Source organism: Oncorhynchus kisutch, linkage group LG27 (assembly GCF_002021735.2).
Source record: "Oncorhynchus kisutch isolate 150728-3 linkage group LG27, Okis_V2, whole genome shotgun sequence".
NCBI lineage: Eukaryota > Metazoa > Chordata > Actinopteri > Salmoniformes > Salmonidae > Oncorhynchus > Oncorhynchus kisutch.
This window is the reverse complement of record NC_034200.2, coordinates 7544844-7689022: the sequence shown is the minus strand read 5'-3', so window position 1 is coordinate 7689022 and position 144179 is coordinate 7544844. Positions and strand designations below refer to the sequence as shown.

The 144179-nt window shown below is 40.4% G+C and overlaps 2 protein-coding genes across 4 annotated transcripts; one reads left to right on the top strand and one right to left on the bottom strand.

Moving 5' to 3' along the window:
- The first annotated feature begins 33352 nt into the window (after positions 1 to 33352).
- Positions 33353 to 47324, top strand: ranbp3b (RAN binding protein 3b). Of its 2 annotated transcripts, none has more exons than XM_020462729.2 (16): positions 33353 to 33518; positions 35384 to 35439; positions 35588 to 35621; positions 37909 to 37995; positions 38137 to 38214; positions 38443 to 38508; positions 39110 to 39309; positions 39581 to 39676; positions 39821 to 39909; positions 40134 to 40209; positions 42015 to 42114; positions 42194 to 42318; positions 42484 to 42604; positions 44192 to 44334; positions 44942 to 45122; positions 45468 to 47324. In XM_020462729.2, exons 1-16 carry the CDS (start codon positions 33497 to 33499, stop codon positions 45509 to 45511), a joined length of 1518 nt encoding a protein of 505 aa, XP_020318318.1. In that variant the 5' UTR covers positions 33353 to 33496; the 3' UTR covers positions 45512 to 47324. The 2 variants fall into 2 exon arrangements, with proteins under 2 accessions (XP_020318318.1, XP_020318319.1); XM_020462730.2 differs by having other exon boundaries at positions 33363 to 33518; positions 39122 to 39309.
- Positions 47325 to 62074: 14750 nt separating this feature from the next.
- On the bottom strand, positions 62075 to 122026 carry LOC109872283 (actin filament-associated protein 1-like 2). 2 transcript variants are annotated; one of them, XM_020463465.2, is made up of 16 exons: positions 121849 to 122026; positions 115989 to 116117; positions 99677 to 99760; positions 99455 to 99537; positions 94756 to 94852; positions 93928 to 94139; positions 93451 to 93627; positions 92636 to 92728; positions 92406 to 92496; positions 69419 to 69630; positions 68776 to 68897; positions 67916 to 68036; positions 67332 to 67422; positions 66074 to 66240; positions 65248 to 65358; positions 62075 to 65072 (listed from the first exon to the last, which is right to left on the bottom strand). In XM_020463465.2, exons 1-16 carry the CDS (start codon positions 121862 to 121864, stop codon positions 65046 to 65048), a joined length of 1833 nt encoding a protein of 610 aa, XP_020319054.2. In that variant the 5' UTR covers positions 121865 to 122026; the 3' UTR covers positions 62075 to 65045. The 2 variants fall into 2 exon arrangements, with proteins under 2 accessions (XP_020319054.2, XP_031663232.1); XM_031807372.1 differs by lacking the exon at positions 121849 to 122026 and adding an exon at positions 120025 to 120121 and having other exon boundaries at positions 64901 to 65072.
- Positions 122027 to 144179: the final 22153 nt, after the last annotated feature.

Here is a 144179-nt window from a genome sequence, read left to right as displayed (position 1 = left end):
GCAAAAATTGGACATCCAGAGTGCATCAAACATAATTTAGTGCTTGTTTATGGGAAAGTGTTTATTTCTGCATTTCAAATCTTGCAACTTGCTGAAAATTGTCCACAGTGTTCCTACCAGCTTAGGATAAACAGTTTTGCAAAAGGTTACTTTACATTTGCATCAAACAGGATTTAGTGATTGTTTATGGAAAGTGTTTATTTCTGTATTTCAATCTTGCAACTTGCTGAAAATTGTCCACGATGTTCCTACAAGCTAGGATAAACAGTTCTGCAAAAAGTTACTTACAATTGCATCAAACATGATTTAGACCTTGTTTATGGAGTGTTTATTTCTGTATTTCAATGTTGCAACTTGCTGAAAACAGTCTACAGTGTTCAGCACAGCAAAAATTGGACATCCAGAGTGCATCAAACATGATTTTGTGCTTGTTTATGGAAAATTGCTTATTTCTGCATTTCAAATCTTGCAACTTGCTGAAAATTGTCCACAGTGTTCCTACCAGCTTAGGATAAACAGTTTTGCAAAAAGTTACTTTACATTTGCATCAAACATGATTTAGTGCTTGTTTATGGAAAGTGTTTATTTCTGTATTTCAATCTTGCAACTTGCTGAAAATTGTCCATGATGTTCCTACAAGCTAGGATAAACAGTTCTGCAAAAAGTTACTTACAATTGCATCAAACATGATTTAGACCTTGTGTTTATTTCTTGTATTTCAATGTTGCAACTTGCTGAAAACAGTCTACAAGTGTTCATAACATCTCGAATAAACGTAACAAAAAATGTTTTAATCTAGAGTCTATCAAACATAATTTAGAGCTTGTTTATGGAAAAGTGCTTATTTCTGCATTTCAAATCTTGCAACTTGCTGAAAACAGTCTACAGTGTTCAGCACAGCAAAAATTGGACATTCAGAGTGCATCAAACATAATTTAGTGCTTGTTTATGGGAAAGTGTTTATTTCTGCATTTCAAATCTTGCAACTTGCTGAAAATTGTCCACAGTGTTCCTACCAGCATAGGATAAACAGTTTTGCAAAAAGTTACATTGCATCAAACATGATTTAGTGCTTGTTTATGGAAAAGTGTTTATTTCTGCATTTCAAATCTTGCAACTTGCTGATAACAGTCTACAGTGTTCAGCACAGCAAAAATTGGACATCCAGAGTGCATCAAACATGATTTAGTGCTTGTTTATGGAAAGTGTTTATTTCTGTATTTCAATCTTGCAACTTGCTGAAAATTGTCCACGATGTTCCTACAAGCTAGGATAAACAGTTCTGCAAAAAGTTACTTACAATTGCATCAAACATGATTTAGACCTTGTATATGGAAAGTGTTTATTTCTTGTATTTCAATGTTGCAACTTGCTGAAAACAGTCTACAAGTGTTCATAACATCTCGAATAAACGTAACAAAAAATGTTTTAATCTAGAGTCTATCAAACATAATTTAGAGCTTGTTTATGGAAAAGTGCTTATTTCTGCATTTCAAATCTTGCAACTTGCTGAAAACAGTCTACAGTGTTCAGCACAGCAAAAATTGAACATCCAGAGTGCATCAAACATAATTTAGTGCTTGTTTATGGAAAAGTGTTTATTTCTGCATTTCAAATCTTGCAACTTGCTGAAAACAGTCTACAGTGTTCAGCACAGCAAAAATTGGACATCCAGAGTGCATCAAACATAATTTAGTGCTTGTTTATGGAAAGTGTTTATTTCTGCATTTCAAATCTTGCAACTTGCTGAAAACAGTCTACAGTGTTCAGCACAGCAAAAATTGGACATCCAGAGTGCATCAAACATAATTTAGTGCTTGTTTATGGAAAAGTGTTTATTTCTGCATTTCAAATCTTGCAACTTGCTGAAAACAGTCTAGAGTGTTCAGCACAGCAAAAATTGGACATCCAGAGTGCATCAAACATAATTTAGTGCTTGTTTATGGAAAGTGTTTATTTCTGCATTTCAAATCTTGCAACTTGCTGAAAATTGTCTACAGTGTTCAGCACAGCAAAAATTGGACATCCAGAGTGCATCAAACATAATTTAGTGCTTGTTTATGGGAAAGTGTTTATTTCTGCATTTCAAATCTTGCAACTTGCTGAAAATTGTCCACAGTGTTCCTACCAGCTTAGGATAAACAGTTTTGCAAAAGGTTACTTTACATTTGCATCAAACAGGATTTAGTGATTGTTTATGGAAAGTGTTTATTTCTGTATTTCAATCTTGCAACTTGCTGAAAATTGTCCACGATGTTCCTACAAGCTAGGATAAACAGTTCTGCAAAAAGTTACTTACAATTGCATCAAACATGATTTAGACCTTGTTTATGGAGTGTTTATTTCTGTATTTCAATGTTGCAACTTGCTGAAAACAGTCTACAGTGTTCAGCACAGCAAAAATTGGACATCCAGAGTGCATCAAACATGATTTTGTGCTTGTTTATGGAAAATTGCTTATTTCTGCATTTCAAATCTTGCAACTTGCTGAAAATTGTCCACAGTGTTCCTACCAGCTTAGGATAAACAGTTTTGCAAAAAGTTACTTTACATTTGCATCAAACATGATTTAGTGCTTGTTTATGGAAAGTGTTTATTTCTGTATTTCAATCTTGCAACTTGCTGAAAATTGTCCATGATGTTCATAACATCTCGAATAAACGTAACAAAAAATGTTTTAATCTAGAGTCTATCAAACATAATTTAGAGCTTGTTTATGGAAAAGTGCTTATTTCTGCATTTCAAATCTTGCAACTTGCTGAAAACAGTCTACAGTGTTCAGCACAGCAAAAATTGGACATTCAGAGTGCATCAAACATAATTTAGTGCTTGTTTATGGAAAAGTGTTTATTTCTGTATTTCAATCTTGCAACTTGCTGAAAATTGTCCACGATGTTCCTACAAGCTAGGATAAACAGTTTTGCAAAAGGTTACTTTACATTTGCATCAAACATGATTTAGTGATTGTTTATGGATTGTGTTTATTTCTGTATTTCAATCTTGCAACTTGCTGAAAATTGTCCACGATGTTCCTACAAGCTAGGATAAACAGTTCTGCAAAAAGTTACTTACAATTGCATCAAACATGATTTAGACCTTGTTTATGGAGTGTTTATTTCTGTATTTCAATGTTGCAACTTGCTGAAAACAGTCTACAGTGTTCAGCACAGCAAAAATTGGACATCCAGAGTGCATCAAACATGATTTTGTGCTTGTTTATGGAAAATTGCTTATTTCTGCATTTCAAATCTTGCAACTTGCTGAAAATTGTCCACAGTGTTCCTACCAGCTTAGGATAAACAGTTTTGCAAAAAGTTACTTTACATTTGCATCAAACATGATTTAGTGCTTGTTTATGGAAAGTGTTTATTTCTGTATTTCAATCTTGCAACTTGCTGAAAATTGTCCATGATGTTCCTACAAGCTAGGATAAACAGTTCTGCAAAAAGTTACTTACAATTGCATCAAACATGATTTAGACCTTGTTTATGGAAAGTGTTTATTTCTTGTATTTCAATGTTGCAACTTGCTGAAAACAGTCTACAAGTGTTCATAACATCTCGAATAAACGTAACAAAAAATGTTTTAATCTAGAGTCTATCAAACATAATTTAGAGCTTGTTTATGGAAAAGTGCTTATTTCTGCATTTCAAATCTTGCAACTTGCTGAAAACAGTCTACAGTGTTCAGCACAGCAAAAATTGGACATTCAGAGTGCATCAAACATAATTTAGTGCTTGTTTATGGGAAAGTGTTTATTTCTGCATTTCAAATCTTGCAACTTGCTGAAAATTGTCCACAGTGTTCCTACCAGCATAGGATAAACAGTTTTGCAAAAAGTTACATTGCATCAAACATGATTTAGTGCTTGTTTATGGAAAAGTGTTTATTTCTGCATTTCAAATCTTGCAACTTGCTGATAACAGTCTACAGTGTTCAGCACAGCAAAAATTGGACATCCAGAGTGCATCAAACATGATTTAGTGCTTGTTTATGGAAAGTGTTTATTTCTGTATTTCAATCTTGCAACTTGCTGAAAATTGTCCACGATGTTCCTACAAGCTAGGATAAACAGTTCTGCAAAAAGTTACTTACAATTGCATCAAACATGATTTAGACCTTGTATATGGAAAGTGTTTATTTCTTGTATTTCAATGTTGCAACTTGCTGAAAACAGTCTACAAGTGTTCATAACATCTCGAATAAACGTAACAAAAAATGTTTTAATCTAGAGTCTATCAAACATAATTTAGAGCTTGTTTATGGAAAAGTGCTTATTTCTGCATTTCAAATCTTGCAACTTGCTGAAAACAGTCTACAGTGTTCAGCACAGCAAAAATTGAACATCCAGAGTGCATCAAACATAATTTAGTGCTTGTTTATGGAAAAGTGTTTATTTCTGCATTTCAAATCTTGCAACTTGCTGAAAACAGTCTACAGTGTTCAGCACAGCAAAAATTGGACATCCAGAGTGCATCAAACATAATTTAGTGCTTGTTTATGGAAAGTGTTTATTTCTGCATTTCAAATCTTGCAACTTGCTGAAAACAGTCTACAGTGTTCAGCACAGCAAAAATTGGACATCCAGAGTGCATCAAACATAATTTAGTGCTTGTTTATGGAAAAGTGTTTATTTCTGCATTTCAAATCTTGCAACTTGCTGAAAACAGTCTAGAGTGTTCAGCACAGCAAAAATTGGACATCCAGAGTGCATCAAACATAATTTAGTGCTTGTTTATGGAAAGTGTTTATTTCTGCATTTCAAATCTTGCAACTTGCTGAAAATTGTCTACAGTGTTCAGCACAGCAAAAATTGGACATCCAGAGTGCATCAAACATAATTTAGTGCTTGTTTATGGGAAAGTGTTTATTTCTGCATTTCAAATCTTGCAACTTGCTGAAAATTGTCCACAGTGTTCCTACCAGCTTAGGATAAACAGTTTTGCAAAAGGTTACTTTACATTTGCATCAAACAGGATTTAGTGATTGTTTATGGAAAGTGTTTATTTCTGTATTTCAATCTTGCAACTTGCTGAAAATTGTCCACGATGTTCCTACAAGCTAGGATAAACAGTTCTGCAAAAAGTTACTTACAATTGCATCAAACATGATTTAGACCTTGTTTATGGAAAGTGTTTATTTCTGTATTTCAATGTTGCAACTTGCTGAAAACAGTCTACAAGTGTTCATAACATCTCGAATAAACGTAACAAAAAATGTTTTAATCTAGAGTCTATCAAACATAATTTAGAGCTTGTTTATGGAAAAGTGCTTATTTCTGCATTTCAAATCTTGCAACTTGCTGAAAACAGTCTACAGTGTTCAGCACAGCAAAAATTGGACATCCAGAGTGCATCAAACATAATTTAGTGCTTGTTTATGGAAAAGTGTTTATTTCTGCATTTCAAATCTTGCAACTTGCTGAAAACAGTCTAGAGTGTTCAGCACAGCAAAAATTGGACATCCAGAGTGCATCAAACATAATTTAGTGCTTGTTTATGGAAAGTGTTTATTTCTGCATTTCAAATCTTGCAACTTGCTGAAAATTGTCTACAGTGTTCAGCACAGCAAAAATTGGACATCCAGAGTGCATCAAACATAATTTAGTGCTTGTTTATGGGAAAGTGTTTATTTCTGCATTTCAAATCTTGCAACTTGCTGAAAATTGTCCACAGTGTTCCTACCAGCTTAGGATAAACAGTTTTGCAAAAGGTTACTTTACATTTGCATCAAACAGGATTTAGTGATTGTTTATGGAAAGTGTTTATTTCTGTATTTCAATCTTGCAACTTGCTGAAAATTGTCCACGATGTTCCTACAAGCTAGGATAAACAGTTCTGCAAAAAGTTACTTACAATTGCATCAAACATGATTTAGACCTTGTTTATGGAGTGTTTATTTCTGTATTTCAATGTTGCAACTTGCTGAAAACAGTCTACAGTGTTCAGCACAGCAAAAATTGGACATCCAGAGTGCATCAAACATGATTTTGTGCTTGTTTATGGAAAATTGCTTATTTCTGCATTTCAAATCTTGCAACTTGCTGAAAATTGTCCACAGTGTTCCTACCAGCTTAGGATAAACAGTTTTGCAAAAGGTTACTTTACATTTGCATCAAACATGATTTAGTGCTTGTTTATGGAAAGTGTTTATTTCTGTATTTCAATCTTGCAACTTGCTGAAAATTGTCCATGATGTTCATAACATCTCGAATAAACGTAACAAAAAATGTTTTAATCTAGAGTCTATCAAACATAATTTAGACCTTGTTTATGGAAAAGTGCTTATTTCTGCATTTCAAATCTTGCAACTTGCTGAAAACAGTCTACAGTGTTCAGCACAGCAAAAATTGGACATTCAGAGTGCATCAAACATAATTTAGTGCTTGTTTATGGAAAAGTGTTTATTTCTGCATTTCAAATCTTGCAACTTGCTGAAAATTGTCCACAGTGTTCCTACCAGCATAGGATAAACAGTTTTGCAAAAAGTTACATTGCATCAAACATGATTTAGTGCTTGTTTATGGAAAAGTGTTTATTTCTGTATTTCAATCTTGCAACTTGCTGAAAATTGTCCACGATGTTCCTACAAGCTAGGATAAACAGTTCTGCAAAAAGTTACTTACAATTGCATCAAACATGATTTAGACCTTGTTTATGGAAAGTGTTTATTTCTTGTATTTCAATGTTGCAACTTGCTGAAAACAGTCTACAAGTGTTCATAACATCTCGAATAAACGTAACAAAAAATGTTTTAATCTAGAGTCTATCAAACATAATTTAGAGCTTGTTTATGGAAAAGTGCTTATTTCTGCATTTCAAATCTTGCAACTTGCTGAAAACAGTCTACAGTGTTCAGCACAGCAAAAATTGGACATCCAGAGTGCATCAAACATAATTTAGTGCTTGTTTATGGAAAAGTGTTTATTTCTGCATTTCAAATCTTGCAACTTGCTGAAAACAGTCTAGAGTGTTCAGCACAGCAAAAATTGGACATCCAGAGTGCATCAAACATAATTTAGTGCTTGTTTATGGAAAGTGTTTATTTCTGCATTTCAAATCTTGCAACTTACTGAAAATTGTCTACAGTGTTCAGCACAGCAAAAATTGGACATCCAGAGTGCATCAAACATAATTTAGTGCTTGTTTATGGGAAAGTGTTTATTTCTGCATTTCAAATCTTGCAACTTGCTGAAAATTGTCCACAGTGTTCCTACCAGCTTAGGATAAACAGTTTTGCAAAAGGTTACTTTACATTTGCATCAAACATGATTTAGTGATTGTTTATGGAAAGTGTTTATTTCTGTATTTCAATCTTGCAACTTGCTGAAAATTGTCCACGATGTTCCTACAAGCTAGGATAAACAGTTCTGCAAAAAGTTACTTACAATTGCATCAAACATGATTTAGACCTTGTTTATGGAGTGTTTATTTCTGTATTTCAATGTTGCAACTTGCTGAAAACAGTCTACAGTGTTCAGCACAGCAAAAATTGGACATCCAGAGTGCATCAAACATGATTTTGTGCTTGTTTATGGAAAATTGCTTATTTCTGCATTTCAAATCTTGCAACTTGCTGAAAATTGTCCACAGTGTTCCTACCAGCTTAGGATAAACAGTTTTGCAAAAAGTTACTTTACATTTGCATCAAACATGATTTAGTGCTTGTTTATGGAAAGTGTTTATTTCTGTATTTCAATCTTGCAACTTGCTGAAAATTGTCCATGATGTTCCTACAAGCTAGGATAAACAGTTCTGCAAAAAGTTACTTACAATTGCATCAAACATGATTTAGACCTTGTTTATGGAAAGTGTTTATTTCTTGTATTTCAATGTTGCAACTTGCTGAAAACAGTCTACAAGTGTTCATAACATCTCGAATAAACGTAACAAAAAATGTTTTAATCTAGAGTCTATCAAACATAATTTAGAGCTTGTTTATGGAAAAGTGCTTATTTCTGCATTTCAAATCTTGCAACTTGCTGAAAACAGTCTACAGTGTTCAGCACAGCAAAAATTGGACATTCAGAGTGCATCAAACATAATTTAGTGCTTGTTTATGGAAAAGTGTTTATTTCTGCATTTCAAATCTTGCAACTTGCTGAAAATTGTCCACAGTGTTCCTACCAGCATAGGATAAACAGTTTTGCAAAAAGTTACATTGCATCAAACATGATTTAGTGCTTGTTTATGGAAAAGTGTTTATTTCTGCATTTCAAATCTTGCAACTTGCTGATAACAGTCTACAGTGTTCAGCACAGCAAAAATTGGACATCCAGAGTGATTCAAACATGATTTAGTGCTTGTTTATGGAAAGTGTTTATTTCTGTATTTCAATCTTGCAACTTGCTGAAAATTGTCCACGATGTTCCTACAAGCTAGGATAAACAGTTCTGCAAAAAGTTACTTACAATTGCATCAAACATGATTTAGACCTTGTATATGGAAAGTGTTTATTTCTTGTATTTCAATGTTGCAACTTGCTGAAAACAGTCTACAAGTGTTCATAACATCTCGAATAAACGTAACAAAAAATGTTTTAATCTAGAGTCTATCAAACATAATTTAGAGCTTGTTTATGGAAAAGTGCTTATTTCTGCATTTCAAATCTTGCAACTTGCTGAAAACAGTCTACAGTGTTCAGCACAGCAAAAATTGAACATCCAGAGTGCATCAAACATAATTTTGTGCTTGTTTATGGAAAAGTGTTTATTTCTGCATTTCAAATCTTGCAACTTGCTGAAAACAGTCTACAGTGTTCAGCACAGCAAAAATTGGACATCCAGAGTGCATCAAACATAATTTAGTGCTTGTTTATGGAAAGTGTTTATTTCTGCATTTCAAATCTTGCAACTTGCTGAAAATTGTCTACAGTGTTCAGCACAGCAAAAATTGGACATCCAGAGTGCATCAAACATAATTTTGTGCTTGTTTATGGGAAAGTGTTTATTTCTGCATTTCAAATCTTGCAACTTGCTGAAAATTGTCCACAGTGTTCCTACCACCTTAGGATAAACAGTTTTGCAAAAGGTTACTTTACATTTGCATCAAACATGATTTAGTGCTTGTTTATGGAAAGTGTTTATTTCTGTATTTCAATCTTGCAACTTGCTGAAAATTGTCCACGATGTTCCTACAAGCTAGGATAAACAGTTCTGCAAAAAGTTACTTACAATTGCATCAAACATGATTTAGACCTTGTTTATGGAAAGTGTTTATTTCTTGTATTTCAATGTTGCAACTTGCTGAAAACAGTCTACAAGTGTTCATAACATCTCGAATAAACGTAACAAAAAATGTTTTAATCTAGAGTCTATCAAACATAATTTAGAGCTTGTTTATGGAAAAGTGCTTATTTCTGCATTTCAAATCTTGCAACTTGCTGAAAACAGTCTACAGTGTTCAGCACAGCAAAAATTGGACATCCAGAGTGCATCAAACATAATTTAGTGCTTGTTTATGGAAAGTGTTTATTTCTGCATTTCAAATCTTGCAACTTGCTGAAAATTGTCTACAGTGTTCAGCACAGCAAAAATTGGACATCCAGAGTGCATCAAACATAATTTAGTGCTTGTTTATGGGAAAGTGTTTATTTCTGCATTTCAAATCTTGCAACTTGCTGAAAATTGTCCACAGTGTTCCTACCAGCTTAGGATAAACAGTTTTGCAAAAGGTTACTTTACATTTGCATCAAACATGATTTAGTGATTGTTTATGGAAAGTGTTTATTTCTGTATTTCAATCTTGCAACTTGCTGACAATTGTCCACGATGTTCCTACAAGCTAGGATAAACAGTTCTGCAAAAAGTTACTTACAATTGCATCAAACATGATTTAGACCTTGTTGATGGAGTGTTTATTTCTGTATTTCAATGTTGCAACTTGCTGAAAACAGTCTACAGTGTTCAGCACAGCAAAAATTGGACATCCAGAGTGCATCAAACATGATTTTGTGCTTGTTTATGGAAAATTGCTTATTTCTGCATTTCAAATCTTGCAACTTGCTGAAAATTGTCCACAGTGTTCCTACCAGCTTAGGATAAACAGTTTTGCAAAAAGTGACTTTACATTTGCATCAAACATGATTTAGTGATTGTTTATGGAAAGTGTTTATTTCTGTATTTCAATCTTGCAACTTGCTGAAAATTGTCCATGATATTCCTACAAGCTAGGATAAACAGTTCTGCAAAAAGTTACTTACAATTGCATCAAACATGATTTAGACCTTGTTTATGGAGTGTTTATTTCTGTATTTCAATGTTGCAACTTGCTGAAAACAGTCTACAGTGTTCAGCACAGCAAAAATTGGACATCCAGAGTGCATCAAACATGATTTTGTGCTTGTTTATGGAAAATTGCTTATTTCTGCATTTCAAATCTTGCAACTTGCTGAAAATTGTCCACAGTGTTCCTACCAGCTTAGGATAAACAGTTTTGCAAAAAGTTACTTTACATTTGCATCAAACATGATTTAGTGCTTGTTTATGGAAAAGTGTTTATTTCTGCATTTCAAATCTTGCAACTTGCTGATAACAGTCTACAGTGTTCAGCACAGCAAAAATTGGACATCCAGAGTGCATCAAACATGATTTAGTGCTTGTTTATGGAAAGTGTTTATTTCTGTATTTCAATCTTGCAACTTGCTGAAAATTGTCCACGATGTTCCTACAAGCTAGGATAAACAGTTCTGCAAAAAGTTACTTACAATTGCATCAAACATGATTTAGACCTTGTATATGGAAAGTGTTTATTTCTTGTATTTCAATGTTGCAACTTGCTGAAAACAGTCTACAAGTGTTCATAACATCTCGAATAAACTTAACAAAAAATGTTTTAATCTAGAGTCTATCAAACATAATTTAGAGCTTGTTTATGGAAAAGTGCTTATTTCTGCATTTCAAATCTTGCAACTTGCTGAAAACAGTCTACAGTGTTCAGCACAGCAAAAATTGAACATCCAGAGTGCATCAAACATAATTTAGTGCTTGTTTATGGAAAAGTGTTTATTTCTGCATTTCAAATCTTGCAACTTGCTGAAAACAGTCTAGAGTGTTCAGCACAGCAAAAATTGGACATCCAGAGTGCATCAAACATAATTTAGTGCTTGTTTATGGAAAGTGTTTATTTCTGCATTTCAAATCTTGCAACTTGCTGAAAATTGTCTACAGTGTTCAGCACAGCAAAAATTGGACATCCAGAGTGCATCAAACATAATTTAGTGCTTGTTTATGGGAAAGTGTTTATTTCTGCATTTCAAATCTTGCAACTTGCTGAAAATTGTCCACAGTGTTCCTACCAGCTTAGGATAAACAGTTTTGCAAAAAGTTACTTTACATTTGCATCAAACATGATTTAGTGATTGTTTATGGAAAGTGTTTATTTCTGTATTTCAATCTTGCAACTTGCTGAAAATTGTCCACAGTGTTCCTACCAGCTTAGGATAAACAGTTTTGCAAAAAGTTACTTTACATTTGCATCAAACATGATTTAGTGATTGTTTATGGAAAGTGTTTATTTCTGCATTTCAAATCTTGCAACTTGCTGAAAACAGTCTACAGTGTTCAGCACAGCAAAAATTGGACATTCAGAGTGCATCAAACATAATTTAGTGCTTGTTTATGGAAAAGTGTTTATTTCTGCATTTCAAATCTTGCAACTTGCTGAAAATTGTCCACAGTGTTCCTACCAGCATAGGATAAACAGTTTTGCAAAAAGTTACATTGCATCAAACATGATTTAGTGCTTGTTTATGGAAAAGTGTTTATTTCTGCATTTCAAATCTTGCAACTTGCTGATAACAGTCTACAGTGTTCAGCACAGCAAAAATTGGACATCCAGAGTGATTCAAACATGATTTAGTGCTTGTTTATGGAAAGTGTTTATTTCTGTATTTCAATCTTGCAACTTGCTGAAAATTGTCCACGATGTTCCTACAAGCTAGGATAAACAGTTCTGCAAAAAGTTACTTACAATTGCATCAAACATGATTTAGACCTTGTATATGGAAAGTGTTTATTTCTTGTATTTCAATGTTGCAACTTGCTGAAAACAGTCTACAAGTGTTCATAACATCTCGAATAAACGTAACAAAAAATGTTTTAATCTAGAGTCTATCAAACATAATTTAGAGCTTGTTTATGGAAAAGTGCTTATTTCTGCATTTCAAATCTTGCAACTTGCTGAAAACAGTCTACAGTGTTCAGCACAGCAAAAATTGAACATCCAGAGTGCATCAAACATAATTTTGTGCTTGTTTATGGAAAAGTGTTTATTTCTGCATTTCAAATCTTGCAACTTGCTGAAAACAGTCTACAGTGTTCAGCACAGCAAAAATTGGACATCCAGAGTGCATCAAACATAATTTAGTGCTTGTTTATGGAAAGTGTTTATTTCTGCATTTCAAATCTTGCAACTTGCTGAAAATTGTCTACAGTGTTCAGCACAGCAAAAATTGGACATCCAGAGTGCATCAAACATAATTTAGTGCTTGTTTATGGGAAAGTGTTTATTTCTGCATTTCAAATCTTGCAACTTGCTGAAAATTGTCCACAGTGTTCCTACCACCTTAGGATAAACAGTTTTGCAAAAGGTTACTTTACATTTGCATCAAACATGATTTAGTGCTTGTTTATGGAAAGTGTTTATTTCTGTATTTCAATCTTGCAACTTGCTGAAAATTGTCCACGATGTTCCTACAAGCTAGGATAAACAGTTCTGCAAAAAGTTACTTACAATTGCATCAAACATGATTTAGACCTTGTTTATGGAAAGTGTTTATTTCTTGTATTTCAATGTTGCAACTTGCTGAAAACAGTCTACAAGTGTTCATAACATCTCGAATAAACGTAACAAAAAATGTTTTAATCTAGAGTCTATCAAACATAATTTAGAGCTTGTTTATGGAAAAGTGCTTATTTCTGCATTTCAAATCTTGCAACTTGCTGAAAACAGTCTACAGTGTTCAGCACAGCAAAAATTGGACATCCAGAGTGCATCAAACATAATTTAGTGCTTGTTTATGGAAAGTGTTTATTTCTGCATTTCAAATCTTGCAACTTGCTGAAAATTGTCTACAGTGTTCAGCACAGCAAAAATTGGACATCCAGAGTGCATCAAACATAATTTAGTGCTTGTTTATGGGAAAGTGTTTATTTCTGCATTTCAAATCTTGCAACTTGCTGAAAATTGTCCACAGTGTTCCTACCAGCTTAGGATAAACAGTTTTGCAAAAGGTTACTTTACATTTGCATCAAACATGATTTAGTGATTGTTTATGGAAAGTGTTTATTTCTGTATTTCAATCTTGCAACTTGCTGACAATTGTCCACGATGTTCCTACAAGCTAGGATAAACAGTTCTGCAAAAAGTTACTTACAATTGCATCAAACATGATTTAGACCTTGTTGATGGAGTGTTTATTTCTGTATTTCAATGTTGCAACTTGCTGAAAACAGTCTACAGTGTTCAGCACAGCAAAAATTGGACATCCAGAGTGCATCAAACATGATTTTGTGCTTGTTTATGGAAAATTGCTTATTTCTGCATTTCAAATCTTGCAACTTGCTGAAAATTGTCCACAGTGTTCCTACCAGCTTAGGATAAACAGTTTTGCAAAAAGTGACTTTACATTTGCATCAAACATGATTTAGTGATTGTTTATGGAAAGTGTTTATTTCTGTATTTCAATCTTGCAACTTGCTGAAAATTGTCCATGATATTCCTACAAGCTAGGATAAACAGTTCTGCAAAAAGTTACTTACAATTGCATCAAACATGATTTAGACCTTGTTTATGGAGTGTTTATTTCTGTATTTCAATGTTGCAACTTGCTGAAAACAGTCTACAGTGTTCAGCACAGCAAAAATTGGACATCCAGAGTGCATCAAACATGATTTTGTGCTTGTTTATGGAAAATTGCTTATTTCTGCATTTCAAATCTTGCAACTTGCTGAAAATTGTCCACAGTGTTCCTACCAGCTTAGGATAAACAGTTTTGCAAAAAGTTACTTTACATTTGCATCAAACATGATTTAGTGCTTGTTTATGGAAAAGTGTTTATTTCTGCATTTCAAATCTTGCAACTTGCTGATAACAGTCTACAGTGTTCAGCACAGCAAAAATTGGACATCCAGAGTGCATCAAACATGATTTAGTGCTTGTTTATGGAAAGTGTTTATTTCTGTATTTCAATCTTGCAACTTGCTGAAAATTGTCCACGATGTTCCTACAAGCTAGGATAAACAGTTCTGCAAAAAGTTACTTACAATTGCATCAAACATGATTTAGACCTTGTATATGGAAAGTGTTTATTTCTTGTATTTCAATGTTGCAACTTGCTGAAAACAGTCTACAAGTGTTCATAACATCTCGAATAAACTTAACAAAAAATGTTTTAATCTAGAGTCTATCAAACATAATTTAGAGCTTGTTTATGGAAAAGTGCTTATTTCTGCATTTCAAATCTTGCAACTTGCTGAAAACAGTCTACAGTGTTCAGCACAGCAAAAATTGAACATCCAGAGTGCATCAAACATAATTTAGTGCTTGTTTATGGAAAAGTGTTTATTTCTGCATTTCAAATCTTGCAACTTGCTGAAAACAGTCTAGAGTGTTCAGCACAGCAAAAATTGGACATCCAGAGTGCATCAAACATAATTTAGTGCTTGTTTATGGAAAGTGTTTATTTCTGCATTTCAAATCTTGCAACTTGCTGAAAATTGTCTACAGTGTTCAGCACAGCAAAAATTGGACATCCAGAGTGCATCAAACATAATTTAGTGCTTGTTTATGGGAAAGTGTTTATTTCTGCATTTCAAATCTTGCAACTTGCTGAAAATTGTCCACAGTGTTCCTACCAGCTTAGGATAAACAGTTTTGCAAAAAGTTACTTTACATTTGCATCAAACATGATTTAGTGATTGTTTATGGAAAGTGTTTATTTCTGTATTTCAATCTTGCAACTTGCTGAAAATTGTCCACAGTGTTCCTACCAGCTTAGGATAAACAGTTTTGCAAAAAGTTACTTTACATTTGCATCAAACATGATTTAGTGATTGTTTATGGAAAGTGTTTATTTCTGTATTTCAAATCTTGCAACTTGCTGAAAATTGTCCACAGTGTTCCTACCAGCATAGGATAAACAGTTTTGCAAAAAGTTACATTGCATCAAACATGATTTAGTGCTTGTTTATGGAAAAGTGTTTATTTCTGCATTTCAAATCTTGCAACTTGCTGATAACAGTCTACAGTGTTCAGCACAGCAAAAATTGGACATCCAGAGTGCATCAAACATGATTTAGTGCTTGTTTATGGAAAGTGTTTATTTCTGTATTTCAATCTTGCAACTTGCTGAAAATTGTCCACGATGTTCCTACAAGCTAGGATAAACAGTTCTGCAAAAAGTTACTTACAATTGCATCAAACATGATTTAGACCTTGTATATGGAAAGTGTTTATTTCTTGTATTTCAATGTTGCAACTTGCTGAAAACAGTCTACAAGTGTTCATAACATCTCGAATAAACGTAACAAAAAATGTTTTAATCTAGAGTCTATCAAACATAATTTAGAGCTTGTTTATGGAAAAGTGCTTATTTCTGCATTTCAAATCTTGCAACTTGCTGAAAACAGTCTACAGTGTTCAGCACAGCAAAAATTGAACATCCAGAGTGCATCAAACATAATTTTGTGCTTGTTTATGGAAAAGTGTTTATTTCTGCATTTCAAATCTTGCAACTTGCTGAAAACAGTCTACAGTGTTCAGCACAGCAAAAATTGGACATCCAGAGTGCATCAAACATGATTTAGTGCTTGTTTATGGAAAGTGTTTATTTCTGTATTTCAATCTTGCAACTTGCTGAAAATTGTCCATGATGTTCCTACAAGCTAGGATAAACAGTTCTGCAAAAAGTTACTTACAATTGCATCAAACATGATTTAGACCTTGTTTATGGAAAATGTTTATTTCTTGTATTTCAATGTTGCAACTTGCTGAAAACAGTCTACAAGTGTTCATAACATCTCGAATAAACGTAACAAAAAATGTTTTAATCTAGAGTCTATCAAACATAATTTAGAGCTTGTTTATGGAAAAGTGCTTATTTCTGCATTTCAAATCTTGCAACTTGCTGAAAACAGTCTACAGTGTTCAGCACAGCAAAAATTGGACATCCAGAGTGCATCAAACATAATTTAGTGCTTGTTTATGGAAAAGTGTTTATTTCTGCATTTCAAATCTTGCAACTTGCTGAAAACAGTCTACAGTCTTCAGCACAGCAAAAATTGGACATTCAGAGTGCATCAAACATAATTTAGTGCTTGTTTATGGAAAAGTGTTTATTTTTGCATTTCAAATCTTGAAACTTGCTGAAAATTGTCCACAGTGTTCCTACCAGCATAGGATAAACAGTTTTGCAAAAAGTTACATTGCATCAAACATGATTTAGTGCTTGTTTATGGAAAAGTGTTAATTTCTGCATTTCAAATCTTGAAACTTGCTGATAACAGTCTACAGTGTTCAGCACAGCAAAAATTGGACATCCAGAGTGCATCAAACATAATTTAGTGCTTGTTTATGGAAAGTGTTTATTTCTGCATTTCAAATCTTGCAACTTGCTGAAAATTGTCTACAGTGTTCAGCACAGCAAAAAGTGGACATCCAGAGTGCATCAAACATAATTTAGTGCTTGTTTATGGAAAGTGTTTATTTCTGTATTTCAATCTTGCAACTTGCTGAAAATTGTCCACGATGTTCCTACAAGCTAGGATAAACAGTTCTGCAAAAAGTTACTTACAATTGCATCAAACATGATTTAGACCTTGTTTATGGAGTGTTTATTTCTGTATTTCAATGTTGCAACTTGCTGAAAACAGTCTACAGTGTTCAGCACAGCAAAAATTGGACATCCAGAGTGCATCAAACATGATTTTGTGCTTGTTTATCGAAAATTGCTTATTTCTGCATTTCAAATCTTGCAACTTGCTGAAAATTGTCCACAGTGTTCCTACCAGCTTAGGATAAACAGTTTTGCAAAAAGTTACTTTACATTTGCATCAAACATGATTTAGTGCTTGTTTATGGAAAGTGTTTATTTCTGTATTTCAATCTTGCAACTTGCTGAAAATTGTCCATGATGTTCCTACAAGCTAGGATAAACAGTTCTGCAAAAAGTTACTTACAATTGCATCAAACATGATTTAGACCTTGTTTATGGAAAGTGTTTATTTCTTGTATTTCAATGTTGCAACTTGCTGAAAACAGTGTACAAGTGTTCATAACATCTCGAATAAACGTAACAAAAAATGTTTTAATCTAGAGTCTATCAAACATAATTTAGAGCTTGTTTATGGAAAAGTGCTTATTTCTGCATTTCAAATCTTGCAACTTGCTGAAAACAGTCTACAGTGTTCAGCACAGCAAAAATTGGACATTCAGAGTGCATCAAACATAATTTAGTGCTTGTTTATGGAAAAGTGTTTATTTCTGCATTTCAAATCTTGCAACTTGCTGAAAACAGTCTACAGTGTTCAGCACAGCAAAAATTGGACATTCAGAGTGCATCAAACATAATTTAGTGCTTGTTTATGGAAAAGTGTTTATTTTTGCATTTCAAATCTTGCAACTTGCTGAAAATTGTCCACAGTGTTCCTACCAGCATAGGATAAACAGTTTTGCAAAAAGTTACATTGCATCAAACATGATTTAGTGCTTGTTTATGGAAAAGTGTTAATTTCTGCATTTCAAATCTTGCAACTTGCTGATAACAGTCTAGTGTTCAGCACAGCAAAAATTGGACATCCAGAGTGCATCAAACATGATTTAGTGCTTGTTTATGGAAAGTGTTTATTTCTGTATTTCAATCTTGCAACTTGCTGAAAATTGTCCACGATGTTCCTACAAGCTAGGATAAACAGTTCTACAAAAAGATACTTACAATTGCATCAAACATGATTTAGACCTTGTTTATGGAAAGTGTTTATTTCTTGTATTTCAATGTTGCAACTTGCTGAAAACAGTCTACAGTGTTCAGCACAGCAAAAATTGGACATCAAACATGATTTAGTGCTTGTTTATGGAAAGTGTTTATTTCTGAATTTCAAATCTTGCAACTTGATGAAAATAGTCCACAGTGTTCCTACAAGCTAGGGTAAACAGTTCTGCAAAAAATTACTTACAATTGCATCAAACATGATTTAGACCTTGTTTATGGAAAGTGTTTATTTCTGTATTTCAATGTTGCAACTTGCTGAAAACACTCTACAGTGTTCAGCACAGCAAAAATTGGACATCCAGAGTGCATCAAACATAATTTAGTGCTTGTTTATGGAAAAGTGTTTATTTCTGAATTTCAAATCTTGCAACTTGCTGAAAATTGTCCACAGTGTTCCTACCAGCTTAGGATAAACAGTTTTGCAAAAAGTTACTTTACATTTGCATCAAACATGATTCAGTGCTGGTTTATGGAAAGTGTTTATTTCTGTATTTCAATGTTGCAACTTGCTGAAAACAGTCTACAGTGTTCATAACATGTCGAATAAACGTAACAAAAAATGTTTTAATCTAGAGTCTATCAAACATGATTTTAGAGCTTGTTTATGGAAATGTGTTTATTTCTGTATTTCAATGTTGCAACTTGCTGAAAACAGTCTACAGTGTTCAGCACAGCAAAAATTGGACATCCAGAGTGCATCAAACATGATTTAGAGCTTGTTTATGGAAAGTGTTTATTTCTGCATTTCAAATCTTGCAACTTGCTGAAAATTGTCCAGTGTTCCTACAAGCTAGGATAAACAGTTCTGCAAAAAGTTACTTACAATTGCATCAAACATGATTTAGTGCTTGTTTATGGAAAGTGTTTATTTCTGCATTTCAAATCTTGCAACTTGCTGAAAATTGTCCACGATGTTCCTACAAGCTAGGATAAACAGTTCTGCAAAAAGTTACTTACAATTGCATCAAACATGATTTAGTGCTTGTTTATGGAAAGTGTTTATTTCTGCATTTCAAATCTTGCAACTTGCTGAAAATTGTCCACAGTGTTCCTACCAGCTAGGATAAACAGTTCTGCAAAAAGTTACTTACAATTGCATCAAACATGATTTAGACCTTGTTTATGGAAAGTGTTTATTTCTGTATTTCAATGTTGCAACTCTCTGAAAACACTCTACAGTGTTCAGCACAGCAAAAATTGGACATCCAGAGTGCATCAAACATAATTTAGTGCTTGTTTATGGAAAAGTGTTTATTTCTGAATTTCAAATCTTGCAACTTGCTGAAAATTGTCCACAGTGTTCCTACCAGCTTAGGATAAACAGTTTTGCAAAAAGTTACTTTACATTTGCATCAAACATGATTCAGTGCTGGTTTATGGAAAGTGTTTATTTCTGTATTTCAATGTTGCAACTTGCTGAAAACAGTCTACAGTGTTCATAACATCTCGAATAAACGTAACAAAAAATGTTTTAATCTAGAGTCTATCAAACATGATTTTAGAGCTTGTTTATGGAAAAGTGTTTATTTCTGTATTTCAATGTTGCAACTTGCTGAAAACAGTCTACAGTGTTCATAACATCTCGAATAAACATAACAAAAAAATGTTTTAATCCAGAGTGAATCAAACATGGTTCAGTTTTTTTATGGAAAAAAAAATCTGTATTTCAATGTTGCAAATTGCTGAAAATGGTCCACAGTGGTCCTACCAGCTAAGTTTAAACAGTGCTGGAAAAATTGCACCTACCGAGTGCATCAAACATGATTTAGACCTTATGGAAAAGTGTTTATTTCTGTATTTCAATCTTGCAACTTGCTGAAAACAAGTCTACAGTGAGTGTTCAGCACAGCTAAAATTGGACATCCAGAGTGCATCAAACATGATTTAGTGCTTGTTTATGGGAAAAGTGCTCACTGGCAGCGTGTGTAACACAAAAGGCCCATGGCCCCCATGACACAGTAACCACACTAATCTCTTGTCCCCTTTCCAAAAGGCCGCTGTCCTTTCCGTCAGTACATCCCCATCAAGCTGGCGAAATACGGCATCAAGCCGTGGGTGGCCTGCGACGCCAAGTCCAGCAACGCTTGGAAGATGCAAGTCGGCTGGCGGAGGCCCCGAGAAGAACCAGGGGATGCGCGTCGTCCTCGATCTGACAACAGGGCTGAGCGGTCGCAACGTAACCTGTGACAACTTCTTCACCTCCTACGACCTGGGCCAGCAGCTCATCATAGACTACAACTGCAACAAGGGCGGCGTGGACAATCTATATAGCACAGATGTCTATTTGTCTACACCTTAAAACCTGTTGTGACTAGGGGGCAGTATTTTCATTTTTGGAAAAATAACGTTTCCAAAGTAAAACAGGATATTTTGTCAGGACAAGATGCTAGAATATGCATATAATTGACAGCTTAGGATAGAAAACACTCTAAAGTTTCCAAAACTGTAAAAATATTGTCTGTGAGTATAACAGAACTGTTATTGCAGGCGAAAGCCTGAGAAAAATCCAATCCGGAAGTGACTCATGTTTTGAATGCTCTGCGTTCCGATGCGTGAATGGGCTATCAACCAGATTCCTTTTTCTATGTATTCCCCAAGGTGTCTACAGCATTGTGACGTAGTTTCACGCCTTTATGTTGAAGAATAAGCATAAGCAGCTACATTGTGCAAGTGGTCACCTGATGGCTCTCAGAGTGATTCTTGCGTAAAATACAGAGCCATTTATCCTCTCGCTCCTACTGAAAAACCAATTGTTCCGGTGGATATATTATCGAATAGATGTTTGAAAAACACCTTGAGGATTATTATAAACAACGTTTTCCATGTTTCTGTCGATATTATGGAGCTAATTTTGAATGTTTTTCGGCGTTGTCGTGACCGCAATTTCCGGTCGATTTCTCAGCCAAACTTGAAGAACAAACGGAGCTATTTTGCCTACAAAAATAATATTTTTGGAAAAAAAGGACCATTTGCTATCTAAAACTGGGAGTCTCGTGAGTGAAAACATCCGAAGCTCATCAAAGGTAAACTAATGAATTTGATTGCTTTTCTGATTTTCATGACCAAGTTACCTGCTGCTAGCTGGACATAATGCTATGCTAGGCTATCGATATACTTACACAAATGCTTGTCTTGCTTTGGCTGTAAAGCATATTTTGAAAATCTGAGATGACAGGGTGATTAATTAACAAAAGGCTAAGCTGTGTTTCAATATATTTCACTTGTGATTTTCATGAATAGGGATATTTTCTAGTAATATTTATGTCTGTCTCCTTATGCTAATTAGTGTCAGATGATGACAAAGATCCCGTTCACGGGATGGGAGTTACAACAAATTAAATGAAACTTGTATATATTTTTATTTGTCACAATTTAACCAATTTTGATCTTTACTGCAGGGCTGACTTACTTTTTCCCCCTTCCGCTTGATAAAGGCTCCAATTTGATAAAGTTATTTTTACTATGAATTTGTATATTTTAATTAATTCTCAATATTTGTTGTATTATTTGTTCTGTCTTTTCTTTTGGAATGAACTGAAATTGCAACCAACTTTCTATGGCTTGTTTAAAAAAACAAAGTCTGCATGTCAAGTATAATTCCCCCCATTGTATTTACCCAAGGTCTCGCTTAATTCCAGGACCACCAACAGTTTTGTGTTGTTGCGTGATGCAGGACTCTAGTGCCAGAGAAGAGAGACTCAGACTGAAAACACCTCCATTAATTTATGAAAATATTCTCAATTTGTGCCACAGTTTAGACTACAAATAGATCAGCTTTCTAACTCCCCCTTTTGATAGTGTGGTGCAATGCCACCATCTACCACTAACTGTCGCGGCATAAGCTCTAAACTCTAAACTTTAAAAGGGAGAAACACTGTAGCAAGTGTGACTTTGAGCAAGCAGAACATCATTGGCTGAATCTGGCTGACAGCCTGGTGGTTTGGATCTCGTGATTATCCTGCAAGTTACAAATCAACCTAAAAATAATGACCACGTGATGTCCTGTTTGTAGATCATTGTTGCAGTCCCCCTCTGGTTAAAGTTGGTAGGCTCTCTGAAAGTGGAGCAGTCCACTACAAGGATGGGCAGTGGATGTCCAGTTGGGGATCGCCCTTGCGGTCCCCCTCTAATGGTTTACATTGGTAGGTTTCCTGGAAGCTGCAAAGTGCCACAGGAATGGCCAGGGGATGTCCTGGTTGGTGATCACCGTGGCAGTCCCCCCCCCCCCCCGTCTGGTGGTTTACCTTGGTAGGCTCTCTGACAGCGGGGCAGGCCGCCACAAGGATGGGCAGTGGGTGTCCGGATTAGGATCGTCGTCCCGGAACCGTCGTCTGGTCGTCCAGACTGGAAGATCTGTGCAGTAACTTAAGCAGATGTTAACAATGCACACACACACACTCACTAAATATATACAGTGCCTTGCGAAAGTATTCGGCCCCCTTGAACTTTGCGACCTTTTGCCACATTTCAGGCGTCAAACATAAAGATATAAAACTGTATTTTGTTGTGAAGAATAAACAACAAGTGGGACACAATCATGAAGTGGAACAACATTTATTGGATATTTCAAACTTTTTTAACAAATCAAAAACTGAAAAATTGGGCGTGCAGTTTTTCAGTTTTTGATTTGTTAAAAAAGTTTGAAATATCCAATAAATGTCGTTCCACTTCATGATTGTGTCCGACTTGTTGTTGATTCTTCACAAAAAAATACAGTTTTATATCTTTATGTTTGAAGCCTGAAATGTGGCAAAAGGTCGCAAAGTTCAAGGGGGGCGAATACTTTTGCAAGGCACTGTAATTACATTAATTCCAAAATGAGTGTCATTGTGGCACTAAGTAATGGTTGTATGGGGACTTTGTTTATGGCTCTAACACTTCCTAAGTGTCAAAGGAACTGAACCGAAAAGGAATGAAAGTGTAAACAAAAGATAAACCAAATATAGTTATCACACCAAAATGATCTGATTGTACTGTTTCTATACACGTCCAATGTCCTTGCAAAATGACATTGTCTCTAATGTCATGTCTACTGTTTTCCTACTTGGTGTATTGCTTAGGCACTATCCTAAGTTGATAACTATATGATAAGCCTACAGTTGTTAGGTACTAGTTTTGTGCAGTCTACAGGGATGACCTACAGGGGTTCCTCCTTTAAAAGTTGCGAGCTTTCACTGCGGGTGCCTATGGATGTGTAGCTAGCTACAGTATGTAGCCGATCTGTGCATGGACCCTAAAACGTTTGGTATGAATATTAGTTCAAAAAATCTATGAACCTCAGCTATCATAGTTGTTGTATCAACTTCAAGTCTGAATGGCATTAATGAAGCCTATGGATAGAGTAGAATACAAGAACTTTATTGTGCCAAGGATGTAAGTCTATAAACACGTGTACTGTAGTTATCACCATGCATAAGATTCCCATATTGTAGCCTGTACATTGAATATATTCACTGATCATGTACTCTTCCTTGGCAAATAAAGTGCTGTTCAACTATGAATCTCTCTCTTTTTCAGTCATATCAAACTCCATTATTTGAATGATGCTGTGTCTGCATGTTTGTATTACAATTATACACTTCAACAGTGTTTACCACTCCTGCTCCTGGGACATCAATGATTACAAATTGTAACTATGCAATTAATAGAAACATGGTTGATTTGTAATTCATATACACAGAAAAAAATGAGTATCTAACTCTCTTAATCTGCATTAATCTGAGGACACAGGACAGTATTTCAATGTGATACTTAATTTCAACCAGTGGAGAATGTGAAACGCTTTCTTGAAAGAAGATCACTATCCAGGTGTTATAAATACATACAGTTGAAGCCAGAAAATGACATACACCTTAGCCAAATACATTTAAACTGGGTCAGTTAGGATCTCACCACTTTATAATAGTAGAAAGAATTATTTATTTCAGTTATTATTTCTTTCATCACATTCCCAGTGGGTCAAAAATTTACATACACTCAATTAGTATTTGGTAGCATTGCCTTTAAATTGTTTAACTTGGGTCAAACGTTTCGGGTAGCCTTCCACAAGCTTCCCACAATAAGTTAGGTGAATTTTGGCCCATTCCTCCTGACAGAGCTGGTGTAACTGAGTTAGGTTTGTAAGCCTCCTTGATCGCACACACCTTTTCAGTTCTGTGCTCAAATGTTCTATAGGATTGAGGTCAGGGCTTTGTGGTGGCCACTCCAACCAATACCTTGACTTTGTCCTTAAGCCATTTTGCCACAACTTTGGAAATATGCTTGGGGTCATCTGTCCATTTGGAAGACCCATTTGAGACCAAGCTTTAACTAACTTTAACTAAGACTGATGTCTTGAGATGTTGCTTCAATATATCCACGTAAAATTCCGTCCTCATGAAGTGCACCAGTCCCTCCTGCAGCAAAGCACCCCCAAAACATGATGCTGCCACCCCGTGGGATGGTATTCTTTGGCTTGCAAGCCTCCCCCTTTTTCCTCCAAACATAACGATGGTCATTATGGCCAAACAGTTTTATTTCTGTTTCATCAGACCAGAGGACATTTCTCCAAAAAGTATGATATTTGTCCCCATGTGCAGTTGCAAACCAAAGTCTGTCTGTTTTATGGTGGTTTTGGAGCAGTGGCTTCTTCCTTGCTGAGCGGCCTTTCAGGTTATGTCGATATAGGACTCGTTTTACTGTGGATATAGATACTTATGAGAGAGAATACAGTAGACGGCACGGGTCAAAATGATTGATTGATGACCGTACGTCTTGATGACGTGTACATGTCTGAATATGGGCCTCCGGCCCGTCCCCCCCTGTTCATGTGTTCACGTGTTAGAGGGTGTGTGTTATTTTATATCTATATGTCATGCCTTGAAGTATTCAAGGTGTTTGATGACTAGGGGTCTGTTGGAACTGGGGGGGTTGAGTGTTTGAACTTTTGGAACGTGTATGACCCCCACCCCCAGTTTTATTGCCCTTATGGTTGTTATCTATGAAGCAGGAGTGTGTGTGTGTGTGTGTGTGTGTGTGTGTGTGTGTGTGTGTGTGTGTGTGTGTGTGTGTGTGTGTGTGTGTGTGTGTGTGTGTGTGTGTGTGTGTGTGTGTGTGTGTGTGTGTGTTAGAAACAAGGTCCCTTGGCATTGCGTCCATTTCAGGCTTTAAACAACAATTAAGCAGCCATCTAAATAATGTTTCTCAGCCTAGTTTCCTATTTAGTTCTCTTTATATGTACAGGCACAGAGCTTCCAGATGGCTCCAGCCTAAGGATTTTCAGTGCATGTACACCTGGGGAGATTAGAACCCCAAAGAAAAGATCCTAAAGGTCATTTCAGATTCAGGTTTATCATGACAGCCGCTTTATGAAAGGCCTTTACTTATGGCTAAACAGCTTCTAACACAGCTTATTAATTAATGCTGTGGGATGAAATTAGGTGCTTCTAGGAGGTCTTAAACAGATCTACAGTGAAACAAACATGTACACTTTACACACATGTATTGATTTTTAAAAAGAACACAGTAACATGACAGAATTTGTGCAAATGCGACGAAATCTGCTAGTGGATATTAAATGTACAACAGTAGTATTCTGTAACAAGCAATACGTGTTAAACATGAGGCACATGCAATCATGACAGCCGCTTTATGAAAGGCCTTTAATTATGGCTAAACAGCTTCTACACAGCTTATTAACTTCTTGGATATAGGGGGCGCTCTTTTAATTTATGGATTAAAAAAAAACTTGCCCGTTTTAAGCGCAATATTTTGTCACGAAAAGATGCTCGACTATGCATATAATTGGCAGCTTTGGAAAGAAAACACTCTAAGGTTTCCAGAACTGCAAAGATATTATCTGTGGGTGCCACAGAACTCATGTTACAGGGGAAACCAAGATGATACTTTACCCAGGAAATGGGCAGAATTTTCTAAGCTCTGTTTTCTATTGTCTCCTTATATGGCTGTGAATGCGCCGGGGATGAGCCTGCCCTTCCTATCGTTTCTCCAAGGTGTCTGCAGCATTGTGACGTATTTTTAGGCATATCATTGGAAGATTGGCCATAAGAGACTACATTTACCACGGGTCCGCCCAGTGTCCTTTGTGTAAATTTGTGCGTAATCTACAAGTTGCACGCAGTCATCCAGTGATTGAGAGGAGAGAGGAGGCTTTCAACGAACGATATATCATGAAGAGATATGTGAAAAACACCTTGAGGATTGGTCTTAAACAACGTTTGCCATGTTTCAGTCGATATTATCGAGTTAATTTGGAAAAAAGTTTTGAAGACTGAATTTTCATTTTGTTTTGGTAGCCAAACGTGACGCACCAAACGGAGCAATTTCTCCTAAACAAATCATCTTTCAGGAAAAACGGAGCATTTGCTATCTAACTGAGAGTCTCCTCATTGAAAACATCTGAAGTTCTTCAAAGGTAATGATTTTATTTGAATGATTTTATAGTTTTTGTGAGAATGTTGCCTGCTAACAAATGATTGTTTTCCTATGGTTGAGAAGCATATTTTGAAAATCTGAGATGACAGTGTTGTTAACAAAAGGCTAAGCTTGAGAGCTAGCATATTAATTTAATTCGCGATTTTCATGAATAGTTAACGTTGTGTTATGCTAATGAGCTGCGGGGATAATTACACTCCTGGATACAGGTTTTTTTCGTAGCTAAACGTAACGCACCAAACGGAGCGATTTCTCCTAAACAAATAATCTTTCAGGAAAAACTGAGCATTTGCTATCTAACTGAGAGTCTCCTCATTGAAAACATCTGAAGTTCTTCAAAGGTAATGATTTTATTTGAATGATTTTCTGGTTTTTGTAAAAATGTTGCCTGGTAATGCTAACGCTAAATGCTACGCTAGGATGCTACGCTAACAGCGCTAGTTGTTACACAAATGCTTATTTTGCAATGGTTGAGAAGCATATTTTGAAAATCTGAGATGACAGTGTTGTTAACAAAAGGCTAAAAGCTTGAGAGCTAGCATATTCATTTCATTTCATTTGCGATTTTCATGAATAGTTAACGTTGCGTTATGGTAATGAGCTTGAGGCTGTATTCACGATCCCGGATCCGGGATGGCTCGACGCAACAGGTTTTAATTAATGCTGTGGGATGAAATGAGGTGTTTCTAGGAGGTCTTAAACAGATCTACAGTGAAACAAACATGTACACTCTACACACATATTTATTGACTTTTAAAAAGACCACAGTAACATGACAGAATTTGTGCAAATAAAACGAAATCTGCTAGTGGATATTAAATGTACAACAGTAGTATTCGGTAACAAGCAATACGTGTTAAACATGTGGCACATGCAATCATGACAGCCTCTTTATGAAAGGCCTTTAACTATGGCTAAACAGTTTTCTACACATCTTATTAATTAATGATGTGTGCATACCCAGGATTTACAGGCAGAATGTTTGATCTACACACAGGGAGGGAAACTTACGGAGTTATGATGGAGCGGGCAAGCGTCTTTGAGTTGGTGAATTCGAAACTGATAATGGTCGTGTAGCTCCCTTCAGTAACCACGAGCACAACCGTTCCTTGATTTTAACTGGCGGCTTTATTCTGTAGTTTTTAGTCAGAATTATCACCTTCCGTGAGAACTATAAAGTAAATGAAAAATACAGTTAAGCACACTCTTACAACCTTATCTTACGAGTGACTTATTAGCTTGGTATAACTCTGAAGTGCTTACATACATAACAGTTTAACCGGCGTTATAACGGGTTCAGATTAAACACATGAATAAAGGAAAAAATACCTAATTGGCTGCTTATTACAGAAGGGAGGAAATCAAACTTCACACTTATTATTCCTGGCATGAATTCACACTTCATCCTAACATACACTCTTCAACCTTTATGAACTACACCCGATGACATGAAAACTTAGCTAACGCAGCGCAGGATTGCCTTCCCTCCAAAAGTGTGTTGCTACAATAAGGATCCCCGTTACAACAGTATTAGCTACGTAGTTCCGCTTGTATTATCATTTCCCCCGCACAGCGGACACATAAACAATTCAAACAAAAGACAACGACATAACCTGTAAGTCTAACTGTCAGTTACAGGTCGGGGCTAACAGGACCCTTTATCTGTAAGAAATAGTAAACATTTTGGAATTATAACGTGTTAAAATGTAGGTACTAAATATTTTGAATTAAATCACTGGTTTTAAAAATGTATCTCACGCTTTAACGATAGGGAAGAGGTCATTTCATATTTCGGTTTAGGGGGGTTATTAACTTTATGGAAAACAATATTCACACAAACAACACCGCTTAGAGCAGCTTGGAGATTATTAGCCATGTAAGTGGGGAGCAAAAGAGCGGATTTAACCAACTCTGTACAAATCCCGACAAGGGGTATGATAACTCTGACGCGTACGTCTAATGATTATTGTAGATGTTTACAACTGAGGGAGTTGACAGTAGGTCAATGAGATGTATAAAGGCAAATTGACATAACGGACCTCAAAGACCAACAGCCTACTTAATAATATAGAATGCAGGAGTGTGTAATGAACATGTATCCATTATAAAACAAAAAATGTCTCGAAACACCCCCTAGTTAGGGACAGAACGTGGAGCATATACTTTAACACTGTTACCACAGCTTTAGCGCAAACCCACAGCCCCGAATATTTAGCTGCCAGGACAGATTAAAAAAGAGATGTAAAAATAAAACGTTGTCCCCCCCCTGTTTAAAACACAAATAACTAATTGCAGATTTCGTCGCATTTGCACAAATTCTGTCATGTTACTGTGGTCTTTTTAAAAGTCAATAAATGTGTGTAGAGTGTACATGTTTGTTTCACTGTAGATCTGTTTAAGACCTCCTAGAAACACCTAATTTCATCACACAGCATTAATTAATAAGCTGTGTAGAAGCTGTTTAGCCATAAGTAAAGGCCTTTCATAAAGCAGCTGTCATGATTGCATGTGCCTCATGTTTAACACGTATTGCTTGTTACAGAATACTACTGTTGTACATTTAATATCCACTAGCAGATTTCGTTGCCTTTGCACAAATTCTGTCATGTTATACTGTGGTCTTTTTAAAAGTCAATAAATGTGTGTGTAAAGTGTACATGTTTGTTTCACTGTAGATTTGTTTAAGCCCTCCTAGAAACACCTAATTAAAGGCCTTTCATAAAGAGGCTGTCATGATTGCCTGTGCCACATGATTAACACGTATTGCTTGTTACCGAATACTACTGTTGTACATTTAATATCCACTAGCAGATTTCGTCGCATTTGCACAAATTCTGTCATGTTACTGTGTTCTTTTTAAAAGTCAATAAATGTGTGTGAAGTGTACATGTTTGTTTCACTGTAGATCTGTTTAAGACCTCCTAGAAACACCTAATTTCATCCCACAGCATTAATTAATAAGCTGTGTTAGAAGCTGTTTAGCCATAAGTAAAGGCCTTTCATAAAGCGGCTGTCATGATAAACCTGAATCTGAAATTACCTTTAGGGTTCTAATCTCCCCAGGTGTACATGCACTGAAAATCCTTAGGCTGGAGCCATCTGGAAGCTCTGTGCCTGTAAATATAAAGAGAACTAAATAGGAAACTAGGCTGAGAAACATTATTTAGATGGCTGTTTAATTGTTGTTTAAAGCCTGAAATGGACGCAATGCCAAGGGACCTTGTTTCTAACACACACACACACACACACACACACACACACACACACACACACACACACACACACACCTGCTTCATAGATAACAACCATAAGGGCAATAAAACTGGGGGTGGGGGGCATACACGTTCCAAAAGTTCAAACACTCAACCCCCCCAGTTCCAACAGACCCCTAGTCATCAAACACCTTGAATACTTCAAGGCATGACATATAGATATAAAATAACAAACACCCTCTAACACATGACCACACGAACAGGGGGGGGGCGGGGCAGGGGCACATATTTAAACATGCACGCGTCATCATGACGTAGGGGTAGTCCGGGGTATACCCCATGGAAGTGACACTTAGAGCCATCAGATCATTTCGTCCACAGACTTGTTCTTCCAACGCATATCCGGGCAGCCTTGAAGCACTCAGGGCGCGTTCCATTTGACACAAAGCTAGCCTTATTTTAAGCCATTCTCGCATCCTTAGCGCTGGAGAAAAAGGCTCGGGTTCTGCACGATAAAAGGGTTGGGACACGCTGTCTGTGAATATCTTAACCGTAAATTCCTCCGGGTTGAATATGTACGAAATATGTCCCTCGCTTGTACACAAAAATCCTTTAAAACATTCTGGAGCCTCAAGCAAAATATCCTCCAGGCTTTTGGCGTTGGATCATGACGTGAGCTGCAGAGCACTCCGAGAATCCCCTTGTAGACATATTTTAGATGTTTAATATTCAGGTCTTAAAAATGGCTTGTTCTGGACATTTATAAAGCCTAGGCCCCAGATACATAATCCTGGACATTCCTGCTTCATAGATAACAACCATAAGGGAGATAAAGCAGTTCAACCAGCCCCCCTAGACATCAAGCACCAGGACTACTTCAAAGCATACCATAGAGATATAAAATAACACACACCCTCTAACACGTGAACACATGAACAGGGGGGGACGGGCCGGAGGCCCATATTCAGACATGTACACGTCATCATGAAGTACGGTCATCAATCAATCATTTTGACCCGTGCCGTCTACTGTATTATTCTCTCTCTTATGTACCTGTTTCCTACAGGATCTTCACAAGGTCCTTTGCTGTTGTTCTGGGATTGCTTTGCTGTTGTTCTGGGATTGATATGTACATTTCGCACCAAAGTACGTTAATCTCTAGGAGACAGAAGGCATATCCTTCCTGAGCAGTATGACAGCTGCGTGGTCCCATGGTGTTTATACTTGCGTACTATTGTTGGAAATTGCTCCCAAGGATGAACCAGAAGAGATCTGCAATTTTTGGGGGCTGATTTCTTTTGATTTTCCCATGATGTCAAGCAAAGAGGCACTGAGTTTGAAGGTAGGCCTTGAAATACATCCACAGCTACACCTCCAATTGACTCAAATTATGTACATTTTCCTATCAGAAGCTTCTAAAGCCATGACATAATTTTCTGGAATTTTCCAAGCTGTTTAAAGAGTCTTAGTGTATGTAAACTTCTGACCCACTGGAATTGTGATACAGTGAATTATAAGCGAAATATTCTGTCTGTAAACAATTGTTGGAAAAATTACTTGTGTTACTTACACTTTATGTTGGCTGACAATTTGTTAGCTACGCTGTACTTACGAACCACATAGCATATCATTACAGCAGTATGCACCTGTATGTTAGCTAGCTACCTAACGTCAGTAGTTATACATCAAACTTGCCAGTATATTAACTATAGGCTATCTAACTACTCAACGTTTTATGACTTGACTATTCTCATCATTCTTAGTTTAGCTAAATGGTATAGTCATCGTGCTTTCTCAATGGACATTCAGGTGCTTTCGTAAATTCGCTCTGGCTATCTATAGGCTGGATAATAGAACGAGTCAAAATTCACACAAGGCTGAAAAACGGCTTAAGAACGTTGGCTAAATTGGAACACTAGCGTGAGCCCATAGCAAATTAAATCTTAGTCCTGTATAGCCGAGTTGTCGTCAAATATGAATAAGTAAATATTAATTTTTTTCACTGTTCTTGAGGAGCTGTTTGGATTCTCCAACTGAAAATGTCAGGACAGGTATGATGGATAATGACACATGCAGAAAAACAGTGCCTGCCATACAACATATTACAGTAGCAGTCCTATTGGTAATTGAGACAAGCAAAATTATACTGAACAAAAATATAAAACGCTACATCAAAATGAAATTGCATTTGTCACATGCAATGAAAACAAGCCCTCTTAGGGATAAGTGAGATGTCTGCGTCCCACCTAGCCAACAGGAAATGGAAATGCGCAACGCCAAATGCTAATAGTACTCGCTAAACTCAAACTTTCATTAAAACACACATGCAAGGTACTGAATTAAAGCTACACTCGTTGTGAATCTAGCCAACAAGTCAGATTTTTAAAATGCTTTTCGGCGAAAGCATGAGAAGCTATTATCTGATAGCATACAACACCCCGAAATACCGGAAGGGGACGTAAACAAAATAAATAGCTACACAAAACGCAGAAATAAAATATAAAACATTCATTACCTTTGACGAGCTTCTTTGTTGGCACTCCTATATGTCCCATAATCACAATTGGGTCTTTTTTCCGATTAAATCCATCCATGTATACCCAAAATGTCCATTTATGTAGCCCGTCTGATCCAGGAAAAAACTTCTTTACATAACACGTCATTTTTTTAAATTAACAAAGTTGCCTATAAACTTTGACAAAACACTTCAAACTACTTTTGTAAATCCAACTTTAGGTATTAGTAAACGTTAATAATCGATCAAATTGATCGCGGGGCGATGTGTATTCAATAGCTCCACGTCTTGAAATGATGGTAGATAATTCTCTATTCCAAAACATCCTGTCGTGGACCGGATGAAATCAAGTGTCTCTTCTTCGTTTGACCAAGGAACAATTTCAAGGAAATTGCCAAGACTGGCGACATCGTGTGGAAGCTGTAGGACTTGTAAACTGGAAGGTATATATTTTCACAGGCCATAGACAATAGGGCCAACTGGCGGGGGGGGGGGGGGGGGGGGCTATTCCTGGCATGAATAGCAGGACTTTGAAATTTTGCACGATTTTTAACAAAATGTTGAAAAAATAGTCCCGAGCTCGAAGAGGATAAATTATTAACCAACAATGCAGTTTTAAGAAACAATAAGTGATAAAGTATTTACTAAATAAACTGAAGTAAACAATTAACTATAAAAATAACCAATAATTAAAGAGCAACAATACAATAACAGTAATGAGGCTATACACGGGGTACCTGTATGCAGAGTCAATGGCATAGAAATAAACAGAGGATGCTAGTTCGTGTTAGTAAATTCAGAATGTTTTCAGATTGTCCGTGCTCGGAACGTTCAGAGCGCACACTGGACGCTATGGCCTAGGAGTAGGGTTGATCCGAGCGTTCTGGCCTCAACGGCAGTCAAGCACCCAAGCTTACTGGCTAAAGTTAACTCGCTTGCTAGCTACTTCCAGACAACATTGAGATATGTCCGGCAACACAGTTACAATCATCAACGCTACGGATAACATGAACAAACAAACAAACATGAACAAAGCCTAGCTCTGCAGAGCTCTATAGGCTTTGTTCATGTTATCCAAAGCGTTGGTGATTGTAACTGTGTTTCTGGCAACAATTTAATTACGTTTCTTTGCCGACGTTGACTGACACCGGTCATATTTAAGGCGTATTGAACGTTCATAAATTCATCAGTTATTCTGCACACTCAGACGGGAGTGCTCTGAAATCGAAGGACATAGCCAGAGTCAATTTACGAAAGCGCCCAGAGTAGCAGCATTTTTTAACAAGATAAACTGGGCGGTGTTTATGTATGTTGCGCGGTGGGTTATGGGTGTGAGCAGAGAAGTAAAATGGCGGAATTGGCAAACGAAGGTGAGCAGTGTCCGTGTGAGGAAACAAAGCAAAACTTGAATTATCTGCATGGCCGTTTACGTATTTATAAAAAAAAACTAAACAAAAACAAACTTTGCAATAAACGTAGTGGTTTACAGCCTTTAAGTAAAATAGTGGAACAAATTTTTGTTTCAGACCGGCTACATAAGAAAGAACATGTTAATTTTCACAATACAGGTAACGTTAGCTAGCTACCATAGCAAGCCAGCCACATCTAACTTCGGCTATTTAGGCGGGGATGGGAAGCTGGCTAATCAGATCTGTTTGCTAACGTTACTTTTAACTACATTTAGTAAGGTATACTGTAGCTAATCAGTTAGCTAGTTAACGCACATTGGCCACCTTGTTAGCTATACGAGTTGTTAATTTGTTACAGTCACAGCTAGGTTGCTAACAATTTCCTCAGCTAACCTTAACCGGTGAAATGACACTTCATGGGGCTATGGCTAACTTAGCTAGCTAGCTACCTTCCTCTTAATGCTAACTTTCTATATCATGCATTGGCATTAGTAGTAACTAGCTATTTGTCAAGGACATTGATTTAGCTAATACAATTATGAAGTATCTTTAAAGGTAGCAAGCTATTTGTTCACACCCCACTTGCCAGCGAGGTAACAGTTAGTGTTAGCCAACTTAGCAAATGTTGCTAGCAATCTTAGCCAATGAATGCTGCACATTCTGAACTGGGTGACTAATTTATCAAATCTGGTTGGTGCGCCAAATCCTGTTAGCTAACTAGCTTGTAGTTGGCCAGCGCTATATTGTGACCGCATTTATATCACCCAGACTATCCACATTTTGTAGTTAGCTAGTAAGGTTGGATATGTGGATTGGAAGCTAGGCTATGATGTCACTCGTGACAATCAAGCTACACATATTGTTAGATCATGTGCTTGTATTTATTTACAAAGTATGACAGTCCTTTCTCTGACCCTGGCCTGCTGAGGTGCTCGTTGTCCTTGCAGTTTCAGTTGGATAGGCCATGAGTTTTAATGGTCTAAATCCAATGCTCTTGTCAAGTCCATACATGTAGCCTGTGTTTAAAATAGTATTTGTTTGATGCACACATTGTCCTATTTGAAATGCCTAATTTGATTTAGATACATTTGTTTTAGTAAATATAATGTCCCTTATCAATTCTAGGCTAGTATGGTTGTTTTTGTTGACTGAACTGATTGTTTACTGCAACCTCTCTGAATGGAATAAATGATTATATAATGCAAGTTGTTTATTCTCAAAAACCTTGCATCATGGTCATTTGGCATCTATTCAGAAGTATCTCAACTGAATGGGGAGAGTTGAAGTCTGTGTATCAGTTAGCAGAAAGTTGGAGGAAGGACAAAACAGTCTGAATCCATGTGTTGGGATTCTTTTTGGCAGAAATATTTTAGGTCTAGGTTTATGGTTTAGCCTTAGCTAATTATTCCTGCATTTCCCCAAGTGGCATGAACATCTTTGTGGAATTAGAAACACATGCCTACGTTAAACAGAGAATCTAGAGTGTCAGACATGGTTTGCACAGAATACAATGTAAGATACAAAGCTACAGTAACTTCAAAATGGCAGAAGTCCAGTCGAGTATCTTATCAGACATGGATATTATTTATTTATAGGCCTTTTAGCTTTCTGAAAAAACATTATGGCAGAACCTGTGTCAACTCAACTGCTGCAGTATGTTTGCTCATAACAAATGATTTTGACAATCACTGTGACAATGTTTTTCATTGTTGACACAAACAACTGATTCACAGGCTGTGATGTCTTGATATTAGGCCTACACTTCACACAAGTCACAAATGTACTCTTCTGTATGGTAAAGCATGATTTCCCTCTTCATTAAACAGAGAAGCCTGCCATAGCGCCACCAGTGTTTCTGTTCCAAAAAGATAAAGCACAGAAGGTAAGCTAGACAGTATTCTATTCTTTCCCCTCACATTGATGGAAATCAATGGGCCTTCATGGAAATTCACTGTAAAGCTTCATAATTTGACTCAGTTGTTTCTAGTCTGAGAAACAAAGAGTTGACCTAGTGCTGCTCTCTATTACAGAGATCAGCTGATGGCTCGAGTGCAGAAGATGAAGGTAGGTTATGCATACATTGCATCTGACTGTTAGCCAATTTCATCATATGATTTCCATCTAACCTTATAATGTCCTTAATACTAATTGTAGTTAATTTACCAGTGATCAAATTATACTGCGTAGTAGGGCTGACCCCTTTTAGTCCACTGGTCGATAGGCTGTTGATCGACCGAGATTGATTTAGACGAGCCGTTGCAAATAGATCATTTTTTTCATGGCATGCAAAGACACCTGTCTGATTTGCTCCTGTCTCAGTGGACTAATCCATTGATGAAGCTGCGGGCATGCCATAGTCCAAGAAGAAGGGGAGTGTGGCTAATATATATGCACAAGGCACGTCCCTTTCCAGAATGCGCTCTCTCCCACCATTTCGTGTGCATTCATTGTTTCCCAACTTCATTGTGTGAATTGTTTGCCTTTTGATTGTTAGTGTCTATCAATTCCCCATAACATATCACCAGTAGTATATTTACTGTTAATTCCCATAATTTCGAATCTTCCATGCTTGTTTGGTAATGGTAATTTCTGTTAATGCATTCAACATATTATAATTAATGTTGTTTACTCTTCTCATTGTTGGAGTGGACACGTTGTTTGCAAAGCTCAAAACCTATGCTACACTTGTGAGAAACAAGTTTTAGTTTATTTCAAAATACTTCTTATCCCTTACACAAATAGCCTTTACAGCTGTGTCTGTCCCAAGCTCACTGGAGCTGGAAACTCTGAGGTCCCAGAATATTTTATAACATTTTGTAAGTTTGCTAGTAGAGGTCGACCGATTAATCGGAATGGCTGATTTAATTAGGGCCGATTTCAAGTTTTCATAACACTCGGTAAACTGCATTTTTGGACACCGATCATGGCCGATTACATTGCACTCCACGAGGAGACTGTGTGGCAGGCTGACTACCTGTTATGCGAGTGCAGCAAGGAGCCAAGGTAAGGTGCTAGCTAGCATTAAGTATATTATAAAAAACATTCATTCATTCAAACAGCACCTTACTGCGTTTGCCAGCAGCTATGCTGCTTCAAGCATTGCGCTGTTTATGACTTCAAGCCTATCAACTCCCGAGATTAGGCTAAAGTACCTATTAGAACATCCAATAGTCAAAGGTATATGAAATACAAACGGTATAGAGAGAAAGTCCTTATAATAACTACAACCGAAAACTCCTTAACTGGGAATATTGAAGACTCATGTTAAAAGTAACCACCAGCTTTTATATGTTCTGAGCAAGGAACTTAAACCTTAGCTTTTTTACATGGCACATATTGCACTTTTACTTTCTTCTCCAAACACTTTGTTTTTGCATTATTTAAACCAAATTGAACATGTTTCATTATTTATTTGAGACCTAAATTGATTTTATTTGTGTATTATATTAAGTTAAAATAAGTGTTCATTCAGTATTTTTGTAATTGTCTTTATTACAAATATATGTGAAAATAAATCGGCCGATTTAATCGGTATCGGCTTTTTGGGGTCCTCCAAAAATCATAGTCGGTCGACCTCTATTTGCTAGTGCGAGCTTCGGGCTGGACCCCGTTGATTATCAGGTTAGTTGCAAACAGGCCTTGTGTAGCCAATGTGATTTATAGGATATTCATTTTTATCAGGATATTTTCTACCTGCAAGCTGCAGTGTTTTATATGTGTAGGCTATTTGTACATAGTTGGCAATGCATAGTTGCTTTCAGATTTGTATCATTGTCGTTAAGATTGAGATATAATGTTGATTGACCATATGACAATGATTTTGAGATATGAACACTTTATTATAAATAAAAAATGTTCCACAAAAATGTGCTTATGAAAATCATAACTGTCACTATCTTACTAGAAATAGTAAGATAAATTGGCACTCCAACTGGTAAAGTTTGCTGACCCCTGGTGTAGCCAGGTAATAGTACCGGCAACTTCAGGAGCGTAGCAGCAGGCCAGCAGCAGCAGCAGGCCAGCTGGTTAGGCAATCTTGATCTCTGGCTCCCGCTTGAGTGATTTGTGTCTTAATTATTTAATCAAACAGTGTGCTTAAAGCATCAGACATGTTCAGTAGCCTTTAAAATACATCTAGTAGCCTATAGTTGATTTTATTAAAACACACAGGCTGTGTCAAAATATGGAAAAATACACATTTTAAAATTTCAACCAATCGATTAGTCGAAAGAACAGATTACTCTCGATCGACCAGTAGGACAGCCCTACTGCGTATCTTAGTGCCCAGGTAGAGCATTTTAATTGGTCATTTCAACAGAAGGCTAAAATAAGACAATTTGCTTATTTTCAGGTTCAGACAAAGAGGATGGTGGCTACTTTCCTCCAGTAAAAAGAGAGAGGACTTCATCTTTAACACAGTTCCCACCTTCACATTCTGGTAATGAAACTTATTAGATAATTCTTTCCCTGCTGAATGTATTTTTCTTGATTTGTACTTAATTGTTGGAAAATAATATATTTTCTAGATTTGCTCTTGTATATGTTGTGTGTAATGCTGCCTCTCTCCTGCTCTCTGCAGGGTCTAGTAAGAACAATGTCTTCATGCCCTCAAGTTTCTGCCAGTCTCCAACTGTGAATTCAGAGGACTCAGAACCAGGTGAGACTTGTCTACTTCTAGTAACTCCTCATCATAAAGGCTTCACTCATGAAGTATCCAGTGGTTGACTTGTATGTAATGTGGATTGTATGCTTATAAACTGTAGTGCAGCTGTGTTTATTTAATGATAAAATGTACTGAGGGTACAATAATACTTTGAACGCTGCCGTTTAGTTATAGATTTTTAAAAACAATTCTACATGTTCTGTTTTTTCTTCCTCTTGCCAGATGAGAAGCCTGTAGGGTTTCGTTTAAAACCACCTACTCTCATCCACGGCCAGGCGCCTAGTTCAGGTGGGTATTGAAGCCTGTGTATGTGTGGTTCTGTAGAGGCTAGTGGGATGAGCTATAGATGGATGGCCTTATTGTAATGGCTGAAATGGAATAAATGGAACTGAGTCAAACATGTGGTTTCCATATATTTGATACCGCTCCATGTTTACCATTACAATGAGCCCAACCTGCTCCTCCCACCAGCCTCAACTGGTGTGGTCTGGTATGTGGCGTGCTGACTTGACCAGGAGAAAAATTGGGCCCTTGTTATAGCCCATGACTAGGCCCTATAAGTAGTCAGGAAAAACTCCTGGTCCAAGTAAATTTATAAACGTAGGTGGCAGTACAGCATGTTCATATGGATGGCGGTGCATGGTGGTAGTTCTGATATAGTACATGGTGGTGCATGTTAGTTCTGATATAGTGTTGATGTAGTACGTGGTGGTGCATGGTAGTTGTGATATGGTGCATGGTAGTGCTGATGTAGCACAAGGTGGTGCATGGTAATTGTGATATAGTGCATGATAGTTGTGATATAGTACATGGCATGGTGGTGCATGGTATAGTACATGGTGGTGCATGGGGTAGTTCTGTAAAGCATTCAGATCCAATCCATTAGCAGATTGTGTTCCAGGCGTCCCCAGTCAGAAACCCAAGGAGCAGCAGCGCAGTGTGCTCCGGCCAGCCTTACTCCAGGCCCCACCAGTCAAGTCCAACTCAGAGTCCACTAACGGGGTGAAGAAGTTTTCCGACGGAACGTCAGAAGGGTCGAGCATCTTCCAGAACAACACTGAGCACTCAGACGTCCTCGCTAAGTCACCGGTGAGGACTACGATCATGGTCCTGTCTAATATACAGAGGCAGAAGTGTACTAGCGCTACATGGCACACTTGAGATTTGATTAGCTTGTAATTGCATAAAGAGAGTAGTAACTGCCCAGAGCTACTTTTTGGAAATAATTTACTGTCAGAATCCTGCAAGTTGTTTATTTTTGGTTGCCCAATTATTATTATTATTATTTTACAACAATAAATTAAAGCTGAATTCCCCAAACCCATCATGATGACTGACTGCTGTATCTTGCCTCCTGTAGAAACATGAAAGGGAGGATGGAGCGAGCAGAGAGAAGAACGATTGTTCTGCAGAGTCCTCTTTCGTGTTTGGGCAAAATATCAAAGACCGAGCAAAGGTAGTTATTTCCCCTTTAAACAATCACTTCAAATTATTCAAGGGTGATGTTTAAATATCCAATTTATTTTTGTAAAAAATAATCTTAGCAAGAAACATCAGAATATTTATTTTAGCTGACGGTTCTCTTTATCTCCCTTTCTAGTTGGACGAGAATAGTAAAGATGGCAAGTTGTTACCCCTGGATTCTCAGGAGGGAACAAACTATTTCTTACAATACATCGCCACCCCCAGGTAACATTTTATGTCACTGGCTTTTCAGACCTTTGCTCTGGCAGGGAATCTGCTTCTTTATGAGTTCAGATCAGACTTGTTCTTTTCACAATTTTTTATGGTTTTGCAATAATCGTAATATGATTGTTTTAGCTGCTTTAATTGAATGCATTAATTGTAAGTTGCTCTGGATAACTGTCTGTTAAATGACTAAAATATGCTAATATCTTCTTGTTTCCTTTCAGTTCAAAGAACGCCATACACAATACCGACAAGGGGGCCAAATTTGTCTTTGGACAGAACATGTCAGAGAGAGTCCTAGTGAGTAGAGACTGTCTGTTTGATTAGTAGGGGCATTGCCCTTTAGGCCATGACATAGACCATAGAGATGGTGATCGAGCAAACCCAGTTGAACCCAAATAGAGATGGCTCCTGAGAAATACAACCGCCTGGGACTGTTATGGAGACGAGAGAACTGTGTGTGTGTACTGTGCACACTTATTTTGACTTATAGTGCATTCGGAAAGTATTCTGACCGCTTCATTTTTTCCAAATTTTGTTACGTTGCAGCCGTATTCTAAAATTGATGAGGATAATTGTTTTATTTAATCAATCTACACACAATACCCCATAATGACAAACCGAAAACAGGTTTAGATTTTTTTGCAAATTTATTACAAATAAAAAAACAGATGCATAATTATTCAGACCCTTTGCTATGCGACTTGAAATTGTACTCTGATGCATCCTGTTTCCATTGATCATCCTTGAGATGTTTCTACAACTTGATTGGAGTACACTTGTGGTAAATTCAATTGATTGAAAGGCACATACCTGTCTATATAAGGTCCCACAGTTGACAGTTTGTCAGAGCAAAAACCAAGCCATGGGGTTGAAGGAATTTTCTGTAGATCTCCAAGACAGGATTGTGTCAAGGCACAGATTTGGGGAAGGGTACCAAAACATTTCTGCAGCATTGAAGGTCCCCAAGAACACAGTGGCCTCGATCATTCTTAAATGGAAGAAGTTTGGAACCACCAAGACTCATCCTAGAGCTGGCCGCCCGGCCAAACTGAGCAATCAGGGGAGAAGGGCCTTGGTCAGGGAGGTGACCTCTAACAGAGCTCCAGAGTTACTCTGTTGAGATGGGAGAACCTTCCAGACAGACAACCATCTCTACAGCACTCCACCAATCAGGTCGAGACAGAAGCCACTCCTCAGTAAAAGGCACATGACAGCCCACGTGGAGTTTGCCAAAGAGTTCAAAGGACTCTCAGACCATGAGAAACAAGATTCTCTGGTCTGATGAAACCAACATTGAACTCTTTGGCCTGAATGCCAAGTGTAATGTTTGGAGGAAACCATGCACCGCTCATCACCTGGCCAATACTATCCCTACGGTGAAGCATGGTGGTGGCAGCATCATGCTGTGGGGATGTTTTTCAGCGGCAGTGACTAGGAGACTTGTCAGGATCGAGGGAAAGATGAACGGATCAAAGTTGAACAGAGCAAAGTACAGAAAGATCCTTGATGAAAACCTGCTCAGGACCTCAGACTGGGGCAAAGGTTCCCCTTCCAACAGGACAAGAACCCTAAGCACACATCCAAGTCAATGCAGGAGTGGCTTCGGGACAAGTCTCTGAATGTCCTTGAGTGGCCCAGCCAGAGCCCGGACTTGAACCTGATCAAACATCCGGACTTGAACCCGATCAAACATCTCTGGAGAGACCTGAAAATAGCTGTGCCGCGACTCTCCACATCCAACCTGACAGAGCTTGAGATGATTTGTAGAGAAGAATGGGAGAAACTCCCCAAATACAAGTGTGCCAAGAAGACTCGAGGCTGTAACCGCTGCCAAAGGGGCTTCAGTAAAGTACCGAGTAAAGGCTCTGAATTCGTAGGTAAATGCAATATTTATTTTTAATAGCTTTGCAAAAAATTTCTAAGCCTGTTTTCGCTTTGTCGTTATGGGGTATTGTGTGTAGATTGATGAGAAAAGGTTTTTCATATCAATTTTTAGAATGCTTTCCGGAATGCGCTGTATCAGGAGTGAACTGTAGGAATGGACTTTATTATTGCGCTGTAGTGACAATGCATGGTTGACTGACAGTACTGTGTATTTTCAGAGCCCTTCCAAGGGAGGGGAGGCATCAGTGGAAGACTGTAAAGTCTTACCAGCTCCCCCTGTGTCTGAATCCTCTTCCAAGGAAAACATACCAGAGAAGGGTAAGACTCACACACAGCCCAGTGCTGATCCCTGTGTATATTTCTAGTTAACTTGTTACGTGTGTGTGTGTCATCACAGGTAACAACGTGACAGAGTCACTGGAGGAATCTGCAGCAGCGTACACCAAAGCCACAGCCAAGAAGTGCATCTTGGAGAAGGTAGACGTCAAAACTGGAGAAGAATCAGAAAGCAACGTTTTGCAGGTAGGTGTCTAGTCTTTGGCTGACAATATACGAATACATCAGGGCCCATATTCACATAGCGTCTCAGAGTAGGATTTGCTGATGTAGGATTAGTTTAAAATATTTAGATTACAAGGACATGGGTGATTCCCCCCCGATAAGTAATGTGTGTGTCTCCCCCCTCAGGTCCAGTGCAAGTTGTTTGTGTTTGACAAGACAGCCCAGACGTGGATAGAGCGGGGTCGAGGGCTGCTCAGGCTTAATGACATGGCATCCACAGACGACGGATCACTACAATCACGTCTAGGTAGGTACACACTCACCTAGGCACACACTGGCCTGTACACATTTCATTTTGACTGATTGTTTGTCTCAGTAAATAATATACTGAACAAAAATATAAATGCAACATTCAACAATTTCAAAGATTTTACCGAGTTACAGTTCATATAAGGAAACCAGTCAAATGAAATAAATTCATTAGGCTGTAATCTATATATTTCACATGACTTGGAATACAGAGGTGCATATTTTGGTCATATGTACCTTTGGGGCATGGATCAGAGAACCAGTCAGCATTTTCTTCGCATAGAGTTGATGGCTGTTGACCACTTTGCTTCAATGGCTGTGCGAAGTTACTGGATATTGGCGGGAACTGGAACAACCTGTCGTACACATCAATCCAGAGCCATCCACAAAACATGCTCAATGGGTGACATTGCAGGCCAGGGACAAACTGGGACATTTTCAGCTTCCAGGAATTGTTTACATATCCTTGCGACATGGTGCTGTAAATTAGCATGTTGAAACATGAGGTGATTGGCTGCAGATGAATGGCACGACAATGGGCCTCAGGATCTCGTCACGGTATCTCTGTGCCTTTAAATTGCCATCAATAAAATTGTGTTTGTTGTCCGTGGCTTATGCCTGCCTGCCAATACCATAACCCCAACGCCACCATGGGACACTGTCCAGGCGACTCCGGGATGCTTGCCTTCTAGTCAGAGTTCATCTGTCCAGTGGCTGTTTTCTTTTGCCCATCTTAATCTTTTCTTTTTTATTGGCCAGTCTGAGATATGGCTTTTTCTTTGTAACTCTGCCTAGAAGGCCAGCATCCCGGACTCGACTCTTCACTGTTGACATTGAGACTGGTATTTTGCAGGTACTATATAATAAAGCTGCCAGTTGAGGACTTGTGAGGCGTCTGTTTCTCAAACTAGACACTAATGTACTTGTCGTCTTGCTCAGTTGTGTACCGGGGCCTCCCACTCTTTCTATTCTGGTTAGAGCCCGTTTGCGCTGTTCTGTGAAGAGCGTAATTACACAGCATTGTACGAGATCTTCAGTTTCTTGGCAATTTCTCGCATGGAATAGTCTTCATTTCTCAGAACAAGAATAGACGGACGAGTTTCAGATGAAAGTTCTTTGTTTCTGGCCAATTTGAGCTTGTAATCGAACCCACAAATGCTGATGCTCCGGATACTGAACTTGTCTAAAGAAGGCCCGTTTTATTGCTTCTTTAATGAGAACAACAGTTTTCAGCTGTGCCAACATAATTGCAAAAGGGTTTTCTAATGATCAATTAGCGTTTTAAAATTATCAACTTAGATTAGCTAACACAACGTGCCATTGGAACACAGGAGTGATGGTTTCTGATAATAGGCCTCTGTACGCCTATGTAGATAATCCATTTACAACATTAACAATGTCTATTAACAACAGTATTTCTGATCAATTTCATGTTATTTTAATGGACCAAAAATGTGCTTTTCTTTCAAAAACAAGAACATTTCTAGGTGACCCCAAACTTTATAATGGTAGTCTACCAATTTTTTTTCTGTTTACATTTTTTATCTAACTTCCTTGACCCATATACCTCTGTGTGTTCCCCAAGTGATGCGGACCCAGGGCAGCCTTAGATTGATCCTGAACACCAAACTGTGGCCTCAGATGCAAGTGGACAAGGCCAGCGAAAAGAGTGTCCGTGTCACCGCCATGGACACAGAAGACCAAGGGGTTAAGGTCTTCCTAATATCGGTATGACATCACCATTGCCCAGTGTTTAGCCTGCTTCACGTTAGTCGTATCACACGCTTTGTGTGTAGTTTTTGCAATTTATCTGGGGTTGGGTGTTGTACTCAGCTCTATAGTTTTTTTCCCATCTGTCACACCTTTGGGGGGGAACCTAACGAACCAAACGGAAGCCAACAGAACGAAATGGGGAGGGACTTACCTGGATTTGTCCAAAAGACTCTTGATTTCATTTCAGAACATTTTCCATTTGGAGTAAAGCTTTTTGCAACTGTTTGCATCTGCTTTCTGCAATCTTGTGTCTAAATTAAAATACCCCTGTGTTTGTACCTGTCCCTATTTAAATAAATTATTTTGAAATGTGGTGTAGTACTCAGAGACACTAGAGGGAGTACAGGGATAAGGAAGTAGACAGGTGCTTGAATTCAACGCCTCATCAGCACAAGTGTTTTTGATAACTTCCGTGTCCCTGTCATTGTGGTTCAATTGAGGCTAGTTTTTAGGACACAGTGCAGCAGTTGTCTGACTGATGTGTTGTTTATCCCTATTATTGTTGTGGTGTTTTTAATGACTTCGCTCTGTCCGTTCTTGCTGTTATTGTCATCATCTCCAGGCTAGTTCTAGGGAGGACACAGGTCAGCTGGCAGCAGCCCTGCACCATCGTATCCTGGCCCTGAAGAGCCGGGCGGACCAGGAGCCCCAGGAGGCCCCGGCTGCAGACTGTGCCCCTGAGGCTGACTTGCCCCACTCTGAAGGGGACAGCGATGAGGAAGATCAGGTCAACAATGCTGCAGGTCTGATCAATAACTAGATACATCTGTAGTGGGCTTACTGTGTGTGTCTGTGTGCACGTGCACCAGTCTCTGGTTTAGACCAGAGATTGACATGTGTGAGTGACATTGGTGTGTGTCTGTGGCATTCCAGCACTTAGTGTGACTTCAAAGTTCTTCAACTGCCTCTGTGGTATATTGTGAATAATTATTCCCAACTGTGCCCATTGCTCTAGTTGTTGTAGTCTTCTCACTGCAGTTAGCAGCATGTCTTCATGTATCTTTCCAATCACTATTTATGTACTACTAGTCTTTCTGTCCATCATACAGTAATACAGGTATTAACTTTGTTGTTGCTCTGTCCCGCAGTTAACTCAGAGGGAGGAGAGGCCCAGGCTGCTGGAAGTACATAGCGTTAGTCCCCCTAAAGGATTGCCTGCCAGGATACTGCTACTGCTGTTTTGGCATTTTACTGAGGGCATCCCAACGGACACCCTACCCTGACCAACATGGGTCCTTCAGACCAGTACTTTTGGATACTCAGAAGTCTAGCTCCAGTTATTTTTTTCTTTACATTCAATCAACATAAAAACATCTGGAGTTGTATTTTTTATTGTTATATTTTATTTTTATCTTTTGTTTTCTCAGCTGCAAAAATAAATACTTATTTTTGCAGCTGAGACAAAAAAAAAATGGGGGACTTGGCTGCTCATCATATTGATGAGTGTGGGGGTGTTTTCCTCTCCAACATTTTAAGGTATGGCACATGTTTAAGACTGCAGTTTCTACCTTGGGACTTTTTTACTCACCAGACCACCACCACACCTCTGGGACCCAACCAACCACCCCAGGCTCCAGAGGAACTCCTGTCTGTCACCGTATACTGACCTGTCTTCTGGTCAGTCATTTGACTGGTTTCTACGTCATCCCCATCCTTTCAGCTTTCACATGGGTGCTGATTCCGACCTGAGTTAAGCGGGCGTAAATGGAACTTAATTCCCTTTTTTATGCACTTTTCTCTCTGACCTTGAACTTAATCCACTAATAATTCCACCACCTTTACGCGTGAGGAAACCATGAATATGGCAGAAAACTGAAGTATATAGAAATGTCCCACAGTAAAGTTTATGAAATGCTGTGTCGTTATGCAGAATTGAATTTGTACGGCCTTTTAACTTGCAGGGATGGGCACTCTCAAAAGTCTTAATTTTAGGCTACCCCCAACTTTCTCCGTTTCCTATTTCTATCATGTTAAATATTAGCCACTATCAGTATCGACGGTCAGTAGGCCTAATAACCACACTTATACCATGGCGTTGTTAAGTACTAGTTTCTGAAGGGGATTCTAGAGCGTGCGTTATAGGGAAATAAAGCACGGTATATCAGCATGGTAGAATTCAATGGCTATAGTTCATCCTTACATGTTCTGTGTTTGAGCTGCATTGAAAGCAAAAGTCGAATTGAAAACATTGGCATTGTTGAATTAGATTTTCATAATCGCAAGCTAGGTCTGATGGTTTGGTTAGCTAAACTAGCAAGTCTGTTTTGTTATCTAGTAAAGTTCCTAGCTACCTTAGTGGATGTTGAACACATTTCTAGAGGCAAATGTGTTAAATTATTGGCATGGTATAAAAGGGATAATCAACTCTGGGCTCTGCTTTCTCTGGAAAATAATGCAACTCGTGGAAGGTCAGTTCCACTCTGCGACGTGGGACACACCTTCCACGTCGTTCATTATTTTCCATAGAACGCGTTGATTATCCCTTAAATATTTATTCTGCCAATTTACTGTTCCCTTTATCATTTCATTTAATTACATTGTTTTATTTACCTTAATTTGCTTCCTCTGTAAATGGCTATGTGGTTGTTGCTGACGATTAATAGTAACAGTTGGTAATATATTTTTTAAACGTGTAGGCTAATTAAATCATGGAGTTGAGCGCAAAACCAAGCTGTAACAGTTTGAACACGACACCGTGTCGTGTTGGCCGTGTCATCAAACAGTTTCATGGTCAGTGCATGCAATAGACGATGGTAGAGCCTACTATTGTACACTATTCTCCCTATTATAATTCAATATACGCTAATCTTCCAACATTGCCACGGGTAAATGAATGTGGCAATTTTCAGAATTGATCAAACCACCTTTTTCTTTCTTTCGTGCATAAAGTCTCGCTAAACCTGTTTTTTTTTTTAATGATTCATAAATACTTTCCTAAACCTGAATAATCGACAAGATCAGAGTATTTTTCAATCTACCGACTGGTGCTGAAACACAGACAGATATGCATTTGTTTAGATTGCTTTCTTTCATTGATCCATAATATTCTGAACTCGTTCTCAATATATTCTAGTGAGTCTGTCATCAAAATTCTAACTAAAAGGTACACCGTATTGGAAGGGATGGCTTAAGATAAATGTGCTGAACCCTATTGGATGAAAAATCTGTTTGCCAGCAAATGTGATTGAATTAAGTTTTTTCAGAGCGTGTTACCCGACTAAGGTAAGTCTGAATACCAAACACTGAGAAGTGTATAGGAAACGCATACGTTTCCTAAGTCTGAATCTGCCCCATGTTGAATATTTTCCGGACATGTCATTACATTTTGGTCATGAATTTCATGCGGCATCTAACAAAAATATGTTTCTAATGGCTAGGGCTGGTTAGCATCCCTCAGACTTCGATAGCAGTTTCTTAGTTTGCCTATTGACTTAGTACATAAAGTACTAAAACAAATACATAACTCTCGTATGGGTTAATGCTCCAAGCATAACCAACGAAGCGGGCAGTAAAGGGGCTTTAACGCCCAATATCTTCTGAAGTGTGCACTCATTCACTACCCACACATCTAAAAGCAATGCATTGGAGGCATGGGTTTCCACCACGTCTGTTCCACCAATTATTTCCTTTCAAATCAGTGAAAGGAAGTGAACAACTACACACTAAAGGATGAAAGAGAATTGAGACTAAGCCAAGCATACACCTGGAAAGTTTATATGGCTGAGTTGTCTACTCATTGACTGTTTTTGTTAGTTTTATGTTTCTCATTAAATTAACCTGACGAATATATACTGAACAAATATTTAAATGCAACATGCAGAAATTTCAAAGATTTTACTGAGTTACATGCAGTTCATATGAGGAAATCTGTCAAATGAAATAAATATATTCGGCCCTGATCTGTGGATTTCACATAACGGAATACAGATATGCATCTGTTGGTCAAAGATACTTAAAAAAAGAAAATGGCCATCAGGATTTCGTCACGGTATTTTTGTGCATTCAAATGGCTATCGATAAAATGCAGTTGTGTTCGTTGTTCTGCCCATACCATAACCACACCGCCGCCATGGGGCATTGTTCACAACTTGACATCAGCAAACCGCTCGCCCACACAACGACGTACACATGGTCTGCAGTTGTGAGGCCGGTTGGATGTACTGCCAAATTCTCTAAAACAACATTGGAGGCGGCTTTCGGTAGAGAAATTATCATTAAATTCTCTGGCAATAGCTCTGGTGGAGCTATTGAACAATTTGATTGTGTGTGTATGTCATGTTTTATGTATATCTCTTAACCAATCATGGAACAAAACTCAGTGTGAGTTTATTTGGTCCGTTTGTATAGCTTTTTTTAACGTTTGTCAACATGCCAATTGCACACTCCCTCAGCTTGAGGCATTGTGGGACAAAACTGCACATTTTAGGGTGGCCTTTTATTTTCACCAGCACAAATTGTACCCGTGTAATGATCATACTGTTTAATCAGCTTCTTGATGTGCCACATCTGTCAGGTGGATAGATTATCTAGGCAAATGAGAAATGCTCACTAACATGGATGTAATCAAATTTGTGCACAACATTTGAGAGAAATAAACTTTTTGTGTGTGTGGACAATTTCTGGGATAATTTATTTCAGCTCATTTAAATATGGGACCAACACTTTACATGTTTCTTTTATATTTTTGTTCAGTATACATTCTGCATGTCATTGTTTTAATTTCTGACATCTTGAGGATTACTATTGTTATTTAAAAAAAAATCTATTTGATATATGAACTTTTTATCAATTTTCATTAGAGATAAATGTTGGAATAAAGATTGATTTTGTGTGATCCTTGTTGTGTGCATTCAAACAACCGTACTAACCTTGTACTGCATGTACATTTGAATATATTATCCTTTAGTGGAACACAATGTTAATCAACTCCTTGCCCTCTTTACAAAATAAAACATTTTGGACAAACTTTTGCATTTTTCATTATGAAACCTTTGACCCTTCATAAATACTCTTCAATCATTTCTCCCAGATTTAAAATAACAAATAGAGACTAGATTACATTTACTGCACTTGCAATGACATTCATTCACAATGGGCAGTGGAAAGGAAGCTTGAGAAGTTTCCACTAATTTGACAGAAGTTTGTGTTTTGTTTTCTTCCTTTTGGTGAGATATAATTGGTTCATAGTACACAGTAAGTAATCTGTAAGGACGACTAATGCTATACACACACATTGTGTCCTGTCGAGATGTTTACACCAGGGAATCTTAGTATATTTTAGGGGGGAATTCCGACCCGAGTTAAGCTTGTGTAAATAGAAAGTTTTCTTTTTATGCCTATACACTACCTGTCAGAAGTATGGACACACTCATTGTACATTGTAGAATAATAGTGAAGACATCAAAACTATGAAAAAACATGTAATAATTTAGTAACCAAAAAAGTGTTAAACAAATCTAAATATATTTTAGGTTCTTCAAAGTTGCCACCCTTTGCCTTGAAGACAGCTTTGCGCACTATTGGCATTCTCTCAACCTTCATGAGGTAGTCACCTGGAATGCATTTCAATTAGGTGTGCCTTGTTAAAAGTTAATTTGTGGAATTTCTTTCCTTCTTAATGTGTTTGAGCCAATCAGTTGTGACAAGTTAGTGGTGGTATACAGACAATAACCCTATTTGGTAAAAGACCAAGTCCATATTATGTCAATAACAGCACAAATAAGCAAAGAGAAACGACAGTCCATCATTACTTTAAGACATGAAGGTCAGTCAATGTGGAAAATCTCAAGAACTTTTAGAATTTCTTCCAAGTTTAAAAAAAAAATCAAACACTGATGAAACTGGCTCTCTGCTGTAGAGGTAACCACTACTAATAAGATGAATGAATAATAAGAAGAGACTTGCTTGGGTCAAGAAACACGCTCAATGGACATTAGACCGGTGGAAATCTGTCATTTGGTCAGATGAGTCCAAATTTGAGGTTTTTGTTCCAACCACTGTGTCTTTGTGAGACGCAGAGTAGGTGAACGGATGTTCTCCGCATGTGTGGTTCCCACCATGAAGCATGAAGGAGGAGGTGTGATGGTGTGGGGGTGCTTTGCTGGTGACACTGTCAGTGATTTATTTAGAATTCAAGGCACACTTAACGAGCATGGCTACCACAGCATTCCGTAGTGATACGCCATCCCATCTGGTTTACGCTTAGTGGGACTATAATTTGTTTTTCAACAGGACAATGACCCAAAACATACCTCCAGGCTGTGTAAGGGCTATTTGACCAACGAGAGTGATGGAGTGCTGCATCAGAAGACCTGGCCTCCACAATCACCCGACCTCAACCCAATTGAGATGGTTTGGGATGAGTTGGACCGTAGAGTCAAGGAAAAGCAGCCAACAAGTGCTCAAGACTGTTGGAGAAGCATTCCTCATTTTATTTTACCTTTATTTAAGGAGGCAGAAGTAAAAAAGTTAAGAACAAATTCTCATTTACAATTATTCTGCAATGTAGAAAATAGTCAAAATAAAAACCCTTGACTGAGTAGGTGTGTACAAACTTTTGACTGGTACTGTAATAATACAAATTGAATGGTTCTCAATCTTCCCATTTAGAATTTCTAAATGGAAAGATTTAGAAATGCCCTCATCCAGATGGTGTGACAAAGCATTTCCCAACAGACCTGCTAACTTTCTTTATTTTTTACTTTTAAGGTTGGAACCAATATGCATACCTCCAGCAGGAAGAGAGGCAAGAACCATTTGTCTGCCAGCTCAGGGACAAGCTATTCACTGCCCTGTTCAATGTAGTTTAATTGCTAGAATTTTTTAAATGTAATGTATTGTTTTAAAAATGTACAAATAAAATGAAATGTATATATAGTGTCATGTTTAATTGTTTTAGCTGTTGGTGATAATTCCCCAAGTGGTAATACATTTGTGTTTACATCATTAAGTTTTCATGTGTTATGAATGACTAAAGGCGTCAGACTTTATAGTAAGTACAGTATCATATGATAAGACATTTATGTTCGTGTTATAAATGACAACATTTAGTACATTTTATTTAACTAGGCAAGTCACTTCAGAACAAATTCTTATTTACATTGACGGCCTTCCCGGGGAACAGTGGGTTACCTGCCTTGTTCAGGTGCAAAATGACTGATTTTTACCTTGTCAGCTCAGGGATTCGATGCAGCAACCTTTCGGTTACTGGCCCAACACTCTAACCACTAGGCTACCTGCCGCCCCAAAGGGAGCAGACTTTAAATTAAGTACAGCGTCACGCAATATAGAGTCTATGGACGTGTTATGAATGACTGATGGTGTCTCATTTAAAACTAAGTATTACAGGACACTACATAAAGTTATTAACATTCTGCTGATTTGTGAAGGTTATTTCATGATCCACAGCAAGGATATGCATATTCTTGATACTATTTCAAAGGAAACACTTTGAAGTTTGTGGAAATGTGAAATGAATGTAGGATAATAACACAATAGATCTGGTAAAAGATAAAACAAACAATGTAACTTCCCTACATAAAAGGTACTAACATGAGATCGCTGATCCAATGCCTCACAACACAGATGTGAACTATTTAAGATCACGGTCAAATTAGCAGCAAACACTTATCTAATGTCATAAGTGCACAAACCACACTCAAAGTGAAAAAAGATTTACACACTATCGACAATTAGAGTATTTAGAGCACCCACTGTCCTCTACACAAGATTGTGCTGCTGATGCCAAGTCCTATAGCAGTCTCTTTCTGCTGTGAAGCAGAGGGTAACAGCGCAAGTAGTGTACAGGGGATGGGAGATGTCTTGAGGCACATTCAGGTCTGCAGTTATGTATTTTGGTCAGGCGGGGGTGGGTGTGGAGCCAGAGATAGAGCAGTAGGGGTCAGACTGGAGGAACCAGTTCCTACGTTTGAATGAGTGAGGGATGGAGGACTTGATTGTGGTCTCTTTGGAATTGGCTCCCAGAGGTCATCCGTGTATCTACCTCTATTGAGAATTTAACATTTTTACTATTACTTATTTAATTTAACCTTTATTTTAGCAGGGAGTGAGCCCTGCATCAATATTTTTACAGATGAGCCCTGCATCAATAGATCAACTACACAATATAAACATATATTATATAGAGTTTTGGGGACACAATAATTCACTATAATGAAATATGTTAACCAATAGCCAACATAACATACACATAGTCTATGCTAATACATGGTATGACTCAGGTCTATATATATATATATATATGTCGAAATCAAAGAAAAATATCTCAAATGAATATGCAACCATTTAAACAACTGCATAAGCATGAGAAGCAATAACATATTTTACTTACTGATCTAAAAGTGATCTTACTTATCTAAAAGTATTTTCCTGCCAAAAACAATTATTCCGCACTGGAATCAAAAATGTGCTCTCAGAGTCCTCATTCATTTGTTCTGTGTCACTCTCCCAGTCAATTTTTGCAATAATCTCATCCAAATTTTAATACTTGGACTTCGAATGAGCTTTTACACTCTGTAGACATGTTTTACTTTTTCAGTTTAGAGAAAGTTTGTAGAAGAGAACGAACCGCTGCATAACATAAACTACGGTGAGTCCTTTTTGCTTTCCCCTTGAGAATGAACACTGTTGCGCACAGCTATAACTTGATTGGTTGTTTGTCGTACAAAGGGTGTTCACATACTACTGTAAACAACAGGTCATTGGCTATCTAGCTAGATATGTTTCAAAATGATAGGTGGTCATTGGACCAAGACACTGTCAATCAAGTGAAATTTTGAGTAATGATGGCTGACCTTCATGGGCTAATTGACGCGTGTAGAATGTAGAATGATAAAACAATTTTGGTTGCCTTCTAGTGTCTAGGATTGCACTGAAACTGAATTTGACCGGGTTAAGCAACATTTTGTGGATTAGATTTCATAAATTGTTTTGATGCAAGTTGAAAGAGTCGGAATTCATGCAAAACGCTGTAAACCTCTCAGTAGAGTTTAAACCACCTGACCAAGTCCTAAAGCTATGGGACTCCCTAAATCTTTCTCAGATTATTACCAATGCCACAAGGTATGACTCCAAAAGGACACTCTCCTTCATATAAATGAAATAAAACAAGCATTTATTTAAGAACAAACAAATCTCGCAGCTTTTTGGTTACAGCAATGTGTACTCACAAATAATCCTGATAAGTATCAGTCTGGTGTTTTCTGTAATGACCATAGCCTGTGTTCATAATGGAGTCAGTTCATTGACCTGTCCTTAATGACATGTTCTTGCTAAAAAACTTTAATGAGCAAGCCTTCCTGCATGACCTGGCCTCTAAATTGGTCTAGAATCAGCTTGATCCCCTCTGTCGAAGACGCTTGGACCTTCTTTTTTCATATGTTCAGTGGTATTTTGCTAACAAACACGCCCCCTTAAAGAAAATGAAAATGAAAAACTGGTTCAGCCCCTGGTTAATCCACCTCACAAATTCAATTTGGCAAAAAGCTTGGCACATGCATACTCAGGCTGACTGGCTCTCATTCAGGCAAATGAGAAATAAGTTCACCCAGGCTATCCGGAAGGCAAAAGTGAGTTACTTTAAGGAGCAGTTCTCTCTCTGTAGGTCTAACCCCAAGAAGTTCTGGATAACGATGAAAGACCTAGAGAATAAACCCTCCTTCTCACAGCTGCCAATGTCCCATAATGTTGATTATTTTATTTACCTTTATTTAACCAGGCAAGTCAGTTAAGAACACATTCCTATTTTCAATGACAGCCTAGGAACAGTGGGTTAACTGCCTGTTCAGGGGCAGAACGACAGATTTGTACTTTGTCAGCTCGGGGGTTTGAACTCGCAACCTTCCGGTTACTAGTCCAACGCTCTAACCACTAGGCTGTGATGATGTGGTTGTTACTGACAAGGAGCTTATGGCTGAGCTCTTTAACCTCTCTGTGCACAGAACCCAGAGAGCAAATGCTCTCCATCCAACCTCACTGAGCTCAAGCTGTTTTGCAAGGAGGAATGGGAAAACATTTCAGTCTCTCGATGTGCAAAACTGATAGAGACATACCCCAAGCGACTTACAGCTGTAATCGCAGCAAAAGGTGGCGCTACAAAGTATTAACTTAAGGGGGCTGAATAATTTTGCACGCCCAATTTTTCAGTTTTTGATTTGTTAAAAAAGTTTGAAATATCCAATAAATGTCGTTCCACTTCATGATTGTGTCCCACTTGTTGTTGATTCTTCACAAAAAAATACAGTTTTATATCTTTATGTTTGAAGCCTGAAATGTGGCAAAAGGTCGCAAAGTTCAAAGGGGCCGAATACTTTCGCAAGGCACTGTATATATGTTTATTATACCTATTGATACAGGGCTCATATGTGAAACTATTCTATCTGAACATTTTCTTTCACAGTGACACTGACTCCGAATGGGAGCCCCCAGTGCCAAGGTGTCCATCCCCCACTGAAGCTGGTTCATCCAGCTTCCATGTTAAGAACTCTTTTTATTTATTTAAATATTTTTATATATATTGACTTTCAATGTTATGTTCAATGTTGTCCCCCATCACCTGTTGTCTCAGCGCTACTGGAGCATGGACCGCAAAACAATTCCCCATTCCAACTGCAATGAAGGACTTACAACAAGAGCATGGGAGGTGTGGACCTGTTAGATGCGCTGATAGGCTATTACAATGTTCTCCATAAGACGATGAAATGGTACAAGACCTTCTTCTATCATTTCATTGACATTGCTGTGGTGAATGCATTCATCCTACACAAGGAAATGGCTAAGAACAGCTAGCCTTCAGAGAGCTGCTCATCAAGGAGCTTGCTGGCTACAGCACCACTGCACCACGTTCTGGCGCCTCTATCTCTGTCCCTTCTGCTCCTGCCACAAGTGGTGTATATCTGCCCAAATGTATTTCTGCAGGCATGGATGTGCCTCAGGGCCAAAAGGGCACAGCATGGAGGCGTCACTGTGTTCTTTGCAAAATGAAGTCCCCCATCACCTGCACCACATGCTTGGCGACCCTCTGCTTTACAGCAGAAAGAGACTGCTATGGCACCTGGCATCAGTAGCACAATATTGTGTGGAGGACTGAGGGTCTTCCAAATATTGAAAGTGTTATTTTGGAAATGTATATATATTTTTTTCATGTTTTTCTCCATTTTTGGGGGTGGAGGTGTGTTAGAATACCATTTTGGTATTTTGTATATAGTTATTCCATTCAAAATGTATAACTTCACCAATTTGGCCACTTGGGTACATTTGGGCTACTTGTGTGGGACACCTGGGGGACTTCATGATAAATAGCACACTCATTTTGGAAGTCATCATTCTGAAACCTTGCACAAGTACTGTTGCCCTCTTATGTTTTTCACTGAAATTGTCCCCATCATGCTATCTGAATGTTTGTTTTGTCTTGTTCATTTTAAAGATGATGATACAAACAATAAAAAAAAGTATGTTTTTTTCATTGTATTATCTAAACCAGATCTATCGTGATGTATTCTACTACATTCAATTCACATTTACACAAACGTCAGAGTGTTTTCTTTCAAATGAAACCAATAATATGCATATCCTTGGTTCTGGGCCTGAGCTACAGGCAGTTAGATTTGGGTATGTCTTCAGTGAGAAAAATTGAAAAAAGTAGGGGGGTAGCTGTAAGAGGTTATTAACAGCTAATAAGGTTTAGACACAGCTCAAGAGTCAAACTTGTAGCTATTATCTATCTCATCATCATTACTATCATTCTCATTGTATGTGAAAGTTCTCTGTCCATTACTTTACAACAAAAATGTAAAGATGCCATTAAACTATGCAAATAAGAAGAGGCAGGAGAGAGCCTGACCTCCTTGTCCTACAGTAAAAGGAGAAATAAAGAGAACATTCAGGCTAATTTCAGCAAACAGATGGTTATCAGTGATTGTCTGTAATATAAGCCAACTTCTCTTTAATGACAAATTGGGTTGGCAGAAACCCAGGCAGATATGGAAACAGACTACCAACATTATCTTACCATACAACTGGTAAACAGTTTTGACACATAAACAGTTCTAACACACATGTAGTAACCTCTCTTTGGCTGGAAAAAATGGCTGCGTTTTTCTGTGACTTGGCTCTGACCTAACATAATCGTTTGTGGTGCTTTCGCCGTAAATCCTATTTGAAATCGGACTCTGTGGTGGGATTAACAAGAAGTGTATCTTTAAAATGGTGTGAAATACTTGTATGTTTGAGGAATTTTAATTATGAGATTTCTGTTGTTTGAATTTGGCGCCCTGAACTTTCACTGGCTGTTGTCATATCGATCCCGTTAGTGGGATCTCAGCCCAAATTAAGTGTTAACGGACCATTCCCACACTATTGTAGGTGGACATATTGTTTAAAACTCCTATTTTGGCGATTTGGGAGTTTTGCCAAGTGAAATCTCTTGTTCTCTCTGTGGTCTCTCTCTCTGTATGAACAGGGGAAGAGAGTCTCGGCCAGGAATTTACGAACTGAGATAACATAATCTGGGTATAGCAGAGAGTGAGAGAGGGGGAAGCCACAATCTACACCCAGAAAGGGCCACATCATGACACCATGGATGAGAGGATCATCGTCGACCAGGTGGCCGGTTGGTGATGGCCACGTTGCGGGGGAAGAAGTTGTTCAAGAGGGGGTAGAAGGGGTCAGCGATGATCTTTCCTGCATGCTTCCTAGCCTTGGTGTCATGCATGACCTTGATGGAGGGCAGGTGGCAGCCAATGACCCTTTCAGCAGACCGGACAATCTGTTGCGGTGATCAAGCTGATGGTCGTTTAGGATTGAATCACACATAGCATTCAAAAGAGGACTGAGGACAAAAAAAATCCATTCATTCACCAAACATTAATCTGAGGAAAACAGATTTGTTTTATAGTGATTGTCTGATTAGGAACTACCATTGTCAATTGTAGTGTGATTACATTTCTCCAGCGCCATCCCTCAGCTTTTTACCAAAACAGGGGCGGGTAGAACACATTCTTATTGTTTCAACTGCTAAATGCCACTTTAAGAAAAACAGTAGTGACCATACAAGTATATTTAACCGTACATTACTTTTGATAGTGCTGTGTCATACCTTTAGCTCCCAGGTGCAGCAGTTGCTGACACACTAAAGATGAAGTTGCGGTAGATATCTTGACCACCCTGGCTGTTCTCAAGACAGCAGTAGTACCGGATGTGTTCCGAGGATGTTTGCGGCCACAACACCTGCCTCAGAACCAGTGAAGATCTTACAGTGCTGCATCAGCATAATCTATAGAGAGGGCAGAACTATACAGGTGATTAAATTAGTATCGCTCTGCTCTGCCCGCTTAACCCAGAAGCCAGCCGCACCGATGAGTCAGAGGAAACACCGCACAACTGGCAATCCCGCCAGAGGAGTTGATAGAGCACGACGGGACAAGGACATCACTTCCAGCCAAACCTGACTCCACCTGGACAAACGTGTTCTCTCTACACACACTGACCTGTCTCCTGAAAACAAAAAATAAGAAGTCAGGGGTTCAATTGGAGTTGAACTGTTTTAACATCTTTAATTTTAAGACTGCTGTGGCTTTATCAAAAGAGCCAATTATGGATACCCAGCTAACAATTATAGGGAGAATATATTAATGTTGTACACGTGTTAACTGAATAAGCGTTATGTTTGAGACAAATCCAACACAACACATCACTAAATACCACCCTTCATATTTTCAAGGATGGAGGTTGATTGGTGGATGCCATGGTTACCTGCAAGAAGTCTCCAGAATGCTGTGCATAGAGGAGAGCCAAGGTAACCTACTTGAAGAGGGAGAGGAGACATCTGTGTGGGGACATGGCATATTTGTGAGTGCAGAAATGTTTGCCTTGTCATGTAATAAGTATATCTTCAGGGGAACAAAAATCTCTACTCTCAAATGTATTTACTGCTTGCGGGAATGCAGTTCTGCTCGCTCAAAGTCACACCAGCAAGTTCTCAAGTTTCATTTGCACTCACCATGCTGTCCTGCTCTCGTGGGACCTGCCCTGTGCTGACTCGACCACATTTCTTCTCTCTCGACTCGTGTTTTACTCGCACAATGATATCTCATCTTGCTCATGTGTGTCATCTCGTGCCCGTTTGACTTTTGAATCGGCTTTGACTCCGTACAGCCTCTGAATTCTTTTCCAGACTTTCCAGATAATCCACACTTTCTTTTACCTGGCCTTTTTCATGTCCAACACATTGTTAAGCAGAAGCATAATGTACAGTGTTGACATATGGTTTATACACAATCTCATCTGACAGCAAACTGCTAATTTGATTCAAAGTATTATTGTGTGTTTATCCATCTGTCAACACTTTGAGATAAATAACAAACTACACTTCCATAATGTATATCTATCCTAAATTTGTCCAAAATGAAAACATTACCACAGCAATACTTTATCGAACACATACAAATGTTTTAATTTGTGTTTTATTACCACAGTTATCAGTTTACAGCTAATTGTAGGCCAACCAAACATTTAATACACAACTTCTCTAAAGAAACATGACAACATTAAAATAAATGTCACTGTATCGCAAAATATTTCAGAAATGTAAAACAGCAAAGTGTATTGGTAAAAACACTTCATCTCTTAAATGGATAAACAAACCTGTTTATCTTAGCGCTTGTCCCAAATGGCACCCTATTCCATTTATATAGTGTACCACTTTTTACTAGAGCTCTAAGGGCCATGGTTTAAAAGTAGTGCACTAAATAGGGAATATGGTTCCATTTGGGATTTGGCAGATATAATGTTATTTTATTATCATCAGGAGAGATGACATTTCTGATGACAAACATGCTTGGTAGAAAAGAGGAACAGAGGGAAAGACCCCAAACAAGCAATGTATTCAATTAAAAAGTACCCCCCCCCACCAAAAAAAATGATAAAAGACTAAACCTGGTATATGATCTACATGCACATAAATAATATGTTCAGTGCAATATACTGTATGAAGAGTTTATTTCCAAAATGCTATATCCACACATTTTTCACATTTGTGTTTTTTTTAATCAGAAATGATTCCTTATTCCTTACACCTTCATCTGTGTGTAAAATATTACTGTTCTCAGATTATTTGTTCATAGATTTTAGAATTAGTTGTATTTTTTGTAAGAAGCTATATATCCATGATTTAGCTGGAATGGAACATTCATATCCTGCATATTTCTCTGTGATATGTGGTTGTCTCACCTAGCTACTGTATCTTAATTTGGATGTACTTACTGTAAGTCACTCTGGATAAGAACATCTGCTAAATGACTCAAATGTAAGTGATTTACACACAGATCACATATTACTGTATTGAATTATTATTTGTAAACAAAAAATAATATTTTCATTTGATTTTTTATTTAACCTTTATTTAACCAGGAAGGGCTCATTGAGATTTGAAATCTCTTTTTCAAGAGCGTCCTGGCCAAGATAGGCAGCACCAAGTCATTACACAAATTCTGACAGACAACATGAAAAACTGAAAGTAATCTAGTAAAAAAAACATAGAATTCACAAGAGTCTAACAAAATCATAAAACAGCAAATTAAAAACATTGATAGGTCAAGGAAACAACCTCAATCAACCTTATTTATCTATGATTTAAAACACCAATCGGGACAAGTTCTTCCAGTTTAAAAGGATTTTGTAAGGCATTCCAAGTCGATGGCGCAGAGTACATAAAAGCCCTTTTACCAAATTCAGTTCAGACATTTGGAACAGCTAGTCCTGCGAACAAAGAGAGTACCCATCCCATTTCTGATCAATAAAAATGCCCTCATAAAATGGTAGTAACCCCAAAAATGGCTTTGTAAATAAAAGTATACCAGTGACTGAGCCTACAATTAACTAGAGAAGGCCAGACAACCTTGGAACATAAAAGTGCAAGTAAGGGTTTTGCAGGTTAAAATAAATCTCAATGCTCCGTGATAAAGAGGGCCAACTGATCTCAAACACTGAGCAGAAGCATTCCCATATAAAATATTACCATAGTCTAGTACAGGCCTAAATATAGCTGATTACTAGCCTCCTCCTGGTTTCAAAAGAAAAAACAGGCCTTAAAATAATATCCCAACTAAAATAATATCCCAACTTCAGCTTCAATTTTGGAAGTTGTTTAATATACAATTTAAAAGATAGGTTGTCATCAATTAAATTTCCAATATACACTACCATTCAAAAATGTGGGGTCACTTAGAAATGTCCTTGTTTTTGAAAGAAAAGCAAATTTTTTGTCCATTAAAATAACATCAAATTTATCATAAATACAGCGTAGGCATTGTTAATGTTGTCATTGACTGGAAACTCCTCATTTTTAATGGAATATCTACATAGGCGTTCAGAGGTCCATTATCAGCAACCATCACTCCTGTGTTCCAATGGCACATTGGGTTAGTTAATCCAAGTTTATTTTAAAAGGCTAATTGATCATTAGAATACCATTTTGCAATTATGTTTAGCACAGCTGAAAACTGTTGTCCTGATTAAAGAAGCAATAAAACTGGTCTTCTTTAGACTAGTTGAGTATCTGGAGCTTCAGCATTTGTGCATTCGATTACAGGCTCAAAATGGCCAGAAGTATTTTGTCTAAATGATTTATATAAAAAGTGAATAAAAGTACAGAGCCCTGGGGCAAACCATTACAGACACAAGTTAACAGAAATAAGCCCATCAACTTGAGTGCACTGAGTTCTATCAGACAAATAGTTAGCAAACCATGCAACTGCATGCTCCGAAAGACCTACGTTCGACAATCTCTGCCTTAGTATAGCATGATCAACTGTATCAAAAGCCTTAGAGAGATCAATAAAAAGTTAGACACAGTGCTGTTTTTTGTCAAGGGCTTCAGTGATATTGTCACACCCTGACCATAGTTTGCTTTGTATGTTTCTATGTTTTGTTTGGTCAGGGTGTGATCTGAGTGGGCATTCTATGTTGTGTGTCTAGTTTGTCTGTTTCTGTGTTTGGCCTGATATGGTTCTCAATCAGAGGCAGGTGTTAGTCATTGTCTCTGATTGGGAACCATATTTAGGTAGCCTGTTTGGTGTTGGGTTTTGTGGGTGATTGTTCCTGTCTCTGTGATTGCACCAGATAGGGCTGTTTTGGTTTTTCACATTTCATTGTTTTGTAGTTTGTTCATGTATAGTTTTTCTTATTAAAAACAAACATGAAATCACCACGCTGCGTTTTGGTCCGCCTCTCCTTCGACTCAAGAAAACCGTTACAGATATCATTTAAAACCTTCATGGCTGCTGTAATTGTGCATTGATAAATTGATAAAATAGAGTTAGTATATAAAAGCTAGTTTAGCTGTTCACTAACAAGGTTTTCAAGTATTTTCGCCAGGGGTGACAGCTTTGAGATGGGCCTATAATTATATAAGAGTTGGATCTCCCCCTTTTAAAAGTGGTAGGACAAATTCTGATTTCCAGTTCTTTGGAATTTCATTATATTCCAGGGTTAAATTTAATAATTTTGCACGCCCAATTTTTCAGTTTTTGATTTGTTAAAAAAAATAGAAATATCCAATAAATGTCGTTCCACTTCATTATTGTGTTCCACTTATTGATTCTTCACAAAAAAATACAGTTTTATATCTTTATGTTTGAAGCCTGAAATGTGGCAAAAGGTTGCAAAGTTCAAGGGGGCCGAATACTTTCGCAAGGCACTGTATGTAAGTGGTTCAGAAATCAGCTGCCAGTTTTAAAAAGCAGGGATCAAGAAGATCAGGACCTGCAGGCTTTCTCTGATGTCAGGATTTGAGGTCTTTATGTACCTACTGCACTGAGAATAGCAAAAAGCTAAAGGTTTGACCAGCTCTCACCGTTTCATCCACATAGGTTTGTGTAGAGAAAGAGGATACTGAATCAAACAGCCTACCAGATTACACAAAGTGCTCATTGAAATTATTCAGCATTTCAGTTTTGTCAAATACAGCAACAGAGTTCTTCAATACACATGACAGTAATTTATTAACATTACCAGACATACACCTAATAGCCTTCCAAAACTTTCTAGGGTCATTGTCACGGCTGTTAAAGGATGAGGACCAAGGTGCAGCTCGGTGAACGTACATTTTCTTTATTTTAAGCAAAATGACGCCAAACAAAACAAACACTACAAAAACAAACCGTGAAGCTCACAAGCAAAGTGCTCTAAACAGAGTCAACCTCCCACACACACACAGGTGGGAAAAGGGTACCTAAGTATGGTTCCCAATCAGAGACAACGATAGACAGCTGTCCCTGATTGAGAACCATACCCGGCCAAACACAAATAAATAGAAAACATAAAACAGAATGCCCACCCCAACTCACGCCCTGACCAAACCAAAACAGAGACATAAAAAGGATCTCTAAGGTCAGGGCGTGACAGTCATTCAGGTTATCAGTGGTAACAGACATAAAATATTCAGACTTGGCCTTCCTGAGAAGAGAAGAACACTTGTTTCATAGCTGCCTAAAAAGAGGCCAATCAGCATCAGAACATGATTTCCTTGCTTTAAGACCAGGCTAGATTATGTTTGTGAATAATACAAGACAGCTCAGAAGAAAACCATGGATTCTTTTGGCCTTTAACTCTGAACCTGCGGAATGGGGCATACTTGTTTACTATTTGGAAAAAAACATAATGAAAGAATATTCAGGCAGGTTTCACATCAGGAATAAGCTCCAGTCAAAATCAGACAAATCATGAAAGAAATCCTGCTCATTAAATCTCTTAAAATTGATCTTACAAATAAAGCATGGGTTTGTCTTATGAACCTTAGTATTTCTAACAGCAACAACAGCACAATGGTAACTTAAATCATTACAGAAAACACCAACCACAGAATATTTATGTGGAACATTTGTCAATATCAAATCAATCAGGGTAGATTTCTGTGGACATTTGAGATTTCGACTGGGTAAGATTCATAGAATTACAATACATTTTAAAAACAGACACCGGCTTTAACCAACACCAGTTGAGATCACCAATCAAGATCATTTAACTGTAAATAAGTTTAGACATAAGGTTAATCAGAGAGGAAAATGCATCACAGAGAGCAGAGGGGGGTCTATAACAGCCAATCACAGTTATAGAGAGCAGAGGGGGGTCTATAACAGCCAATCACAGTTATAGAGAGACCCTTTGAAAACTCAATATTCAAAGCAAGAAATTCCAACTGTTTACAAATAGTTTCAGACTTTGCCACACTCATTTACATATATAGCCACACCCCACCTTAACTCGATCAGTGTGATATACATTGTAACCATTTATACAAATATCCCTATCAGGAACAGACTTGCTGAACCAGGTTCCAGAAAACACTATTACATCAGCATCAGTTGATTTAGCCCAAATCCTATCCCCATCAATTTTAGACAACAGGCTACGTACATTTAAATGAAAAATACCAAAACCAGATCGAAACATAAAATCAGAGGGCATTTGGAGACATTGCATATCAGGGCCAGGGTTAGGTTGCACGTTACCTGATATCAACAAAGAAGAATATAGGCACCTCTGTTTAATAACCTTTCACGGCTTCTCTTTTTTAAGATACCTACTACAAGTGAATTCTAGACAATACAAAACAGCAATTTTAAACCATTAGACTTTGGTAGTGACACAAATTCGTACTGTTCACATCATACCACAAATGCATCGGCACTTGGATGAGTGGACCGAGTAAAAAAGAGCGAGTTCCCGCAGACAAAATGTCTAATGGACGGGAGAGCACATTATCAGATGTACTCACCCAGCGACAATGTTCGTTTCCTCCAGAGTTCAGTAAGTCAGTGCACAAAGCAATACCACAAAAATGGTATTTTTTTCTGAGAAATTTAGGAAATAGAGACCAAGGAAAGGTAAGGGGAGAAAGGGACTGTGTGTGTATATATATATATATATATATATATATATATATATGAGTCTGTATGTGAGTGTGTGCTCGTGTGAGTAGATTGGGTGTGGGGGTCGATTGAGAGAATGGGTTGGGGATTGTTGAGCTGCCGCTGACAGCCAGGTGGAGAGCAAATAGAATCAGCTTGGACGAGACACTCCGCTGTGGGAAAGCAGAGGATAGAACCCAGGCCAGGCAGAGAGAGGTTTACTTTGGTAAACTTTGAGTAGGGAAGTGCCAATAGCAATAAAAAAATATCCGAGTTGAGGGAGAACTGATCTTTACACCAGCAAAACTAATCATTTGCACTACACAACAAGGAAAGTGTAGATTTGCTCCACCATAAATGAGTAGGTTAAAAACTATTAGTCACAGACAAATTACTTGACATGCTGCCATCTTGGATTGGGATCCCGTCACCTAGCAATACTACTTATTTCTCTGAGAGTAAGGTGGATATATAACATTTAGCAAAATAATATGATTATTTGTCTCTCTGAAATGAAACCATGAAGTGATAGATTTGAAACAAATCCATTTCTGTTACCCAATGCCATGATTAGATAGTGAAAAAACAAACCAGTCGCTTTCATAATTTCTTTAAACAATAAAAGCTAATTTACCAACATTTCTGAAAATGGATATACAGTACAACATTTGCAAATTAAACTCTTCATATAAGTCAGGGAATGTGTACAGTACAAGGTAATTGTTACCAGAATGACCAGTATCAAGTAAAGGCCTTTGTCTCCCACTCCTAAAAAATACAAACAAAAAGAACACACGGTACTTTAAATGTAACAATTATATTTAGCAATTTGACTTACATTCCTCAATTTAATTGTCTTCATATGGTTGTCTCAATGGGGCAGAGTGATGTTCAGAATATATTACTCATCAGATTATCAGACCATATTTAGGTCAAAACTTACCTTATTTCTCTGAAACACCTTGCCATGCTCAATAAATAGGGTGGAAGGGGCTCTTTTCAGTGAGTTTTTAGCGGAGGTTGTTCGTCGCAGTAGCGGATTGAATAACCCACCCTGTGGAGACAAGGCCATTAAAATGAGCACAGACCTTAGAGTAGACCCATGCTGTCAGGAGCTCCAATTGATTTACCCAATAAATTACTGGGAGTTTAAATATGGAGTGTGCGACTCTCTTTAGTCAGCACCTCCACATAAAATATTTTTTTCTGGGTGTGCGCCAGCTCATGTTTTTTTTAAAGGCGCTCCAACTTTACCACAATGTCACAGTGACCCTGCCAAGAGTAGATAAAACACAAACTCCAATACAGTGACGTACTGGTAAGGAGAGTTTACAATGTGCCAAGCAACTTTGGTCGGCCCATGATGTTTTGTCCCTGATTTATTGAGTCACCTTAGGAATTTGACCAATTCTGTTTGGTCAACCCATGTCACACTATGAATCCATTAGTTTTTTCAGTATGTTGAGGTGTTCAGGTTCAGGTTGTGTTGAGTATTCAAAACACCAAGTGACAGTATTGTGCCACAAAACATCACTGTAGGCTATCTGAACCCATATTTATAAGGCTTCTCAGGGAAGGAGTGCTGCTTTAAGATCAGTGTTGCATTTTAGAGCATTATGAATATGATTATATGGACATGGGGGACCGGATCCTAGATCAGCACTTCTGCTCTGAAACACTTTATGTATACGGGCCCTGGATATTTTCAGGGATGAGAATTCTATGGGTGGCATAACAGGGTTGTGGGTGGCAGCGTATAATGGCCTTACCTGTGCCCGCTCTGTACAGAAGGCCAGAGACTGCCTGAAAGAGGTGCGTTTGGTTGTCTTCTGTGCAGTGATGAGGTTAATCTTTGATCCAGCTCTTAGATGCAACCACCTCTTCCCGGTCAAGTCCAGTTCCTGAACCCCCAGCTCCACCTCACACAATTTTCTACCTGTTAAAGAGCCGTAACTGTCACAAATGTGCAGTAAATACTTACATGAAATACTTGTACAAAATAAATTAACACTAAGTAATATTGTAATAGCAATAGCACCAAATTGACATTTAAAGATGGAATTTAACTCTATTCTAAAGACTCAAATGAGTTTTGTTGACAGGAAAACATTCTGCAAAAAGGCAGAGAAAAAAATACAAACACCAGAAACGACAGATAACCAGTGCTTTCCAAAATCAGAGCACATAGGCGCATTTCCCTTGTCAGGACTTCCACCTCACCGGCTTTCTAGTCACCACCGATCCATGTTTAATTTTCATTTGGTTTTGTCTTCATTATACTCACCTGGTTTCCATTCCAGGTGTTCCTTATTTATGGCTTCCCCTGTTGTTTTGTGTGTGATTGTTTTTGTCAAGTGGTTCTGTGTACGTGATCTGGATTGTTTATGTTTATTCTTGTTGGATTATTGTTGAATTTGAGTAAATATTGTGTCTTTTACTCATACCTGTGTCCTGCGCCTGACTACGCATTATTCCATTCACCTAGAACATTGACATCCCTCCACAATTTTGAGAAGGAATCATAGCTCACTGCTTAATGGTGAGTAAAGACCTGGAGGAACCGTGGCCTTACATGCCCTCATGGCCTGCACACAATTTTTAGCTGTGTTCAGTAGCATGGTCCCAGATGTGTTTGTGCTACCGTCACTCATTTTCATGTTTGGCATGATAGCACAAACAGGTCTGGGATCAGACTCTATCTTCAGCCCTTAGCGCTTAAATAACCCAAAGCTTGGGGGCATTATATGAAGTAGTCCCAGACGTTTATATTTTATCTAATCTCCTCAAAAACAGTGGGGTAGAGACCAGCGTAAACGGGTTTCCACCACTATAAAGCACTATGCCTTTGTGTCTGTAGTGTTTTACATTGACGCAACAGAATGCAACTTCAACATAAACTATGGGATGATGATGATGATGGAAAATTCTGTGCAGAGAATCTGTTATAACATACAATTATGTAGACATTTTTCTAATTCAAGCTAAATGTAAAGGAATTGTTTTACTTCAAAGTTGAATACGACTCACTGTGGTTGTTAAAGATTTCAGTGTTGCTGTAGTTGACTGAATCCTTGGATGACACCAACTCTCCCCTGGCAACATTTTGGGAATTCTGGAACTGATGAGAGCAAAACAAAGGAAATCTATTGAAATATCACACTGACTTCTTTGTACTGTTTTCTGTTTACAGTTTTTTACTGTTAATTAAATAAATGTATGTACGCCTCTGACTATCACCTGACTGTGCCCTTATTCAAGCCTGAAGTCAAAGTCTCTGAAGTCATAGTCTCTCGGAACCCTGGACACACAACGCTGTACAGTGTTTTAGGCAGTGATTCAAACCAACTCATATTAACTACCTGCGCAAAGAGAGACTTTTAAAGGCAATTTTACAGACATTCCTGGAGATTGTATTCACCGTACATGACATGGATGTCAGCTCAAACATGAGTTGCCTTTAGAAGTCCATGTGCATTGGTTTGAATCCCAGTCTTTGTCTCACAGAACCCAAGAAAATAGTAGCAAAGGAGTGAAATCGGAATATCCCTCTATAATATCTCCCTATACAACTAATTTACAGCTCCTGTTTCTCCCCCCCAGAATGGACGTACCATGTGCTCCAGCATGGCTGTGTTGGAGTAGATGGGTTGCGATTTGCCACTTCCACAGAGCTGGTGAAAGGGGTCGTCGATGTACATGTTTGAGGTTGGGAACCTTAGTTCCTTTAAACCACTGATAATAAGAAAAAAAATGTTAATCAAGCATGCATTTATAAACATAGTTCAGGGCCTGTGTTCACAACTTGTCTTAGAGTAGGCGTTCTGATCTAGGATTTGTATATTAAATCTAGCAAATCTGATTTTAGATCAGCAATCCTACTCAGACACACTTTGTGGATATTGACCCTGTTCTGTAGATTTTCATTGTAGATCATCACACTAGAGGTCAACTGAACAAGAAATACCAGAGACCTGATCCGGGTCCAAAATTTGAACTTTTCCCTCGGGTCCGTGTTGGATCCTGATTGATTGTCATCGGGTCTATGCAACTACGGCTGATAGACCCGAGTGGACCTGAATGGACCCGACCACGGTCTGCATAGCATGCAGCATATTTATTTTACGGTACTAAGGGGAATTTATTGACTTATAGAAGGCCTAGCCAATATATAAAGACCTATTTGTTAACCAGAAGAGCAACTTGGTTGATAAACTTTATTTTTTGTTCACTCGGGTACAATCGGGTCTGGTCTAGACCCGGACCCATAAGGGTATGGGTCAGGTCTAGGTCTGGTTATTGTCGGGTCCATCCGTGTTCAGGTCGGATTATTCTCAGTCCATTCAGGTCTGGGTCACCCTTTAAAAAAAAACATTGTATCCGTTCGGGTCCAGGCCAACTTTTTGGACCCGAGAAGACCTCTATAAATCAAGACATAGTAAAGGATCTAGTGACCACTGTGAAAATGTATTACCTCAGTGTTCCAGCAGGCTTTGAGATGATGTCATGGTGGTACAGAGAGTCAGCCTGACCGTGACTTACACTCCCATCCTGCAGGAGCTGCACCCACTGTTCTTTCTCATCTGCACAGCCGGCCTGGAACAGAGACATGGATGAACAGAGCAAGGGAGGGTTGGTGATAGAGTGATAAAGAGAACGAGGAAGACCGAGAGAGAAGAAGGAGAGGTTCAACAACACTCCATGCACTGTTCCAGGAATAATTTGGACCTATTTTATCCTGCACAGCTAATTTTGGGGGTTTTGAATTATTTTATATAAGGAAATAGGAAATAGCTGGGTTGCGTTTGGTAGTGATCATGTACATAACAAGTTTCTCTTTAAAAAAAATGTAAGAGTGTGAAATGACTGTCCAGAATGATCAAATTGAACCACAATGACGTTAAGTGACTCAAAATGATCTGGCCCCCTTTACAACACCAAAAGCCCTGGATGAATATCCAACCTTTTCAACATATTTTTTACCAGGGAGAAGGGTGAAGTTCCCCCTAGATGCTGATCTTGGGTCAGTTTTGCATTCCCCCCAATAATTAAGATTGGGGGAGGGGAAGCTGATCCTAGATATGTACCTAAGGGGAACTTCACCCCAGAGCTCTTACCTCCAGTACTGCCACCTGGTCTCCGTGTTGGACCACAGTGATGCGGTAGGCCTGAGGCATGTCGGGGTCTGGTCGAACCTGGCAGCCTCTCAATGGCACCATATACTGGGGGCTCTTTTCACAGCCCCTGTCTCGGTACATCTTCAGGACCCCGCCCTCAACCTGACACCACAGGCTCTGCCACTGGCAGTTCATCAGCACATTTAGAAACCCTGCAACCCAAACAGGAAACGGGTCAAAGGGCACGAGAGCCTTAGGGTAGATGAGATAGGAGTTAGTGCAAGACCAGGCTATGGTTATGACTAGGGCTGTTCGGGTGACCGTAATACCGCCATACCGGCGGTCACGAGTCATGAAGACAGTCAAATTCCACGTGACCGTTTAGTCACGGTAACAGTCACGGTGTTCCTCTAATCACTCTAACATCAATACAAACGTAATCAAAAATCTAATCAAACACTTCATGAGAGCCCATGAGCTCATGTTGCACAACTTTGCTATAGGCTATGCAATTGCGTGAGAAAACAGTGATGGCCTCTATTAAAAATCGTATAATCCCATCAACTTTCTATAGGCCAGGCCTACTATATTTATATCTCAACTTTCCTAATATTAAGCACATTGCTTCTCTTTAAAACAGGCGTATAGCCTACCTGGCTGGCATGAAAATGAACCACAGGAAAAGTGTCCTCGATTCGCTAAATAACTGCATAGATGAAATGTGTTTTTTTCCGCTGCCCCTATTTCGAGACAGGTGCATAATAATGCTCCATTCTAAATCAAACCAAATGTCACACATATTATTTAGTATATGTAAAGACAAGATTAAATCAGGAATAATCTGATGGGTGACAATGTTAGCCTATCACTTGTGAATTATATATTATCACTTGTGAATGATGTCCAGTTTAATGCAAACAGCACATACTTTTGTGACTTTTTAAAATCATAGTCATACACCTCATGTAGCCTAGACCATAGGCCTATATGTTTTTTATAAGAGTTGTATCACAACTAAAGCACATTCATCTGCTTTACAACAGGTGTAGAGCCTAACTCGCATATATATGCAGCTTCTGAGTTTCAAGCTTGGGGTAGAACATTTTCACCATAAAAATACACCTCTTTAATAAAAGCATTACATGCATAATCGCATTTGTGGTCACTTTTGAGAATGGTGTTTTCCTGCTAATGGAACATTCACGCTTATAGCCTACTGCTGTGTGTGCATTGCTGCGCATTTAATGTGAAGAAATAGCCGAATAGTTTATAAATAATTTAAGCTAAACGTTCGTATCTGTTGCGTCAGGCTCATTGCTTAAACAGGTTTTTTGATGCTAGTGTTTGTATTCATTTGGGATCTATCACATCCTACAACTGTCCCAGGCCATGTTTGGAATATTTATTTGTCGCACAGAATATAATAAGTCAACTTTTGTACTATGGGTGGTAGTAGATTGACATAGGCTAGTGGTTTTGCTGTTCGTTAGGCCTACTCATCTTGTTGGCTGATAAGAAAGAATGTGGACAGTTCTCCCAATATCTTCAATATGCACCTTGGAATTGGATAAGGATGCCGCAGTTATGTCTGTCTTCACTTGTAATAATTATTATATTCATGTCACGCCTTGGTCATAGTATTTTGTGTTTTCGTTATATATTTGGTCAGGCCAGGGTGTGACATGGGTTTATTTTGTTGTGTTTCGTATTGGGGTTTTGTAGGCATTGGGATTGTGGTTGATTAGGGGTGTGTCTAGTGTAGGCTTGGCTGCCTGAGGCGGTTCTCGATCAGAGTCAGGTGATTCTCGTTGTCTCGGATTGGGAACCGTATTTAGGTAGCCTGAGTTTCACTTTGTATTTCGTGGGTGACTGTTCCTGTCTCTGTGTAGGTTCACCAGATAGGCTGTAATTAGGTTTCACGTTCCGTTTGTTGTTTTCGTATTTGTATAGTTATTTCATGTGTCACTTTTTTCATTAAAGTCATGAGTAACCACTACGCTGCATTTCGGTCCGACTCTCTTTCAACAAACGAAGAACGCCGTTACAATTCAGCCCAAGGACACAACGACCACTGTCCGCAAAAGGGGGCATTACGGCCACACAAAGGGGATGCAGCCGGGAAATCCGAGGCATTATCAAATGCTTCGTGTCAACTTGTGAACGAGAGACTGATGAAATGTGTACAGCCTGTAGAAAAAAAAACAAAGCAGACCTCATGCCTTTCATGCAATTTTTTTCAAATCGTCATTAGTCACATCATGCAGCCTTATAATGTATTAAAAATCAAAACATCTAGCCCAACATTTGTATCACAACTACAGTTACATAATCACTCTAAATTAAGCATATAGGAGTACCTGTTTCTTTGTTAACCCTCAACACAGAATAGCTGCATGTGTAACAGTTGTCATAGGTGGAAGAAGGTGAAGAGGACCAAGGTGCAGCCTTTTACGTGTTCATGGTAGATTTAAAAAAGAAACTGAACACTAGAACAAAAAAACAACAACGCGGAACAAACTAAACCGTTCTGTCTGGTGCAGACAAACAAAGACTGAAAACAAACACCCACAACCAAAATGGGGAAAACAGGCTACCTAAATCAGAGACAACGATTGCCAGCTGCCTTTTATTGGAAACCATACCAGGCCAAACACATAGAAATACAAAACCTAGACTACAAAACCTAGAATGCCCGCCCTGACCAAACTAAAACAGAGACATAAAAAAGGAACTAAGGTCAGGACGTGACAGTATGTGCATACTGCCAGTGGTGGCAAAAGTACCCAACTGTCATACTTGAATAAAAGTAAAGATACCTTAATAGAAAATGACTCAAGTAAAAGGAAAAGTCACCCAGTAAAATTCTACTTGAGTAAAAGTCTAAATGTATTTAGTTTAAAATATACTTAAGTATGTCAACAGTAAAAGTATAAATAATTTCAAATTCCTTATATTAAGCAAACCAGATGGCATAATTTTCTTGTTTTTTTAATTTACGGAAAGCCACTGGCACACTCCAACATTCAGACATATTTTACAAACGAAGCATGTGTGTTTAGTGAGTCCCCCAGATCAGAGGCAGTAGGGATGACCAGGGATGTTCGGTTGATAAGTGTGTAAATTTGACTATTTTCCTGTCCTGCTAAGCATTCAAAATGTAACTACTACATTTAGGTGGTGTCGAGGAAAATGCATGGAGTAAAAGGTACAATATTTTCTTAATAAGGAATGTAGTGAAGTGAAAGTCAAAGCAGTCAAAAATACAAAAAACAATTAAAGTACAGATACACATCAAATCTGCTGGATTAGTAGTTTAAAGTATTTTTTACTTTACACCACTGCACACTGCCTCCAATCGTTTAGAGAAAACATCCTTTCTATTTTATTCAGCTATGTTCAATTGTATTATTCATTCAATAAAATAATATAAAATAATGCCATGGAATTCTAAACAAATGTCTGATAAATTAACCAATGTAGCCCACAGCCAAGGCATAGCCAGATCAGGGTCACACACAAGGACCATTCAGAGTATTCCATTATGTTCTTCTGAAATAGACTGTATTTTCTTCATATCATGTTTCTTTAGACATGTCTAAGATAAATAATGGATTTATTGTGATGGTGTAGGCTATATTACCTGGGACTTATTATACTTTCAAAATGTAGATGCTCCAAAGGTCTGCATCAGTGGCTTGTTAACTATGCATGGAAGCCAGGAGATGCTAAATGTGTTTATGTTTATTAACGGTCAATTACCGTGAGACCGGCAGTTATTTGCTTGACAATCACCGGCAGACAAAATTTCATGACCACCACAGCCTTAGTCATGACTTTCTTTCTAACTCTTATGGTCAGGAGTTGGCTAGACAATAAGATGCTCCCCGTGCACTTGGAGAGGAACAGCTTGACAAAATTGTTAAAAACGTCCGCACCTTTGACCCCGTTCCAGGTAAGCCAAATGACACTGAGACATTCTTAGCAGACATAGAGGATGCCTTGGATGGCTACCCTAACGCTATGAATACTGACAGGCTTTACCCGTTGAAGCGAACATCCAAGGTTAATCCGTCTACAACAGCAACACGTAAGAAACGACTATGCTAAACTGAAAATAGAATTCAGTGGTTCTGTGACTTGCAAACACGACAGCTCGCTGGCTAACAATGTCAGACAAGCTCGGAATAAACACCCACAAGCCTACAATTATAGGCTTCATTTAGCTTACTTTGGGATGCTCACTGAAACAGGAATGGAAGAGCTATTACCACTCAAACAAATGTTTCTGTCAAACATGTATCCCAACTTCATTAATTAACTACTTGGGCCCTACTCACGTTGATTTGCCAATCTCAGGCACTCTGAGAGCTTGCGAGCACAACTTTTGAAGCATCGAAAGCAAGCCAGGCTAAGAGCTCGGACAGCTCGGTTTTCAAGCTTTGGGGGGGACAATCACTCTAGTTGGAAGGTGTGGCCTCAGGGACAGGAGGGGCAAAAGATGATGCACAAGGTGGGTGGCTACCAAGTAACAACCACACCGATAACCACAGTAATGATAGCTATAAAGAATGTCTTCAACCAAACAGGCCCCATAGAGACCGCTACATTTCTACACCTAACCCTCACAAAGGGCCAGGGCACAAAGTAACAAGCATAACAACAGCAACAAAGGGTTCAGTGACGATCAAAACGTTAACCGAAATGGTCTAGTAGCTCTGATAAAATATGTACTGCAGCGGAAGAATTTTGAGAAAGAGGACAAGGATAAGTCACCTATGACTAGGCGTAAAGTTAGAGAGTCCGCCGCAATTCACTCCATTCGCCAGGATGTCAACATTCACTTTACCCCCGCCCTCACTCAAATCCCTGTCCAAGGCCCGCTCGATCTAGACACAGGCCCATGGGTTTTGTCTACATACTCTGATACAGATGTAAGCAGTGTTGCACAAGGTAAGCAGCGTTGCAACGTTGACTCCTCTCCAATTCCGATAGAGGACCCACTGGATCACAAAGGTGGTTATTTGTCTTGTAAATCGACACAGATAACCAAACGCTCCGTTATTCCAACACACCCCAACACAGAAAAACGAACTGAAACAGACCATACCTCATAGCAGTCTTAGAGGACTGTTTGACCTGTGATGCACTGATAGATTCGGGTTCAACTATTTCCCTCATATCTCACACTTTGCTGGATAAACTCAATAGCGCAGTGGACACAGCCAAATGTTGGTTAAAAGCCGAACATTGCGACTCTACACTTTGAGGTTACCTCGCCTCTAACCAAGCGAGGTAAATCTCCTTAAACTGAACTTCAAAAGCGTGTCACTTATACACCCTGTGTACATGACTGTCATTGACACCGAACAGATGCTGATTGGGATAGATTTAATTGACCGTTTGGCACCACTAATGGATTGAAAAACCAACCAAGTCTGGTCACAAATAACTATGCCAACTATGTTGACTTCACCACATTTATCAAAGGCTACATGAAATGCATTGTTCAACAATGAGGGTTCGACATCATCAACTGACGTAACCCTGGTGAACTTGGTCCACCATTTGTGAACACCAGTTCACCATTTGTGGCAAATGACAGGTTGACTCAGAAATTCAACAGAACATGAGATGGGTGAATCACCAGCCGACACATACCACCCTCCCACTGATGGGTGGCGTGTGCCTAAACAGCACGATGGTTGAGGATGCCATACTGGCAACCTAGACCGAAAGATCTGCAATCAGTTTGAAAGTGTTCAACGACATTTTGAAAGCGGCTAACTGCCACCCCTTGTTCCGGAATCGTTCCGATTTCCACTGGGAATGACTCCCCATACGTCACTCTTTAGGGGTGTGTGTGCTATCACTCCGCTTTGGAACAAAGGAAGTTTCTCATTAACTAATGGTTGTTGTGATCCTCCCACATACAGTCGATGTGGGAGCGGACATTTTGGTAAGATTGGGTATTAAACTTGATACTATACACCAAGTTCTTTGGTCTTTGATGCAGCCAGACAAACAAACCTTTTCTTATAACCCTGTGCGGATGGTATCCGGGCAGACTATTCCTGAAGCTTGCAAAGTGATAACTAAGTCCGCCGTGGTGATACTGGTAAGAACCACAGAGGTGGCCTCCCGATTGGTGCAGTGGTCTAAGGCTCTGCATCGCAGTGCTAGCTGTGCCACTAGAGATTCTGGGATTCTGGGATTCTGGGTCCAGGCTCTGTTGCAGCCGGCCGCGACCGGGAGGCCCATGGGGCGGCGAACAATTGGCCCAGCCTCGTCCAGGTTAGGGAGGGTTTGGCCGGCAGGGATATCCTTGTCTCATCGCGCACTAGCGACTCCCGCGGAGGGACGGGCGCAGTGGACGCTGACATGGTCGCCAGGTGTACGGTGTTTCCTCCGACACATTGGTGGGGCTGGCTTCCGGGTAGGATGGGCATTCCGGGTAGGATGGGCTTGGTTTGGTTGTGTTTCGGACGCATGGCTCTCGACCTTCGCCTCTCCTGAGTCCGTACGGGAGTTGCAGCGATGAGACAAGACTGTAACTACTGCCAATTGGATACCACGAAATTGGGGAGAGAAAAGGGATGAAAACAATATTTAAAAAATAAAAAGTTTCTGTAAGACTGAACCTGGTAACCAGATAGAAGGCACCCTCTCTGCAATTATTAGACTTGGGGCTAACTAGTGGGTTATATAACTATAACCCGCTGTTGGAGCTAAACGCTAGATCCACTTACCTCTTGTTGCAGAATCTGACTCAAGCGGATATTTCCATTCCTCGGCACAATCAGCAAGGAACATTGATTGATTACTCCTTCCAAGATTTTGAACTTGTTGTTCCCATGATTGGGACTCTTCCTAAAAAGCATTCCACCCTCACCAGATTGGTCTAGGGAGGCCTATCAAAGGCAACCGCAATAACTCCCGTATTGACACATCAACAGTCAGGCTGGATGTCGATTCTGACAACGAGCTGTTTATATTCTCCATCGTCATGTGAGGTACACACTGATGAACTAATAGCCGATGATTCCCCCAACATTGACATGCCGTCACCACCTGATGAAGACCTGTGTGATGTCGCCGAACAGTATCCTGGTTTCCATGCATAGGTACTACAGCTACTGTCAGAGGCAGCATCAGTTGAGGGAATTATTTAACAAACACAGCGAGATCTGTTTGACAGACACGGTGGATTGCGATGTTACGGTATTCATGTGGTTCATATTCCTATGCCACCCGGAGCAGCTCTATGTTTGTAAAGCACTCCCGTGTGGCCTGTTTTGAAACCAACGGCTAAATGGTGTCTTACCATTGACTATAGACAACTCAACAAGCTGGTTCTATTGTCTCGTTGGCCAATGACACAGCTCGACCAAGAGTTGCCAAGTACTTCTCCACCGTCGACGTCGCAAATGGTTTCTGGACCACGGCAATGCCAGATGCAGCCACCAGGGGGACGATAATTTTTGTGGACGATGTTCTCATGAGGAGTGAGACCACGTTCTTACCCAACTTGGAGTGGCAGGGGCTATGTTGGCTATCATGAAAGGACAATGATGCAGGATCAAGGTAAACTAGGTTGGACTTCTAGTGGGTGCTGACATCCTGCCACAAGCAGTCCACAACATCAAAACATCTACAAAGCTTTATGAGGTGCGCAGCTTCTTCAGAGTGTGTAATTACTCCCGTCAATTCATTGAAAAATATGTCGACTTGTCAAAGTCTTTGACCCGTCTTCTTCAGAAAGACACCCAGTTCATTTGTGATGCCACTCACAACGAAGCTGTGAGTTCCTTGAAAAACCTGCTTGGTATACCCCAACAAAGAGAAGACGTTGTTTTTGGAAGTCGGTTTCTCAAAGCACTGCCTTAGTGCTGGGTTGTACCAAAAATATGACCAAGACAGATGTGTGGTTGCTTACGCAAGCAACACAAGTACTTGGACTGCGAAAAAGCACTGCTGTCGACAGTCTGGGCTGTCAAGCACTTCATCAGTTATGTTGGCAGACAAAAGGTGATCAAAGAAACATGTCACCAGCCCGTGACTTTTCTGAAAAGCCAACGAAGCTGAGGGTGCTGTACACAACAGCAGAATAGTGGCTTGGCTAATGACGCTGCAGAGCCACGATGTGGTAGTAAACTATGCAAAAGCAGAAACACCTGCCTTTAGGCGGGGCTCTGGTGGTGAGTTACCACTGTGGTGACGACGACAACGTACAACGTAGCTCCGCCGTTGCCTTCGAACCATGACTACTTTGAAGAGAACGTGTGTCTTGGCATGCCAATGGTATTTGTGGATGGCTGTTCATCATCTAGAACACTTGCAAACTGGTGTGGGATTGGTATGGCACAACATTCCATGTAAACCTCTTCAATTTCAGCTAGGCAACAAGACCAGCCAGGTCGCAGAAGTTGCTGGCACACTTATCACTGAGCAAACAGCGGTGAAACATGACTTGTCAGAACTGGCAATCTGCATCGACTCAAACAATCCAAGACTCACCTTCTTATACCATTTGCTGTTTTGGAAACAAAAGCACATGACTACTTTGAGTGTAAAGAAGTGAAAAACAAAGAGCTCATTGTAGCTTACGATGACCTCATAACCAAATACGACATACATGAGTATTGGAAGAAAGTCAAGGGACACTCCAAATCATCTGGTTGTGACAAACTTGGCATCGACCATGCCGACAGCATGGCAAAATCTGGTGCAATTCACGGCACCCCTTGGGTGTTCGATACTCAGAATGCAATGATCACTGAGGCGACCATGGTATCTGCAGTAACACGTAGCCATGTAGTAGAAAACGTCTTCGCACTAATATATTGTGTTGCTAACTCATTCATTCCTGAATGGTGACTTGGTAGCAATGTAACACCAAGATGAGTCCCTCGCCACTTTGATGGCTTTCTTGTCTGATCCTGTCAATCACTCAGTGTCCGAGCTGGCTTTGGCAGGCTCACACGATTTGCATTCGCAGTACGCAACTAAACAGCACCTTACACTTGTAGATGACCTACTGGTTTATGTTTCAGAAACTGACGCCATACAAATGTGGGTGGTTCCTAAAGGGGAGGGGGGTAATGATAGCTCATGCCCACGACGTGCCATGTGGAGGCCATAGGGGGGGGGTCAAGGCCACATGTGAAACATTGCGACAGGTGGCCTACTGGTCTCACATGGAACAAGACGTGGCACAATACGTGAGGGGTTGTCTAGTTTGCTGCCAGTTTCAACCCTCCAAGCCCCTCCACAGAGCACCCTTGCAACACTCAACCCAGATTGACTGGGTTGGCCCAGTTGCCAGGTTGGCTAGAGGCAACAAGTATCTCCTGCCTGCCCGCAACCATAATGACCAAAATGTGGTGGCTCCTGGGAGTTGAAGTTCAACTCTACATCACGTACCACCCTAGGAGCTCCGGCAGGTTAGAAAGGAAATATGTAGCAGCCAACCACAAATATTGGGACCTCAAACTCCCAATGGTACAGATGGCAACCAGAGCCACACGCAATAGGTCTATGGGAATAACCCCATTCGAGAGAATGATGAGCCGGCAAACGACGCTTCCACTGCATTTCCTGTACCAACCGGGAGATGTCGCCTCAGCCACCGCCTACACGGCTCATCAATACATGACGGACTTGTGACTGCACCTCCAGACTACCTTAGCGTATGCTCAAGGAAAGTTGGAAAGAAGTGCAGAAGGTGACAAAACCCACTACGACAAAAGGCCTCGAGGTCGGGGATAAGGTGTGGAACTACAAATACACCAAACCCTTGGGCGTCGCAACGAGTTCCTGCCCCACTGGACAGCGAGATTGTGGTGAAGTTGTCACCTGTCGCTTCAGAATCAGCAAAGGTCAACAAAACACCACGTTCATGTGGGTCCATAGGAACCAAATCAAGTTGTACAATCCTCCATGGGAATAGAAGGGGTACAATCCAGCACCAAATAGATAGAAACCTAGCAAATCAGAGGTACTAAGAAAATTCTTAAGTATCCTCAGCTGATCCCTTCCAGTAGATCAGTACGTTGCACCTAACATATTTTCTTCTCTTCCCAGCTACAAGATATACGTTCATGTCACTGTCGATATTGTCCTGCGCTGTGCTGTTTGATATAGGGAAATCAGCAAAAGTTGTTTCATAACATTTTCATTTACAAAAACCAGATAACTGAAATAATCAAACAATATCTCTAATTATGCATTTTTTAGGATGGAGTTCCTGGTCAAAACTAACCCAGCAGATACTCACAAGTGAAACCCCCTACGGGAATCATTCTCAACGATAATCCAGGACTCCTTATAATCAACTGCAGAGAACATTTACTGCCAGCACATTCCACCTGTGGCACATTTGAGTTTGGCCAGGGCTGACTGGACCACACAGGCAGTTAAGCACGCCTAGATAGACACTGCCCCTATGTTGGCCCAACTCCAAAAGTTCACAGTCACCCAGTCAAAACCAGCAGAGCCCAGGTGAGAAAAACGTTTTGTTGGGAGCTACTCTCGATAGGTGCAGCCGTAGAGTCACTATTTGCTCTAGGTACCACTGCTGTCAATGCAGTCAGTATAGCCACAGTCAAAATAAACATTAGGGAGATCCCTAAAGATATGCCACTTATCCAGCAACAGATGAAATCACAGATACTCAGGTTGCAACATGCGGGAAAGTCTCTCCAGGATTCTATTACGGTGGTAAACACAGACGCTACTCTCCTGAACAAAACCCTCCTGTTGGTAGGAAGGCTAGCAGAGTTCATGAACCAGGACTATGCCCATGTCCAATTGGTTTGATTGTAATTGGAGGATTTCTCAGTGAAATTAGCTCTTCTTTGGATCACTTGGCCATGAATAGAATCCCCTCATTCAGTTGAAGTCGGAAGGTTACATACACTTAGGTTGGAGTCATTAAAATTTGTTTTCAACCACTCCACAAATTTCTTCTTAGCAAACTACAGTTATGGCAAGTCAGTTAGGACATCTACTTTGTGCATGACACAAGTACCTTTTCCACCAATTGTGTACAGACAGATTATTTAACTTATAATTCACTGTATCACAATTCCAGTGGGTCAGAAGTATATATACACTAAGTTGACTTTGCCTTTAAACAGCTTAGGACATTCCAGAAAATGATGTCATAGCTTTAGAAGCTTTTGATAGGCTAATTAACATAATTTGAGTCAATTGGAGGAGTACCTGTGGATATATTTCAAGGCCTACCTTCAAACTCAGTGCCTCTTTGCTTGACATCATGGGAAAAGCAAAATAAATCAGCCAAGACCTCAGAAAGAACATTGTAGACGTCCACAAGTCTGGTTCATCCTTGAGAGCAATTTCCAAACGCCTGAAGGTACCACGTTCATCTGTACAAACAATAGTACGCACATATAAACACCATGGGACCATGCAGCCGTCATGCCGCTAAGGAAGGATACACATTCTGTCTCCTAGAGATGAAGGTACTTTGGTGCGAAAAGTGCAAATCATTCCCAGAACAACAGCAAAGGACCGTGTGAAGATGCTGGAGAAAACAGGTACAAACGTATCTATATCCACAGTAAAACGAATCCTATATCGACAACCTGAAAGGCCGCTCAGCAAGGAAGAAGCCACTGCTCCAAAACCGGCATAAAAAAGCCAGACTACGGTTTGTAACTGCACATGGGGACAAAGATGGTGTTGTAACTTTAATGTGTTAGAGTTAATGTTTAAGTTTATTCTTTGAGCTGAGATATTTGAGTTAATCTTTAGATTTATTTGCATATGTAATTGTATTGGGTTGTGTTGAATTACGCTTTTTGACTGCAAGTCCCAGAATGCCTTGCGAGAGGAATGAGTGATAACGTGCCAATTATGTGCAGGTTTTTGGTGATTGTGGCTGACTTTCCGACAGCATCTTACCTGCATTGCTCTGTACCAAAACAATTGTTGTTAAACGTAACGTAAACAAGTATTCTTACTAAAAGAAGCTTTCGTATCAAAACCGATGTCCCGAGTCATTACTAAGAAGTTAGCTAATCTAAAAGATGGTACTTTTTAATGTCCTCTGGTCTGATGAAACAAAAATTGTTTGGTCATAATGACCATCGTAATGTTTGGAGGAAAAAGGGGAGGCTTGCCAGCCGACAAACACCATCCCAACCGTGTAGCGCGGGGGTGGCAGCATCATGTTGTGGTGGTGCTTGTGGGGGTGCTTTGCTGCAGGAGGGAATGGTGCACTTTACAAAATAAATGGCATCATGAGGAACGGAAATTATGTGGTTATATTAAAGTAACACCTTTCAGGAAGTTAGAGCTTGGTCGCAAATGGGTCTTCCAAATGGACAATGACCCCAAGCATACTTCCAAAGTTAGCTTAAGAACAACAAAGTCAAAGTATTGGAGTGGCCATCACAAAGCCCTGACCTCAATCCTAGACATTTTGTGTGCAGAAAAACTGAAAAAGCCTGTGCGAGCAAGGAGGCCTACAAACCTGACTCAGTTACACCAGTTCTGTCAGGAGGAATGGGCCAAAATTCACCCAATATATTGTAGGAAACTTGTGGAAGACTAACCGAAACGTTTGACCCAAGTTAAACAATTTAAAGACAATGCTACCAAATACTAATTGAGTGTATGAAAACTTCTGACCCACTGGGAATGGGATGAAATAAATTTAAAATGAAATAAATAATTATCTCTATTATTCTGACCTTTCACATTCTTAAAATAATGTGGTGACCCTAAAAAAAACGTTTAAATGTATTTGTCTAAGGTGTATGTAAACTTCAGACTAGATACAGACTTCAACTGTGGTGCACAACATATTGACCCCAGCTACCACAACCACGATAAATCCACTACAGTCACCTTTGGCCTATAGTCTGGGGTCGGCAATTCCAATACACGTTGATGATTACTGATGATGTCGGATGTTGAACTGGAGAATATCTATAGATTGAAAACGATTCTAAATGTAGGATTTTGGCACGACAGCATCCATGTGAAAATTGCCACACCCCCAGTCGTAGTTCATCAGGAACACAATCCAGATTTCTGTCTCACCCCTAACCTATTAATACAGTATGTTTTCTAACCCAAGATGTCCATGATCACTCTGGATGAACTGCATAGGTCTACAGCTGAGATGGGAGACTCTGTCCATAGGACAACAATCAGTCGTATATTGCACAAATCTGGCCTTTATGGAAGAGTGGCAAGAAGAAAGCCATTTCTTAAAGATATCCATAAAAAGTGTCTTAAAGTTTGCCACAAGCCACCTGGGAGACACACATGACATGTGGAAGAAGGTGCTCTGGTCAGATGAAACCAAAATTGAACTTTTTGGCAACAATGCAAAACGTTATGTTTGGCGTAAAAGCAACACAGCTCATCACCCTGAACACCATCCCCACTGTCAAACATGGTGGTGGCAGCATCATGGTTTGGGCCTGCTTTTCTTCAGCAGGGACAGGGAAGATGGTTAAAATTGATGGAAAGATGGATGGAGCCAAATACAGGACCATTCTGGAAGAAAACCTGATGGAGTCTGCAAAAGACCTGAGACTGGGACGGAGATTTGTCTTCCAACAAGACAATGATCCAAAACATAAAGCAAAACCTACAATGGAATGGTTCAAAAATAAACATATCCAGGTGTTAGAATGGCCAAGTCAAAGTCCAGACCTGAATCCAATCGAGAATCTGTGGAAAGAACTGAAAACTGCTGTTCACAAATGCTCACCATCCAACCTCACTGAGCTCGAGCTGTTTTGCAAGGAGGAATGGGAAAAAATGTCAGTCTCTCGATGTGCAAAACTGATAGAGACATACCCCAAGCGACTTACAGCTGTAATCGCAGCAAAAGGTGGCGCTACAAAGTATTAACTTAAGGGGGCTGAATAATTTTGCACGCCCAATTTTTCAGTTTTTGATTTGTTAAAAAAGTTTGAAATATCCAACCACTTCATGATTGTGTCCCACTTGTTGATTCTTCACAAAAAAATACAGTTTTATATCTTAATGTTTGAAGCCTGAAATGTGGCAAAAGGTCGCAAAGTTCAAGGGGGCCGAATACTTTCGCAAGGCACTGTACATAGGCGCACACATGCAATGGAAGACCTAATGTGGTCCTAGGATCAGCAGTGGGGCGGAAGCGATCCTGATTTTCTGAAAGTCGGCAATATATCCTGAAACCCCATTATGTGATCCATCTTAAGCAAATAACCCAAGCATTAATTGAGAGTCAGGTGAACCACTGTTCTGTGGTCTGGTGAAGTGCATCAGCAAGTGAAAATAGGAGGCTGCAGATTGCACAGAAAAAAGCAGCAATGATTGTTTAAGGTGGAGATATGGGTCTTCTGTAGTAGTCATACTCAATGCTCATGGTTGGTCATCAATCAACAAGATTGTTGACCAATATCCACAACAGTTTGGTTGGTAACGGACAGACATTCAGTAATTCCCAGGAATAGCTTGTCCACCATCTATGTGCTATCCAGACAGAAAAGAGATATAGGCAAAATAACTTTTTAATTTAAAGCAATAAAGAAGTGGAAAAATTTATCTGAGCAAACCAGAAACATTTCAATATATACATTCCAACAATATTTTTAAACAGATTAAATATAATACATAGGGAATTTGTGCTGGACTATGGTAGATGAATAATCAATCTTTTTAGACTGTTAAGAGTATTTATCTGGTCAATATGTCAGTGTATCATGTCTGTTTGTATCAGTGTGTTATACGTGAAAATGGGATCATATAATAAATTGTATTTTAATGTTTAAGGACTCTTGGAAGATTCGTCCAAATGAGGACTAAAAGAGATCCTAATAAAATAAAATAAAATCCCCAGCTTTTTCTCCAGATTTCGTTAGTTCAGCCCTGTAGTGTCCCCAATATAAGCTTTGTCATTCAGGTTGCAGATGTTCTGAAAGAGCTGCAAAACCTGGACCCGTACAAATCATCTGAGCTAGACAATCTGGACCCACTCTTTCTAAAACTATCCGCCGCCTTTGTTGCAATCCCTATTACCAGTCTGTTCAACCTTTCTTTCGTATCGTCCGAGATCCCTAAAGGTTGAAAATCTGCCGCGGTCATCCCCATCTTCAAAGGGGGTGACACTCTAGACCCAAACTGTTATAGACCTATATTTATTCTGCCCTGCCTCTCTAAAGTCTTCGAAAGCCAAGTTAACAAACAGATCACTGACCATTTCGAATCCCACCGTACCTTCTCCGCTGTGCATTACGGTTTCCGAGCTGGTCACGGGTGCACCTCAGCCACGCTCAAGGTACTAAACGATATCATAAGTGCGATCGATAAAAAACAGTACTGTGCAGCCGTCTTAATCGACCTGGCCAAGGCTTTCGACTCTGTCAATCACGGTATTCTTATCGGCAGACTCAATAGCCTCGGTTTCTCAAATGACTGCTTCGGCTGGTTCACCAACTACTTTACAGACAGAGTTCAGTGTGTCAAATCGGAGGGCCTGTTGTCCGGACCTCTGGCAGTCTCTTTGGGGATACCACAGGGTTCAATTCTCGGGCCGACTCTTTTCTCTGTATATATCAATGATGTCGCTCTTGCTGCGGGTGATTCCCTGATCCACCTCTACGCAGACAAGACCATTCTGTATACATCTGGCCCTTCTTTGAACACTGTGTTAACTAACCTCCAAACGAGCTTCAATGCCATACAACACACCTTCCATGGACCAACTGCTCTTAAACGCTAGTAAAACCAAATGTATGCTTTTCAAACGTTCGCTGCCGCACCCGACCATGGAAGGTGTGGAAGACTAGTATCACTACTCTGGACGGTTCTGACCTAGAATATGTGGACAACTACAAATATCTAGGTGTCTGGCTAGACTATAAATTCTCCATCCAGACTCATAATAAACATCTCCAATCCAAATCAAATCTAGAATTGGCTTTCTATTTCGCAAAAAAGCCTCCTTCACTCATGCCGCCAATCTTACCCTAGTAAAACTGATTATCCTACCGATCCTCGACTTCGGGGATGTCATCTACAAAATAGCTTCCAAAACTCTACTCAGCAAACTGGATGCAGTCTTATCACAGTGCCATCCGTTTTGTTACCAAAGCCCCTTATACCACCCACCACTGCGACCTGTGTGCTCTAGTCGGCTGGCCCTCGCTACATATTCATCGCCAGACCCACTGCCTCCAGGTCATCTATAAGTCTATGCTAGGTAAAGCTCCGCCTTATCTCAGCTCACTGGTCACGATAACAACTCACACACATAGCACACGCTCCAGCAGGTATATCTCACTGGTCATCCCCAAAGCCAACACCTCCTTTGGCCGCCTTTCCTTCCAGTTCTCTGCTGCCAGTGACTGGAACGAATTGCAAAAATCGCTGAAGCTGGAGACTTATATTTCCCTCACTAACTTTAAACACCAGGTCTCTGAGCAGCTAACTGATCGCTACAGCTGTACATAGTCCATCTGTATAGCCCACCCAATCTACCTACTTCACCTACCTTCACCTACATCTACCACCTTTACCTACATAGCCCACCCAATCTACCTACTTCATCCTCATTTTGTTTTTTATTTACTTTCTGCTCTTTTGCACACCAGTATCTCCACTTGCACATCATCATCTGCTCATTTATCACTCCAGTGTTGACTTGTTATGGCTACAATCCCCCTATCGGGATAATTGTCATCAACAACCGCTGAATAGCATAGCTCTACATACAATAAATATTACTATAAATATTTATATTCATGAAATCACAAGTGCAATATAGGAAAACACAGCTTAGCCTTTTGTTAATCCACCTGTCGTGTCAGATTTTGAAATTATGCTTTACAGCGAAAGCAATCCAACCGTTTGTGTAAATTTATCGATCGCACCATAAACATTAAGTACACTTCAGGTAGCTCTGTCACGAAAATCTGAAAAGCAATCAAATTAATTGTTTACCTTGATCTTCGGATGATTTCACTAACAAGACTCCCAGTTACACAACAAATGTTCAGTTTGTTCCATAAAGATGATTTTTATATTCAAAATACCTCTGTTTGTTTGTCGCGTTATGTTCAGAAATCCACATGAAAGAGCGGTCATGACAATGCAGAAGAAAATTCCAAATAGTTTCCATTATCTCCACAGAAACATGTCAAACGTTTTTTTAAATCAATCCTCAGGTTGTTTTTAAAATATATAATTGATAATACATCAACTGCAAATGTCTTTCACAGTAGGAGAGGGGAAAACAATGGCTGTCCAAATTCTGTTGCGCAAGCAAAACTCATGTGACCACTTGACGCGATGTTATTTTTCAAAATAAAAGCCTGAAACTATGTCTGAAGACTGTTGACACCTTGAGGAAGCGATAGGAAAAGGAATCTGGTTCATATCTCTTTAAATCGAGCAAAGGGAGGCTATGGAACATGGAGTTTTCAAAATAGAAGCCACTTCCTGTTTTGATTTTCCTCAGGGTTTTTCGCCAGCAATATCAGTTCTGTTATACTCAAAGACAATATTTTGACAGTTTTGGAAACTTTAGAGTGTTTTCTATCCAATACTAATAATAATATGCATATATTAGCAACTGAGACTGAGGAGCTGGCCGTTTACAATGGGCACCTTTTCATCCAAGCTACTCAATACTGCCCCTGCAGCCATATGAAGTTCATCTGCTAAATTGTAATTACTTCACTACTATGGCCTATTTATTGCCTACCTCCTCACGCCCTTTGCACACACTGTATATAGACGTTCTTTTTTTCTATAGTGTTATTGACTTTACGCTTGTTTATTCCATGTGTAACTCTGTGTTGTTGTTTGTGTCATACTGCTTTGCTTTATCTTGGCAATGTCACAGTTGTAAATGAGAACTTGTTCTCAACTAGCTTACCTGGTTAAATAAAGGTGAAATAAAATAAATAAAATAGAAACTGCCTGTTACTCAGGCCCAGAAGCCAGGATATGCGTATAATTGGTAGCAGTGGATATAAAACACTTTGACGTTTCTAAAACTGTTAAAATAATGTCTGAGACTATAAAATAATTGATATGGCAGGCGGAAGAATATTGTTTTGTTTTTGAGCTCCCAGGCTCTTATTATGTAAACCTATTATTTCTATGCATGTCCGTCACCCAGATTGCAATTCCTATGGCTCCCACTAGATGTCAACAGTCTTTATTCAAGGTTTCAGGCTTCTTTTTTGAAAACCAAACAAGTATTTGGTGCGTTTGTTAGGTTACCACCTGAAGCAAATCGGACTTTCGGCTCGAGAAGGAGAGGACGCGGGAATTTGCCTTTCATATTGAACATACTATTTTCTGTGTGAAATAGAGGGGGTGGGGGATTGATGTGTGGGTTTATAACACCTCACCTCGATCGTTAATTGTAATGCAGCAAATGGTTCCTTTCTGGTCTTTAGTATGGGTGAATGGAATGTCTTTTTGTTACAGAAGAGTGTGCCTCCCAAAACTTCAACATCAAACATTGAACGTGGGACAATATATTTCAACATCCGAATGTTGGGAATGATGAGAGATGGAATATATAAAATGATTGTCTATTTTGTGATGTCATTAAAAATTGTATAAAGAAATTAGAACAAAACATTGTAATTTAAGGAGCTTTTACACGGTGTATATCAGGTTTACATCCATTACGTGTTGTAGAAAATATCAATGATGAAGAGAATGTTTTTGTGATGATAGGACCTGTGATTTTAGTTCTCTAATGAGATCATAGTAATTAGAATACTGCCTCGTAACTAGCCACAACCCAGGGAGCACAGAGAGCGTGTCAGCATGTCAAAAATGCCCCCTTTTAACCCGGGTGTAAAAAAGATTGAGTTAAGAATTAACATACCAGACTAAAAGGACCACAAGCTACGGCTTGGTCTATATTAGTCATGACCCTGGAAGAAGACAAAGGAACCTCTAACAATCAATGCTGCGGTTGAGTAGCTGTTCTAAGTACTGTATCTAAGAAATTGAATTTAAGTAGTTTATTCTCTTCAATTCATCGTCGGCTACACTGCTCTCATCATCACTCTGGGGATCATCGACATGGTTGATTAGCTGTCCTCAGAAGACCTCTCTTCCAGAACCAGTGCAAGTCAACAGGCAACTAAGAAGAAGGACATTGTGACCTATTGTAGAAAATCAGAGACTTACACCTGAGAACAAAGGGGAAGGTTATCCGAAGAAGAAGGCCCAATCGAACACTTCTCACAAAGCGGAACCCTTTCCACAAAGGTCTGGGCCCAACAGAGATACCAGATGAAGACCTTCAACACGTAAATACATGCATTACTTCTTACCCAAAAGGTATTAGGGTTACTGTGAGCATCGTTCCCAAATGTATCCAAGTGTTGCTTCTATTTCTCTCTCACTTTCTCTCTCTTTAACTTCTTGGTGATAGGGGGGCAATATTTTCACGTCCAGATGAAATGCACGCCCAAATTCAACTACCTGCTACTCATCCCCAGAATATAAGATATGCATATTATTAGAACACTCTGAAGTTTCTAAAACTGTTTGAATCATGTCTGTGAGTATAACAGAACTTATTTAGCAGGCAAAACCCAGAGGACAAACCATTCAGATTTTTGTTTTGAGGTCACTCTTTTCAATGTCTTTTCATTGGGAATCCAGATTTCTAAGGGGCCGTCTTGCAGTTCCTACCGCTTCCACTGGATGTCAACAGTCTTTAGAAATTGGTTGAGGTTTTTCCTTTGAGAAATGAAGAAATAGCCCTGTTCAGAACGAGGATAACTTGTAGTGTACTGTTTGTTAGAAGCGCGTGACCAGAAAGCATGCTACAGTTTGTTTTCCTCCTGTATTGAACACAGATCATCACGTCTTCAATTTTGTTGATTATTTACATAAAAAAAATACCTAAAGTTGCATTACAAAAGTAGTTTGAAATGTTTTAGCAAAGTTTACAGGTAACTTTTGAGATATTTTGTAATCACGTTGCGCAAGTTGGAACTGGTGTTTTTCTGGATCAAACGCTCCAAATAAATGGACATTTTGGATATATATCGACAGAATTAATCGAACAAAAGGACCATTTGTGATGTTGGCACTCAATATGTCCCATAAACAGAAGAAGCTCGTCAAAGGTAAGACATGAATTATATTTTTATTTCTACGTTTTGTGTCGTGCCTGCAGGGTTGAAATATGCTTTTCTCTCTTTGTTTACGGAGGTGCTGTCCTCAGATAATAGCATCGTTTGCTTTCGGCAAAAAGCGTTTTTGAAATCTGACATGTTGGCTGGATTTACAACAAGTGTAGCTTTAATTTGGTATCTTACATATGTGATTTCATGAAAGTTTGATTTTCATAGTAATTTATTTGAATTTGGCGCTCTGCATTTTCACTGGCTTTAGGCCAGTTGGGACGCTAGTTCACATATCCCAGAGAGGTTAACATCTTGTGTAACAAGTGTAATATTATGCTGTCCGCTAGGGACCTGTTGTCGCCATATTAAGTTTCAAATAAATAACCTGTGTGTGTATCCTGTGTTATCATTTAGTTTGTTAGTAAATAAATAATCAAATCAATTTGTGTGGTATGGAATGATTAGTAAGACTTTGTGCAGATTCATGAAGTCTGTGATGTTCAGAATGAGAGTGATATGAGGAAATGATTAGTGACTGTTATCAATATATATATTGAGTTAAATCGGGAGACAGTGTCTCAGTAAAAAACTTATCCCGTGGTGCCCCAATTTCCTAAAGAGTTAATTGTTACATGATTAATTTAATCCAGTAACAATTAAACATAGTAGGTTATTATTCAATAAATAACAGTCATTAATGAGAGTCACGCCACAACACTAATTACAAAATCAGGGCTACAAAGAAGCTGGGCAGGGTATATGACTCCGTCTGAAATGGGACCCTGGTCCCTATATATACACAGTCCCTGGTCCCTATATATACAGTATAGCCCTATGGGGCCTGGTCAAAAGTATGATACTTTGGACACAGCCTAAAACCACCACATTCATGTCTCTCTCCAGACTCTAATGGTGACAAATCAATTCCCCAGGAATCTCCTGTTCATAATGAGCCAGTATTACAACAACAACGTGCCTGTTTTGACTTAAAGGTAGACTTCTATTAACAATCAAACGAGGCAAACAATACCACACTGTCTTCACAGAGTCCTCAGTGATGCAACCAGTCCCTACGGACCAACTTAAGACAGTTGAAGTCGGAAGTTTACATACACCTTAGCCAAATACATTTAATGTCAGGAATTGTGAAAAACTGAGTTTTAATCAGAGTAAAAACTCTGTCTAAGGTCAGTTAGGATCACCACTTTCTTTTAAGAATGTGAAATGTCAGAATAATAGGAGAGAGAATGATTTATTTCAGCTTTTATTTCTTTCATCCCATTCCCAGTGGGTCAGAAGTTTACATACACTCAATTAGTATTTGGTAGCACTGCCTTTAAATTGTTTAACTTGGATCAAACTTTTCGGGTAGCCTTCCACAAGCTTCCCACAATAAATTGGGTGAATTTTGTCCCTTCCTCCTGACAGAGCTGGTGTAACTGAGTCAGGTTTGTAGGCCTCCTTGCTTGCACACGCTTTTTCAGTTTTTCTGCCCACAAAATGTATGTGGGATTGAGGTCAGGGCTTTGTGATGGCCAATCCAATACCTTGAATTTGTTGTCCTTAAGCCATTTTGCCACAACTTTGGAAGTATCCTTGGGGTCATTGTCCATTTGGAAGACCCATTTGCAACCAAGCTTTAATTTCCTGACTGATGTCTTGAGATGTTGCTTCAATATATCCACATAATTTCCCGTCCTCATGATGCCATCTATTTTGTGAAGTGCACCAGTCCCTCCTGCAGTAAAACACCCCCACAACATGATGATGCCACCCCCGTGCTTCACGGTTGGGATGGTGTTCGACGGCTGGCAAGCCTCCCCCTTTTTCCTCCAAACACAACAATGGTCATTATGGCCAACCAGTTCTATTTTTGTTTCATCAGACCAGAGGGATTACTCCAAAAAGTACCATCTTGTGCATCTCGTCCCCATGTGCAGTTGCAAACCGTAGTCTGGCTTTTTTAAGCCGGTTTTGGAGCAGTGGCTTCTTCCTTGCTGAGCGGCCTTTCAGGTCATGTTGACATAGGACTCGTTTTACTGTGGATATAAATACGTTTGTACATGTTTCCGCCAGCATCTTCACAAGTTCCTTTGCTGTTGTCCAGGGATTGATTTGCACTTTTCACACCAAAGTACATTCATCTCTAGGAGACAAAAGGCGTATCCTTCCAGAACAGTATGATGGCTGCATGGTTCCATGGTGTTTATACTTGCGTACTATTGTTTGTACCGATGAACATGGTACCTTCAGGCGTTTGGAAATTGCTCCCAAGGATGAACCAGACTGACTGGTGGACATCTTACAATTTTTTTTCTGAGGTCTTGGCTAATTTCCTTTGATTTTTCCCATGATGTCAAGCAAAGAGGGACTGAGTTTGAAGGTAGGCCTTGAAATACATTCACAGGTACACCTCCAATTGACTCAAATGATGTCAATTAGCCTATCAGAAGCTTCTAAAGCCATTCCATAATTTTCTGGAATTGTCCAAGCTGTTTAAAGGCACAGTCAACTTAGTGTATGTAAACTTCTGACCCACTGGAATTGTGATACAGTGAATAATAAGTGAAATAATCTGTCTGTAAGCAATTGTTGTAAAAATTTGTTGTATCATGCACGAAGTAGATGTCCTAACCGACTTGCCAAAACTATAGTTTGTTAACAAGAAATGTGTGGAGTGGTTGAAAAACTAGTTTTAATGACTCCAACCTAAGTGAATGTAAACTGCCGACCAACTGTATATTTAGCCTCTGAAACAGAGGTTGCTCCAGTCCTGTTCCGACCAGAGGCATTTGTTTATGTTGACAAAACACGGGAATAGGCTGAGAGGGACAGAATTATTGCCTGCTCGTGCTTACCTTTATCCTTCATTTCCCCACTGCTGAGAGCAGAGGGCAGCTTGGACAGTTTCTCTTCATCAGAGTCGGAAGTGTGTATGACTGTGTTTGACTGTGAGGAAAACAACACATGAAAGTGCTGCATTTAGATCAAATCTGCGCTACCTAATTCATTCAAGTCGAGAGGAAGTTATTTGAATGTGAACTAAGGTCAGGAGTATTTTTAATTCTTGTAGTGGCAGATTACTTACCCTGCAAGAGTCTAGTCTGTCACACTTGAGTAACGATGAGGAACTCTGGGACTCTTGCTCATAGTAGGAGGTTCCACTCACCTCCTCAATGATCTAGGTGCCAGCCAAACATCAAGTACGAATTCATAACAGAACACACACAAAATCTTTAGGGGCAGAATTTTCTGTGGAGATTCTTCACTGATCTTGATTTTATGTCAAGGACCAGGCTTAATATGTGTCCAGGAATCTGCCTTAATGCTGACACTTATCCAGCCATGCCCTATATCTCCCAAGTTCCAAATACTGTCATAACTATCAAATTGTCCCAGTCTGATAATAACCTGATAATGCAGCAATTAATTTCAGATAGGCTAGACAGGCCTGTTCGGACAATCATGTGCTTACCCATCCAAAAAAGCCATTTCCTTTGACTCCTCCCTTTGCTCTACATTGCTGGCTACTTCTTCTGTAGGTGTCATTGTGTGCTCCACTCCGGCTTCTAGGTCACCAGGCTGCTTGTTATGGCGCACACCTGTCACCATCGTTACTCGCACCTGCACATCAGACTCACCTGGACTCCATCACCTCCCTGATTACCTTCCTTATATCTGTCACTCCCTTCGGTTCTTTCCTCAGTTGTTATTGACACTGTTTTCATGTCAGTGCGTTGTTTGTGTTACGTGTTTCATTTATTTATTAAAACACTCACTCCCTGAACTTGCTTCCCGACTCCTCTCAGCACACTCGTTACAGTCTTATTACAAAAAATGTTTTATCTTTCTTCCTGTTTCTTACTCTGTGGGACTATGTTGTAATGATAAACACAACCAAACCTTCCTCCATTCCTCCGCCTGCTGGCAGCTCTGGAAACCAATCACCACCATGTCAGAGCCAGCCACCACCTTAAGCTCGTGCTGCATCTTCTTGTTATGCTTGTACTTGTACACCACTTGGCAGCCCTGCAGGTTCAACTCCAGCAGAGGGTAGAGGTCCTTGGCACATTTGTAGCACTGTTATTCAAAATAGGAAAATCACATCTGAGTTTGCTTGTTGCAGGTGCGTGGGAATAATTTGACCTTAAAAGAATGGCAAAACCCACTAACTGCTCTTGCCAATATGACTTTGTCTATCATTTGTAGATCTAGAAGCTACATGAAACAGGCAAATAAGACTAACAATTTCTGGGCTATTTAGAGGTTAATGCCTTTAAAAAAGGCAATTGCCTACCTGGATGAAAAATTTTCGAAACACGTTCACCGACACCCAGCAGGTGACTTCACTGTGTATTCTGTCCTTAGGGATGTGCTTACCAAGAGCATATTGTTGCGGACGAGAAAGAGCTGTTTGGTCCATTGGCCCAGCCATTTCTTCCTCCACAGGTAGCCACAGATGCGTGACTCGGGAGTGGGCCGCAGACAGGGCTGGGAGGCACTCTTTTGGATGTAGGGGGCCCGGTCTTTCACAAACTCCTCATCTTCCTCCCCGTATGACTCGTAGTGACTGCTGTCTGAGTCACCTTTGTCTGGAGGACATGCACGCATGAACACACACACACACACACACACACACACACACACACACACACACACACACACACACACACACACACACACACACACACACACACACACAGGGGATGCATTTCTGTATTATTTTTGATACTACTCTAAAAAGTGAAACATGCAGGGTTTTTATTTTGAGTCAAATACATAGTATACAACTGTGGAAGTTCAAAGGTTTGAGGATGAAAAATAGCACAATTATAAACTGGGTGGTTCGAGCACTGACAGCCGTGGTATATCAGGGGTATGACAAAACCTTTGTTTTTACTGATCTAATTACGTTGATAACCAGTTTATAATAGCAATAAGACACCTTGGGGGTTTGTGGTATGTGGCCAATATACCACGACTAAGGGCTGTATCCAGGCATCCAGCCATGGTATATTGGCCATATACATATCACACGACTGTAATTTTCAAGTAAATTATTTGACTGTAGAAACAGCACAAAGTCACATGTATCCCATTGTGAAAGTAACTCAAGTTGCTTGCAATGGCTCATGACAGAGAGAGAAAGACAGTGGGAGAGAGAGAGGGCGGGAGAGACTGATGTATTTAATGACTTGTTGAGCATACCTGTGGGGTGATTGACTGAAACAAAGGGCTCAGCCTCCTCGTAGCAGTCCTCATCTAAACCTTCTGGCGGATGAAAGGGTACAGCCGGCCCCTGGCTCTGAGGGGGAACACAGGAAGTGGTCATGAGAGGGGGCATTCAAGTTAAGTTTTATTATCAAATTCAAAAGTACAGTTATATCTTTCATGCAAGTTATTTCCCAACAGGTAATCAATATAAGTAGTACTATAAAGTTAGGTAGAACAAAAGCACCTGAGAAAAAGAAATAAGAAGAACCAGAGAAAGTAAGCAAGCTACTGTATATACACGGTCAGTCCCAGGATCAGTTCCAATACCATATTTACATGTGTAGGATGTAACCCACTGTTCCTAGGCCATCATTGAAAATAATAATTTGTTCTTAACTGACTTGCCTAGTTAAATAAAGGTAAAATAAATAAATACAAGTTCTTCAGCTTTGATGGTGCTGTTTAGAGCCCTTTGTAGAGGGTTCTATGTCGGGATCTTCAAAGAACCCTGTGCATATGGTTCTTACCAGAACCCTCCTATGAAGGGTTCTACCAATAACCATTTTATTATCTAAAGGTTTTTCCTAGAACCGCCTTATGTTATTATTTATAACAAAACAAATATCGCAAGGCCTTTCTTTGAGGGTCTAGTTATACCCTAACTGTCACGAGTCCGACCGAGGGTGGCTTCCCTTCCCGGTCGGGTGGTGCTCGGCGGTCGTCGTCACCGGCCTATTAGCTGCCACTGATTGTCTTTCCTCCCCTCCTTATATGTTTATTGTTAGCACCTGTTTGTGAATGATTAGTTGGGCTTTATTAGACAGCCGGCCCGCCTGTTTTTTGTGCGGGATTAATTATTGTGACCTTCGGTTCTGTAGTAGAGGAACGTGTTTGTTCCTTGTCGTATATTTCAGTTGTACATTTTTCGTCCCCCGTGTTTGGGGCTGTTATTGTTGTGAGCACCCTGTGGTGCGTTTGTGCATTAAAAAGCACAGCATTGCACTCTCTGTTTCCTGCGTCTGACTCCACACCCACGACACCCGGAGCATTACACTAACACAGTGGTGTAAGAAATATCCTGGTTTACAGGTAACATCAGACTTGCAAATCACATTATGCTGGCTTGCAAAGTGATGTGTAAATCCTATTGGAATTCCACCAGAGTTAGGATATCCAACAAGTGGAATTGTCAATCACCCCGGCAACCTGCATTCAGAATGACTGAATACTGAGACTACCTCAGTCATCTAAACTGGAACAATCATCTCAGTATGCAATAAATCCAACCGATTGGATTAGTTTGGGAATACTGTCTGTTATTTATCTTCGTGAGACATGACCCTATCTATTTCTACGCCCAAATGGCACCCTACTCCGTATATATTGCACTCCTTTTAACAAGGATCCATGCTCAAAGGTAGTGCACTATGTAGTGCCATTTGAGACACAACCCAGATATATCTGTGCTTCAATGCTTTTGCCAACTAACGGAATACATACATTCTGTATGTTTCTTGCTTCACATAATTGCTTCCACTGTTTGGAACATCACCATCACCGTGCCACAGCCTTTGTTTTGCGCAATTAGTGGTAAAGTGGAGAGTGATTGCAGCTGTGTAAGCCCAGTGCCCAGTCCCCACAGCCACTGACAATTAGAACAGGGACAACACAGAGACACCCCCTCTTCACTGACTGTGGCTCATGTATTTCACCAACAAAGTCGACTTTTTACTCTCTCTCACTACAGTTGCATCTGAAATGGCACCCTATTCCCTATATAGTGCACTACTTCTGACTAGGAATACGGTGCCGTTTTGGACTCAGACCATGTCTCCATTTAGACACACAGAATTGCAATGGCCTTACAAACATCTGAGCTGACTTTACTTCCACAATGTAGATCTTTGGTAATGCTATCTTAATGAGACTAGACATACAGTACTTCCATTCTTGTCACAGCATGTATTACTTGAGTCAGCTGAAAAAACTCAAAATCTCCCAGTCAATCCTGATCCGGTTTTGCGCATCAATCTTTGAGTCCATCCTCACCGCCTCCATCACCGTCTGGTTTGGATCTGTGTCTGCAATGCATTGTACAGTCTGCAGAGAGGTCCTGCACGATTTCAGGGCAAGGAAGCGAGTAGGAAATATCATCCCCGACCCCTCCCATCTCAGTCACCCCCTCCTCTAAAAATTCACCTCTGACAGGTGGTTCAGGTCACTCATGACCAAAACCTCCCTCCACCTGAAAAGTTACTTCACCCATTCTATGACCCTCACCAACTGACCATCTGGCCCACAGAGACTAAATGACTATGCACTCTATGCTGCACACTGCATCAGGCATCTCTGAACTGTACATAAAATAACTGCACTATACAGTATTGCACTCTCTGCATTTAGATATATTCATACTGATACTGTAAATGTGTAAATACACTGTATATCAACGGTATACCCACTGTACATTGGTATAGCTGCTCATTCTCTTGTACTGTAGCTTTATGTTCACTTTACCTAGTTGTACGTGTATATAATGTATGTAAACTTAGTTTTAACTTCATTGACTGTATGTCTCTAAATGTTGTCTATCACTGGCAGCACCATATCACAGAGTATGTGTAAATGTTCTTGGCGAATAAAGGTCATTTAGATTCATAGTAGTACTACGGCACTGGATGAGAGTCTTGAGTGAGTCTTGAGTTTCAGACGGTAAACAGAGCAGCCTCCTATGTGGTCTTCAAAAGTTCTCCTTCTCTTGGGGTTCTGGACCTACTTATTGTGTATGTGAGCATACCTGCATGAGTGTGTGTATGAATGTGTATGTAGCCTGCCATTTAAGTGTCTGTGTGTGCCCACAGAACGGAAGGCTGCCACTGAGCTCATGGTCTCTGGGGAGTTTTGACTCTGGCCATTAGACTTCCTCCTCCTGTGTGGGTTTTCTATCACTCCATCACATAGACAGATGTAATTGTGGCATTAACATCCACTTCCTCTACCGTGGCTCCATCTCCACCAATGGCATCAGAGGAGGAGATGGCCTCTCGCATAAACAGAGCATTTCCTCTCTTGCTGAAACTGACCCTCTTTCCCCTCAACCGTTCATTCCCACTTTGATTCTCAGCATAAACCCTGATTACGAATCCCCGTGCTGGGATTCTCTCTGGCCCTGACAAAAGCCTTGAGGAGGATGGAAGAACAGAGTTCCATGCAGCAGAGAAGAGGCTTAGTTTACAGTGGTTTTGCAGTTGATCATCTATGAAGATGAATAGTTAGGCTACCCCCCTTTATATGTTGTTTATTTTGGGTCTCTCCCACTGGCCATTTGAAAAGGCCCGTGATCGAGGCAGGAGAGTGCCCTCTGACCTCTTGCACTCCTCAACACTTGGCGGCAGGGTAGCCTAGTGGTTAGAGTGTTGGACTAGTAACTGGAAGGTTGCAAGTTCAAACCCCCGAGCTGACAAGATACAAATCTGTCGTTCTGCCCCTTCTGTTAACCTACTGTTCCTAGGCCGTCATTAAAAATAAGAATTTGTTCTTAACTGACTTGCCTAGTTAAATAAAGGTAAAAAAATATATTAAAAAAACACTTGGCGAGACATGTGGTTGGACATGTGGTTGGCCCTCATGTGCTGCACGGCCCAGCGCTTTTCCTTGTCATTATAGTCACATGCTCTGGCGAAGGACCTGAAAATAAATGCTGTCACTGAATCTTCACCTCCTTGCTGTAACTTTCTCTCCCAGTCATCTGAAGAGGAGCACTGGCCACTTACTCTGTAGCCCACTAGAATGTACTCCCAACCTTCCAAAATGTCTGCTGCATCACATAATTAAAACAGGTTGGGTGCTGCAGATATTTTTTGTGACACAATAACAAAGTTGGCTCTGAATTTAGAAAGCAAACCTATTCTTACATCACTCAGGTATTTTAGTTGGAACATTTTATAATGCAGGCCGAATTAGTCCTGTGAATGTTCACCTCACATTATTGTGTGATAAAAGCACACTAACTTGGACTTGAGGCTGCTATTTTAAACATCTCAGGACTCCAACAACAAGACACCCCTTTTCACAATTAAGTCCCAACACTGTTGAACATTTTGCTTACAATACTACTGTCAATGGACACAACCCAAATGTAAGATATTCAATTGATTTCATAGGCACTGGGAACAAAGATCACGAAACCAAAGATACACATCATCAGCTATAATGAATCACATATACCCAAAACATCCTGACAAAGACTAGTTAGCTTATTAAGCCACCAACCTTTGTAATCCCAGACACCCTGCGCATCTGTCCACAAGAGTTTACAAACTCATGACAATTCTTATTGAATTTGATGCAGCTGAGTAGAAACTTAACACTAAATTGGTGAATTTAGTGGAAACTTGCCCATTTATGAAAAGCATGGCAACAAGTATTTTTTGCAGTAGCTCTATAATTACAGACTGCAATTACCACCAGTTATGTTTTTATTACAGTATAACTATGAGTTACTACAATTAACTACAATACTTCTTATCGTGTAATAAGAACCCCTAAAAATAAAGTGTTACCCAAATAGGTTAAGAATTTAATCTATGGGGTTTAACATTGTTCAATACAGGGTGTAAGTGGAGGAATGCACACCAAATGACCTGAACTAAAGTTATCAACAACTATGGCAAGTGTTGTGATAAGCACTAACCCCTTTCCGTAGCCATTCGGGGGATGCAGAGGACGAGGGTTCCTTGGCTGAGTCCGGGTCTGGTCCTGACTGGAAAAGGCCATCTGGCGGTAAAGGTCACAGCTAGGTTACAGGTTAAATGTCAGAGGTTACAGGAAAAAACACCTGTATAACCTCCACCTCAATACATTAGTGACAAAATCAAATGTACATTATACTGATGAGAGAAATGCAGTCATGTACCTGTGCCTGACAGCTGGGTTTCCCTGAGATCGATGCTTGGGGTCCCTGATGGACAGCTCATGAACATATACTCAGCATCCTCAACTGGAACACAAGAACACAGACAAACAAAGTGTCTCAATGAATTTTTCAAGGTCCCTATCTCTGTTCAGATATTTCCAAATTGTGTCAGGATCCTGAATTCCAGCTATTCAAGATTAGATTTTACAGTTTGTAAATTATTTGGACCATATACTGAACAACAGTATGGTGCATAGATTCTTCCTTATTAACCTTGTGTAGCATGATGTGCTAAATCATCCACATATATTTGTTCTTCAGGCAAACATTGGCCTGTCTCTTAAAATGCCAAAAAAATACATGTGCCTAAATGGCATCCCATACCATTTACAGTGCTCTACTTTTGACCAGGGCCCATGGAGGTTGAATGATGCACTCAGGCAGATTCATCTCCTGGACAGAGATGAGAGGAACGGTCCCAGACACACTTCCCTTGAATCTGCATGAGAGCTGGAGAAGAATCCTCCTGGTTCAGCTCCAAGAAGCGTGCTCTGTCATCCATGGCCCAGATTTTCCTTCCACGCTGATACAGTGGCCAGCAGGATAACAGGGACACAGAAGGACTTTACAAGGACAGGGGAATCTTCTATAAAGTGCAGTAGAATGTTGATCCCGAAGGTTGATTCCAAGTATGTCTCTCGACTATTCTGTCAGCATAAACTCAGTCATTCTGAAAGTTTTTCTTCTAATGACAGAAACGCAGACAAGGACCCGGCACTATGTTGTCATTACAGCCACTTCACACAGCAGTGTGTTTATTCAATGGTCAGATGCATGATGACTGAATTTTCATTGGCATTAGAGGTGGTAAAGGTGGCAAGATTGGTAACAACAGTAGAGTACGTGGTTAGTAGATAAGTAAGTATAGCCATGGTAAACATATTGTTTTCAAGAGAGGCATAATAAGTCATGTCAAACTGTGCAGAATGGCAAGAAATGCATTTTGAATTTGTCAAAACAATTCCAGAGGGAGGACCCCCGGGCCCCCCCCGTCTACTGTTTGTCCCTCCCTCCCACCAATATCCACATCACAATTTTGCTCTTTTATGTATGTAGACGGGGGGCCCAGGGTCTTCCCTCTGGAATTGTTTTGATAGATTTACATTTCATTTCCTGAAAACACAATATAAAGTAGAAGGATAGGTGGAAGGATAAGTTGTCACCATCATTAAGCCCCTATGGTCGATATCCGCGCACCCGTGGAAATATAATGAGAATAATAAAAGAAATCTCCATAAAATTTGCTCAGTTTTTTTGCTTTGGATGCGTCTCAATCCAACACATCCACCTATGTGACACTTCCACATCGGCGGTGAAAGGTGACAGAGGTGTTTGTCAGACCATGAGACATTCCGAAAATCGGTCTTCTCACAAAATCGTCTGTAGCATCCGAACTGTTTGGCCTACAAAACTATTAAGGGACATCAACCCTTTATGGAAGATGAAACTCTCACAAACACGATGGTGTTCTTTCTCTAAGATCCCACAATTGTCTTGGGACTTGTCTTAAGTCGGTCTAGCCAATCTGCCATCTTCTGTTTGTAGCATCCTTACAGTTTGGGCTACACTCTATGCACAAAACACACAATACACCCCTCTATGTAAAGGTGAGACTATCACAAACACATACATATTGGTTTATTTGCTCTAGGATGCCCACAGGTCTCACAAGACTCGTGTCTGTTATTCCATGTGTTTGAATGGGCTAATAGCAGTCATTTGTTTAAATATATTTTTGAGAAACTTCGACAATTCAAAATTAAGTAGCTAAATGATCCTTGGTATGACCTTCTTAAAACAATTCCATATAGCTTAGTAGTACCCTCCCCCAGCCCCGGTTTAGACGGGGCTTAGACTGTTCCAAGGCAAATATTAAGTATACACAAACGATGAAGACTGAGTTGTGTTATAGTGATGCCGACATGCGTATGTATTTATTATTATTAAGAAGACTATATATACACTACCAGTCTAAAGTTTTCGAACACCTACTCATTCAAGGGGTTTTGTTCATTTCTACTATTTTCTACATTGTAACATAGTAGTGAAGAAATCAAAACTATGAAATAACACATATGGAATCATGTAGGAACCAAAAAAGTGTAAAACAAATCAAAATATATTTTATATTTGAGATTCTTCAAATAGCCACCCTTTGCCTTGGTGACAGCTTTGCACACTCTTGGCAATCTCTCAACCAGCTTCATGAGGTACTTACCTGGAATGCATTTCAATTAACAGGTGTGCCTTCTTAAAAGTTCATTTGTGTAATTTATTTCCTTCTTAATGCATTTGAGCCAATCAGTTGTGTCCTACAAGGTAGGGGTGGTATGGACCAAGTCCATATTATTATGTCAAGAACAGCTCAAATAAGCAAAGAGAAATGACAGTCAATAATTACTTTAACCCTCCCGTTGTCCTGGTACTGTGTCTAGTCCCCGCGTCCTCCGGGTCACCCTGTCCCGTCCTGGCTAAAGGCCCAATGTGCGCAAGTGTGACAGTAGGCGTGTGAACAGCCTTTGCAGATTTATTTCTTACACCTGCAGCACACCGTGTGTGTCTTGGAGTCCTTCTTGGGTGGGCAGAGCTGACACCTCTTCCTCTTACTTGCCCCGGTGGCTGGGGCAGCGGCTGTGCCAGCGGCGGGGCCCTCGCGCTGTTGATCAGGAGGCGCCGCCGTAGCACTCTGTAGGACTTTTACGAGGGCTGACGCCGCTTCGGTGCGGGGCAGATGCTGCCTTCTTTGGATCAGCGGCTTCACGAGTGCCTTTCCCAGCTGCTCGAGGAACAACCTGCGCTTGTTCCGCTTGCCAGGCATCCAGTCAGGCTTGATCTCTCGCCATATGACAAAGGCGTTGTAGGAGGACACGTCGAGGATGTTGTGGAAGACGACCAGGGGCCAGCGGGCAGTCATCCGTCTGCAGCTGTAGGTGCCCACCACCTTGTCTAGGTTGTCCACGCCGCCCTTGTTGCAGTTGTAGTCTAGGATGAGGGCCGGCTTCCTGTCGCGGCGATCTCTGATGTGGCCCTCTGTGTGCAGCGTGCTCAAGAGTAGCACGTTCTTGTTTCTCTTTGCCAGGTAGGACACCAGAGTGGCGGTGGGCGTGAAGGCGAACCTGGAGGACAGGACCTGTCTGCCCCTGGACTCGAGCAGCGCGGGCGGGAGCTCGGCCTTGTTCTTTCTCACCGTGCCCACCATGGTGAGGTTCCTCTCGAGGAGCCGCTGGCCCAGGTCGTAGGAAGTGAAGAAGTTGTCGCAGGTGACGTTGCGACCGCTCAGGCCCGATGTCAGATCGAGGACGACGCGCATCCCCTGGTTCTTCTCGGGGCCTCCACCGGCCGCTTTGCCGGTATACACTTGCATCTTCCAAGCGTAGCTGGACTTGGCGTCGCAGGCCACCCACGACTTGATGCCGTATTTGGCCGGCTTGCTGGGGATGTACTGACGGAAAGGACAGCGGCCTTTTGGAAAGGAGACAAGACATTAGTGTGGTTACTGTGTGCAACGGGGTAGACAAGGGCCAACTTTTGTGTTACACACGCTCTGTATAGACATGTAAGCACACGCGCACGCACGCGCACAAGCGCAAGCACAGTACCTCTGAACGGGACCAGTTGCTCGTCCACCGTCACGTCGGGCCCCGGGTTGTAGAGGGCCGGCAGCCGCGCCTCCTACAGGTCCCAGACCTCCCGTATGGCTGCGAGTTTGTCCGTGGCGAGTCTGGCGGGTCTCGACTGGCGGTCGTCGAATCGCAGCAGCCTCGAGTACCTGTGAAAGACCTCGAGCGACATGGTGGCTCAGAAGACGGTCCTGCCGCTCTCGGCGTCCCACAGGCTTGCCGCGACCTCGCTCCGGGACCTGTATACGCCCGCTAGGAACAGCAGCCCTAGGTAGGCGCACAGGTCTGTGGCGTCCATGGGTCGCCAGCCGTCGCCGTATTTTCTGGCCCCGTGCAGGTTCGTCATTTCCACAATTATCCTTTCTATCGCCGGTGTGACAAACAGGTGGAAGGCAGACGCGATGTCGCGGGCCTGTGTCGCGGCATAGGCCGTGGGGCCCGGAGTCTGGTCCGGCCCGGCGTGGCAGATCGCCAGGGGCCCGCGGTGGCGGCCGTAGGCCACGGGAGACCACTCGATTTTGCCGTTCGACAGCAACGGCGGCTCCCGTTGGTCCGAGGCCGAGGAGATCTCTTCCTCGTCGCGGTCCTCGTGCTCGTCCTCGTGCTCGTCCTCGGGCGGCTCTTCCTCAGAAGAGGGAGAAGAGGCATCGTCGACCTCGCGGCGCTCGGGGTTGTATTCCTCCCCGTCTTCGTCTTCCGAAACCTCTTCCTCCTCCTCCTCCTGGCAATCCGAGTAGTCTTCTTGGTCCACGCTGGACAAGATCTGCTCTAGAACCTGCGCGGCCGTAAAACGCGCGGCCATGGCCGATCGGTGGAGCCGAGCGGGTCCGCTGAGCTGCGGGGAAGAGCGCACTTGGCACGGGTGGGGCGCCGTGTGTGTGTGTGTGGGTGTGCGGGTTGGTGTTGGTGGGTGCCGCTGACAATATTAGTATCCTCTCTACGTAGGGCCGGCCCGGACGGCTTACGCGGGAGACCGAGACCCGAAAATGCTCGAGGCTCGCTTGCACACACCTGTGTAGCCCTGTGCAGTTGACCCAAACCCCAGCCGAGCAACAAGAACACTCGGCTGCTCTCTAGCACACAGCGGAGCACGTCCGGACCTGTGCAGGGACTGGCTGGGTCGCTCTGACTCGCAGAGCGCAACAAGAACACTCGCCACACTCGCAGACACTCTAGTACGCTCCACGGCATACGCCTCGCCAGTGGCTGACAGGGTCGCTCGGACTCGCAGAGCACAGAGCGCAGAGGGCCAGCCCTGGAAACACAGGGCCTGGGTCGCATTGACCCAGGAGCGCAGAGCGCAACTACAACACTCGGCTGCTCTCTAGCACACAGCGGAGCACGTCCGGAACTGTGCAGCGGCTGGCTGGGTCGCTCTGACCCACGAGAGCAGAGCGCAACTGCAACACTCGGCTGCTCTCTAGCACACAGCGGAGCACGTCCGGAACTGTGCAGCGGCTGGCTGGGTCGCTCTGACCCATGAGCGCAGAGCGGTGAGCCCAGAGCACGTCCGGACCTGTGCAGCGGCTGGCTGGGTCGCTCTGACCCAGGAGCGCAGAGCGCAACTGCAACACTCGGCTGCTCTCTAGCACACAGCGGAGCACGTCCGGACCTGTGCAGCGGCTGGCTGAGTCGCTCTGACCCAAGAGCGCAGAGCCCAGAGGACAGAGCACAGAGCGCAGAGCGGGGAGCCAGGCACAGCCTCGCCACACTCGCAGACACTCTACTACGCTCAAAGGCACACGCCTCGCCAGTGGCTGGCACGGTCGCTCTGACCCACCAGCGCAGAGCGAGAGCCCTGGAAACACAGGGCCTGGGTCGCTCTGACCTGCGAGCACAGAGCGCAGAAAGGGGAGCCCTCCACACACAGGACCTGGGTCACCCTGACCCCAGGACCACGGGAGGGTTAAGACAGGAAGGTCAGTAAATATGAAACATTTCAAGAACTTTGAAAGTTTCTTCAAGTGCAGTCGCATAAACCATCAAGCACTATGATGAAACTGGCTCTCATGAGTACCACCACAGGAAAGGAAGACCCAGAGTTACCTCTGCTGCAGAGGAAAGTTCATTATAGTTACCAGCCTCAGAAATTGCAGCCCAAATAAATGCTTCACAGAGTTCAAGTAACAGACACATCTCAACATCAACTATTCAGAGGAGTGAATCAGGCCTTCATGGTCAAATTTCTGCAAAGAAACCACTACTAAAGGACACCAATAATAAGAAGAGACATGCTTGGCCCAGGAAACATGAGCAATGGACATTAAACCAGTCACGTTCTGACCTTTATTTCCTTTGTTTTGTCGTTATTTAGTATGGTCAGGGCGTGAGTTGGGGTGGGCAGTCTGTTTGTTTTTCTATGATTTTGGGATTTCTATGTTTCGGCCTAGTATGGTTCTCAATCAGAGGCAGGTGTCATTAGTTGTCTCTGATTGAGAATCATACTTAGGTAGCCTGGGTTTCACTGTTTCTTTGTGGGTGATTGTCTGTTAGTTGCTTGTGTCAGCACAGTTCTCATTATAGCTTCACGGTCGTTGTTCGTTTATTGTTTTGTATAGTTTGTATTCAGTGTTCAGTGCTTTCTTTAATTAAAAAATCATCATGAACACATACCACGCTGCATTTTGGTCCGTTCCTTACGACGATCGTGACAGAATCACCCACCAACCAAGGACCAAGCGGTGTGGTAAACAGAGGCAGCAGCAAGAGAAGCAACAGGTGCAGCAGGAGACGCAGCAGCAATGGGAGAGGCAGCACTATTTGGAGAAGTGGACTTGGGAGGAGATCCTAGACGGGAAGGGACCCTGGGCAGAGACCCAGGGGGATATTGCTGCCCCAAAGCCGAGCTGGAGGCAGCAAAAGCAGAGAGGCGGCAATATGAGGAGCTGGCACGGCAGAGCAGCTGGAAGCCCGAGAGGCAGCCCCAAAAATGTCTTGGGGGGGGCACAGGGAGAGTGTGGCAGAGTCAGGAGCCAGACCTGAGCCAACTCCCCCTGTTTACCGTAAGGAGCCATGGATTTTATCGGAGCTGTCGGCGAAGCTGAGGGCTGTGTCTGAGAGGTTCGAGGATTTATTGGACAGAATGGAGGAGAGTGAATGGATGGGAGATGAGGAGACACTCGAGGAGGTGTTAACAGAATTGGGGGAGTGTGAAGAGAGAGAGAGAGCAGTTGATTTGGCGTAGTATGCAAGGCATTCACCCTGCGTGTCCCCAGCCCGGTACCACCAGTGCCGGCACCCCGCACCAGGCTGTCCCATCAATACAGGTGCTCCCGCCTGTCCGGCACTACCAGAGCTTCCGCCCCTCAGTCCAGAGGCGCCAGAGCCCCTCAGTCCGGAGGCGCCAGAGCTTCTCTGTCCAGCGCTGCCAGAGCCTTCCTCCTCTCCAGTGCAGCCGGAGTCTCCCGCCTGTCCGGCGCTGACAGAACTTCCGCCCCTCAGTCCAGAGGCGCCAGAGCTTCTCTGTCCAGCGCTGCCAGAGCCTTCCTCCTCTCCAGCGCAGCCGGAGTCTCCCGCCTGTCCGGCGCTGCCAGAACTTCCGCCCCTCAGTCCAGAGGCGCCAGAGCTTCTCTGTCCAGCGCTGCCAGAGCCTTCCTCCTCTCCAGCGCAGCCGGAGTCTCCCGCCTGTCCGGCGCCAGAGGCGCCAGAGCCCCTCAGTCCAGAGGCGCCAGAGCCCCTCAGTCCAGAGGCGCCAGAGCCCCTCAGTCCAGAGGCGCCAGAGCCCCTCAGTCCAGAGGCGCCAGAGCCCCTCAGTGATTGTCCATGTTAGTTGCTTGTGTCAGCACAGTTCTCATTATAGCTTCACGGTCGTTATTCGTTTATTGTTTTGTATAGTTTGTATTCAGTGGTCAGTGCTTTCTATAATTAAAAAATCATCATGAACACATACCACGCTGCATTTTGGTCCGTTCCTTACGACGATCGTAAGTTTGAGATTTTTGGTTCCAACCACCGTGTCTTTGTGAGACCCAGTTTAGGTGAACGGATGATATCTGCATGTGTGGTTCCCAACGTGAAGCATGGAGGAGGAGGTGTGATGGTGTGGGGTGCTTTGCTAGTCAAGGCAGACTTAACCAGCATGGCTACCAATGCATTCTGCAGTGATACCCTCTGGTTTGCGCTTAGCAGGACTATCATTTGTTTTTCAACAGGACAATGACCTAACACTCTTCCAGGCTGTGTAAGGGCTATTTGACCAAGTAGGAGAGTGCTGCATCATATGAGCTGGCCTCCACAATCACCCGACATAGTCCCAATTGAGATGGTTTTGGATGAGTTGGACTGCAGAGTGAAGGAAAGCAGCCAACAAGTGCTCAGCATATGTAGGAACTCCTTCAAGACTGTTGGAAAAGCATTCCAGATGAAGCTGGTTGAGAGAATGCCAAGAGTGTGCAAAGTTGTCATTATTATGGCTACTTTAAAGAATCTAAAATATATTTAGATTTGTTTCACATTTTTTTTAGATTCCAAATGTGCTATCTCATAGTTTTTATATCTTTGCTATTATTTTACAATGTAGAAAATAGTAAAAATAAAGAAAAACCCTTGAATGAGTAGGTGTGTCCAAACTTTTGTCTGATACTGTAAATGAGCTCTCCACAATGGATTTCAATAGAAAACTAGTAAAAATAGACAAGATATGAGAACTTTTTTCCACTTTATCTGGGAGGCTAAACCACGATAAAGAATGCATATCTATCAGGTTTGAAGGTAAGACCCAGATACAGACTGTGTTGAAGTAACAATGTTTAATTACAGCAACAGGGACAGGCAAACGCAGGTCAAGGCAGGCAGGGGTCGATAATCCAGAGTAGTGTGACAAAGTAACAGGACTGCAGGCAGGCTCAGGGGCAGGCAGAGTGGTTAGGCAGGCGAGCTCAGAGACTGGACAGGCAAGGGTCAAAACCAGGAGGGCGAGAAAAGAGTGACTAGGGAAAAGCAGGAGCTGAGACAAAACCGTTGGTTGGTTGACTTGACAAACAAGTCAAACTAGCAACAGAACCAGAGAACACAGGTATAAATACACAGGGAATAATGGGGAAGATGGGCGACACCTGCAGGGGGTGGAGACATTCACAAAGATAGGTGAAACAGATCAGGGCGTGACACCTATCTATATAATGAATATGAACTGGGTGGGTTGAGATTATTAAATATAAAAGCACTAAACCTTGTCTTAAAGCTTCGCTTATACAAAAGTTTTACTTGAACCTTAAATGTTCAAACTTGAACCTCATTGTTAAAAATGTTCCTTTTTATGCCTTTATGCAGATTGCCATGTCTCATTTTTGATTAATTGAAAATGAAACCTTTTTCAAAGTTTCTACCTTTTTTTAAACAAGCATCACAGAGCTGGTTACAATTTCAATTTCATTCCTCTGAAAAGATAGAACAAATATTACAAAATTTGACAACAAATATTGTGGCTGAACACAAATGTGCTGCTTGATAGAAAATATGTTTCAAAATGAAATTTTGTTTTAAAATTATATTTAAAATTGGTAGAGTAAAGTCTTCAGAATTGTATGGGAAAGTCTGCTCAATCCAATATTACAACCAATTGATTACAGCATTACCCCAAAAATGGAGGAGGCAGGTGGCAGGTGGCAGCGGCAGGAGGTCTGTCTGCCCAATATAAGGATCAAAACTGGTGGAGGAATAAAAAATATCATAAATAGGAAAGCTTCATTTGAGGACCAGGATGTTGACAGGTGTGCCATACAGATTGCAAAATAGTTGTGAGAGCTTGTTGATGTACCGATTTCATGGTACATGGCTGTATGAGTTGATATATAAAACGACAGAAGATTCAAGACTGTGCTTTTCAACTATAATTATTGTACAGAATTCTTGCCACCAACAAAATGTTGAATATTTTGGACATACAATCATCGCAAATGTCATGATGTGATTATCATTAATCTGATTACTGATCCAATCAAACAAACTATGTTTATTGTTATCCAATTAACTAATTAGGAATTTGGGGCACCATGAAAAAAGTTGTTTAATGAGTTACCATCTCAGAATTAAATCTTATAGACGTATCGATAACAGTCACTAATCATTACCTCATCAGTCTCAATCTGAACGTCGTAGACCTCTTGATATCTGCAAGACCCCTAACCTTATTGATGAATAAGCAATACACAAATTTGCTTAACTCTTTATTTACTAACTAACTAAATAATACCACATAATACATAAACACACTTACATGAGATAAAAGTCCCTAGTGGTCTGACATGATGTGATGTCTTGTTACACAATGGGAAGAGGGTGGGACAAAGAAAGTCAACTTGTACATATATTTGGAAGCTACGCTCATGGAAATATTGATACGCAGCACCCTAACCCCTGCTCATTCGGGTTAGTCAATATATTTATCAAATCAAATCAAACTGCATTGGTCACATGCACATGGTTAGCAGATATTAATGTGCAGAAATATTTAACAACAACTACCTAATGCACACAAATACAGTATATACATCTGGGATGAGTATTATGTAAACATCATTATTAAAGTGGCATTAATAAAGTGACTAGTGATCCATTTGTTAGAGTGGCCAATGATTTCAAGTCTATATGTAGGAAGCAGCCTCTGTCTTAGTGATGGCTGTTTAACTGTTCGCCTTGCGATAGGAGCTATTTTTCAGTCTCTAGGTCCCAGCTTTGATGCACCTGTACTGACCTCGCCTTCTGGACGGTAGCGGGGGAACAGGCAGTGTCTCGGGTGATTGTTGTCCTTGATGATCTTTTTGGTCTTCCTGTGACATCAGGTGCTGTATGTGTCCTGGAGGGCAGGTAGTTAGCCCTCTGTGATGCATTGTGCAGACACCACCCTCTGGAGATCCCTGCATTCGTGGGCGGTGCAGTTGCCATACAGTTGCCATGTGATACAGCCCAACAGGATGCTCTCAATTTTGCATTTATATAAGTTTTTGAGGGTTTTAGGTGACAAGTCAAATTTCTTCAGCCACCTGAAGTTGTAGAAGCGCTGTTGCACCTTCTTCACCACACCGTCTGTGACCATTTCAGTTTGTCCGTGATGTGTACGCAGAGGAACTTGAAACTTTCCACCTTCTCCACTGCTGTCCCATCGATGTGGATAGGGCTGTGCTCCCTCTGCTGTTTCTTGAAGTCCACGATCATCTCCTTTGTTTTATTGATATTGAGAGAGAGATTGTTTTCCTGACACCACACTCAGAGTGCCCTCACCTTCTCCCTATAGACTGTCTCGTCGTTGGTGATCAAGCCTACCACTGTTGTGTCATCTGCAAACGTGATGATCGAATTCAAGGCGTGCATGGCCATGCAGTCATGGGTGAACAGGGAGTACAGGAGGGGACTGAGCACGTACTCTTGTGTGGCCCCAAGTGTTGAGGATCAGTGAAGTGGAGATGTTGTTTCCTACCTTCACCATCTCGGGACAGCCCTTCAGGAAGTCCAGGACTCAATCACACAGGGCGGGGTTGAGACCCAGGGCCTCAAACTTAATGATGAGCTTGGAGGGTACTATGGTGTTGAATGCTGAACTGTAGTCAATGAACAGCATTCTTACATTCCTCTTGTTTTCCTCTTGTCCAGATCGGATAGGGCAATGTGATGGCGATTGCATAATCTATGGACCTATTGGGGCCCCAGTCTGCGTGATCAAACAATCCAGTGTTGATTCCATTTGGTCAGACCAGAGTTGAATGGTCCTAGTCACAGGTACCTCCTGTTTGAGTTTCTGCCTACAGGAGAGGAGAGGCAAAATGGAGTCGTGGTCCGATTTGCCGAATGGAGGACAGGGGACGGCCTTGTATACATCGTGGAAGTTAGAGTAGCAGTGATCCAGAGTCCTGCCAGCCCGGGTACTACAATCGATATGCTGATAGAATTGAGGTAGCCTTGTTCTCAGATTTTCTTTGTTAAAATCCCTATCTACAATAAATGCCGCCTCCAGATATATGGTTTCCAGTTAACATAAAGTCCAGTGGAGTTCCTTCAGACCTCTCTTGGTTTTGGCTTGGTGTGCGATATATATACACAGCAGTGACAATAACTGACGAAAATGATCTTGCAGATAATATGGACGGCATTTGATTGGAAGGAATTCCAGGTCCGGTGAACAAAAGGACTTGAGTTCCTGTATATTGTTACAATTGCACCATGAGTCATTAATCATGAAACAAACATACCCGCCTTTATTCTTCCTTGAGAGATGTTTATTCCTGTCGGCACGACGCACAAAGAATCCCGGTGGCTGTATCGACTCTGACAGCATGTCCCCAGAGAGTGGAACAGAGTATGTTACAATCCCGGATGCCTCTCTGGAAAGAAACCTTAGCCTAATTGTGTCTACCTTGTTATCTAGAGACTGGACATTAGCGAGTAAAATACTCGGAAGCGGTGGGTGGTGTGCGCGCCTCCGAAGTCTGACCAGAGGGCGGCTCGGTCTACCTCTCCTGTGGCGAAGTTGTTTTGGGTCAGCCTCTGGAAACAGTTCGAGTGCCTCGGGTAGTTCGAAGAAAGGATCCGCTTCGGGAAAGTCTTATTTCTGGTCGTAGTGCTGGTAATTTGACATTGCTCTGATATCTAATAGTTCTTCCCGGTTGTATGTAATAACACTTGAGATTTTCTGGGCTAACAATGTAAGAAATAATACATAAACAAAATACTGCATAGTTTCCTAAGGACTCTAGAAGCGAGGCGACCCTCTCTAGCGACGCCATCTTGCAAATGCGTAGCTGTCCTTGATCGTTGTCTATGTCTGTTGAACTCGATGGATCCATCTATGGGTAGTGGCTCGATGTAAGGCTCTGGTTGTCCACCATAGGTCACAATGTCCTTCTTTGTTAGTGGGGAGGTTGTTGGAATAGATATATCACCAATGGTTGTCTAAGAGGGATCTTTCTTTCCCCTCATGTCTTTGGTCAAATTCTAGGACCACTTTTACATGCACAGCTGCAGACTGTGAATGTTTCTGGTCTCCTTAGGTAAGGTTATCTTCTCGTGTAGAGGTTGAGATCTTCAGAGTTTCTAACAATTTCAACGTGTGGACCACAGTCTCAAGTCTTTTGGTCTCGTAGTGGTCTCAATGATTGATTATTCAGGGTTCTGCTCCCAACCACTTTACATGCCAGCAGTAACCTGGCAATGTACAGGTCTCACCATTTTCGGCTTTGTAGCCACGCTTTCAGGTCTGGTAGTTTTAACCATTTGTAACGTTTAGCTCATGCTATACGTCGGCTGGTCTGTAGAATTTTTCGGTCAAGCTGGTGTAATGTACATTTTGTTACCGAGTCCTTTTAAGCACTCTGGCCAAAAGGGGTGTTCCATCATGCCAACACAATGTCTGTGCTCACTTGGGCATGGTTACTGACTGGGCACACTTATATGAAAAGCAATTATCTGATTTAGAAGGCTAAAATCACATTGCCATCTTCAAAGTATTTTCATATTTAATGATATATTTTATACAACATTTAGATGTAAACTTGATGCATAGGCTGTGTACACTTTCAGAGTTACGGTTTTACTTGGATATACCATCTTCTTGTGACTCTCAAACCCGGATCCGGGAGCGTAATCATAGCCTCAAACTAATTAGCATAACGCAGCGGACATAAATCTTCTTAGAAAATCTTCCTATTCATGAAAATCACAAATGAAATATATTGAGACACAGTTTAGACTTTTGTTAATCACACTGTCATCTCAGATTTTCAAAATATGCTTTACAGCCAACGCTAGACAAGCATTTGTGTAAGTTTATCATGGCATAATGCTATGCTAGGCTCTGCTAGCAGCAGGCAACATTTTCACGAAAATAAGAAAAGCAATCAAATTAAATAATTTACCTTTGAAGAACTTCAGATGTTTTCACTCAGGAGACTCCCAGTTAGATAGCAAATGTTCCTTTTTTCCAAAAATATTATTTTGGAGGCGAAATAGCTCCCGTTTGTTCTTCACGTTTGGCTGAGAAATCGACCGGAAAATGCGGTCACTACAACACCAAACTTTTGTCCAAATTAGCTCCATAATATCGACAGAAACATGGCAAACGTTGTTTAGAATCAATCCTCAAGGTGTTTTTCACATATCTATTCGATAATATATCCGTTGGGACAATTGGTTTCTCATTAGAAGCGATTGGAATAATGGCTACCTCAGTACTTTACGCAAGATTTTCTGCGGGAGCCATCATGTGACCACTTGCTCAATGTGGTCCCTTACGGCTATTCTTCAACATAAATGCGTAAAAAGACGTCAGAATGCTGTAGACACCTTGGGGAATACGTAGAAAGCGTAAGCTCATTCATAGCCCATTCACAGCCATATAAGGAGTCATTGGCATGAAGCACTTTCAAAAAATGCGGCACTTCCTGATTGGATTTTTATCTAGGTTTCGCCTGTAACATCAGTTCTGTTGCACTCACAGACAATATCTTTGCAGTTTTGGAAACGTCAGAGTGTTTTCTAACCAAAGTTGTCAATTATATGCATAGTCGAGCATCTTGTCGTGACAAAATATCCCGTTTAAAACGGGAACGTTTTTTATCCAAAAATGAAAATACTGCCCCTAGAGTCGCAACAGGTTAATGACATCACAAAATAATGAATATGACATCATTATTCTTTAGATCCCCATGGACCATTCTTAATATTCCTATCTCATGAATATTGTTCCAACCTTCATTCTTTGGCCGTTAGAGTTTTTGGCTGCAAAGGTCTTAAGTAGACAAAGGGATTCCTTTCCCAATATTGCAGGGCAAGAAAGAGATTTATGACCCAGTGTTAAGGTGTCAAGACAGGCACAGCCCCCTGCTCCTCTTCTGTTGGAGAGAGGAGGTCTGGCAATCTCTTCAAACATTTGCCTAGCTGATGGGTCTTTTGATCCACTGTCAGGAGAGTCATGACACAGCTCTGCACATTTTGTTGTGAGCATACAGAATCAATATACCAATTGTTTTGGTATTGCCCTCATGTAGTATGAGCATAACATTAATCTAAAATTGACCCTAGAAATAGCATTGTTCAGCGATCTAGAGAGACACGGTAAGTCAATTACTAATAATCTTAGTAAAATTATTTATATTCAACTCGCTGTGGATCTGTGGATCTGTGGATTCTATTTGATTAGATAGATTCAAAATGTTTGTTAAACATCACAGCATAGTTGAAAGATATATATGGGGCAAAGAAATCTGAAGAATGTGGCCAGCAGAGATACAGTAGATGGGATGGGCTGAGATAAACTGAGGGTGGGGATGTGGAAATGGAGACAAGAGGGAGTGGAGTTGCTGGGCGGGGGATAAAATGACAGTCAAAGATAAAAGTAAAAAAATTAACTCATTTGGATGATTGAGCGGCAGCTCTGAGGGAAACGTGGGAGGGGGGGGGGGGGGTCTTGGAGGGCTAGTGGCCTGGCAGTTGGGAGCTTGGGCCAGTGACTGATAAGTCATTGGTTCGGGTCTCCATTTTTGACCTTGTGGGAAATCTGTCGAAGTGCCCTTTAGCATGGCGTTCACCCTGGTTGCTTCTGTGTGTCGCTCTGCATGAGTGTCTGTTATATGACTGAATGTCATTTAAATGTTGAACGGCTTCACTACAAGTAGATTGTGTTTAAATGTACAAAAAAAAGCTTTAAAAAAAGGGCCGCTCTTGTGGCTGAATGGAAGCAAGTCCTCACAGCCATGTTTCAACATCTAGTGGAAAGCCTTCCCAGAAGAGTGGAGGCTGTTATAGCAGCAAAGGGGGGACCAACTCCATATTAAACCCATGATTTTGGAATGAGATGTTCAATGAGCAAGTGTCCACATACTATATACATATATATATCGAGTGTGAACCTACCATGGACAAAGACTGACACTTGTGTTGTTGAATGTTTATGTTCCAACAACAGAAACACAGACAACGACGGAGTACTGTTTTGGGTGTGTTCGTTTCAGGTTGCCAGGGGTCCCATGTCAGCTCCAGTGGCAGCACCATTTTCATCTTGTTAAACTCGATGGAGCAGCCCAAACAATAATTACAGCCAACAGGAAAACCAACACAATCTAAACCAGATAAACAGCTCTCTGACCAAATGAGAATGGGGGGGGGCAATCCTATTTCCCCCCTGTAGCTCTTCTCATGCTATTCTTCACATTTTGCTATGAGGATGATATAACATTTTGCAGTATTAATGCAAATATCCTGCTATTCTACACATTTTGCCATGAGCCTGAGAGAAAATGTTTGTTTTGAAGCAAATTTCCTGCAATTCCATATCTTTTGCCAAGTTTGCTGGAGAGGCATTGTCACATGTGCTCTCAGCCTCTAGGTCATCAGACTGCTCGTTAGGGCGCACACCTGTCACCAGCGTTACGCGCATAATGACACTCACCTGGACTCCATCACTTCCCTGATTTACCTGCCCTTTATATGTCACTCCCTTTGGATTCTTCCCCAGTCGTCATTGTTGCTGTTTCATGTCGGTGCGCAGTTTGTGTTCCTGTTTTGTTAATTTATTTTTAAAATCTATTCACTCCCTGAACTTGCTTCCCGAATCTCTGCGTACATCATTACAGGCATTTTTGATGGCCAATCCTCTTCATTGGGAAATGTGCCGAAGTAAGTAAGTAACAACAGTGACCTACCAGGGGTGTCTTTCAGCTTTGACAGCAGTTCTGAGATGGACATCTTCTGGGCTTGAGCGATATAGCTGAGGTTCTCACTGTCCAGTACCACCAGGAATGAATGCAAGGCTGTAATCAGCTGGTTCAGCACTGTTGACACAACATTCATTACTCATTCGTAAACATTTTGCAACAACAAGCATATTTTTTTTTAGATTCAAGTAGATCTATGGACCATATTTTTTAATGGCTAGCTCAGAATATGAGCTAGCCCAAAAGTTGTTTATATATTCTGAATAAAAATATAAACAAAACATGCAACAATTTCAAAGATTCTGCTGAGTTGCAGTTCATATGTGACTGCCTGGCTCAAATCGGTCTTATGTAGCAACATTTTAAATTATGTTTTTTACATTGGATAAAAGTAGAGACTCAAAGCTATAAAATGTTATATCACACACTACAGTTGAGGAACAATGGGAAAGTAATTATGCTTTGAAAGCTGATTAACTTGGAAACTTACTTTTGATAAAATGGCCTTTGAATGTTTTGGTACTACTACTGGAGAGCCCTTCTTTGTCTACACCCATTCAGCATCTTTCACACCCTCTTAAGCTATATCCTCACCCATCTCTTTATGGGTTGATCCAAGCTTTCCGTACTAACATCAGTTAAGCACCCAAGCTAACTTGCTAGCTACACAAATGAGAGAACAGCTCACTGAACATTACTTGCCCACGCAGAGCTGGTTAGGCTGTTATGTTATCTCTGACGCTGTACGTTAAATTGTGACGTGTCATGACGTAACATACAGCATGCAACTCATTATGTGTAATTCAGATTCTCTCCACCAGGTTTAGCACTTCAATCACAAATTAAAAACAAGAAAGGGATAGGGACAGGATACCTAGTCAATTGTACAATTGAATGCATTCATTTTTTGCATCATTACTGCAAGCCATCATGCCTCTCAAAAGCCGTGACAGCCGCTGTTTACTTCTGAAGATAACTTTAGCGCCACCCTAAAAACCTAATTCAAATTCGACACACACCGTCAAATAGGTATGTAATGACACATTATATAAACTCTGTAGTGTTTTATTTACATTTTAGAGGCAATAAGTTGGACAGGTCGGGTGAAAAAAGCCGTTTCCCCACACAGCATATCTCTCCCTTTCACTATCACGCAGTAGGTTTCACTTCCCCACACTCAATTTTTAAAAAGACCCAACGGAGCCTTCTTCATTGCCTTCTTCAATCATGCAGAGACAAGCAGCATGAAGGTCTCATCATTGATTTTGCTGGAAAGGGGAGAAATAGTGCTTTATAATTGTATTCATATTACAGTTGACCTGGCCGCTAAAATAAGGTCAATTGTATAGAACAGTGTGAAGTACAAAACTTCTGTAGCTACCGTTAGCTACTTACAGTTAGAATTGAGAAAACACCCCACCATTTTACTTGCCAAAGCAGAGCTGGTTAGGCTGTTTTCATGTTATCAAGAGTGTTGGTGAATGTAACTGTGCAACAATAGGCTATAACTAGCCAAGTAAATGGCTCTGAGATACGAATAATAAGATCATACACATAACGTTAGCTAGTGAGCCAGCAGTACACTTTAACTTGAAATGAAACCACTTTCTGTCAAAATTAGAAATGTGTAATACCCGTATACATCATGGACAGATGCCATGGTTGCCCTTAGTTTGAAGATGTAATTCGGAGACACGTCCATCCACGTCCATAACTAGGGCTCCCGAGTGGGGCAGCGGTCTAAGGCACTGCATCTCATTGCAGTCTCTGGTTCTAATCCAGGCTGCACCACATCCGGCCGTGATTGGGAGTCCAATAGGGTGACACACAATTGGCCCAGTGTTGGCTGGGGTAGGCCGTCATTGTCAATAAGAATTTGTTCTTAACTGACTTGCCTAGTTAAATAAAAAATACAAAAAAGCTTTCATACTTGAATTCCACTGATTTCAAAACTCGGTCCTCCAGAAAGTGGAGAGAAACACTTATGCCGTTTTACTCCACGACACCTTTCGATATCCTTTCAAAAAAAGCTGCATTAGACATGATTACTAGACATAGTGACCAGCTCAAATAGACAGAAGTGTGCTATATGGCAGACCAATCCAAACTCATCTCCAGCCCACTCATTTTCTCAGCTATTTACAGATGGCATACACGTTTGTTATGAAGGCACATGAAATTCACATGTTCGAGAAGGCATTTCTGCCCCCCCAAAAATTGATTAAAAAAAAGTTTATGTTCAAAAGGCTCTACTGTGAAATGGTGACCCGCGACGTATGCCTAGTTTCCTGAAACGTATCACATATAAGGAAATCAGTCAATTGAAAAAAAAATCATTGGATGGTAATACACATGTGGTGTTGTGTGACAAAACTGCACATTTTAGACTGGTCTTTTATTGTCCCCAGCACAAAGTGCACCTGTGTAATGATCATGCTGTTTAATCGGCTTCTTGATATGTCACACCTTTCAAGTGGATGGATTATCTTGGAACATGAGAAATGCTCACTAACTGGGATGCAAACAAATTTGTGGACAAAATTAGAGATAAATACGGTTTTTGTGCTTATGTAAAATTTCTGGAATCTTTTATTTCAGCTCATGAAACATAGAAATTTGTAAAATAAAACCCTAAAAGGCCTAAATCATAAAAGCATAAATCCCGAAGTATCCCTTTAAGATCCCAGACTGCACCTTCAAGCAAGCTAGCTAAATGTATTACAACACTACATGCCGCATTTATATATATTTTTCAGATCAGTCCTTTCGGGAGCCCAGATAATTTATTTATAAATTCCATCATTGGCTGGATTGGTAGTTGCATTTCCCAAGGGATCCATAGTGCAACATAGCTGACGTAAGTTGTAACTAGAAAAAAGGAGTTGGCTGGTAAATGAAAACTAGCCTTTTTGTTGGTTAGTCCCTGCCCATTTCGGCCGTATGCTTCTTTTTGGTTCCAAGTCTTCTACACCCCCGGACGTCAACAAGGACTAGAACCTTCTAAACCTTCTGAAAGCCAGGGCCGTATTCATAAAGCCTCAGAGCAGCAGTGCTGATCTAGGATCAGGTCTTTCCTGTCCATGTAATCTTAAGGAAAAAGTGGTCATAGATCAGCTCTCTGTTTTATGAATATGGATCCTGGAAAACCAAAATCCATATGAACAGAGAATTTTTTTTCTCATATCCTCGCTTCTGTTACGTCAAGTCAGAGCTTGTGAATGTGTCTACACAGAAAGTGGTTTGATTTGAAGAGTTGTTTTGGCATTCCGCTGAATTTCATGTTCCCTCCTAATTTGCTAAACATCCTTTACTAGAGAAGGAACGACTCCCTTAATGAGGTTAGTGCAGATTCATGATTCCAAATAGAGAAGCAAAGCTTAACCAATTAACCTCTTAATCTCAAAATACCTTTCAGTACAGACAGTAGACTACATTGAAAATGCTTTTTAGTCAAGGACTAGGCTTATTCTGTGACTGGGGAAACTGACCCTCATAGTATAGGCATACCATATGTGGCCAAACAAAAATAGACTCAAGAAGATGTCAATATAAGAGCTATGTGAATATGCAACAATCATGTATGTGTGATGACTTTTTTTTACATGTAGAAGAGCGTCAAAGGGAATAGATCAGTGCTACTGTTCTAGCCCCACAGTGAGGGCCCAGTTCTGCAGCCTGCAGTATGTGGGCACTGCAATCAGAGGCCTTTTGTGCTGCAGTAGTCCCATTATCTCTACTTGTTACCAAAAAGAGAAAATTATGGGAGGGACTCTGTAATGCCATTGCAACATTGACCACATAAAACATGTGATGTCCTCAATGGTCTCTAAATGGCGCCATGAAAATAACTCTTTAGTGCCTGGGCGGCATTGAGGACTTGTCTTGAATGAAGCCCTCTCACTCACGAGCTCAGTTGTTTTTTATTAATTCATCACTCCAGGCAGGTACACAGAGAAACATAGTGGAAATTACATAGAGACCAAAGACATGCAGGGCAATCAGCATTTCCCCCCTGTTTACTCACTCGCTCACTCTCTTCACCTCTTCTATGTGCTTGTCTTCTTTTAGGAATAAATGATTTACAATGATGCTTCACTTCATGTCTCCCAACTTTGCCAGCAGCCCTTTAGTCAAAAAACATTGTTTTTTTTCACATAAGAAAAACATTGTTATTGAAAGAATATACCTGCATAATATAGTAATAGTCTTTAATTAAAAGGAGACAAATTGACCCTTAATGTGGTATTACTACTAACCCTTTGAGATAAAGGACTTCTATTGTTACCTCACTTGTTTGAACTGCACATAGCAACCTTCAGACTCGACAGATTTGACAAGAAAGCGCTAAAACCTAGTCACTAAACAAATACTGTCTGTTAACCTGATGGCAATGTTAAGCTGTGATGGCAAACAAAGAATATTCAAAGAATGTTCAAAGTAGGTGACCATTCATTTCTAACCAAACAGAGAGACCATTGACAGATATGTTAAATCAGATGTGCTAAATCAGTGGACTCATTATACAGAAGTAAAGTTTTTCAAGAGGGAACTTTTCAACTATTTATTAGCAAAACTAAATTTGCTTGAGACACCAACTCCAAAATGTGAAGGAAGTGGCTAAAGCTATGGTAGGATACTGAACATGTTGTTGATGTAAAGCTATCAAAAGACTTCACTGGTGACAGAAGAGTTCCTGATCTGTTGTGCCTAGTATGTAAATGACTCTCCTCTGTGTTGGGGTTGTGTGTGTGCTCTTGAAGGTAGGTAGGTAGGTAGGTGTCCTGTCTGTCTGTCTGTCTGTCATGGAGAGGCTTGTTTTCCTTTTTATCCAGTGGTGACCAGATAATGGCAGCAATGAGATGGAAGAAGGAAAGTGTGGAAGAAAAATCTGCTCTAATAGCATTGGGTGAGTGGTGAAAGAGAGGCAGGCCATGTGCCTGGTCGGTATGTAATATTATCCATGGTGTCATTTTATTTCCAATCATGTTTTGGGGCATTGGAAGCTAAAGAAAAGGACTATTAAAACAAATTGCTTTAATACTTCTCAGGAACTCGCTGAGAAGTGAAATGGGACAGACTTTAACCTTAAAATCTCTGTAGATTTCATAGTGGTGGGAAAAGAGAGGAGGGTATTATTTCCTATTGATTTTCTTCCGCTATTAAATAGGCTACATTGCATGATAAAAGCCACAAAGTCATAAAGCACCTCGATTCAGTGGAACTTGCAGGAGGTCTTTTTTTTGGACATCCATGGTGTCAATAAAACTTCCTTCATTAGCCAGTGAGTAAAGTGGCACTAAATTGATAGAAGACAAAATAGATAGATTGATGGACTGATAGATTATTAACTGATGGCCTAGTAAAACAGGCCTAGTGCTGCGCACTGCACTGATGGTGAACAAGAAGAAAGGAGCTCTATCACTATTTGCAACATTTTGTAGCTTTGCAGTTGTACCGTTCGCGCACAACTGAAAATGCACAACCTGGAAAATATTTCTACATTTATCTAATATAAGTGATATGTCAATAATACATAATAGGCTAGTACATTATATCCCAATTAGTTAGCCTAATTGATTAATTAACACAAAATATTATACATTTATTTAAAGCCTAAACATCATGTAAGGTAGGCTAGATGTTAGTAAAAATGGATAAAACCTGTAGAGAATTTACTAGAAAGTTTAAGCCACATAAAATTAATTATGACGTGAGACGCTTTGCTTGGAGCCTAGTGATCTTACAAAAAAATCGGAGCAGCAAATGACCATGTCTAGGTATTGCTGAAACATTATTTTGCTTGAAAGTAGTCTTGCCTTGCTATCCCACTGATGTTCCTTCAGCTTACCTTTTTGTTTGTCCATCCCTGGCAATGCTCAAAGCGTCACTGAGAAGTTTATTTATTTTCCTAATGTCATATAGTTGTCCAATATGAGCTGCAGTTCTTCTCTCTGATGACAACAATCTCCGCTTGAGGTTCTGTAGGTTGAGGTGGTGAGAGTAGTCTAGTCAACATTCAACTCAACTCGATGTCCAGTACGGACCATAAGAAAACTCACTCCCCTTTGCACAATTACAAAAATCAACATAAAGCGACCGCTAGGGATGGGGGCCACTGGTGGGGAAGTGGTGTTTGTGGTGTGTGGTAGTAAGTAAAGACCAGACAGAAAAACATTTGCTCTATAGATATAGCCTACACAAATATAGAAGATGCATTTTCCTCAAACAAAAATATTTAGTAATACTTTATTTGGATAGTCCATCTATAGATGCTCTACATACTATCATTAACATTTCAACTATTTACTAACCCAACCCTAACCACTACCCTAACCCTTATTCTAAACCTAACCCAAACCCTAACTTAACCTCAACAAGCAGTCACTTATCAGCAGATAGTTTGTTATTGGCATGACCATTTGTAGAGCATCTACAGATATACACCACTACACCTTGCCCGTGCAGGTCTCTGAAAATCTCGTCTACAAATGATTGGAAGACTGATGGAGTATTCAACAACCCATATGGCATGACGAGGTACTCATAATGACCTGAGGTGGTGCTAAATGCCGTCTTCCACTCGTCTCCCTTCCAAATACGCACCAGATCGTACGCACTCCTGAGATCCAGTTTAGTGAAGAAGCGCGCCCCGTGCATTGACTCAATCGCTCTAGTGATAAGAGGTAGCGGGTAACCATACAGTGGGGCAAAAATGTATTTAGTCAGCCACCAATTGTGCAAGTTCTCCCACTTAAAAAGATGAGGCCTGTAATTTTCATCATAGGTACACTTCAACTATGACAGACAAAATTCGATTTTTTTTCTCCAGAAATCCACATTGAAGGATTTTTAATGAATTTATTTGCAAATTATGGTGGAAAATAAGTATTTGGTCACCTACAAACAAGCAAGATATCTGGCTCTCACAGACCTGTAATCTCTTCTTTAAGAGGCTCCTCTGTCCTCCACTCGTTACCTGTATTAATGGCACCTGTTTTGAACTTGTTATCAGTATAAAAGACACCTGTCCACAACCTCAAACACTCCAAACTCCACTATGGCCAAGACCAAAGAGCTGTCAAAGGACACCAGAAACAAAATTGTAGACCTGCAGCAGGCTGGGAAGACTGAATCTGCAATAGGTAAGCAGCTTGGTTTGAAGAAATCAACTGTGGGAGCAATTATTAGGGAATGGAAGACATACAAGACCACTGATAATCTCCCTCGATCTGGGGCTCCACGCAAGATCTCACCCCGTGGGGTCAAAATGATCACAAGAACGGTGAGCAAAAATCCCAGAACCACACGGGGGGACCTAAGTGAATGACCTGCAGAGAGCTGGGACCAAAGTAACAAAGCCTACCATCAGTAACACACTACGCCGCCAGGGACTCAAATCCTGCAGTGCCAGACGTGTCCCCCTGCTTAAGCCAGTACATGTTCAGGCCTGTCTGAAGTTTGCTAGAGAGCATTTGGATGACCCAGAAGAAGATTGGGAGAATGTCATATGGTCAGATGAAACCAAAATATAACTTTTTGGTAAAAACTCAACTTGTCGTGTTTGGAGGACAAAGAATGCTGAGTTGCATCCAAAGAACAATACCTACTGTGAAGCATAGGGTTGGAAACCTCATGCTTTGGGGCTGTTTTTCTGCAAAGGGACCAGGACGACTGATCCGTGTAAAGGAAAGAATGAATGGGGCCATGTATCGTGAGATTTTGAGTGAAAACCTCCTTCCATCAGCAAGGGCATTGAAGATGAAACGTGACTGGGTCTTTCAGCATGACAATGATCCCAAACACACCGCCCAGGCAACGAAGGAGTGGCTTCGTAAGAAGCATTTCAAGGTCCTGGAGTGGCCTAGCCAGTCTCCAGATCTCAACCCCATAGAAAGTCTTTGGAGGGAGTTGAAAGTCCGTGTTGCCCAGCAACAGCCCCAAAACATCACTGCTCTAGAGGAGATCTGCATGGAGGAATGGGCCAAAATACCAGCAACAGTGTGTGAAAACCTTGTGAAGACTTACAAGAAAATGTTTGACCCCTGTCATTGCCAACAAAGGGTATATAACAATGTATTGAGATAAACTTTTGTTATTGACCAAATACTTATTTTCCACCATAATTTGCAAATAAATTCATAAAACATCCTACAATGTGATTTTCTGGATTTTTCCCCCTTATTTTGTCAGTCATAGTTGAAGTGTACCTATGATGAAAATTACAGGCCCGTCTCATCTTTTTAAGTGGGAGAACGTGCACAATTGGTGGATGACTAAATACTTTTTTGCCCCACTGTCTCTCACCGTGATTTTATTGAGACCTCGATAATCAATGCACGGGTGCAAACCGCCACCCTTCTTCTTCACAAAAACGAAACTCGAGGAGACGGGTGAAATGCAGGGATTCGGAGACATATGTCTCCATAGCTACCGTCTCCACTTGCGACAGGGGATACACGTGACTCCTGGGAAATGCAGGGTCTACCAGGAGATCTATCGCACAATCCCCTCGTCTATGGAATGGTAATTGAGTCGCCTTCCTTTTTACAGAAGGCGAGAGCCAAATCGGCATATTCTGGGGGAATGCTCACAGTGGAGACCTGGTCTGGACATTCCACCGTAGTAGCACCAACGGAAACCCCTAAAAAACTACCTGAGCACTCTAGCGACCACCCTGTGAGAGCCCTCTGTGGTCAAGAAACAGTGGGGTTTCAAGCTAACCAGGGTAGGCCGAGCACCACAGAATACGCAGGAGAATCAATAAGGAAAAGACTAATCTTTTCCTTGTGACCCCCCCTGCGTTACCATACACAAAGGATCTGTGGCCTCCCTGATAAACCCTGACCCTAATGGTCGACTATCTAAGGCATGAACGGGGAAAGGCATATCCACAGGAACAATGGGGATCCCTAAACTATGAGCTAAACTTTTATTAATGAAATTCCCAGCCGCGCCTGAATCTACTAGCGCCTTATACTGGGAACACGGGGAATATTCAGGAAAAGTGACAGAGACAAACATATGTGCTCAGAGGGCTCTGGATGTGAATGGTGCCTACTCACCTGGGGTGGTGCCAGAGTGCCCTACCTGCTGCCTTGATTCCGAGAGGAACCAACCTGGCACCGACCAGCAGTGTGACCTCTGTGACCACATATGGTGCTCGAGCGGGAACCCCCTCCGGTCTCCCTGCCCACCATCCCTCCCAACTCCATGGGTACAGGAGAGAGGGTGCGGGAGGATGGAACAACCAGACCCCGATCTAGAGTAGCCAGCATGTTGTCCAGCCTGATGGACATGTCCACCAGCTGGTCGAAGGTGAGGGTGGTGTCTCTTACAGGCCAGCTCCCGACGGACATCCTCGCGTAGACTACAGCGGTAATGGTCGATCAGGGCCCTGTCTCTCCATCCAGTGCCGGCAGCCAGGGTCCTAAACTCCAGAGCAAACTCCTGTGCGCTCCTCATCTCCTGCCTCAGATGGTAGAGGCGCTCACCAGCTGCTCTGCCTTCGGGTGGGTGGTCGAATACTGTCCTGAAATGGCAGATGAACTCCTCAAAATGTCCCAATGCCACATCCTCTTCTCCACACACAGCGCTGGCCCACTCCAGGGCATTCCCGGTGAGGCACGAGACGAGGCGTAACTCTTCTCATGGTCTGATGGAGCTGTGTGGACCGTGGCCAGATACAAGCTTAGTTTGAGGAGAAAACCCTGGCAGCCAGCAGTATTTCCACCGTACTCCTTAGGCAGGGATAAATGGATCTTGCTGGGTTCAGGCGGGGAAAAGGCGCTCAGGGGAGCCCCCGGTTGTGCTGGTGGAGGCGATGGAAAAACTCCCTGTCTCTTCCAGCGGTCTATATTCTGGACAACGCGATCCATGGCGGCGCTCAGATTGTCAATCATCTCTGTGTGTTCCATGACGCGCTCCTCCACCTCTATGGCCAGGGTACCTTCTCCTGCTGATTTAATTTCTTGGTCAGAGATTCTGTCACAGTCGTTTGTATAGGTGGCAGGGAAGTCAGGCACAGGATAATCAAACTGAGTATAATGGAGTTATTTAATTCCAATAAACGAAACATACTCCAAACACTAAATGTAACAATAAACAATGTGGGTACGAGGACCCGTCGCACACCAATACAAAACAACACAACACTGAATAACAAACAATCTCTGACAAAGACATGAGGGGAACCAGAGGGTTAAATACACAATAGGATTGAAACCAGGTGTGTAGGAAGACAAGACAAAACCAATGGAAAATGAAAAATGGATCAATGATGGCTAGAAGACCGGTGACGTCGACCGCCGCCCGAACAAGGAGAGGCTTCGACTTCGGCAGAAGTCGTGACAATGTATGGTATTAAAATGTTTATGAACTGTTAAACTCTTAAAAGACTCTTAAAACCTGAAGGATCTGACCCTTTTTTTAAATTTTTGCCTAAATTGACATGCTCAAATCTAACTGCCTGTAGCTCAGGACCTGAAGCAAGCATATTCTTGATACCATTTGAAAGGAAACACTTTGAACTTTGTGGAAATGTTAAATTAATGTTGGAGAATATAACACATTAGACCTAGCAAAGATAATACATAGAAAAAAAACATTTTTGGGAATCATCATCTTTGAAATGCAAGAGAATTGCCACAATGTATTATTCCAGCCTAGGTGCAAATTATATTGTGTCTACTAGATGGCAGCAGTGTATGTGCAAAACTTTAGACTGATCCAATGAACCATTGCTTATCTGTTCAGAATGTATTAAGACTGCTCAAATGTGCCTAAATGGTTTATTTAATTCATTTTCAATTTCATAACTGTGGCACTCTCCTCAAACAATAGCATGGCATTCTTTCACTGCAATAGCTACTGTAAATTGGACAATGCAGTTAGATTAGCAATAATTTAAGCTTTCTATATATCAGATATGTCTATGTCTTAGGAAATGTTCTTGTTACTTACAACCTCATGCTAATCACATTATCCTATGATAGGTCAACCACCCAGCGGTGGGACACCGATCCCGTAGAGGAGTAATGATGGACTGTCATTTCTCTTTGCTTATTTGAGTTGTTCTTGCTATAATATGAACTTCGCCTTTTACCAAATAGGGCTATCTTCTGTATACCAAACCCTACCTTGTCACAACACAACTGATTGACTAAAATGCATTAAGAAGGAAAGAAATTCCATAGGTTCACAGTTAACAAGGCACACATGTTAATTGAAATGCATTCCCGGTGACTACCACATGAAGCTGGTTTAGAAAATGCCAAGAGTGTGCAAAGCTGTTGTCAAGACAAATAGTGGCTACTTTGAAGAATATAAAATATATTTAGATGTAACACTTTTCTGGTTACTACATTATTCCATATGTGTTTTTTCATAGTTCTGATGTAGTCACAATTATTTTACAATGTAGAAAATAGTATAATAAAGAAAAACCCTTGAATGATTAGGTGTGTCCAGACTTTTGACTGGTAGTGTGTATGTTCTTTACGACACAATAAATGATAACAATATGTGTTAAAACCTCTCTGGGATATGTGGGACGGTAGCGTCCCACTTCGCCAACAGCCAGTGAAATTGCATGGCGCCAAATTCAAAACAACAGAAATCCCATAATTAAAATTCCTCAAACATTCAAGTATTTTACACAATTTTAAAGATAAACTTCTTGTAAATCCAGCCACAGTGTCCGATTTCAAATAGGCTTTACGGCGAAAGCACACCAAATGATTATGTTAGGTCAGCACCTAGTCACAGAAAACCATATAGCCATTTTCCAGCCAAGGAGAGGGCTCACAAAAATCAGATATAGCGATTAAATTAATCACTACCCTTTGATCTTCATCAGATGGCACTCACAGGACATCATGTTACACAATAAATGTGTGTTTTGTTCGATAAAGTTAATCTACATGTCCAAAAACCTCAATTGAAATTGGTGTGTTATGATCAGAAATGCATTGTCTCATACAAACATCCGGTGAAAGTGCAGAGAGCCACATCAAATGACAGAAATACTCATAATAAACATTGATAAAAGATAGACTTCTCCTTAATGCAACCGCTGTGTCAGATTTCAAAATATTCTTTACGGAAAAAGCATAATCTGAGAACGGCGCTCAGATGTTACGGTTTTCTTCCGTCGAAAGAGAGTCGGACCAAAATGCAGCGTGGTTAGTTCGATACATCTTTAATAGACAAAAAAAACACGAACAATACAAAAACAATAAACGTGAAAACCTAAACAGTCTATCTTGTGCTAACACACACAGAGACATGAACAATCACCCACTCAAAGAATATGGCTGCCTAAATATGGTTCTCAATCAGAGACAACGAGAATCACCTACCTCTGATTGAGAACCGCCTCAGGCAACCATAGACTACGCTAGAAAACCCCACTAAGCCACAATCCCAAAACCTATGAAAAACCCCCATACATAAACACAACACAAAATAAACCCATGTCACACCCTGGCCTGACCAAATAAATAAATAAAACACAAAATACTAAGACCAGGGCGTGACATCAGAGCCCAAAACAGCCAGGGGAATGTCCGCCATTTTGGAGTCAACAAAGTTAGAAACAACACCATAAATATTCACTTAACTTTGATGATCTTCATCAGAAGGCACACCCAGGAATCCCAGTTCGACAATAAATGACTGATTTGTTCCATAAAGTTCCATCATTTATGTCCAAATAGCCACTTGTTGTTAGCGTGTTCAGCCCAGTAATCCATCTTCATGAGGCGTGAGCATTTCATCCAGACAAAAACTCGAAAAGTTCCCTTACAATCCTTTACGAACATGTCAAACGATGTATGGAATCAATCGTTAGGATGTTTTTAACATAAAATATAAAAAATGTTCCAACCAGAGAATTCCTTTGCTTCAGAAAAGCACTGGAACGAGAGATAACTCTGTCGGGAGCGCGCGTCACGAGACCAAGGCTCTCTGCCAGACCACTGACTCAAAGAGGTCTCATGAGCCCCTCCTTTATAGTAGAATCCTCATTCAAGTTTCAAAGGACGGTTGACATCTAGTGGAAGCCGTAGGAAGTGCAACCTCATCCATATCTCAATGTGTATTCGGTAGGCCAAGCTTTGAACAACTACAAACCTCAGATGTCCCACTTCCTGGTTGGATGTTTCTCAGGTTTTCGCATGCCATATTAGTTCTGTTATACTCACAGACATCATTCAAACAGTTTTAGAAACTTCGGAATGTTTTCTATACAAATCTACATATATGCATATTCTAGCTTTTGGGCCTGAGTAGCAGGCAGTTTACTCTGGGCACCTTATTATCTAAGCTACTCAATACTGCCCCCCAGTCCCAAAGAAGTTGTTTAACATATATGTTGCCTATACCTCTCAAACAGGTGTTTTGTCTACTATCCAGAGTGACTTGCTATCAGTGCATTCATCATTTCAATCCAAGACATAATTTCCGGTCACAACTTGCAGACTTGTTGACGAGTTGCTGTGCGTTTTGTTGCCAACCTATTTTGCTACCTGACAATTTTACGTTTTTTACTTTTTAATTACCGTTTATATTTTTGTTTTTTTCCCCTCAACTTTTTCACTCCGGACGCTTTATCTGGACATGGTTCGTCAGGACCTCCAACAGCCGAAGCTAAGTAGTAACATTAACATGATGCCTTCTAATTGCAGTCGCTGTACTCATAATATACAGGAGAACGATCGCCTTACGGCGAGGACAGCTGTGCTACAAGCCCAGCTTCAGACGCAATCGTTAGGCAAGGGTAATTTCAGTGTAGGAAAGGATGAAACCGCGTCTGTGCCACCAGTAAGTACAGATTGTAGTATAAATCCCCTGGCACAGTCCCCGCAGCCGGACAACTTTCTCACGGTTTCTGGAAGGAAATGCTGTAGGAACGCTCAACCGGTGTCGCTCATTCAGCCGACAGAAACTTTCAACCGGTTTTCCCCATTAAGCAGCGACTCGGAGTCAGAGGCCGAGTCTTCTCTGGTCTCTACTCCTCCCGTTACGGGGTCTGAGACGCCGAAGCTTCCCACCATTAGCTCTGACAAATTGAAAACTTGAGTCATTGGCGACTCCATTACCCGCAGTATTAGACTTAAAACGAATCATCCAGCGATCATACACTGTTTACCAGGGGGCAGGGCTACCGACGTTAAGGCTAATCTGAAGATGGTGCTGGTTAAAGCTAAAACTGGCGAGTGTAGAGAGTATAGAGATGTTGTTATCCACGTCAGTCCCAACGATGTTAGGATGAAACAGTCAGAGATCACCAAGCGCAACATAGCTTCTGTGTGTAAATCAGCTAGAAATATGTGTCGGCATCGAGTAATTGTCTCTGGCCCCCTCCCAGTTAGGGGGAGTGATGAGCTCTACAGCAGAGTCTCACTGTCACGCCCTGGTCTTAGTATTTTGTGTTTTCTTTATTATTTTGGTCAGGCCAGGGTGTGACATGGGTTTATTGTAGTGTGTAGTCTTGTTTTTTTTTGTAGGTATTGGGATTGTGGTATAGTGGGGTTATCTAGTATAGTCTATGGCTGTCTGGAGTGGTTCACAATCAGAGGCAGGTGTTTTATCGTTGTCTCTGATTGGGAACCATATTTAGGCAGCCATATTCTTTGAGTGTTTCGTGGGTGATTGTTCTGTGTCTCTGTGTTAGTTTGCACCAGATAGGCTGTTTAGGTTTTCGCGTTACGTTTGTTGTTTTGTATTGTTCGTGTTTATTCGCTTTATTAAACATGTATCAAAATTACCACGCTGCATTTTGGTCCGATCCTTGCTACACCTCCTCGTCAGAGGAGGAGATAGAAGAAAACCGTAACACTCACAACTCAATCACTGGTTGAAAACTGTTTTCTGCCCCTCCCAAAAGATAGAATTTGTAGATAATTAGCCCTCTTTCTGGGACTCACCCACAAACAGGACCAAGCCTGACCTAATGAGGAGTGACGGACTACATCCTAGCTGGAGGGGTGCTCTCATCTTATCTACCAACATAGACAGGGCTATAACTCCTCTAGCTCCAAAATGAAATAGGGTGCAGGCCAGGCAGCAGGCTGTTAGCCAGCCTGCCAGCATAGCGGAGTCTGCCACTAGCACAGTCAGTGTAGTCAGCTCAGCTATCACCATTGAGACCGTGTCTGTGCCTCGACCTAGGGTGGGCAAAACTAAACATGGCGGTGTTCGCCTTAGCAATCTCACTAGGATAAAGACCTCCTCCATTCCTGTCATTATTAAAAGAGATCAATATACCTCACATCTCAAAATAGGGCTACTTAATGTTAGATCCCTTACTTCAAAGGCAATTATAGTCAATGAACTAATCACTGATCATAATCTTGATGTGATTGGCCTGACTAAAACATGGCTTAAGCCTGATGAATTTACTGTGTTAAATGAGGCCTCACCTCCTGGCTACACTAGTGACCATATGACTTTCGTCTTTTGAGCTTCTAGTCATGAAATCTATGCAGCCTACTCAATCACTTTTTAAAGCTACTGTTTACAGGCCTCCTGGGCCATATACAGCGTTCCTCATTGAGTTCCCTGAATTCCTATCGGACCTTGTAGTCATAGCAGATAATATTCTAATCTTTGGTGACTTTAATATTCACATGGAAAAGTCCACAGACCCACTCCCAAAGGCTTTCTCAGCCATCATCGAATCAGTGGGTTTTGTCCAACATGTCTCTGGACCTACTCACTGTCACAGTCATACTCTGGACCTAGCTTTGTCCCATGGAATAAGTGTTGTGGATCTTAATGTTTTTCCTCATAATCCTGGCCTATCGGATCACCATTTTATTACGTTTGCAATTGCAACAAATAATCTGCTCAAACCCCAACCAAGGAACATCAAAAGTCGTGCTATAAATTCACAGACAACACAAAGATTCCTTGATGTCCTTCCAGATTCCCTCTGTCTACCCAAGGACGCCAGAGGACAAAAATCAGTTAACCACCTCACTGAGGAACTCAATTTAACCTTGCGCAATACCCTAGATGCAGTTGCACCCCAAAAAATAAAAACATTTCTCATAAGAAACTAGCTCCCTGGTACACAGAAAATACTCGAGCTCTGAAGCAAGCTTCCAGAAAATTGGAACGGAAATGGCACCACACCAAACTGGAAGTCTTCCGACTAGCTTGGAAAGACAGTACCGTGCAGTACCGAAGAGCCCTTACTGCTGCTCGATCATCCTATTTTTCTAACTTAATTGAGGAAAATAAGAACAATCCGAAATTCCTTTTTGATACTGTCGCAAAGCTAACTAAAAAGCAGCATTCCCCAAGAGAGGATGACTTTCACTTTAGCAGTGATAAATTAATGAACTTCTTTGAGGAAAAGATTATGATTATTAGAAAGCAAATTACGGACTCCTCTTTAAATCTGCGTATTCCTTCAAAGCTCAGTTGTCCTGAGTCTGCACAACTCTGCCAGGACCTGCCAATGATGAAAATAATCATGGCCTCTAAACCTTCAAGCTGCATACTGGACCCTATTCCAACTAAACTACTGAAAGAGCTGCTTCCTGTGCTTGGCCCTCCTATGTTGAACATAATAAACGGCTCTCTATCCACCGGATGTGTACCAAACTCACTAAAAGTGGCAGTAATAAAGCCTCTCTTGAAAAAGCCCAACCTTGACCCAGAAAATATAAAAAACTATCGGCCTATATCGAATCTTCCATTCCTCTCAATTTTTTTTGAAAAGGCTGTTGCGCAGCAACTCACTGCCTTCCTGAAGACAAACAATGTATATGAAATGATTCAGTCTGGTTTTAGACCCCAATCATAGCACTGAGACTGCACTTGTGAAGGTGGTAAATTACATTTTAATGGCATCGGACCGAGGCTCTGCATCTGTCCTCGGACAAGTTCTGGCCTGGTTTAGATCTTATCGGTGTTCCTCAAGGTTCCGTTTTAGGACCACTATTGTTTTCACTATACATTTTACCTCTTGGCGATGTTATTCGAAAACATAATGTTAACTTTCACTGCTATGCGGATGACACACAGCTGTACATTTCAATAAAACATGGTGAAGCCCCAAAATTGCCCTTGCTAGAAGCATGTGTTTCAGACATAAGGAAGTGGATGGCTGCAAACGTTCTACTTTTAAATTCGGACAAAACAGAGATGCTTGTTCTAGGTCCCAAGAAACAAAGAGATCTTCTGTTGAATCTGTCAATTAATCTTAATGGTTGCACAGTCGTCTCAAATAAAACTGTGAAGGACCTCGGCGTTACTCTGGACCCTGATCTCTCTTTTGAAGAACATATCAAGACCATTTCAAGGACAGCTTTTTTCCATCTATGTAACATTGCAAAAATCTGAAACTTTCTGTCCAAAAATGTTGCAGAAAAATTAATCCATGCTTTTGTCACTTCTAGGTTAGACTACTGCAATGCTCTACTTTCCGGCTACCCGGATAAAGCACTAAATAAACTTCAGTTAGTGCTAAATACGGCTGCTAGAATCCTGACTAGAACACCAAAATTTGATCATATTACTCCAGTGCTAGCCTCCCTACACTGGCTTCCTGTCAAAGCAAGGGCTGATTTCAAGGTTTTACTGCTAACCTACAAAGCATTACATGGGCTTGCTCCTACCTATCTCTCTGATTTGGTCCTGCCGTATATACCTACACGTACGCTATGGTCACAAGACGCAGGCCTCCTAATTGTCCCTAGAATTTCTAAGCAAACAGCTGGAGACAGGGCTTTCTCCTATAGAGCTCAATTTTTATGGAACAGTCTGCCTACCCATGTCAGAGACGCAAACTCGGTCTCAACCTTTAAGTCTTTACTGAAGACTCATCTCTTCAGTGGGTCATATGATTGAGTGTAGTCTGGCCCAGGAGTGGGAAGGTGAACGGAAAGGCTCTGGAGCAACGAACCGCCCTTGCTGTCTCTGCCTGGCCGGTTCCCCTCTTTCCACTGGGATTCTCTGCCTCTTACCCTATTTACAGGGGCTGAGTTACTGGCTTACTGGGGCTCTCTCATGCCGTCCCTGGAAGGGGTGCGTCACCTGAGTGATTCACTGATGTGGTCATCCTGTCTGGGTTGACGCCCCCCCTTGGGTTGTGCCATGGCGGAGATCTTTGTGGGCTATACTCAGCCTTGTCTCAGGATGGTAAGTTGGTGGTTGAAGATATCCCTCTAGTGGTGTGGGGGCTGTGCTTTGGCAAAGTGGGTGGGGTTATATCCTTCCTGTTTGGCCCTGTCCGGTGGTGTCCTCGGATGGGGCCACAGTGTCTCCTGACCCCTCCTGTCTCAGCCTCCAGTATTTATGCTGCAGTAGTTTATGTATCGGGGGGCTAGGGTCAGTTTGTTATATCTGGAGTACTTCTCCTGTCCTATTCGGTGTCCTGTGTGAATCTAAGTGTGCGTTCTCTAATTCTCTCCTTCTTTCTTTCTTTCTGTCTCTCGGAGGACCTGAGCCCTAGGACCATGCCCCAGGACTACCTGACATGATGACTCCTTGCTGTCCCCAGTCCACCTGGCCGTGCTGCTGCTCCAGTTTCAACTGTTCTGCCTTATTATTATTCGACCATGCTGGTCATTTATGAACATTTGAACATCTTAGCCATGTTCTGTTATAATCTCCACCTGGCACAGCCAGAAGAGGACTGGCCACCCCACATAGCCTGGTTCCTCTATAGGTTTCTTCCTAGGTTTTGGCCTTTCTAGGGAGTTTTCCCTAGCCACCGTGCTTCTACACCTGCATTGCTTGTTGCTGTTTGGGGTTTTAGGCTGGGTTTCTGTACAGCACTTTGAGATATCAGCTGATGTACGAAGGGCTATATAAATACATTTGATTTGATGTTATGGGAGCAGGTAGTGCTTTACCTTAAGTGTATATAAATATCTAACTAAATATTAATGCATGTATTTACAACATAATAGTTACATTTAGTTAATATGTAAATACCATATAGTTACACTTTAATAAGGGTTTAGCGCTATAGGTTGTTACATAAGTGGAACAAGGATATATAATTACAAGATGTCTTGTTCCAAATGTAAGTAACAGGTTCTATAATTACACTTTTGCAGTCCACTGTATAGCCCCATATTAACAATGCATCCTATTATGTAACCTTGTTACATGTAACTACATAAGTCACTACCACCAAAATAAGCTAGGCTAGGACTCCGTCAGCTGTTGTAACAATACATACCCTATAATTAACTACAGCCACTTATCTCATTTCATTATTATTTGGCTTGAAGGATGTATTGAATTAATGTAAGATGTAAGAGCAATGTATTTACAATGAATATGCATGTACCTGGCTTCAAAGGTGTGTGAAATGTTATTCAAAATAATATCATATAATGTATAATGTTAATGAGCAAAGCAGCTTCAAGTAAAGTGAAACACATTAGGGTAAACTTTTTTATTGCAATCATTGGGGAAATACACTTCAATGTAGATGAACTGTTGTTATAGCACCTATAAGTGTAAATACAATGAACTTCACAGGATGTATCAAAATGTCAGTTATTACAATGTCGTTATAAAGAAAAGTATTGTAACTGAAATGTTTCTACACAGGAACAAGCAACTTAATGTAAAGTGAAACACATTAATTACTAATGTAATTACTATGTAGTTACTATGTTACAATGATGGCAGACACCCAATACAGTACTTGTAATTGTGATCGATGGGAATCCATCTCAATCGAGGAAAAACTTTGTTACCTCACATTTAATTGTAATTACTATGTACCTTCAATATTATTAAATATTTCGCAGGGTATATCAAAAGTTTAGTTTTTACAATGTCGTTATAAAGAAAAGTATTGTAAATACAATGTTTCTACGCACGAACAATCAACTTAATGTAAAGTGAAACACATTTTATTTACTAATGCAATTAATGTAGTTACTGTGTTACAACCTATTTTTGATAGTGGTAGTTGAAGATTGGTAATACACATTCTTGAGGGTGTGGTTTATAGTCTGTTGATTGGACAGTGATATGTTTGGAAGCAATGGAATACAGAGTCTTCCGTTTCGTGTGGAGTGACCCAAAAAACACTGATAGCAACAAAACATGCTTATAACCCTGTCAAAAGAATAAAACACATTCCTTTGCTGTAGGATCGTAGTTCCAAAGGTATCGTATTGGTTGATATAAATGAAAAGTTGAGATTCTGTTGTTTTCAGCAAAATAGAGCTTGCAGGGGTTGCTTGCATTTAAAGGGTCGGTATTGACCTTTTTAAATTGATGTGGCAAAGCACCCAGCACCGGGTACTCCCGGTTCCATTTCCTCTACAGGGTGCATGCTAAGAGTGAAAATCTTATACCTGACATACTAATCGGATGTCTTTGAAGAGTTGTTAGAGTACTTCTTTATTATTTTCTTTACCCAAACAAGTACATCCACTCAATTCAACGAAATGCTTCTTTAAAATTTTCTGATTGCTCCTTAGCTTCCAGACCTGCCCCTTTTTTGTCTGCCACGGTCTTTCAATGTGTTCTTTGTGACATCCTGTGTGAGGCACCACAAAGTTGTTTGTGGTTGACTGTCTGGAGATTGTAACCCAGCCTATTCAGAGACCTGACATATGCTCTCCAGCAGTCACTCAGAATGGTGTAACTTCTTTGCACATGTCGTCTGATGATGGGGATTAAGGCTTCCTGTGAACGGTTTTCACCATTTTAATTGGGTGCCGTCTGTTGTTTGACCCTCATCATCCCAAACACCCAACCCTGCCTTCTCCACATTGGCCCCATCTTTCCACGATTGTGCAGAAAGATAGAAACAAGTGCATATCATTATTTTCGTGATAGGGAGTTGGCCAGTGGTTAGTCACGCCTTGGAATGGTGGGGAATCAGCAAATCCATGGGAACTAGCATAATGTCACTTATGACACAAGCTAATCGATGGGTGAAGCTGTATAATGTTGAAAGACCCAAAACATGATCCTAGGAAACGTCACTGCTGATGTGTCCAAGAGCACAGAGATTAATTTATCAAATAATTCAGTATATTAAATGGGCAAGTCCCATATCTTGTTGTTTATAGACCTCCATCTGCTACTGTTGGCTCTCTGAATTGTATTTTCGAATTGTTATCACAGAATGTCAATTCTGATGGGCAAGACCTATATCAACCTTCTGAATCAGGACTGGTTAACATCTAGCTCTGATCAACTCAAAATTCTATGCAATACCTATAATCTCACTCAGATTGTCAACAGTGTAACTAGGTCGAATATAAAATATCCTCTGAAATCCTCTTTGATTGATTAGATCTTAACCAATACTCATTGTTTTAATGCTTCTGGTATTTTTGCAAATTACATAAGTGATCACTGTGCTATTGCATGTGTGAGAGATGGTAAAATTCTTAAGAAATCTCCACGTGTCATTACAAAAAGAAACTGGAAGCGGTCTGATATTCAAGTTTTTTTACATGATGTATCTAGCATTGAATGGAATAGAATGGAATTAATCCCTGATGTTGAACTAGCCTATTCTTACTTACACAACACATTCCAGGATGTATGCAATAGGCATGCCCCTCTGGATTAAGGGCAGAGAGAACCCTTGGTTTACCAAGGAACTTACAAAAATCACAAGGGAACAAAATGCTATGTGGCTAAAGCAAGAGGGACTGGTTTGGCAGATGATTGGATGGCTTTCAAACATCTTTGAAATATGGGTGTGGCTATGATCTGTAAATTGAAAGCAGACCACTACCTGAAATCTACTTCACATAATTTAAATAATCCATCCACATAATTTAAATAATCCATCCACATTTTGACAAGTAGTGAAAGGTTTGGAGTGCAAAAAAGATACACAGCTTCCCAAACAATTGGTAGACACACAGACTGTAACTGAGAGAACCTCCATTCTGAAAGCTTTGAATCAGCATTTTTTAGATGCAGGCAGTTTATCTGAAAAGGTCAAAGGTATAATTGAGCCCCTTGTGAATTTACCTAACACCCCTGTGCACTCCTTCACCAGGTTCTCCTTTTTATCATTCTCTGTTTCGGAAATGTGTAAAGCCCTGAAAGAAATTGATGGGAAAAAAATCCCCTGGCCCTGATGAACTAGACCCCTGCTTCCTACACCTAGCTGCAGACATCATTGCTCCCCCATTAACATGTATTTTTAACCTCACGCTTGATGTTAAGGAAATCGCCAAGTTATGGAAATCTGCTTTTGTACTGCCTCTCCTGAAAGGTAGAGATCCTTCGCTACTTGACAACTATCGACCCATATAAAAATTGTCAGTACTGTCAAAGGTACTGGAGTTCTTAGTTAGTAGGCAGCTAAAGGCCTACTTCCAAGAAAACAGCATCTTAAATGGAATGCAATCAGGTTTTAGGTCTGGCCACAGCACTTTTTCAGCAACATTGAAGGTTTTAAATGACATCCACTGTGCTCTTGATAAGAAGTTAATGTCTTTATTGATTTGTCGAAGGCTTTTGACACCGTGGACCATGCTGTATTAGTACAAAGGTTTAAATGTTGTGGAATTACAGGTCATGCTCTAGATTGGTTTATAAATTACTTATAAAATCGTACACAATGTGTAATGGCGAATGGATGTAAATCCATAGAGGTGTGCGCAGGGTTCTATTTTGGGTCCACTGTTGTTCATTTTGTATAACAACAACATTAGGGATCTTATTGAAACAGCGGATGTTCATGGTTATGCAGATGATACTGTTCTTTATTCAAGTGGTAATAGTTTATCTTTAGCTTTTGAAAATGCCCAGTGCATTTAACATCATACAACAGAATCTGTATGATTTAAAGCTGGTTCTAAATTCAGGTAAAACAAAATGCATGTTATTATCAATGCCAGGCATAATCATGTCATTGCTACATTGACTGGTCATACTATAGAGCAAGTTAAAGTGTACAAATATTTGGGTGTGTGGGTTGATGATAAGCTGAGCTTCACTGCGCATGTAGAGAACTTGTAGAGAAGCTCAAGCTGAGAATAGGTTTTTATTACTGGCAAAGGCTTGTTTTTCTTTGGAAGCCAGGAAGGAGCTGGTACGATGTACATTACTGGTGGTTTTAGATTTTAGTGATATATATGCAGGCTACCCTGAGAGCACTTGATTAAGTGTATCATGCAGCCCTTACAAATCAAAAACGTCTAACACATAATTGTGATCTCTACAGCGCTGTTGGCTGGTCGTCATTGACCTTGCGTAGGCTTAAACACTGGTATACACTGATTTACAAGGCCATATTGGGTAACATGCAATTTTATCTCTGTTCTTGTTTAGTCAGGTTGGTAAATAAATATCAGTTACGGTCCCATTCTCATTTGCTTCTAACAGTACCAAAAATTAGAACAGGTCATGGTAGAAATAGTTTTAGTTACTTAGCCCCGTGGTCCTGGAATTCTCTCCTGAACATTTTAAAGTTTAATGATCTACTTTTGTTGGTGGAGTTTAAACACTTGATCGATGTATACATCATAGAAGAGTGTAATTGCTTTAGTCAATACTTTCATGTTTTTAACGTAATTTGTAATTGTTGTACTGTATGTGTGTCTATAGTTTTGTTTAATGCTTTGTTTAATGTTGTGTTAGTGTATGGGTTTCTAAACTTGACCCAATTTAGAAACCCTTCCTCCTCTTGAACCTCCTCGGGGCTTTGTTGCAGACCTTCAATAATAAGAGGTAAGATAAATGTTAGTTGCATGTATTTGAGAAGACTTTGAGTGTCCCAGGGAAGCATGACCATCAACTACTATAGAAAGGGCACCGAAATCAAATCTCACTTAGGGTCCCAATCATCTTGAGCTGACTGTGCTCCTGTCTTCTGTGGAAATAAACTTTAATGGAAGTTGTCACAAAATAACTGAGTTTGTCCGTTGTTGCTATCTGCACTGTAATGCATTGTAAACATTTTGTATATTTGATAAAACATTCAGCCTATATTCAGTCAGCAAAACAGGCGTTAAAAAATTCTAACAAATTGAGTAATCAAAGTAATTACTGACAGATTGATTATCAAAATAGTTGTTAGTTGCAGCTCTAAATACAGTACTAAAACACATTTTTAAACAGCTTTTACTTACTTTGCCTGAATAGTGTAGGCTTGCGAGAATAATAAAATTAGGGCAGCAGCAGTTGTGCAAGCCTCCCCAGTCATGTCATACTGCCCTTCCCAGCCTGCCACCATGACAAGTAACCTAAATACCCATGGGAAACACTTGTCAAGGTGGGTGGCAGAGCAAGAGACCCTTTAAGCTGTCCAGTAAATAATGCATGAAATATCCCAAAAGCCTGATTATGTCAGTTTCAACCGGCCTTTGTGCTTGCCTCCACTCCACTCCAGGTGTCACCCATCTTCCCCATTATCCCTTGTGCATTTATACCTTTGTTCTCTGGTTGTCTGTTGCCAGTTGGTCTTGTCAAGCCTTCGTTTTTTCCATATTCCTGTTTCTTGTTAGTTCCTGTTTTATAGTTCTCCCGGTTTTGACAATTCTGCCTGCAATGAGCCTGCCTGCCGTTCTGTACCTCTTGACACTGCCCCGGATTACTGACCCCTGCCTGCCCTGACCCTGAGCATGCCTGCCGTTCTGTACCTTACAGACTCTGCCCTGGATTACTGACCTCTGCCTGCCTTTGACCTGTCATTTGCCTGCCCCCTGTTCCATAAATAAACATTTGATATTTCAAACTGTCTGCATTTGGGTCTGATAGATTATTAAAAACACCCTTTTGCATACAGTTTAAGTAAGCAAAAATGTCCTCAGAGTGAATATAGTTAAACAACTGATGATGCCCCCTCGTTTCAACAAATCTTGCAAGGAAACATTTAACTCAGACACAGATGCGTGTTTTAGAGACTGGCACTAAGTGATAAATTAAATGGAATGTAGGCTAAGTAATTTTATTACATTCAATTATATTCTATGATTTTCAATGAACTTATTCAGTAGCAGTAGTGATACGTCCACCTTGTTGGAAATAGGAAAGCAAAAGCTTTCCAGACAGACATGAAACATTAACTTTCCATGTGTATCCATCTTTGCACGCATGCCAGATAATTTTCTGTTTGTGGCCACAGATAGAACAACTCACAGATTTCTTGAGCAGGCCTTTCTTCTGGAGGTATTTGATAAACTTGTTTTCAGGTTTTCTGTTGACAAAATATCACTTAGCACACACTTAGCCATGTTCCATTCAAAATCATTAAAAACCGTTTTGGATTTGGGAGTGCACTTTAAGAGTTTAAATTTGTATACAGCTGGAAATTGTTGTGAAATATCCACTTCCAATACATTTTTGTAATGTTACTCAGGAACAACAAAAAAGGCTGTTCACTTGTTCTCATGTTACTGAACGACATCGAGGACAAAAGCGCAATGACAGTCAATGAACAGTGAGCCATCGTATTCATGCAGGAAAAAACTAATAATGAAAGGATTTTGTAAAGTTAGTGTAGGAAAGGTGGGAAAATGATTGACTCTATAGCGACCCCTATCTTCCATATCTTTAATCTGAGCCTAGAGGAAAGTCTTTGTCCACAGGTCTGGGGGGAAGCCAAAGTAATTCCACTACCCAAGAATGGTCAAGCGGCCTTTACAGGTTCTATCAGCTTGCTGCCAGCTCTTAGCAAACTGTTGGAAAAAATGGTCTTTGACCAAATACAATACTATTTCACGGTAAACAAATTAACAACAGACTTTCAGCATGCTTTTGTTGGGTGAAACAGAAGACAACACTTTTTATACTTTGTTGGTGTGGACAACCTTACCGTCAATCATACCTTAACATTGCTACATTGGATTAGATACAATATCAGTATACAGTATCTAAGATGAGAAAAAATGTCTAGACTGTGGTTTCTTACTCTACTATCTCGGCCATGAGGTTGCATGACTATCAGCAGGTGCAGGCAGTTCTAAGCCAGAGAACTAAAGCAGGAAATCTCCATTTACCCAGAACTTTTCCATCATTGCGCATTGCAAGCATACAAAGGTTATCACATACAGTGCCTTGCGAAAGTATTCGGCCCCCTGGAACTTTGCGACCTTTTGCCACATTTCAGGCTTCACACATAAAGATATAAAACTGTATTTTTTTGTGAAGAATCAACAACAAGTGGGACACAATCATGAAGTGGAACGACATTTATTGGATATTTCAAACTTTTTTAACAAATCAAAAACTGAAAAATTGGGCGTGCAAAATTATTCAGCCTCCTTAAGTTAATACTTTGTAGCGTCACCTTTAGCTGCGATTACAGCTGTAAGTCGCTTGGGGTATGTCTCTATCAGCACATCGAGAGACTGAATTTTTTTCCCATTCCTCCTTGCAAAACAGCTCGAGCTCAGTGAGGTTGGATGGAGAGCATTTGTGAACAGCAGTTTTCAGTTCTTTCCACAGATTCTCGATTGGATTCAGGTCTGGACTTTGACTTGGCCATTCTAACACCTGGATATGTTTATTTTTGAACCATCCCATTGTAGATTTTGCTTTATGTTTTGGATAATTGTCTTGTTGGAAGACAAATCTCCGTCCCAGTCTCAGGTCTTTTGCAGACTCCATCAGGTTTTCTTGCAGAATGGTCCTGTATTTGGCTCCATCCATCTTCCCATCAATTTTAACCATCTTCCCTGTCCCTGCTGAAGAAAAGCAGGCCCAAACCATGATGCTGCCACCACCATGTTTGACAGTGGGGATGGTGTGTTCAGGGTGATGGGCTGTGTTGCTTTTACGCCAAACATAACGTTTTTCAAAAAAACTGTATATACTGTAATCATGGCATAGTATTCATAATAGGAGGCAGGTAAAGCCAATACCATTAAACCAGGCATGGTCTTCTTCACTGCCCATTTTCCAAGACAACAAAAAATCGAAACACAACAAAAGCCTATCAACACAGGAAATACAAATTATAAGATACCCATTAAAATCTGGCCCATAACATTTCCAAATTTCCCAGTGAAACATTTAACCATCCCAGTCAGAACATCATCGTCACTAGGGCTGAGAGTATTAGAGAGCTTAGCCATATCAAGCAGGATTTTGGTCATGTTATCGGAGGAGTCAGGAAGTAAGATTACATATTCGTCATCGAGGTCCAATCCCAGGGCCTTACACTCGCCTCCCTGTGCTGCCAGCAGGTAATCCAAAGCCAAACTGTGCCTAGCCATAATTGCCTTAAGATTCTGGACATCCAGGGAGAGCTGGCTAAAACCCTTGTAGGTCAAATGAACATGAGCTTGTAGCGAATAAGTCAAATTATGAATCCATTTACCTAAAATGGATACACCAATGCTAGGAATAATGGAGATACCGAATATCTCAGCTGATTAACCTCTCTAGGGGGTGTGGGATGCTATCGTCCCACTTGGCTAACTTCCAGTGAAATAGCAGGGCGCCAAATTCAAAAACAGTCAACAGTCAAAAATATTCATTATAAAAATTCATAAAACATACAAGAGTTATACATCAGTTTAAAGATTGACTTCTTGTTAATCCAACCACGGTGTCAGATTTCAAAAAGGCTTTACGGCGAAAGCATATCATGCGATTATCTTAGAACAGTGCCCAGCAGACAAATCATTACAAACAGTTACCAGCCAAGTAGAGGAGTTACACAAGTCAGAAATAGTGATAAAATTAATCACTTACATTTGATGATCTTCATATGGTTGCACTCACAAGACTCCCATTTACTCAATAAATGTTTGTTTTGTTCGATTAACGTCCCTCTTTATATCCAAAAACCTCCTTTTTGTTTGCTCGTTTTGTTCAGTAATCCACGGGCTCAAAGGCAGTCACAACAGACAGACGAAAAATCCGAAAAGTATCACTAAAGTTTGTAGAAACATGTCAAATGATGTTTATAATCAATCCTCAGGTTGCTTGTCATAATAATCAATAATATTTCAACTGGTCGCTCGCATAAAAAACCTCTGGGACACTGCTGTGCCCTCTCATTCACGGGCTCAAACAATTTCTCAAGACTGTTGACATCTAGTGGAAGTCATAGGAAGTGCAATTTGAGTCCTAAATCAATGGATTCTGTAAATGGCATTCAATATAAAACTCCATAAAAAAATCCCACTTCCTGGATGGATTTCTCTCATGTTTTCACCTGTCCTATCAGTTCTGTTATACTCACAGACATTATTTTAACAGTTTAGCAAACTAGTAGAGTGT

Coding starts and splice junctions, on each gene's coding strand:
- ranbp3b (XM_020462729.2), top strand. CDS start 33,497: ATGGCGGAATTGGCAAACGAAG. Junction 38,215..38,442: donor TTCAGAGGACTCAGAACCAG/GTGAGACTTGTC, acceptor TCCTCTTGCCAG/ATGAGAAGCCTGTAGGGTTT. Junction 39,910..40,133: donor CAATACATCGCCACCCCCAG/GTAACATTTTAT, acceptor GTTTCCTTTCAG/TTCAAAGAACGCCATACACA.
- LOC109872283 (XM_020463465.2), bottom strand. Junction 92,729..93,450: donor AGGCGGAGGAATGGAGGAAG/GTTTGGTTGTGT, acceptor GCTGGCACCTAG/ATCATTGAGGAGGTGAGTGG. Junction 65,073..65,247: donor AGGTGTTTCAGAGAAATAAG/GTAAGTTTTGAC, acceptor TGTATTTTTTAG/GAGTGGGAGACAAAGGCCTT.